The following is a 136,331-nucleotide window of genomic DNA, read 5'->3' as shown; positions in this document are numbered from 1 at the left end:
CGTTGTCGCGGTTGCCGGGAGACCGAGTCACATTCCGCGGCAACATTCCACACCCTCTCGGCCGGCCGGGAAGGCCGGGAGCCGCTGCCAGCACCTCCAGCCATGGCGTAGGGCCCTTCCCTGGGGTTATCCCGGTGCCAGGATGCCTTCCCTGCCGCAGGATTCCCCCGCCGGGGGCTTGGGCACGGGATTCCCGCTGGTGAGGGTGCACGGCGGGGACCGCTCCGACCTGCTGAGCTTCTACGTCACCACCTACGAGGTGTCCTTTGGGAAGAGACCCCCGGGATTGTCCCACAAGTTCGAGGGGCGTGTTTTGGGAGTGAAACCCCCCGACCAGGCGTCCGTGCACCCGCTCCTGGGGGTCCATTCCGGATCCGGATACGTCACCAACAACTACTCGGCCCTGTCGTCCCTGATCACCCCGCGCTCCGAGTGGTAGGTCCCTGCTCCGGGACGAGTTTGGGGGGGAAAATGTTGGGATCGCTCCGTCACGGCCGTTCCCGCCGCAGCCCGGACCCCTTCGTGTCCATCTCCGCCACCTCCGAGGATTTCAGGCCCTTCGGGCGCCCGCAGTTCCAGAGGATCCTGCCCCAGTGCGTGGATGAGCCGGAGTGTTCCTATCCCCCGGAGTTTTCCCTGTCCCGGATCCGTTACGAGGGGCTGAAGCCTCCCAAGTTATCCAGGGGATCCAGCGCCAAGAGCGGCTGCACCAGTCCTGCCCAGCCAGGTATGGATTTGGGGTGGGGGGGATCCAGGGAAAGCTCCCTGGGAGGGTTTGGGGTGTCGGGACCCCAGGGAAAGCTCTATTCCCGGGAAGATTTCGGGATCCCCAGGGAAAGCTCCATTCCCAAGAAGATTTTGAGGTGTTGGGATGCCAGGGAGAGCTCCATTTCCAAGAAGATTTTGAGGTGTTGGGATGCCAGGGAAAGCTCCATCCACAGGAGGGTTTGGGGTCCTGGTGGTTCCAGGCCCAGTTCCATCCCCAGGAGGGTTTGGCATATTGGGATCCCAGGGAAAACTTCATCCCTGGGAAGATTTTGGGATTCCCAGGGGAAGCTTCATCCTTGGGAAGATTTTGGGATTCCCAGGGAAAGCTTCATCCACAGGAAGATTTTGAGATCCCCAGGGAAAGCTCTATCCACAGGAAGATTTTGGGGTGTTGGGATCCCAGGTAAAGCTCTATCCACACCAGAGTTTGGGGTCCTGGTGGTTCCAGGCCCAGCTCCATCCCCAGGAGGGTTTGTCATATTGGGATCCCAGGGGAAGCTTCATCTCTGGGAAGATTTTGGGATCCCAGGGAAAGCTTCATCCCTGGGAAGATTTTGGGATCCCAGGGAAAGCTTCATCCCTGGGAAGATTTTGGGATCCCAGGGAAAGCTTCATCCACAGGAAGATTTTGGGGTGTTGGGGTCCCAGGGAAAGCTCCGTCCACAGGAGGGTTTGGGGTCCTGGTGGTTCCAGGCCCAGCTCCATCCCCAGGAGGGTTTGGCATATTGGGATCCCAGGGAAAGCTTCATCCCTGGGAAGATTTTGAGATCCCCAGGAAGATTTTGGGGTCCTAGGGAAAGCTCCATCCCCAGGAAGATTTTGGGGTCCTAGGGAAAGCTCCATCCCCGGGAAGATTTTGGGATCCCCGGGGAAAGCTCTATCCACACCAGAGTTTGGGGTCCTGGTGGTTCCAGGCCCGGCTCCATCCCCAGGAAGGGTTTGGGATATTGGTGGTTCCAGACCCAGCTCCATCCCCAGGAAGGGTTTGGGATATTGGTGGTTCCAGACCCAGCTCCATCCCCAGGAAGGGTTTGGGATATTGGTGGTTCCAGGCCCAGCCCCATCCCCAGGAAGGTTTCGGGATACTGGTGGTTCCAGGCCCAGCTCCATCCCCAGGAGGTTTCAGGGATGTTGGTGGTCCCAGGGCCAGCTCCAACTCTGGGGATTTTGGCTCTGTCAGTCCTGGAACCAAATCTGAGGCTCTGGGATTGTTGGAGCCCCCCTGCCCTGCGTCCCCCACCCCCAAACACGGGGGCACAGGCGTATCCAGGGTAATTGCAGGGCTGGGAACGGTGCTGGGAGCAGTGGGAACGTGCCTGCTCCGTGTGCTCCCACAGATCTCCCCCAGTGGAAGCCGGATCCGTCGTCGGGCTGCCCCCCGAGGGACGCGTGCCGTCTCCCTCTGGAGCCCGGCGTTCCCGCCCTGGATCCCTGCTGCCCCCAGAACCGCCACGTGAGCGAGGGCAGGGGGTGGCGAGACCCCCGTGGGGAGGGGACGCTGTATCCCGGTGCTCCCGGTCGGGAAGCAGCGGGGTGAGCGGGATCCCATCCCCGTGTCCGTGTCCCCTCCTCATCCCGCCGTTCCCGCGCAGGGTTTGCCCGCCACGGGCCACCGCCCCCTGTTCGCCCCCCTGGAACTCCGAGTGGGACCACAGGGATCCGGCGAGAAGGTGGGTGTGGGAATGCCGCCCGTCCCAAACCTCCTTTCCCGTGGGATCAGGCGCCCGACCCGCCTCCATCCGTCCGTCCGTCCCGCAGGATCCGCAGGGATACTCCACGATCCACAACCAGCACCTGACCAACCTTTCACCCCTGGCTCCCGTCGCTCCAGGTGAGTTTGGGGTGGGATGCAGCCCCCCCCCACCCCGGGAGGGGGGAATTCCACCCTCACCGGCGCTTCCCTCCTGGATTTCCCAGCCTGGTGGTCGCAGGGCCCCACCTGGGCTCCCAGATCCGTGGAGGGTGTCCAGGTCCCGCGTCCCAGCGGATTCAGCACCAACAACCTCCCCACCAACCTGTGGCACAACGACGACCCCTTCATGTGACCCCCAAAATCCCGGGAGTCCCAGCCTCGGCTTTTTTGGGCAGCTCCCAAATCCCCGTGAGAGCAATAAAGACCCTGCGCACGATCCCGGTCGCCCCCCCTCCCCCTCGGTTTTGGGGGGTTTTCTTGCGTCCCAAATCCTTCCGGGAAGGAGAACTGGAGGGGTCAGGGGGTGTCACTTGTCCTGCGGCCACCGGAGGGCGGTACGAGCCCGTTTTTCCGAGCTGGATTTGGGATGACACAGCTGATTTGCGGCAGGGAAATCCAGGCAGGGCTGGGTGGGAAGCGGGAGGATGAGGAGGAGGAAGGACCCCGTAGGGTGGGCACGGGGGGCGCTCGGGGGGGGCTTCGTCCATGTCCTCCCTGGCCACGGGGCAGTGGAAGGGCACTGGGAAGGGGGTCTGTGCTCCCAGGGGCGGCTCCCTGGGATGTGGGGGATCGCAGAGGGACCCTCACCCAGTTTAGGACCTCACATCCCGTTTAGGGCCTCAGTTTAGGGCCCCAGGTCAGGACCTCCCCGCTCAGTTTAGGGATCCTGACCCAGCTCACAGACACACACCCCCCCCCGCTCAGTTTAGGGATCCTGACTCAGCTCACAGACACACCCCCCCCCGCCCCCCCAGTTTAGGTACCCACACTCAGTTTAGGGCCACACACCCAGTTCAGGGACCGACCCCACCCAGTTCAGGGCCCCACGCCCAGTTTAGGGCCCCGGTTGAGGGTGGGGATGCTGATCCCAGGCTGCCGGGCAGGGTCCGGGAATGGGGCGCGAGGAGGTCCCGCCTTGTTTGGGGACAGGGCGCGGCCGGGTGGGGCACGGGGAGATCATGAATGGGGCGCGGGGGGGGGCGTGGGAACGGCGGGGCGGGGCATGAATGAGGACCGGGGGCGTGGCCCCGAGGTGGGCGCGGCCTCCCATTGGCCGGTCGCGTTGCCATGGCCACGGCGTCGCCCCGCCCACGTCCCGCTCCCGGGGCCGCTCCCGGGGCCTCTCCCGGCGCTCCGCGATGGGAAGCGGCGGCTCCTCCGGGAGCGGGGCCCCCGTGGCGGCCGCCGAGGGCCCCGACGGCACCGAGCAGCGCCTGGAGGTGCGGGCCCGGCAGGTGCCGGCCGCGCTGTGGGCCGAGCCGGGGCTGCGGAAGCTCTACCTGAGCGACGCGGGGCTGCGGGAGATCCCGGAGGAGCTCGGGGAGCTGCGGCACCTCCGCACCCTCGCCCTGGACGGCAACGAGCTGATGGAGGTGCCCGAGGCCGTGTGCGACCTGCCCCGCCTGGCTCACCTGTACCTGGGCCGCAACGGGCTCCAGGGGCTGCCTCCCGCCTTCTCCCAGCTCCAGAGCCTGCGCTGCCTCTGGATGGAGGGGAATTTCCTGGCACGCTTCCCCCGCGCCCTCCTGCACCTTCCCGAGCTCCGCAGCCTCCAGCTGGGGGACAACCGGCTGTCCCAGCTCCCCGCGGGGCTGCCCCGCATGGCGGGACTGCGCGGGCTCTGGCTCTACGGGAACCGCTTCCAGGAATTCCCGCCCGTGCTGCTGCGCATGGAGGGCATCCGCGTCCTCGACCTGGATCGCAACCGCCTCTCCCGCTTCCCGGACCTCACCGGCCTGCCCGCCCTGCGCCTCCTCTCCTACGACCACAACCCCGCCCGGCAGCCGCCGCGGGTCGGGGATGAGGTCCGGCTGGTGGGGGACGGGGCGCAGGAATACATGGAAGCGCGGCAGGAGCGGCTGCGGAGCCTCCAGAGCCCGCAGGAGGAGGGGGAGGAGGAAGGAGCCGAGGCCGCTACGGTGCCCGCCGAGGATGGGCCGCAGGACGGGGAGGGGGAATTTGAGGCCCTGACGGGCTCCCGGGAGGAAACATGAAGGATGCGGGGCCTCCACCTGCCTCCCAAGGAATTCCCAACTCGTGCTGGGAAAGCAGGAGGTCACAGCCTCCACGTGGAAAACCGACAGTCTGAGGATCGGGATCTCCCAGCTGGGACAGCGAGGAGCTGCCTCCTGGATCTGCAGGGCTCAAGGATTGCTGGCGGGATCCACGAGCCCACCCGGGAGCATCCCAAGGTGTCTTGGATTTGGGATACAGCCCCCTGCCCTGAGGGGTGACCCCCCAAACCCTCGTGCCCAGTCCCAGTGTCCCCACGAGGACGGGGACATTCCCGCCCGGCCACTTCCAGAAATCCTTTACTCCCGTCTCCGTGGGCAGCACAGGGAAAAGCAGTGCCAGTTGTATCCATTCCACATGGATCCTGGCATCCTGAAGAGCTGCAGGGTTTGGGAATGAAGGCACAGACCCCTTCTCACCCCCAAAATCCCCATCCTGCTGCTGGAATTGGGCTGGGGAAGAGAATTTCCCACCGGGCTCCTCCTCGCCCTCAGGTTTGGGAAGGAGCCGATGGAAATTCCACCTGCCTCTCTCCAACCTGGAAAGGGCTTTCCCTCTATGGCAAGAGGAGACTTTCCAAAACAGGCACCAAATCCAGGGCTCTGCTGCCTTATCCCCCCTCTTCCCGTCTCCAAGTGCCTCTTGGACCAAACTCAAGCAATAAAGAGCACAATTCCAAGGAAACCTGGTGTGAGGGGAAGGTGACGAGGAGCAGCCTCAGGAAAGGTTTATCTGGGATCCGAACACGGCAACACATCCCGGTGCTCCTGTTATTTTTGACGTTGGAGGAGTCCCGTTTCCCTCCACCTGTCTCCAAGCCGTTCCGGTGCGGTGGGAAGCTCATGGATCCGAGGTCTGGAAGTTGCCGGAGGTTTCCGACCGCGCAGCCGCTTTTAATCCCGAGGGGTTTGGGTTTGGGGGCTGGGAAGCAGCCAGAGCTCCTACCACATCCTCCCTGGAGCTGGCAGCGCCGGATTCCCCCCCCTTTCCCACTCCACAGTGGCTATTTTGGACACGTGGAGCATCCTCAGCTGCGGGATGTGCAGGAGCTGTCCGTGCCACCCCTTCCAGCAGCGCAGGCTGAGGATGCTCCTGCCCTTTCCGGCAGTAATTCCAGGGATTTAGGGCTTGGCAGGAGCTCGTCTTGCTCTTCCCTCTTGGATTCAGGTCTTCCCGACAGGTCCAGCTTTCATTCCCTCTTCCCACCCACTGTGGGACTGGGGAGCAGAGTACCCTCCGAATCCCACAGATTCCCAGGAACGCAGTCCTGGAATGTTGGGTGGCTCCCAACCCCTCGTGCCATCAATGTGAGGGTGCTGCTGCTTTTCCTGGGAAGACACTGCTGCTCACTAGCAGGAATTATCCATCAGCCGGGGGGCAGAGACCCTCAGAATTCCAAACCCCGGCTCTAAGTGAGATCCAAAGCCACTGGCTCCATGTAAACCCACACCAGCCCATCCATGCCTGGCAGGAATTGGGATGCAGGTGGCTCTCGATGCCACCCCCCCGTCCTTATGGCCGGGATCAAATCCAGGAGCTCCTACACTTGGGAAAGGGGGGATCCTGCCTCCCTGGGGTCTTTTCCCACCACCCAGTTTTTTCCAGCCCTGTTTCCCACACCCTGGCTGGGGAAGGAGCTGGATCCTGTGACGATCATGGTGACACCAGGACCAGGAGCTGCCGCAGTCAGTGGGAATCTGACAGATTCCTGCTCCGCTCAGGTATTTTGGGAATGTTGGCACCGGCGAGCCCCGGCTCCTGGGAATGCATCATCCATACGTCTGTCCCTATATATATCCCTGCCTCCTCTGCCGGCCCGGCGTGTGCCGGCTTGTGGCCTCTCCGCAGCCGGGATCATGCTGCTATTCCCATCTGCTCCCGCTGGCTGCCAGCACAAAGGAGCGGGATCGGGAATTGCGGCGGCTCCGAGCAACAGGAGCGCCGGGATTGCTGCGCTTTTTGCCGCGTTCAAAGGTTTCGGGTGAAAAAAGAAACCTGGTGCCGGTGTGGGAGCCCAGGCAGAGCCAGGCCACCAGAAGCTTAGGAATGCTGAAATGCTGGAATTCCCGAGTTTGGCTCGGCTGGAGCCAGAGCCGGAGTGGGAGCAGCCACCTCCCCTCCAGCCGGCTGTGGGCGGCCCCCGGACAGTCCTGTCCCTGCATCCCAGGGCCCGAAAGGTGCATCCAGAGGGATTTCATCCAGGATATGGAGGACACGACTGTCCTACCATCCCAGTTTGGAATTTCTTTTATTTATTCAAGAGCGGCGTTTGCTGAATTATTCATTGGTCACCGGAGCCTTTGCGGTGGCTCCCAGACACATTCCCTGTGGCACCACCCGGGATAAGGTTTCCTGCCTCTTCCCACCCTCCAGGGCCACATTCCAGTCCCTACCCAGCACTTCCAGCCCCAAGGAATCCGTCCCAGGCCTGGATGGAATGGGAAGTCTCCCCTCCAGTTGTCACCCGGCTGGGGGTGTCACCGTTGTCCCCAAAGCCCCCAGGGGGATCCCAATCCCAGCAGGAACCTCCCACTCCCAGCCACCCCTCCTTAGAACTTCTTCCCAGGGCTGCTCTTAGTGAACCCTCATTAACTGCCCTGGGAAGCCCCAGGATTTGCCAGAGGCATCCTGGAAACCCCGGGATGCTGTGGGATAGAGGCTGTCCTTGTCCCTTTTGCAGGGACACTTTGGAGAGGGTTCCTTGTTTCCTTTGCCCCCCCAAAATGTGTCCCTTTCACCAGAAGGTCCCCCAGCATGGCCTGTCCCAACCTCGGGAATGTGGAGAGGAATAATCAGTGAGTGGGGGGTGGTAGTCAGTGTTTTCAGGGGGATACTCAGGGAATTGGGTGGATACTCAGGGCTTGGAGGGGGATATCAGTGTTTTGGGGGGATACCCAGTGTTTGAGGGGAATACTCAATGCTAGGAGGGGATACTCTATGTTGAGGGGGATACTCAGGGAGTGGAGGGGATACTCAGGGCTTGGGGAGGATACTCAGGGAATAGGGGGATGCTCAGGAAATAGGGGGATGTGCAGTGCTGGGGGGATGCTCAGGGAATAGGAGGATACTCAGGGAGTGGGGAGATGCTCAGGGAATAGGGGGATGCTCAGGGAATAGGGGGATGCTCAGGGAGTAGGGGGATACTCAGGAATGGGGGGATGCTCAGGGAATAGGGGGATGCTCAGGGAATAGGGGGATGCTCAGGGAGTAGGGGGATGCTCAGTGCTGGGGGGATGCTCAGTGCTGGGGGGATGCTCAGGGAATAGGGGGATGCTCAGGGAGCAGGGGGATGCTCAGGGAATAGGGGGATGCTCAGGGAATAGGGGGATGCTCAGTGTTGAGGGGATGTCCAGTGCTGGGGGTCTCTCGGTGCTGGGGCACTGCTCACCCAGGTTTCCCATCCCCGCCCGGGGTGGGATCCGCCCCCAAGGATCCGCCCTCCCGCTCCCGCGGTCCCGGAGCCGAGTCACGCTGGCAGTTACTGACTGTCCTTTATTACTGAGAGCGGGGGCTGCCTCCAGAAAACGAGGGGCCCCGCTCCCCAAAAATAGGATTCCGCCAAGGAGACGCCCCGACCCGCGCGCCCCTTCCCTGGCATCGCCAGCCGGGCACCCCCCGCTCCCACCGCTCCTCGGCCGGGCCGCGCTGGGATCTTTAGTTGGGTGGGGGTTTTACCTTTTTTTTTTTTCTCTCTTTTTTTTTTTTTCTTTCGTATTTTTTTTCTTTTTCTGCCTGTTTTTTTTTTTTTTTTTTCTGTATTTTACACACCAGTTGGATGTTACCGTCACATGAAGAAGAGAAATACCTGAACAAGATCACGGCTACGAGCTCTAGAGTTAAAAATGAACACACAAAGCCCCCCCGGGGAGCCCGACCGCGGACGAGGAATCCGGCCTGGAAAAGCGGGATGGGGCGAGGGAGGGGCTTGGCACAGCCCCCTCGGCTCCGTCCCCTTCCCCAGGCGTGTAAATCTCTTCTTTTATGGTAAAAAAAGAGAGAATCTGACAAAAATACAAATGTCCCTAAAAGCGTCGTTATTACTGAAGTAGCAGAATTATGACTTTCTCTCCAGATTGTCCAAAATCGTCTAAATCGGGGCTGCGGGAGGGGTTGTCCCGCGGCCACCGTGTCCCCAGCTGGCTCGTCCCCACCGTGGCAGGGATGTCGCCCCTCGGGAAAAGGGACCGAGCGGCCGGGAATCCCGCGGGTTTTGGGGGGTTCTGGTGCAGGTTCCCCTCCCTGCAGCGGAGAATCCCCCGGAGCACCTCGGGGGGTGTCCCCCGCTCCAAGTGCCCGGTGTCACCGTGAGGGGCTGTACACGGAGGGGGGGACACGCTGTGACGATGGTGACGTGGCCTCGGTGGCACCCGGAGGGGTGCGGGTGTCCCCGCCGCGGGCGCGGGAGGGGAGAAGGGCGGGGGGAGCCGCGGGGGGAGCAGGAAGACTGAGGATGATCCGTCGTCCGCCGCGCGGGGTGACCCCACTGTCGCTCCTCCCCGACCCCCGTCGGGTCCGTCCCCGTTTTGGGGGGTCCCTGTCCCGGTGGAGGGGGATGCGCGTCCCGGGGGAACTCAGGGATGCTGCTGGCGCCGATCCTGCCGGGCTGGAATGCCGCCGGCGCAGGGAATGTCGCCTGCCCGGGGTGGGCACGACAGCGCTCGCTCCACCCCTTATCCCCGGTGGCTCACGGGGGTCCGGGATCATCCCGGCTGGAGAGGGAATTCCCTGGGGCACAGCATCCCCCCGAGGGGCCGCAACCCGCCCGGGGAGGGGGTGAGGGCGGGACTGGGGGATCCCCCCGGGGACCCCGAGCCCGGAGACGGAGGTAAAGCATCGAAGGCGGCCGCGGGCAGAGCGCTGCCGGGCCCGCTTTGGATAAGGAACTGTGGCATGGCTTCCGATCCCAGGAAAAGGGGCTGCCCCCTCCCCGCCGCGCCCCCCGCCCGCCCCGGGGGGCTCCGGGAGAGGCGGCGGGGCTCGGAAGGGCGGGGGGGGGGGCGACGCTGACGCTCGGAGAGGTTTTATTGAGTTGGAAGAGGATGGGAAGGGGGGGTCCCTCCTGCTCCCACAGCCTGACCCCCCCCCTGGAATTTGGGGGTGGGGGCGAGGCCGGGGAGGGGTCGAGAGGCTCCGGAAGCACTCGCAGAAGTCCCGCCCGGCGGTGGGAATAGGGGTGGAGGGGGGGAATCGTCGCCTCTGGCACCTCCTCGCCCGGGGGGTCCGCGGCAGCTCCGGGACCCCCCGCGCCGGGGAGGGGCGAGAGCGGGGGGGCCGGGGGGGCTCCCAACCTCTCCTGCCGCAGGGTCCCGCTGTCCCGCCGGTCCCGCGCCGGGAGCGGGGTTGGGAGCTGGGAACGGGGACCCCGAGCCCGCGGTGCCGGGGAGGAGAACTCAGGCCTTCAGCTGGTGCCACTGTGCCACCGCCTGGCGCGGGCGGGCGATCATGTCCTTCCAGTGCTTCACCTCCCCGGGGCCGCTCTTCCAGGACAGGTAAATCTGCGGGAATGGCGTCCTTGGATCCGCGGCTCCGCTCCCGGCCCCTCCGTCCCCATCCCGCTCCCCGCCGCCGCCGCCTTCACCCCCGAACTCCTCCATCCCTGCTTTTCTGGCGCCGGGCTATTTTTACCCGCGGATTTTCCATATGGAAAACCGCGTGTGCCAGCTGCCACCGCATCTGACACCTCGAGGAGCCGGTGCCACGTGGTGAGGTTTTAATGGAATATCATGGACGCTGCCTGTGCGTCCGTGGAACTGTGCTCTGGGAACAGCCGTGCCACCGGCACCGTGCCCTCGGGTGTGCCCACATCGGGAATGCTGCCACCTCCGCCCCTCCCTGGCAGCCCGTGGCGCTGACCCGGGGTTTTATTTGATGGATTTGTGCCAGCTGATGGGTTTCCTTGGAGGGTTTTTGGGATCGAGCGGTAAGGACGGATTTGTCGTGGTTTGTCGGGGTTACACCCGTGGTGAGCTGGGTGGGTTTCACGTGCAGCAAATCCAGAGGGGATAATTCCCAGGGGATTGGGAGCCAGCCAGATCCGGCTCCCGGATCCTGCTGCCCCATTTCCTGCTCTCCTGGGAAAACTTGGGCCCTGCAGCATTGGGGGTCCCCGTCGGGAGGTGACAGACCGGTCGCCCTCGAGCCGCTCGTCCCAAGTCCCACCCGGCCCCGGTGTCCCCCCGGTGCCCCCCCCGATGTCCCCCCCGGTATCCCCCCGGTGTCCCCCCCGTGTCCCCACCTTGCCGATGACGTCGTTGCGGCTCAGCCTGTCCTTGTCCATGACGGTGATGACGATGGTGGTCTCGCGCAGCCGCTCCGTGGGGATGTCGAAGGCGAAGGACTCGTTGAAGACGGGGTTCAGGCACCGCTTCATCACCACCGTCTTCTTCTTCTCCACCCGCTTGTCCTTGTACATCAGCCACACCTTCACGTAGGGATCTGGGCGGGAAAAGAGCCGCTCAGCACCGGCGTGGGAATCGGGGAATCCCAGCCGGAGCCGGGAGGGGGCCGGGAGGGGGCCGGGGCCGTACCTGACGTGCCCCCGATGTCCATGGCTTTGAGGTTCCGCGCCTTGATGATGTTCACCACGATGGAATTGGCCGAGGGGTTGTAGCACAGAGACAGCAGCAGCTCCCCGCGGCTTCCCTGTGGGATTCACGGGCACCCTGAGGGACTGCCACGCCCCACGGAGCTCCACAGTGGGAGCGGGGTGATGGGACAGGACCACCCCCCCCTCTGGGGTTGGGGTTTTGGGGCTGCCCAGAAAATCAGGGCAGGAGGAAACGGGGACACCCCCGGTGGGACGTTCACTGGTCTTGCTGGAGGCGGCAGGAGGAGAAAACTTTCATTTTGGATCTACCTGAAACAGCTTGTTTTGACCCAAAATGGGCCACTCGGAGCCTTAATAGAAAGCTTTGGGAAGAGAAACGTCTCATCAGGGAAAACAGCAGAAAACATCCCTGTTGGGGTAGGAAGTGGGGGGTGGGACACTGACGGGACACTGCGGGGACAGGGGGGGTGGGAGTGGGCCCAGGGCCTTACGCTGCCATCGCTGCACGGCTTCAGGTCCTTCCAGAAGGTCTGCATCTGGGTGAGGTCCACCTTGTTGAGCGGGATGGACACCTCTCCGATGGGATCGTTGCGGCTGAAGCGGTCGTAGTCCAGCACCTGGAGGTACAGCACCCGCTGCACCACCTTCTCATAGGGGAACCCTGCACCAGAGACAGAGGGAGTGAGGAACTGGAGGGAATGAGGAGCTCGAGGGATGAAGAGCTGGAGGGAATGAGGAGCTGGAGGGATGAGGAGTTGGAGGGAATGAGGAGCCAGCACCCCTTCGCTCTTCCCATGATAATGGCAAGACTTTGGAACCACACAGAGCACGAGGAGCAGAGCACGGCCCGAGGGGCTGGTGCCAGGTTAATTCCCATCCAAGGGGGCTTGCTGGGGGGATGGAACCTTCTCATCTTCCCCCCATGTCCCCTTTAAGGGGTACCCCTCCAACCTGGCCCTGGAGGCTTGGCCAGCCCACGGCACCACCGATGGCCACCACGCCAGTGGCTTGAGTCGAGCTGAACCCCCAGGTCCCACCACGGCTCTGTTCCCTCCCTGGGCCAGTCCATCCACTCCCGGTCCATCCCAGTTCTTACCTTCGAAGAGGAAGGTCTCGTTCCAGTGCGGGTTGAGGTTCTTCCTCTTCACCTTGGTCTCCAGCTTGTGCTTCTTGTCGGGGAGCAGGTAGATCTTGACGAAGGGGTCGCTGGTGCCACTGAAGTCCTTGGCTGGCAGCTCCTGCGCCTTCATGATTTTCACGGTCAGGGTGGACTCCTGGAAGTTGTAGCCGACGCTGAACTGGATGCGGCCCAGGTTCTCTCGGCTCACGCCTTCGTGGCCCTCGTCATCCTCGGAGCCCGGGGAGAGCTGGGGGGGGAGGAGGGGGGTGAGAGCGATGCCGGGCATCGCCGGGGACCCCCGTCCCCCCGGCCTTGCATCACCCCGACCCCCAGCCCCCGGCCCCACGAGCTGTCAGAGGCCATCAGCCTCTCCCCGCTGCCCCTGCCGCTTCCCATGACTCCTGGCTCCGTGCCACTCGTCCTGGGGAAGTGGGAGCTCCAATTAACCAAATCCCTCCTGACAGCAGAGCCCTCACGTGTCTGGCCCTGCTTGCTCCCTTGTGCCAGCCCCGGGGACACGCTGAGCCGGCGGGACTCGGTGGAGCGGGGGGATGTGCCGGAGCTCTTCTGGCACGGGCGGGATGCCGACCGTGGGGACCCCATTCCCGGTGCGTCCCGTCCACCCACCATGAGCATCTCGCTGGTCAGGGAGTTGACCAGGTCGGAGACGGAGGAGTGAGGCTCCGTCTTGCGGTCGGACTCGTCGTGGGGCGGCTGCCCCGGCACCGGCGCCGTGTTCACGGCCTTGCCGCCGGCCGGCAACCTGCGGAAAGAGAGGCAATTCCTTGGAGGAGAGGGGCCGGGAGAGCCGAGAACGAGACCGTGAGGGGCTGCCCGGGTGCCCTCTCCCAGCAGATGCTGCGCCAGGGCTGTGCCAGCACCCAATGGACGCTGCCAGGACACCGGTGGCTGCGGCCCCTGGCTTCCCGGCCCTGATCCCGGTGCCAGTGGGTGCCCTGGGACCTTCGGAGCACAGCAGCAGGTCCCACATCGTCCGTGTCCCCAGGCCAGGGACGGCCCTGTCCCCACCGGCGGCTCCGGCTGCACCTCACACACCACAGCCCATTATCCTGGTGGGCGCCCATGGGTGCTCCACGTGCTTTCCTGCGGCCGAGACCCCCCCGGGATCGCTGTCCCGGTGGCTCCCGGATGGTGGGAATGGTGCCGGGAAGGGTGGGCAGCCGGGAGCGGCGGGAGGCAGCCGGACAGAGCAGCGATGGAGACGGGAATGCACCGGGGCCACGCTGCCACAAGGCACAGGGACCACGGGACACAGGCACATGGCAGAGGGGGGACAGGCACCCCGGGATGCTCCCGCTGAGCCAGGACACCGTGACAAACCACCAAGAGGTGCGGGGACACTCGGGAAGGCACAGGACATGCCACGGACACGCCACACCACGCCAAGCACACGCTGACACACGGGGAGCGGACACACGCACACACGGGATGGCACCCGGGAAGGACCGGAGAGGCCGAGGCAGCTGGGGAGGGAAAATAAAGTTAAAACCGGGGAAAATGAAAGGCGGAGGAGCCGCTGGGCGAGGAGGCACCGGTGGAGCCGCAGGAAGTCACGGACAGCGGGAGAGAGAGCGGGAAAGAGCAAGAGAAAGGAGGAGCGGTGTCATCCAGCGCCGGCCTGCCGGGAGGGAATGGGAGAGGGGGGATGGACAGACGGACGGAGAGCGATTGGTCGCCGGGACGGGAGACGCGCCGAGGCGCCGGGCCGGAGCCGCCGGGGACGGGCTGGAAGGAAGAAGCTGAGAAACAGGGATGGAGGAGGTGTTTGGAAGAGGAAGAAGAGCGGTCGGTCGGCAGCGTCGCCGGGCGGGAGAGAGCGGAGGCCGCCCGGGCGCGTCCCCTCCGCCGGCCGGACCCGCCGCGTCCTGCGGAGCTCAGGGAATGGGGAGGAGCGGGGATGGAGGTGGGGAGGCCATGCGTGCGCCGGCATGGGTTTTTGGAGCCTGGATGCGGGAAGCGGGAGCGGGGTCTTGCGGCACAGCCACCCCCCCCCCCCCCCCGCCGTGTCCCGGGTGCCCCCCCCGTCCCGTCGGCACGCGCTGCCGGTGCTCCCGGTATTCCCGGTGCTCCCGGCAGGGACCGGCTGCGCAGCGCGACGCCGGGGAGGGAAGTGCTAAAAGATGGAGCGAAAACCAAGCGGAGCAGGGTAAAAATAGCCGGTGGGCGAGAACGGTGCCAGTTGAGCCGCACGCCGAGCAGCGCCCGCCGGCTTCACACCTCCCCCCTGCTCCGGAGGGGACGAACAGCCGCTCCCGGCGGCACACGGACCCTCCGCCGCTGCCAGCCGGGCTCTCCTGCCGCTGCGGCGTGCCATGCCAAGCCTTTGGCATCCCAGGATCGCGGGGAGCAGCCGGAGGCGAGGGGCCGTGCCGTGCCGGAGGAGAACAGGGATAACGCGTCCTCCCGGCACGTCGAGCTCGCTCTGCCCCTTTTGGGGAGGGGGCAGCGGTGTCCTCGTATCCCAAGGGATGCTGCCTGTCCCGCCGGGACGGAGGCGGCAGCGGCGCCGTGTCCCCGTATCCCAAGGGATGCTGCCCGTCCCGCCGGGACGGAGGCGGCAGCGGCGCTGTGGGGACGGGACGCGGCTCAGCCCGTGCAGAGTCCTTTTGGGACGGTCCCCGCGCGTCCCCCCTGCCCCGCGGCTGCCCGAGCGCGTCCCCCCGCATGCAGCCAGCGCCGGGAAGGGCAGGAGGGGGAGGAAGGAGGGAGGAGGGAGGGGTGGGGAGTCCTCTCGGTGCCGCCGCTCCGGAGGCAGAACTCAGACGGGGAGAGCTCAGACGTCCCGGTGCCCGCTGGGCCACCCTGTGCCGCTCCAACCTTGGCGCTCCACGAGGGCAGCCTCCTCCTCCTCCTCCTCCTCCTCCCTGGATGGGGCCCTCGTGTCCTCCTCCTGCGGGACCGGCCTCGTCCTCGCTCATACCTCTTGTCCCCCTGAGCGTTCGCCTGGTTCGGCTGCGTCCCAGCGGGTTGCAGGTCGGGAATATTGGCAAAGTCATCTTGCTCTGAGAGTCCCAAAACCAGGGATAACACCACCATCCGGCCTTCCCTGCCCGGGCGGGCCCCGCCGGCAGCGGGAGAGAGAGAGAAAGAGAGAGGAGAACACAGCGTCAGGCGGGGAACCGGCAGGAGCCGGCGGGACCGCGGCGAGGGGCCCCTGGATGTGCCCGCCGGCTCCTGCGGGATGGGCTGCGGGGAGAAAGGCACCGGCTCCGGGGAGCTGGATACCCCCGCCTGGATATCCCTCTCCTCCACCGGTCCAGGCAGGGAGGATGCCAAAATCCTGGTGAAAGGGGGAAGAGGCGACCGGAGGGGCTGGGAACGAGGGACGGTATGGCAGGAGTGAGGCACCAGCATCATTCCATGGAGGAGGGGGCGGCGGTGCCCTATCCGAGGCTCTTTGCCCCCTCTGGAACGGCCTCTCCGGGATCCGGAGCCGCATTTACACCGCGGCGCCGGGGAGGGGGAGCAGAGCAAAAGGAAAAATCAATGGATCGGGAAAGAGGCGGTGGGAAGCGGCAGCGGCTCCTCCGCGCTGATTCGGCACGTCTGGGCGCTGCGGCTGTTCCCCCTCCGCCCATTCCAGGCTGGAAGCGGCACCAGGGCTCGGTAAACAGGGAGAACGTGACCCTAGGGATGGCTGAGGAGCCGCAGCTCCGTGTTGGGAACCCGGGAAATGGAGCTGGAAGGGATCTCTCGGTGGGAAAGGGAAGATCGGAGAGGAATGAGGAACGGGGGGGTCACGGTCAGTGCACCCCAGGGGGCCCGGAGGAAGGTTCGTCCCTCTCTCCAGAGCTGCCTGTGCGGGAAGGAGCGGGATGAGCACCCAAACTGGTGCCTCTCGGGGTGTTTCCCACCTAATCCTGATGCAGGAGGTGCTGTGCCAGCTCATGGAAGGGCAGGATCAGTCCCCGTGTCCCACTCCCAGCGCTCCCGACCTGCGGGAGGCGCAGCTGGGACCTCAGCATCCCTTTTTCCAGGGTGCTGGGGGGCAAACGGAGAAAAGGGAGGAGCTGGAGAATCCAGGGGAGGATGGAGCCGGGGGCACCGGCTCTGCGGAGGAGTGACATTGTCATGTGCCGAGCCACGGTGACAACACGGGACTCGGATTAGCCCCCGGGGTTTGATGCTGGGATTCCAGCGCCGATGGAGGAGATGGGGTTAAGGAGCTTAAGGATCACACGGATCCTCCGGCTGGGAGCGATATCGGGACCCAACACACGGTCGCCCTGCACGGGGGCCGCCGCCACCCCCTCCCCGAATCCTTGGGACAATGTCACTCCCCGGGGACAGCACCGGTGGCTATCTCGCGGGCTGGATCATCCCTGCATTCCCTGGGGATGGAAAAGGAGTGCGGTATCCAGCCCAGCCGGTGGTGACATGGCAAAGCAAATTGGGGGACCCTTCCCTGAGCCCCCCGGGCCGGGTGGGTCATCCCTGCCCCCCGTGAGGAGGATGGAAGGGACATGGATCTTCCCGCGGGAATGGGCAGTGTGTGTCCGGGGGGGTGATGGACGAGCGGCCGTGTGGGGGCGAATGAAGGAACAGAGGAGAGGGATGGAGACAGGGATGGAGAGAGGGATAGAGGAAGGGATGAAGCAGAGGGATGGAACAGAGGAAAGGGGGATGGAGAGCAATGGAGAGAGGGATTGAGGGAGGGATGGAACAGAGGAAAGAGGGATGGAGAGCAATGGAGAGAGGGACTGAGGGAGGGATGGAGCAGAGGAGAGAGGGATGAAGCAGAGGGATGGAGCAGAGGAGAGAGGGATGGAGCAGAGGAGATGGGGATGAAGCAGAGGGATGGAGCAGAGGAGAGAGGGGTGAAGCAGAGGGATGGAGCAGAGGAGAGAGGGGTGAAGCAGAGGGATGGAGCAGAGGAGAGAGGGGTGAAGCAGAGGGATGGAGCAGAGGAGAGAGGGATGAAGCAGAGGGATGGAGCAGAGGAGATGGGGATGGAGCAGAGGGATGGAGCAGAGGAGACGGGGATGGAGCAGGCAAAGGAGCAGAGGAGAGTGAGATGGAAAGGACGATGGACCAGAGGCAGAGGATGGTGGAGCAGAGGAGGAGGCGATGGGGATGGCGACGGAGGGAAGAGCTCTGGAGAGCACAGACTTACAGGAAGGACTTCATGTCCAAGCCGCGGCTGCGGATCTGCCCCACCACGTGGTCCCAGCTGCCGGGGTTGGAGCGGCTCCGGCCCCCGGCCATGCGTTGCTTGGAGCCGGCGGCCGTCCCCTGGCGCGTTTGGCCGCCGCGGGCGCCGCGGGAGTTGGCGGCGGTGCCGGAGGGGCCACTGTGGGCCTGCAGGTGGCCCAGGCTCTGGCTGGTGGTGGGCTGGCTGTGGTTGCCGCGCTGGTGTTGGCTGAGGGGCTGCTGCAGACTTTGCTGGCGCATGAGCGTGCGGGGCCTCTGGAATTTGGGATCGCCTGCTGAGGTGGGGATATACTCAAGGGTAGTGGCTGTGGACAGGGTGGAGTCCTCGAAACTTAGGGAGAGGAAGGGCAGAGGAGAGGAGAGAAAGGAGAAGAAGGTGAAGGGGCAAAATTGGAGGAAGGAAAAGAAGAGAGTTAGAGAGAAGATGCCCCAGCGCAGGGAACGCTCCGGCGGGAGCCAGCGGGAGCGGTGCCCGGATCCTCCGCCTCTCGCCCGCGGCTCGGCCTTGCCGGGGGCCCGGGGGGCTCGTGCCGCCACCATGTCGCCCGTTCCCGCGTCCCCCCCCGGGGGGCTCGGCCGGGCTGGATGTGCCCACCCGCTTCCCGCGGCTGCCGCTCCGCTTCCCGGCGCCCGACCTCGTCTGCGGGAGAATGAGGCTGCTGCGAGGAGGCAAATCCCGCGGCGGCCGCTCACGTGCCGCCGGCCCGGCCCCTCGGCCCCGCTCCCTCCCCGCCCAGCCCCGCGCCCGCGCCGCGGGGGCTCCGCGTCCCCATCCCGCCGGGATCGGGGGGGATCCCGCGGGGCCGAATCCCCGCCGCGGGGCCGTTCCAGCGAGCCGGGGGGCCCCAGGGAGGGATGCCCGAGGTGGGAGGCTCCCGGCTGTGGGACGGTGGATGCGGACGCGGCTCCGGTGGGACGCGGAGAGCGGCGAAGCCCGGCCCGGGACGGACAGGCTTCCAGAGCGGGAGGAGCGGGCGGGATGCCGGCGAGGAAGCAGCGCATGCCTGGCGCGGCCCATGCAGCCGGGCGGGAATGCCCGTGGCGGCCTGGAATGCTCGTGGCCGCGGGACCGGGGGGCAAAATGCCCCCTGGGACCGTCGAGGAGTCGCCTCGAGCGGCACCCGCCGACCTCATCCCGATCCCGGCGTTGCCACGGGACAAAGCCGTGCCATCGTGCAATGCCAGCGGCGGGGGTAGAGGGGGATGGCAGGGGAAGGATAAATAGCTCCAAAAACCGAAATAAAGAGGTGAAGAAAGAGCGAAAGGCGGGAGGAAGAGAGAGAGGAGGGAAGGGAGTGTAGAGGAGCGGAGAGCCGGGATGGCCGGAGCCGGAGGCACTGCCTGGGCACTGCCCCCCCTCCCCCCGCGCCGCCGCCGCCCTCCTTTCGTTTTCCTATGGAATCCTAAATTAGTTCAATTTACAACCTCTCAGTCACAGGAAACTAAATCTGGCTCCCGTCGGCCCCGCGCCAGCTGGAGGCGCGAGCTCTGCCAGCGCCGTGCCAGGCGGCACCGCGCCCTGCCCGCTCCCGGATGGATCCCGTGGAACCGGGAGCGGGACACAGCACCCAGACCCCCGGCGTGGACCCCCGGGACGCCCCCGATCCCGACGGCTCTGCGCCAAAGGGGTGCTGGAAAACGGGACACGCCCTCAACCCTGCCCTGGCCGCCTGCGCCGGCCGTCGTCCGTCTGCCCGGATTCCCAGTGGGAATTCGCTTCTCCACCGAGCCTGAATACGGCTCCCCCTCTTCCTTGCCTCTCTCTCCTGCTCCCAGTTCCCAGCTGGAGCACACCAGCGTCATGCCACCGATTCTGGGGGCATTCGGGATTTCTCCCAGGCAGCAGGACGGGCCTGCCCCTTTTCCATAGGTTTTCTCCCCATTGACACGACTGGAAAAGCACACCAGCCTGGGAACCCCCAGGCTCTCCAAGGGTGCCGGGGCTGTTGCCGGGATGTCCTGGATGCCACATCCTGGTGCCGGAGAACCAGGGCAGAGTCCAGGAACACAGGACGGAGCCAGATCTGACACATTCCCGTCAGCAGCCGGCAGAGCTGCGGCCTTCCCAGTGGAGGGTCTCACTGACCCCCACCCTGAGCCTGCCAAAGCCTGGATTTTCCCTAGAACTGATCAGTCCTGCACTTCTCCCAGATTTTCCCAGTATGGGGTGGTAGAGCCGGAAATGTTATGTTGGCACCGGGTCAGGGGAGCGTGGGGAGGGAAGAAGGTGGAGACGGCACCATTCCCAAGGGATGGGAACACGGGACAGCACTTCCCACCTCTGGGCCATCACCAGGGTGGCACTGCCTGCCCTGGGAATGCTGAGCTGCTTCCCGCCGGGATCAGACAAAGCTGGAAATATGCCAGACACGGCACCTAAAGGGCCCCCCCTGAGCCAAAACGACATCAGGAGCACGGGAAACTCCTCATTGCCTTCGGCACAGTGGCCCCGGGAATCTGCTGGTGGCCTTCGGGACATATTGGTGGCCCTGAGGACCTGTTGGTGGCTCTGGAAATCTGCTGGTGGCCCAAGGGATGTGTTGGTGGCCCTGAAGACCTGTTGGTGATCTTGAGGATCTACTGGTGGCCCAAGGGACCCGTTGGTGACGCTGGGAACATGTTGGTGGCCCTGAAGAGCTGCTGGTGTCTCCAGGGACCTGCTGCTGACATCGGGAATATATCGGTGGCCCTGAGGAGCTGTTGGTGGCCCAAGGGACCTGCTGGTGACCTTGGGAATATATAGGTGGCCCTGAGGAGCTGTTGGTGGCCCAAGGGACCTGCTGGTGACCTTGGGAATATATAGGTGGCCCTGAGGAGCTGTTGGTGGCCCAAGGGATCTGCTGGTGACCTCAGGAATATATTGGTGGCCCTGAAGACCTCTTGGTGGTCCTGAGAACCTATTGGTGGCCCCGAGAACCTACTGGTGGCCCCAGGGACCTGCTGGTGACCTTGGGAATATATAGGTGACCCTGAGGAGCTGTTGGTGGCCCAAGGGATCTGCTGGTGACCTCAGGAATATATTGGTGGCCCTGAAGACCTCTTGGTGGTCTGAGAACCTATTGGTGGCCCTGAGAACCTACTGGTGGCCCCAGGGACCTGCTGGTGACCTTGGGAATATATAGGTGGCCCTGAGGAGCTGTTGGTGGCCCAAGGGATCTGCTGGTGACCTCAGGAATATATTGGTGGCCCTGAAGACCTCTTGGTGGTCTGAGAACCTATTGGTGGCCCTGAGAACCTACTGGTGGCCCCAGGGACCTTCTGGTGGCCCCAGGAATCTGCTGGTGACCTTGGGAAAATATTGATGGCCCTGAAGACCTGTTGATGGTCCTGAGGACCTATTGGTGGCCCCAGGGACCCGGCAGTGACCTCGGGAACACGTTGGTAGCCCCGGGGACCTGCCGGTGGCCCCCATCCGAGCGCATCCCTCGGAGGGGAGCGTGTCCGTGCCGGTGCCGTGCTCACTCACTTGGACAGGCTGAGCTTCCCTGCGGCCAAGTGGCTCTGCACCGTGTGCCAGCGGCCTCGTGCCGCCTTTCCCGCTCCGGGCTCGCTGTGGGCGGACACGCTGCTCCTCATCCCGTCCTCGCCGAGCCGCTGCTTGTCCCCGGGCCGGTCCCCGGATAAGCCGGAGGCGGCCGACGCCGTCAGCTTGGCCCCTGATAACAGAGAGCCACTGGGCCGGGCCGGCGGCCGGACACCCCCCAGGACACACACGGAGCCGGACGGACACACGGACGGACGAGGGAGAGGAAGGAGGGGAGAGGGCGACAGAGCCGGACGGACAAGAGACGGACAGACAGACAGAGAGAGAGAGAGAGACATCAGCACTGCCAAAAAAAAAAAGAGGGGCCTGGCCGGGGGGAGCGTGGGGGGCCTCCGAAAACCGTCCAAAAGAAAGTGGGGAGGTGGGAAAGGGGTCGGGAACTGGGGTCCCGCTCGCCGGCAGCCCGACCCCGCGCCGAGGGGGTGCCCCCAACGCGCAACCCCGTCCCGGGGGGACATCCCAGGAAGCCCCGGGAAAGCGGGAAGGAGGGGTTGCTCGTCTCCATGGGGAGGCCCATGGGGTGGCGTGCGGGGAGCCCGGGAGCAGGAGTAGGAGGAGGAAGAGGAAGAGGAGGAGGAGGAGGAGGAAGGCGAGAGGGTGCTGCCCAAATACTCACTACACGGAGCAAACCCGGCAAGGAGAGACTCACTTGAGGGAAAGGCGCGGATCACCGTACGGAGCGTAAGGAGAAATGTTTAGGATAAACTCCTTGGGAGGGTAGGAGCTCCATTTCTGCTGCACTGTGTTGTCATTGTTATTCCAAAAGTCTCTGTCTAGATCGCTACAGCGGCCGGATTCCAGGGGAGAAGAGAAAAGGGAAATACAAGAGAGAGAAGCTGAATTCCTGCGGGAAAGGGGAAGGGAAAGCAGCGCTCCGGCCCCGGAGCGCCGGGATCCTGCGGAGAGAGACGGGGAGCGCGGCCGCCCATCCCTGGGACACCGACACACACACACACACACACGGACAGGGACAGACGGACGGATGGAGCAGGGAAGAGCTGTGGAGAGACAGGAGCAGGCGGCTCCACCGGCTGGGAAGGAGAGAAGGATGGTGGGAATTAAGGAGCGAGCGTGGTGCCGTCACGGCATTCCCGTGTGTGTCCGTGTTGCCTCCTCAACAGGTCCTGGAAGCGCGCCCTGCATGGTCAACCACGTGTTGGAGACCCTTCCGGATCCCTTCCTGCTGCCAGCGTGGAGCCTGGAATTCCTGGCTCCGGGAAGCCACCAGATCTGCGTGCCAGGGATTGGGGGCCCAGAGGGTCCCCGCTGGGAGACTGGAAAAGCTGCCCCTGCCCGGCCCTCCCAGCCCTCGCCAGGGCCCACCTGCAGCTCCGGGATGATCCCGGTTGGACAGAACGCGCCGGAGCTGGGGAGGGAAAGCCACGTGTGCCGGGATTCAGGAGGGGATGTGCTTCCCACTCCACTTCCAGCTCATCCCAGCTGGGCTGGGAGCAGCATCCAGGTGCCTGAGGTACCCCAGACACCTGCACCCCAATAACACCGTGGGAGGAGGTTTTCCATAGCCTTATTCCAGGCAGGAGCTCTTTCCCTGCTGCCAGTCCGGCTCCCTCCTCCCTGGAGCCATGTGGGGGGTTTCCAGAGGCAGCACTGGATCTGGGATATCCAGGAGAGCCGCTCCAACTTCCAACCCCCACACTTTATTCCCTACCCAGAGCCACGAGGCACTTCAGCTCTGCTCTCCCTCCTGCGTGGAATGCCCCCGGGATGCAGAGCCATCTGCACGCCCAGACCTGGAGCATCCCCGGGCTGAGGCTCCCGTGGCTCCATCCTATGGCTCCGTGGGATACGCAAGGATGCGGGAGAGACCCACCAGCTCTCCCAGTGTCCCGGAGCCCCTTTCCCACTGGGAGTGGGGAACCAGGGAATGGCCACCTCTGTCCTTCCTCTCCCCCCCAGTCCTGGCACCTACTTGATGGTTTTCTTTTCGCTGCGGCCTCGGCTGGAATCCGGAGTTCCCACAGTCTCCAGGGAAGTCTTGTAACGCTTTCCCTATGGAAAAGGCAGGAGGGAGGAATGAGGGAGTGGCAGGGGACCCCTGGAGCGTCCCAGCAAAGGATGGGAGCTGCCACCATCTGCTGAGTTCATCCTGGATTTCGCCTTTTTCCCTTATTCCCTCGCAGTCTCCAGGCTCCATCCCACCCATCCAAGTGGCAAAATTCCCAGTTGCTCCCTCCTGTGATCCCTGGGGGCTCGTGCCCCGCGTCACCCCAAGGACAGGACGGTCACCGCCTCCGGTGTCCCATTCCAAGGCCTCGCCGGGAAGCAGCGGATAATTTTAGGCTTAATTGAAGCTGGATTAATTGAGTTCACCTTTCCCAGTGCCCGGGAAGCACTGCCGTGGGATAATGAAGCCGGAGCTGGCTCCTAACTGGGGCTGGTAATCAGGACACTCCAGCGGGTTCCGCACGCTCCAAGCCCGGAGCGCAATTAGCGCCAATTAGGCAACAATTAGGAGCCGAGGAGGCTCCAGGTGGGAAGGGACCAGCTCTTGCAGCAGGATGGGCTGGAGAACCGACCCTTCCTGGGCCTGGAGCTGGGAGCATCCCCCCTGCATCCAGCCTGCCCAGGGAATGGGAATATTTCTCCCTTCTCCTCCTTCCCAGCCTCTGCAGCTCCGCACGGAGCCAAATCCTTGGAATGCTGAGACACCCGTGCTCTTGGCACAGCGTCCTTGGGCAGCCACGGGCTGATCCAGCTGGGAGCTGCCAGGGTGTTGGAACTCCTTGGATGCCCGTGGGCTAATCCTGCTGGGAGCTGCAGGAATGTTGGATGTCCTTGGATGTCCATGGGCTGATCCTGCTGGGAGCTGCAGGGGAACACCTGGATCTCTTTGGCTGTCCACAGGCTGATCCTGCTGGGATGTTGGATGCCCATGGGCTGATCCTGCTGGGCTCTGTAGGAATGTTGGATTGGATGCCCATGGGCTAATCCTGCTGGGAGCTGCAGGGTAACACCTGGATCTTCTTGGATGCCCACGGGCTAACCCTGCCAGGAGCTGCAGGGATGTCGGACCTCCCTGGATGTGCACAGGCCATCCTGGAGGGAGTCGTCCCTGAGCCCTGGGCTCGTCCCTGTCCCGGCTCAGGGCTCCTGAGGACACGGCCCTCCCGGCAGTGGCCGCGTGGGCACATCCCGGAGCCGGGCCCGCCGGGCTTGGCCGTCATTCCCACGCAGCCGTTCCAGCTCCGGGCGCTGCCGAGGGCCGGCTGGGATTCGCCTTCCCGGCCAATTTACACTTGTTTGTTCCCCTGCCAGTTCGTCCTCCTCCTTTCCAGTGCTTATCCCTGCCTCTCCACGTCTCCTGGAGGGCATCTGGAAGCCTCTTCCCACCCAGCAGCCCCACGCTGCCTTACCCCCGGCCGGATCCCCTCTCCCATTCCCGGGGGAATGCTGCCTTCCCACGGCTCAGGGCGGGCATCTCCCACACGGGAAGCGCCGCTGCCGTCGGAGCACTTGACCCAGATTCGATTCCGACGGCGAAGGAAACGTGGCCGAGCACGTCCTGCTCCCGGGAGAGCGGGAGCAGGAGGAGGAGGAAGAGAGGGAGGGAGCGCTGCCCCGATCCACGGTGGGAATGCGGAGGGAAGCGGGCGGCAGGGACGGCTCGTGGTGCCAGGGATGGGCTGGCCACCTTCCCACGGGGATTTTCCAGGTGGGAGCGTGCCCAGCAGGACAGGGGCCAGCTCGTTCCGGCTTGTCACCAACATATATCCAGATATTTGGAAACTTCCCTTCGCGCCACGCGAACGGCGGCGCCCGAACCTTTCATTATCCCGGCCGGAAAAACCAGCCCGGAGGAAAGGCACAGCCAGGGAATCTCCGGCAGCGGGAATTGCCCCCCGGACCGGGAAGGGGGCAGGGAATGGTGGCACTCACCATCTTGCGCTGGCACCACTGGCAGATCCCGCAGAGGACGATGGTGGCACTAAGGCTGACGGTGATGATGGCTGAGACCAGCAGCACGTCCCGGGAGGGGCTCCCTGTGGGACACAACAGGGGGTCACAGGGGATTCCCGGGGTGTTCCTGCTGGGAGTGGGGGCGCAGCACCCACCGGGAGCACCCGGGAGAGCCGGGTGAGGAGAGGCAGGGAAAACACAGCTCCTTCCCCTTCCCGATTTCCAGGCTTCCCCTTGTCCAGCCCTTCTCCTTTCCTCCGTCTTTGCCTTCCTGATGCTTATCCTTTCCTCATCCTTTCACCATCTCCAGCCCCCTCCCCTTTTCCTTCCCCTTCCTTCCTCTTCCTCTTCCCTCCCCTCCAGACAAGCACCCCCAGTTTCGTCCCTGGATCCGTGCCCTGCATCCACCCCCCGGTCAGGATTCCCTCTTTGGCTCAGCCAGTCCCACACGGATTCACCCCAAGCAGCAGCATCTCCCGTGGGGACAACCCTGGGGACCCCACAAACGGATGGAGACCACTCCACTGCATCCAGCACATCATATCCCTGCTCCCAGCCTGTGGAATAGCCCTGGAACTGTGGGAGGATGATCATGGATCTAAGGTGGCTCGGGGGGGGTCCAGTGGGACCCCCAAACTGGCTCAGCCTTAATTCCAGGTAGGACCTCAGCACAGCATCCCTGTGGACACCTCGCACCCCGCTGGGATGGGGGCCGTCCATGGAGTCGGGAAGCGGCGGCGGGAGCTGTGCTGCGGTATAAATATTAAACAATAATTGTTAATAATTAATTCGCCCGCAGACCTTTGTTATTGTAGCAGATTTTGCCGGCGGCTCCGGGGCCTGGGTGAGTCAGAGGGGACCAGGAGAATGGATTGGGATTCTGGAATCCACCCCCCGCCCCTGCACTTGGAAAAGCACCCACAGCCCCCCACCTCGGCATGAAAAGGAGGAAAGGGGATGGTGGCCACAAAGAGGAGTTTTAGAGAAATCCATTCAGGATTAGCTGAGGGTGGTGGGATGAGGGTGGGATAAGGGTGGGATCCCGGGGGGGATTTTGGGAACAGGGCTGGGGGTCCCACCAGCACTCCCTCCATCCAAAGGCAGCTCCTCCATCGCTCCCGGATCACGAGGAGCCTGTGTATAAAACTCTCATAGCAACTGTTGCCTAGGAGGGAATTTGGGACCAGCCCTCAATTTCAAACATTTATAAACCCCGGCTGGATAAGCTGCTGGGGGAATGGAAAGAGCTGGATCTGGCGGGAAGGGCTTGGGACCCCCTCCTCGGGATCCCGACCAGTTCGAGTGGGACATGGGCTTACTGGAATCGGGGGTGACCCCCCCAAATGCTGCCTCAGCCCCCTCGGCACTCTCTGATCCGAGCTGGGAACACGGTGACCCCTCTGGCTTATCCCGGAGCTTCCACAAACCCTTCTCTCCCTGCGGGGTCAAGTTCATCCCCAAATTAATCTGCAGAGAGGGAATCAGAGGAGAAGGAGAGGAAAAGAAGCCACCATGGAGAGGGATATTAGAGAGTTCCAGGGGCCAAATTCCCGGAGCCGAGGTGCCACCACACGCCCAAGCCTGGCATCACCCCGTGATCCTGGTGGATATACCAGCAGGAATCTGCCTGGGAGTGCTCCCCGGGCACGGGGGGTGTTCCAGCCCTTCCCGGTGGGAACACTCATCCCTCGGCCACATCCCCAGGGAGGGGGTAGCGATTCCAGGGGTGTCCCTGTGCACGGGGGGGTTCCAGCCCTTCCCGGTGGAAACATGGATCCCTCAGCTGTGTCCCCAGGCTGGGGGAGAGATTCCAGTGCCGTCCCTGTGTCCAGGGGGGGTCCAGCCCTTCCCGGTGGGAATGCACATCCATCAGCCGTGTCCCCAGGCCGGGGGAACCATTCCAGCCCCCCGACTGCTGCCGCCCTCAGCAGGACTTCAATGGTTCGTTTTCCAGGCAATTAGTGCTTGGTTAATTAAGGAACCGGAGCCGCTCGGAGCTCCCGGAGCGTCCCCAGCCCTGGGGCGCGGTGTGGGGTATCCGCGCCGCTTGGAATGCTTGGAACGGGAATGCCACGGGGCGGGTGGGTGCAGGGGGAGCACGGCGAGCTGCGCGGCACCACAGCGTCAGCCCCGGGAGGGGGTGACAAGGTGACAACGCGGCGCTTGTTTACACCGCCGCTGTCTCTCCTTCCATAAATTTCCCAGGCTGCCAGCGCGGATCCAGCCGGGAGCAGGGAGGCGGCCGGGCGGGACTGGGGGGTTCACACCCCCAAATCCCAAATCCCACCTGCCCTTCGCCGGTCCTGCCTCGTCCCACGGGCACAGCGAGGGGGGTATCCATGAGACGGAGATCCCACGTCCCCCTCCAAGGGCTTGGGTCTCCCTGTCCCGTCCCACGTGCTGGAAGAGCACCGCGGAGGCTGGGAAGGGGGTGGAACATCCCTGCGGCTCTTCCATCAGGATTCAGTGCCACTTGACGGGATATAATTCCACTTTTCCAGCCGGTTATCGATGAGGGGATTACCTGCCTCGCTAATGCCGAGGCTCTCCAGCAGCGGATTTGTGTGGAGCTGCGGGAGCAGGAGCCGGCTGTGCCGGGGGAGAGGCTCCCTATTCCAGGGGGAGATGGTTCTGGATGCAGGGAGAGGGTCCCTGTGCTGAGACGGTCCCTGTGCCACGAAAGAGGGTCACGGTGCCGCGGGAAGAGGGTCCTGGATGCATGGAGAGGGTCTCCACGGTGGATCCCTTCCCACACACACCTCTTGGCCAAGCAGGAGAACCCCCCACGCCCCCGTGCCCACAGCCTGCACCTCGGAGTGGGAGACGGGATATTTGGGAGCCGGGGATGCTGGCTGTGATCCCAGCCTGCTGCCACGTGCCCGTCCTCCTTTATCCGCCGCTCCCGCAGGCTCGGGATTAGCTGCCTCTGGAGCAGGAGCAAGCTCTGGCCTTTGTGGGTGTGAGGAAACACTTCAAACCCGACCCCGGCACAAGGAGAGGTGCCGAGATCCAAGAGGGATTAGCCCTCCGGAGCAGTGTGTAAGCCAGAGATCCGCCCGGAGGAGGCGAGAGCCACCGATGCCGACGGATCGGGAATGTGCCGGGGTGGTGGGAGGGGGGCTGTGGCACAGCTGGGCACCTCTATGCTGACAGCACGGGCTGGGGACACCCAGGGGGGTCCCAGCCACTCCCAGATCCTCCTCCTGGAGCTCCAGCCTCGACTCTGTGGCTTTGAGCATCCCGGTGGCCGTGGGCACCTTGGTGACCTTCGGAATCTTGGTGGCTTTGGGAGTCTTGGCAGTCCTGGGCACCTTGGTGGTTTTGGGAATTTTGGTGGCTCTGAGCACCTCTGTGGCCCTGTGCATCCAATGGCTTCGGGTTTGTGTGGCCCTGGGCAACTTGGTGGCCCTGAGCATCTCGGTGGCTTTGAGCACCCCAGTGTCCCTCTGCATCCCAGCGTCCCTGAGCATCCCAGTGTCCCTGTGCATTCCAGTGTCCCTGTACATCCCAGTGTCCCTGTGCATTCCAGTGTCCCTGTACATCCCAGTGTCCCTCTGCATCCCAGTGTCCCTGTGCATCCCAGTGTCCCTGTACATCCCAGTGTCCCTGTGCATCCCAATCTCCCTGTGCATCCCAGTGTCCCTCTGCATCCCAGTGTCCCTGTGCATCCCAGTGTCCCTGTACATCCCAGTGTCCCTGTGCATCCCAATCTCCCTGTGCATCCCAGTGTCCCTCTGCATCCCAGTGTCCCTGTGCTCTTGGTGGCCCCCTGCACACTCATCTCCAGGATGGTGAGACCCTCACAATCCAAGACATCTGCGGCCCTTTCCCTGCCCTGATTCCCTGATTCCCTGTGTCCCTGTGCCCATCCCAGCATCCAGCCCCATCCAAGGGCTGCCCTGTGACCCCCAACCAAAGCCCATGGCCCCGGAGCAGTGCCGGGAGGGCAAAGCCCCCTCCAGGGGCATCCAGGGAGGGATCCAGCTCCTCTCCCAACTGAAAGCTCCTGCACAGCATGGAGAGGCCGGAAAACACCTTCATGGAGAGACAAAGGCTTTGGATGAGCAGTGGGAAAAAGCTGCAGCACCAGGGCTGGAACCGACCTCTCCACAGGTGTCCCATCGGGATGTCCCTGCCCGGGCCCTCAGGGCCGTGCTTTTGGGTGCAGATCCCAAAATTCCCAGGTTCTATGGATAGAGCATCTCCCTGGTAGCTTCTCGGTATCCCAGCCCCACCCTCCCATGTCCAGTGGTGAAATCCATGGACGCAAAGTCCCCCGGGGAGGGAATCAAAGCCGTGGGAGCCTCCCCAGCCCCGGCTCCCGCTGAGCTCCCTGGAAGCGGCGATCAAAGCCGGCAGCTCCACACGGAAAAACGTCTCCATGTGCCAAGCTGCTGCCACACGGGCATCCAGCCCTGCCAAACCGGCAGCGGAAACACGTTCCCGGGAAAAGGGGAGCGGGAGAAGGTGCCAAGAGAGCGGCTCATCCCCCCCTCCCAACATTTCGCCAGGGTCGGGATGTGCCGCTGAGCCCGGACGGGGGCACTGGGAGCAGGATGGTGGATGGGAAGGGATCCTGCCTGGATCGGCATCCCCTCGTGCCGCTGGGATCGAGGGCCACGAGACTGGGAATGAGGTGGCCACGAGGCCGGGAATGAGGTGGCCACGTTGTCACGCCGGGGCTTCCCAGATGCCACTTTCCTGGCACCAGGCCATTAATTCCTCCTCTTCTCATCCTCCCACTCATTTGTTCGATATTTCCCAAACCTCTTATTTTTAGGATGCAGCTGAAAAGCTGTGAATTTGCAGCTTTCGCTCCTGTGCAGGATCCCGGGAGCGAGGAGGGTGGGAACGGGGCAGGATCCTGGTGGGAACAGCAGGCAGGTGGAATCCAAGCCCTTGGTGCAGGTAGAGGGAGAAGAGATGGACACAGAGTGGCTGAGGGACGTGAAAAATCCAGAGGGAGGCGAGGTTTTGTTGCCACCCCTGGAAACAGCCCGATGGGCATTTTGGGAATATTTTGATCCAGGCTCAGTGAAGGGCTGGGACAGCTGGGTCTGGACGTGGCACCTGCCCAGATGCTCCCAAGGGCTCTGTGGACACGAGGGATCATTGGGAGTCCCACGGCCATCCCGCTGTCTCAGCAGGATCCCGGGATGAGGCTCCGGGGGAGGAGCGGCGTCCCAGGGTGAGAGGGGCGGGCACGCCTGTCTGCTCTCCATCTGTGCGTCTGTCTGTCTATCCGTGCGTCCCCCTCTCCGACACATCCATCAATCTCGGCACCCATCCGTCCCTCGTACACATCTGTTCTCCATCCAGCCATCTGGCCATCCCCCGGAGCTGTCAATCCCTCCAGCTCTGCCTCCCCCACGCCGAGCTGCCAGGCCCGGGGGGCTTCGCTCGGCAGAGCCCACCGGCACCATTCCCGGTCCACGGGGAGCACCAGCCCAGGACACCGGGAACACCGACCCAAAACACTGGGAACACCGGCCTAAAACACCGGGAACACCGGCCCAGAACACCGGGAACACTGGCCCAGAACACCGGGAACACCGGCCTAAAACACCGGGAACACCGGCCCAGAACACTGGGAACACTGGCCCAAAACACCGGGAACACCAGCCCAGAGCACCGGGAACACCGGCCTAAAAAACTGGGAACACTGGCCCAAAACACCGGGAACACTGGCCCAAAACACCGGGAACACCGGCCCAGAACACCGGGAACACCGGCCCAGAACACCGCGCTGCTCCATCTGCATGGCACCACGTTCCCTATCCCAACCTGCTGAGGGACAGGGATTGTTCCCTCCGGCTCTGGTGCCACCTGTCCCCCCTCCATGGCCACCGCAGGCAGGAAGTGGGGATGGAGGGAGAATCTGGCAAGGGAATGTGCTCCTTTCCCGGTGCTGGGCTATTTTTGGCTGAGGATTTCCGGAGAGAGCCGTGTGGTTTCTCTGCCTCTCGGTCCCCACCGTGTCCCTCTTCCCGAGGAGTACCCGGATCCCCAAGCCCCATCTGCTCCCATGGTTTCCATCCACCGCCTTCCCCATTCCAATCCCTGCTCCCAACAGGATGCTGCTCTTCCCTCGGTGAGGCCGGTGCTCCGTGTAGTCCCTGCCCCCAAATGAGCCATGGAGCCCCCAGGAATCTGGGGCTGGATGCGCCTCCAGCTGCGCTTTTCCAGGCACAGAATGGTGTCCTGGCTCCGGCAGCGGGCACGGAGGAGCAGGCTGGGCTCTCATCCCGAGTGGCACTGCCAGCTCCGCGCCGTCACCACTTAGCCTCCCGCCCCTGGGCTCTCCATCATTCCCGAGCCCTTCGGGTGACAGCGGGAGAGAGGGAAGGCAGAGAGCCAGAGGCTCCCGGGGGACAGGAGGGAGCAGCCTCCATGCAGCCCATCCCAATCCCACCGGATCCCTGCCTGCTTCCCAGCTCCAATTCCCTCCAGGGAAGTGCCCCCCAGTTATGTCACGTGGGATCCATCTGGGACCACGGGGACGGAATTCCCGCAGGGAGCTCAGTGATGGGGGGATGCCACAGCCCCCAAATCAGGGAGCTGGCAGTGCTGGGGGAGGAAGAGGAAGGTTGGAAGGGAACACATGGAAAGATGGAGAAGCGCAGCTCAGGGGGAGGAGAGAGGAGGAAGAGGAAGGGAACGAAGGGCCAAGGAAGGCTCCAGAGGGAGGCCTGGGGCCACAGGGGTGGGAAGGTGCCTGGGGGAGGTGGAGCTGGTGGAAAACCTCCAGCAGAGCCTGATCCCAGGGCTGCATCCTCCAGGGATACACAGGGATGGTCATCCATGGGGAGGAAGGATAGTCATCCAGGTGGGGCTAGTGGAAAACCTCCAGCAGAGCCTGATCCCGGGCCTGCATCCTCCAGGAATACACGGGGATGGTCATCCATGGGGAGCAGGGGTGGTCATCCATGGGGAGAAGGGATGATCATCCATGGGAAGCAGGGTTGGTCATCCGTGGGAGAGTGGGGACAGGACACATCACCCCCTGCAGCCACCAGTGTCCCACAGGCCCATCCAGAGGGGTCACACCTCTTTCCATGGATACCCGGAGACCCCAGGGTGCATTCTGACGCCGTGCCCCCCTGGGAAGGCCGGGATCTGGGAAGCTGTTCCATGCCATCCCTCGGCCACCACACTGGCTCCGCATCCGCCGGCACGACCGGCCACTTCCCTTCAAACCTCATTAACTCCCCCCAAGGTGACCCTCTCCCTCCCTCCCTCCCGCAGCCGGGTACACCGGGAAGGGTCGGGGCGCCGGGAGGGCCCCCCGAGCTCCCGGGTGGGCTCGGAGCATCCCTGTGCCATGGCCAGGCTGGCACCCCAGGGATGCGGGACCTTCCCCCTGGCACCTCCCAGCCCGCTGCCCCCCAAGCCCGAGCTGGCCCCACGCACCCCCCCGAGCCCCCCAATGGCAGCGGGGGGTGTCCATCCCCCCTCTCCACGCTGTCGCTCTGCTCGTTGTTCCCGCGCTCCGGCGGCTCTGCGGGAGCCCTTCCCTCCCCGAATCCATGTATAATGGATATCGTAGCCGAGCCCCCGGGGGCCGGGGGGTGGCAGCGATATTATCTGCATCTGTCTTCATTCCCCGCTCCCCCCTCCCTTCCCAGGCAGGCGGAAAAGCCGCGAGATCAGGCGCTGGAAAAGCCGCCTCCAGCTCCTCTCCTGCTCGTTGGAATCGGGGAGGGGGGGATCGCTGAGACCTCCCAGCCCGGCCGTGACCCACCCCCAGTCCTTGTTGTTCCCAAGCCGTGCACGGGGTCCTGGGACACGTCAGTGTGTGGGATCCTACGGGTGCGGGGAGGATGAAAAGCTCGGAATTGGTGGGAAGGAAGAAATTCTGAGCTGCCCTGGGGGGCTCAGAATCTGCACGGACACCCCACTGCCACGGAAAACGGGATGGAGCTGCCGGGGGGAACAAAGGGAGGGGATGAGGCCGCGGGGGATGCTCCGAACTGCTGGAGCAGAGGGGCTGGCAGGGAGGTGAAGCCCAAATCCCAGCAGGATGGGGCTCTGGGGGAGGAACTGGATCTCCAGCGCCGTGCCCGTGCCGGGACGCGTGGCTGCAGCAGGTGCCTGGCTCCCGGCAGGGCCGGCCCTCCGCTCTTTGTCTGCCTTCCCGCCTGTCACGCTTCCTCATCATCCTCCCAGCCTCCCGCCTCGGGGTGTTCCAGTTTGGAAGCCGGCTCTTATCCCAGCCCCGGGCATCGGGGATGTGATCCCAGAGCCGCACGAGCACGTAGAGTTCTCCATCCATCCATCACTCCATCCACCCATCCATCCATCCACCCATCCATCCTTCCCCCGAGACGGCGCGGGGGGAAAACAGGCAGCTGCCTGGTTATTGATTCACCACCTCCAGCCGCCGCGCGGCTCTGCTCGGAATCATTCCAGCCGGGAAGGATGGGGACAGCGGGAGCAGGGCCCCCCGGCACCTGCTTGGAGTACTTGAGGTGCAGCCTCTCCCCCTCCGGGGGGACAACTGGTGCCAGCAGCGGGGACAGGGATGGACGGGGGGTCTGGCCTTGCAGGGGAGGGGAAGGAGCTTCCCGGTGTTCCCAAAGCCGGCGTGGGCGGCGAGGGGCACATCGTCCCTATGGCACAGAGGGCACCTTTGTGGCCGCCCCAGTCTCTCGGGCACGGCGCTCCCGACACGGGGGACTGTCCCCCAGCAGCACGGCCCTCCGTGGCCTCCCAGAAAATCTCCCCAGCTGGCGGGAGCCGCTTTGGGAAGCGCCTCGGTTCGGTCCTAATTCCCAACACCCCTCGCCAGCCCAGCCCAGACTCCCTCGGGCGTCTCCGACCCCAAAACCAGACACCCCCAGCAGCACCTCCAGCTCCACGTCCCCCCCCACGCCCCCTTTCCTCCTGGGCACCAAAGTTTCCCGAATTTCCCCACATGGCGTCTTCTCCCCCCGCCATGAAACGCAGTCAGCGCTGGGGGTCACAGCCACTGTCCCCTCACGGTCACACGGAGCAGGGGACGAGGAGGACGAGGCTGGTGCCGCCTCGGGCAGGGATTTGGGGGGACAACGGGCGTCGCTTCCCGGCGGGATGTGGCAAATCCCAAATCCCGCGGGGGTGTGAGCCACAGGCACCCTCCCAACCTCCACTGGTGGGGAACAAACCCGGGACACCCCCGGGCACTGCGGACACGGGCGATAAAACCCGGGAAAAGCCGGGAAAGGGGGTCGGGTGCTGGCACAGGTGCGTGCACCCCCAGCCCCACCAGAGCCCCCCACGGCTCCGGGCGCCACGGCACAGCCACCGCCGCCGGTGACGTGGGAAAACTCCCACGTGACGGGAGCCCCAGCAGCCAGGGAGCACGGGATTTGGGGAGAGGGGACGTGGGTCTGTCCCCCCAAATCCCGCGGCTCAAAGCTCAGCCTCTGAAGCTTCCAGGCTGCCAAGAAGTGTCAGCGGTGGCACGGGCAGCCGTCGGTGTCCCATTGGCCACCGATGGGGACGCGGGGCAGGGACGAGGGGGACAAACCGGGGGCAGGTGCGAAGTTCGGAGGGGGAATAACCGGGAGCAAACGCCGGGCGCAGGGAGGGAAGAGCGGCGCCGCCGGCGGGGACAGCCCGGCGGCCCCTCTCTGCCACCGACCCGCCGGGTGACCTTGGGCCGAGCCGAGCCGTGCCGCGCTCCGGGCATCCCTGCGGGGTCACGCGGCCGGAGCCGCTCCCGCCGGGAGCGCTGAGCCCGCGGCCGGGCGGGAAGTTGCCCTCGAAGGCAGCCCGGCCGGAGCCGCCAAGCGCCGGTGACGCTGTCACCCGCCGCGGGGGACGGTGCCCGGCGCTATCCCGAGCCGGCGGCTCCCGCAGGCCTGGCACCTGCAGCTCCCGCCCGCCGTCCCCGCTGTCCCCGCGGCCCCGCCACCGCAGGACACGCCGTCCTTCTGCCCGCTCCCCGGGCCCCGGGACACGGCCGGGGACGGCTGCCAGGCCCCGGGGATCCGCAGCGCTCCGGCAGCATCCCTGTGCCTCCACACCCCCCAAAACCTCCCCGCCGGCGTCCCAGATTTCCCGGTGCGGGGCCGCCCGGTGCTTTCGGAGCATGAGCTCAGCAAATCCGCGCCGGAGGAAGCCCCTTCCCCAGCCGCCCACCCCCGCGTGTCCCAGTGTCATTCCAGAGGCGCAGCAGGACGGGGATGGGGGACCCCGAGAAGGACGGAGGGGATGTGCTGATCCCTGGATGCCGGCACCCGGCGGGATTTGGGGCTCACCCGGGGGCTGGGGGGTTTGCTGGGGGTCTGGGGAGCGGGGTGCTGCCCCGGGTGTTGGGGGGTCCCCGGTGAGGGGTATCCGGGGCTCCAGCAGCTCTGCAGGATGAGGAGCAGAGGGATGAGCTGATCCCTGGGTGTTTGTCTGGATGTCGGCACCCGGTGGGATTTGGGGCTCACCCGGGGGGCAGGGGAGGGGGGGTGCAGCCCCCGGGGGGTGGGGGGCGTTCAGAGGTGGTTTCCAGGGCTTCGGCAGCTCTGCAGGACGAGGATCGGAGGGATGAGCCGATGCCTGGATGCTATCTGGGTGCCGGCACCCAGCGGGGCTGAAGGCTCCCTCCGGATTTTTCGGGGGGCCGGCGACTCCCCGGGGGGGGTCACGATGTCGCCGGGAGGGGGGTGCCGGTGGCTCCGGCCCCTCCGCAGCGCGACCACGCCGGCGATAACGACTTTCTCCCCAAACTACCGAACTCACGGCGAGGCGCCCCGGAGGTGGGGGGGGGCACCGGGGGCAGCGGCCACCGCGTGTCCCCCCCCCCCCCCGCCGCGTGTCCCCCGCGTCCTGCGCGTCCCCGTCCCCCCATTCCCGGCTCCCCGCGGGGCTCACCTGCGCCGGCAGCCTCCGGGTGCAGGTACATGGTGGCGGGCGGCGGCGGGGCGCGGCGGGGCGGCGGGGCGGCGGCTGCCCGGTGCGGCGGGGCCGCGGCTCATCAGACGGCGGCGGGGGCGGTGGCGGTGGCGGGAGGGGGCGGCGGGGCGGGGGGCGGCGGCGGGGCGGCGGGGCCCCGCATGCGGCGGCGGCGGGGCGGGGAGCCCCGCGGAGCCCGTGCTGGCCGCCCGCTGCTGCGGGGTGCGCGCGTGTGCGGGTGCGTGTGCGGGGGTGCGGGTGCGGGTGCGGGTGCGTGTGTGTGTGTGTGTGTGTGTGCGTGTGCGGCGCGGTCCTGCATCCACTTGCTGCTCGCTGCTGGCGGGATTGGAAACTGCAGCCGCCGGGAAAAGGGAGGAGGGAGGGGAGGGAGGGGGGATGCGCGCGGGGAGGGGGGACACGCGTGGGGTGGCCGCGGTGGCACCGCGCGGGGTGGGTCGGGGGGTGTGGGGGGTGCGGGAGGGGCGCGGGCGATCCCCCCGCGCGGAGGAGGCGCGCGCGCGCGCGGGGCGCGGAGGGACGGACGGACGGACGGACGGACGCGCTCGCGGGGGGGGGGAAAAAGTGGAATTCCCGGGGAAGGCCGAGCGCGGCGGGGACCCCGCGGACACGCGTGGGGCCGCGCTTGGCCCTCGCCGCTGCCGCGCTCCGTCGGGATCCGGTCCGGGTTTTCCCGGGGCCGGGGCGCGGCGGGAGCTGCCCGGGAACTGCGCGCGCGGCGGGCGCGGCGGGCGGCGGAAAACGCGGAGCGGAGCGCGCGGAGCGGGAGCGCCGGCCCCCGGTGTTCACCCCCCCGCCGCGGAAAGGCCATTCCTGCCGAATTCCTGCTGCTCCCATCGTGGGGTGAGAGGGAGCGGGGGCGAGGAGGAGATTGCGTGACCTGGGCCTGGAGGTGCCCCCGCATGGAGGTGATGGGGCAGCGGAGGAGGATGGAGACTGCGGGATTTGCTCCTGGGACTGGGAGTTGTGTCCGCTCCCGCCTCATGATGGGGTGAAGGGGGCAGAGACACACCCCAGGGTGGGGTGGTGGGATCAGAGACCATCCCAGGATGGAGTGAAGAGATCAGAGACCCATCCTGGGATGAGGCGAAGGGATCAGAGACCCATCCCAGGATGAGGTGAAGGGATCAGAGACCCATCTCAGGATGAGGTGAAGGGATCAGAGACCCATCCCAGGATGAGGTGAAGGGATCAGAGACCCATCTCAGGATGAGGCAAAGGGATCAGAGACCCATCCCAGGATAAGGTGAAGGGATCAGAGACCCATCTCAGGATGAGGTGAAGGGATCAGAGACCCATCCCAGGATGAGGTGAAGGGATCAGAGACCCATCTCAGGATGAGGCAAAGGGATCAGAGACCCATCCCAGGATGAGGTGAAGGGATCAGAGACCCATCTCAGGATAGGGTGAAGGGATCAGAGACCATCCCAGGACAGGGTGAAGGGATCAGAGACCATCCCAGGATGGGGTGAAGGGATCAGAGACCATCCCAGGACGGGGTGATGGGACTGGAACACTCCTGTCTGGTCCAGGACTAGTGGGAACCTCCAGAGGCAGACCCCAGCCTGGCCTTGTGGAATGGAACTGGGACCAGTTGACCTTTAAAGGTCTCTTCCAACCCAAACTGTTGGGATGGAATCTCTCTGGAGTCATACTGGAAAAATCCAAGAAACCACCACTGCCATGGTTTGGAAGATCCTTCAGGGATTAAATGTCAATTTTCCTTGTCCCTAGGCTGGGTTTGGAGCAGGGAACGAGGCAGGAAATATCTGCTTGTAAAACCCCTGGACTGGCAGTGACTGGATTGAGGGATGAGGCTGAACTGGGGGCACCAGTGGCAGTTCCCAGTGCTGTGGAATCCTCAGGCTGGGGGTGCCGGCACCAGGTGATCAGGGATCCATTCTCCTGCCCCTCCTCGTAGCCCATGCCGGCGGCACTCTCCTGGGAATGGGGGCCTCTCCATGTGTGCCAGCCACATCCCAGTTTGGAAAGCCGGCCAGGAATGCCGGTGCCCACGTGTGCCGGCTGCTGCCGCTCTCCCGGAGCCACGTGCCAGGAAAACTCCGGCACGTCCACCCAGGCGAAGCTCTTCCAGTGAGGGGGCCGGTGCCAGGCAGCTCCCAACCTTCCCAAGGCTCCGGACGGGCCGGGAAGGAGCTCACCCTCCCTGCTCCGGGGCCGGCAGAGCCCCCTCCCGCGGCCACGGAGCTTTATTTTGCTTCGGGACTGGTTTTTTTTTTTTTTGTTTTTTTTTTTTTTTTGTGGGAAGCTGCTCATTAAGCCCTTGGCACCGGCCCTGGCTTTCACTCCGCTTCTCTCCGCTCGCTTCCCACACGCTCCGGCTCCAACATTCCCGTCCCCGCACGCACAGACATCCCGGCAGCTCCGTAACCTCCCGCTCCCACACAGCCGCTCCCGCCGGCACTTCCAGCGGGGCCAAGTGGGTGGGAAGCGCTGCTGACTCACGGGCCTGGCGCCTCGGGAAGGGCCACGCGGGAGCCTCCGGCACCGGCCCCGCTCCGGAGACTTTGCCCTGCCCGCCGGGAGGGAGGAACTGGGACCAAAACGGGGCCGAGCAGACCCTTGATCTGCAAATCCCTGGGTAACGTGAGCCCCGCCTTCCCAAATTTCTGGGTACCCCAAATCCCTGGTGACCAAACCCCTGCCATTCCAGCCTCTGCCATCCCAAATTTCTGGGTACCCCAAATCCCTGGTGACCAAACTCCTGCCATTCCAGCCTCTGCCATCCCAAATTTCTGGGTACCCCAAAGCCCTGGTGACCAAACCCCTGCCATTCCAGCCTCTGCCATCCCAAATTTCTGGGTACCCCAAAGCCCTGGTAACCAAACCCCTGCCATTCCAGCCTCTGCCATCCCAAATTTCTGGGTACCCCAAAGCCCTGGTAACCAAACCCCCGCCATTCCAGCCTCTGCCATCCCAAATTTCTGGGTTCCCGAAATCCCTGGGTAATGGGACCACTGCCATCCTAAATCCCTGGATAACCAACCTCCTCCAGGGTTTGGAATCCCCGGGCCTCTGTACCCCAAATCCCTGGGTAACTGAACCCTTGCCATCCCAACCTCTGGGTGCCCCAAATCCCTGGGCAACTGGACTTCTGTATCCCAAATGCCTGAGCAACTAGGGTATCCCAAATCCCCTGATACCCCAAATCCCTGGGAACAAGGACCACTGCCATCCCAAATCCCTGGGTGCCTCCAAGCCTTTGATAACCAAACCCCTGCCATTCCAACCCCTGGGTTTGGAATCCCTGGGCAACTGGAACCCCATGCCATCCGAAATCCCTGGGAACTGGAACCCCTGCCATCCCAAATTCCTGGGACCTCCAAATCCCTGGATAATGAGACCACTGCCATCCAAAATCCCTGGGGGGTCATCCTGGATAACCAAATGCCTGCCATTCCAAACTCCAGGTACCCCAAATCCCCGGGCAGTTGGACCTCTGTATCCCAAATCCCAGAGCAACTGGAACACCTGCCATCCCAAATCCCTGGGTAACAGGACCACTGTCATCCCAAATCCCTGGGTATTTCCAATCCCTGGTGACAGAACCCTTGCCATCCCAACCTTCTGGGTATCCCAAATTCCTGGGCATCCCAACCCCTGCCATCTCAATCCCCCGAGTAACTGGACCCCTGCATTCCCAAATCCCTGGGTCCCCCAAACTCTGGGCTCCCTGAGTCCCTGCCATCCTAAAGGTCTGGATACCTGGACTCCCTACATTCCCAAATCCCTGGGCATCCCAAATGCCATTCCAGCGTGTTCCTTCTGCCCCAGCCACCGGGCAGGAGGATGCTCCCGTGTCTCCGGGGTGTCTCCCAAGACTGGGATGCTCCTCCCTACTCCCCAAAGCTTGACCCTGGAGCTATGGAGAACAGCTCCAGCTTCCCAGCACGGCTTGGGAACCCACAGCTCCTCAGTCCCACATCCCAGAGCTCCGCCAGCTCATCCCAAAATTGTTTTTCCAGGATACGACCACTCAGGACTCCCTGGAAAAGACACATTCTAATGCCAGGTTGGAATTTTCAACTCCTGGTTGCTTTGGCTGCTCTGAAAAGTTTTCCACTCCTTTCTCCTGTTCTTCCCTTTTATTTTGGGGAGAACATGGGTATTCCCTCTTCTCCCTGCCCACCCAACAGGGAGAACCTTTCCTTTCCTGTTTTTTTCCCCTTGCTGGAGCCGTTTATCCAAATTAACCTCCGGGCTGAGGCCGGGCCCGGGGTAATTCCATGGAAAACGAGGACACTCTCGGAGCCTGACGGGAGAACTCGGGCACGGGCAGGCGGTGACCTGGAGCTTGTCGTGGCTAATAAAGGCGTTAATGAGCCGGCAGCTGCTCCCACGGCGCCGTATTCCCGAAAGCTCCGGAAGCGGCGCCGCGGGGCCGTGTTTGCCTTCTCTGGGCAAACACAACGCCGGGAAAACCGGTCCGGTGGCCAAGCGGGATCATCCCGGCTCGCCTGAAATCCCGGGAGAGCGCTGTGGCCCCGGGAGGCTCGGGAAGGGCAGAGGTGCTCCGGGGGGATGCTCATCCTCGGATGAATTATCCCGGTGGATAAATGCCGGACAAGCTCGCTGGCCCCTGTGGGAGCGGAGCAGCTGATCCGTGGTGGATCCGCATGGAAGGCTGGGAATTTGCCAGTGGGAAACGGGGAGTGCAGCAGACCCCCAGCCAGGGCTCTCCCTCGGGAATAATTATCCCGGTGTTGTCCATGTGTTTTAATTCCGGAGGGAGCAGCCGCCATGTGGCACAGCTGCCCGGAGCCACCTTTTCCAGAGGCCTGGAGTGACATTCCCAGCGTGGCCAGTGCTCTTTGCCCTCTCCACATCCCCCTGTTATTTTATCCAGCCCTTTGGAACTGCTGGAAGCAAGTTTTCCATTTCCAGAGTGTCCCTGGGCCAAGGAGCAGGGGCTCCCAGAAAGGCAAATTTGGGAATGTCAGAACTTCCAAGCACAGCCTGAAGCCATCGGGGATCCGGAGGGTGAGCTGGGATGCTCCAGCACGGAGCTGGGATATCCCCCATCCGGCACCGGAGCTGTGCTCTGCATCCAAGGAATTTATTCCTGCTCCTCTCCCAGGGGGAGAAGTATTAAAAGGACAAAGCACTGGGGCGAGAAACATGGATTATGTGGAATGCTGGAGATGGAGTGGCTGGAGAGACACAAGCCAGGGTGGCCACGGGGAATATCCCATATTCCCTCTCTTCCTGCTCCCTCATCCCTATTCCTCGCTGCCAGCTGATCCCAATCTGAGGCGTTTATATCCCACAGCTTCCCAATGCTCCTTGTCTTTTCTGGGAGCGATTTGGGCTAAGGAATCCTCCTGGCAGAGCTCTCTGCTCTCCTGGAGACGGCAGGAGCACCAGGATAGTGCCCAGCTCCTCAGGGACGGCCAGCCTGGCTCTCGGAGCAGGCAGCAAAGCTCCCGGCCCTCCGGGTGCCTGGAAATCTCCATGGAAAAGCCGGGAAAGGCAGCAGGTGGAGGCCGAAGGTCACAGAGTGGACTTTGCCCGCGGGAGCAGCTGTTCAGCAGTGGGGACGGGATCCGAGGCCGCTCCACAGGGCCTGGATCCTTCCTGCTGGCTCCGAGCCCACGGGAGGCAGGGACACCCCAGAGATCCAGATCTGGGATCCTCAGATCCCGCCTCCCCAAAATCCTGTGGAGAGAGGAGGGCCCGTCCTTCCCGGCAGCCCAAAGCCGGGTCCTTCTCCGCAGCCGGTTTGGGATCAGGTTTCGGATCGATGGATCTCTCGCTCCAGCCCTGACTCAGCAGGGCCCCACTCCCGGAGTCCCAGTGCCTTTGGATCCTCACTGGGAAGGCTGGAACCAGCCGGAAAGGGCTTTGGGGGCGATGGGAATGATGTGTGCTCCCACCGCCCGGAATGCCGGCCCCAGAGAATCTGGGGATGGTGGCAGCGGGTGCCTGCGGTGTTCCCACTCTCCGGGGGGACAACCCGGGAGCGCTTTCCCTCCTCCCGCCGCTTTCCCGGCCCTCCGGCGCTCGGATCATCTTTTTTTCATGAGCTCCGGCGGTCGATGCCCGGGAAAGGCAGGGCTGGAAGCGGGAGCTGCCCTTGGCCACTCAGCCGCTGCCCTTCCTGCCCATCCCAAAGTGCTCCTGCGGCGCTGCCGGCGCGGAGCCGGGAGCTCTCAGCGCATCCCAGACCTTCGCTCGCCGCGTCCTGACGTCGGAGAATTTGCGGCCCCCGGCTCCGTGCGGGGCGGTGACCTCGATTAGCCGGGCAATTAGTGCAATTAGGCTCCCCCGGAGCTCCCAAAGAACCTCTCCGGGGGTTTTTTTTGGAGGCACTGGAAGGGCAGGTTCTGCCGGGTAATTGCACAATTAGGGACAAATGGTTCCTGCCACGGAGGGAGGGAGGGGTGGATGGATGGATGGATGGATGGATGGATGGATGCATAGGGGGGGTGGGAGCACATGGGGAGGGCTGGAGTGAGGCCATGTGGGATCAGGAGAAATCGGGAAAAATAGGATAGAGATAGAGATAGAAAAGGAAGGAGCTGCCCCAAAATCAGAGAGAGATTCCCATTGGACTCATCACCCCGAGGAGCAGCTGCATGGATCTCTCCCACATGTGGGAATCCTTGTGGATCCACCACAGGCTCTCTGCACCCCCTGGACACATTTTGGGATGAACTCTCCCTCCAAAGACTCAGGAGAGGCCAAGGAACCCTGGATTTTCCCTCTGGAAGCAGCAGCAGGGTGGGCAGGAGCAGCCTTGAGAAGGAAAAAGCTCTGGAGAAGATCCCAGTAGGAAAAATCCGAGTCCCGGGGTGATGCCAAGATGCAGCCATGCCCAATCTGCAATCCACCCCCATCCAATGGGCACCAAAACCTGGAACCCCAGGGAATACCCCACAGGATCCCATCAGCTCGAGCTGGGTAGGGAGACAGGAATATCCCAAAAAAGCTGTATCCAGCTGCAGAAAGGGCTCAGGGAAAGCCGTGGAGCGTGAAGGGAATTCCTGCCAGGCCAGAGGCGGAAAGGGGATGGCACAGGGCTGATGATCCATGGCCACATCCGCCTGTAATCCAAACATCTCAGGGGCCGGAGCAAAGTCCAGGAGAACCCGTGTCCCTGCAAGGGCTGGAGCAGATCCTGGCAGGAAAACCCTCCGGCACCAGCCTGGGATGGATTCAGAAAGCCGGGATCTGCGGGGCAGGGAAAAGCTGGGAGAAGGGGGGGCCTTCATCCCAGTTAAGGGAAGAGCCAAGGTGAGAATTCACTGGACATTCCCAGCCTGGAGTGGAGGCACTAAAGGCTGGGAGAAAGGAATAATAGCCAGGGCACAATGTGGGATTATTGGGAACAGCCTGTGCCAAATCCCTCTAACAGCTCCCATGGATGGAGATGAGCCCTAAGGCCGCTTCCAACCCCAACCATTCCAGGATTCCAGGATCTCCAGTTGCTTGGGAAAGGCCCAGTTTCTCCATGGGAACTGGGAGATCGTGGAATTCAGGAATGGCTGGGGTTGGAAAGGGCCTCAAACCTCATCCAGTCCCACTCCCTGCCATGGGCAGGGACACCTTCCACTAATCCAGGTTGTTCCAAGCTCCACCCAGCCTGGCCAGGAACACTTCCAGGGATGGGGCAGCCACAGCTTCCCTGGGAAATCCATTCCAGCCCCTCACCACCCTCACAGGGAAGAATTTCTTCCTAATATCCCGCCTAAATTGGCTTAATCCCATATCCTGCACTGCCAGGAGTCTGTGGCACTGGGGCATCCAGGGGCTGCTCATGCTCCAGGAATCCCTGGGAGCCCTCATAGCCTCCCTCATCCCAGGTGTGATCCCAAGGAGCCATTCCAGAGCCCTGGAGAGCTTGTCCCGGGATGGACACCCCCTGTCCAGCCTGCAGCAGATCCCAGATGGGATTGTGCCGCTGTGTCCCGAGTCTCCCGCTTCCTGCCGCTCCCCAGAGCAATGCTCTCCATCCTTGGACATGGAATTGCCATTTCCACAACTTCATAGGGGAGTGGAAGCTCCATCCCGCCCTCTCCACCTGGGAGATACAACAATCCCAATCCCATCTGATTCCATCACCGGAGCCTGCGGTGGAACGGGAGGGATTTGTGTCCTGCAGTGGGAATGGCGACACTGGAAAAGGCCGGTTCTGCTTCCCAGTGCTCATCCCTCATCCCAGGAATGTGGCGTGTTGGACAGGGAGAGCTCTGGCTCTGGCTCCGGCTCCGTGCCAGCTGCTGGCAGATGTTGGGATCATTAACTCCCTGCACGCTCCCGGCAGCCGGCGGCTCCGGCGTCACGCTCCGCTGCCTCTCCCATCCCATTCCCTCGCTTCCCGAGGCTGGGAGCAGATGTCCGGCACCGTGCTCCACAAACTCCCTCATTCCCGGCATGGAGAGCACCAGATGGGCTTCCCGATGCTCCAGTGCAGAGCAGGAAAGCAATTCCCGACCCGGCGGGGGAGCATCGGGATGATGGACCCGCTCCCGGCACCTCCTGCCCCCACCTGTTATTCCCGCATGGATATGGAGCCGTTCCCTGGCACGGGAGGCTGCCTGAATTCCCAAAAAGGATTTCGGAGGCAGCGGGATCGTGCCAGTGCTGCTGAGCACCTGCTACCGTCCCTGGATGTGTGATCCTGGAGGGTATTTTGGGAATGGGCCTGCATGGGGATCTGCAGCTCCAGCAGTGCCTGTCGCTCTTCCCAGTTCCTCTCCGAGAGCTGGGAATGAGCGGGGGGGGGCTCTCAGCATCCTGGAGATTCCAGAGCCATCCCTGTGGGTGGGGGGTGTCCGTCACTCTTGTGACAGGGGCTCCGAGGGGAGCGGAAGAGGGATGGGATATGGGATATGGGATATGGGATATGGGATATGGGATATGGGATATGGGATATGGGATATGGGATATGGGATATGGGATATGGGATATGGGATATGGGATATAGGATATGGGATAGGGGAGGGGGTGGGAATTGGGTGGGATGGGGTAGGAGCAGATGGAAATGGATGAGATGGGATAGGGAGGGATGAGGAAGAATGGGAAGGAATGAGAAAGGATGGGGTGGGGTGTGGATGGGAAGGAATGGGATGGGATAGGATGAAAAAAGAATGGGATGGGATGGGATGGGGATAGGATGAGAAAGAACAGGATGGAATGGGATGGGATATGGGGTGGAATGGGATGGGAGGGGGAAGAACGGAATGAAATGGGATGTGGAAAAATAGATTGGGATGGGATGGGATGGGATGGGATGGGATGGGATGGGATGAGATGGGATGGGATGAGATGGGATGGGATGGGATGGGATGGGATGGGATGGGATGGGATGGGATGGGATGGGATGGGATGGGATGGGATGGGATGGGATGTCCCAGTGCCGCTCCGAGGAGCTCCAGGCAGGTTTCCCCATCCGGTGCCGATGTTTTGGGGTTCCAAGTGTGGATGAGCCCCCGCTCCCTCGTGTCCAGCAGGAACGCATCCCAGAGCAGGTTATTCCCATGGGAAGGGCAGAGGGGAGCACTAAGGCCCTGCTGGGCTCCAGGGGGTCTCCCCATCCCTGGGAGCTGCGGGAAGGGGGCAGGAGAAGGCGCAGGAATCGGAGCCAGGAAAGGCTCTTCCGCCCCTTTTTCCATCCTCGTCCTGAGTCTCCCACCCCTCTGGAGCTGCCGTGGGCCCCATCCCGCTCCAGGGAACTCCTCCCTGTGTGACTCATCCCAGCGGGATCCCCCTCCTCAGCCGAGTGACGCAAATCCTCCCACCCCGATCCCGGAGCCGGATTTAGAATGGATTCATTAGAATGGATTCACCGGCGGAGCCAGGGACGATCCAACGCCTGCGGCTGCCATCGTAATCCCCGTGGGAATGGGGTGGGGATCCATCCCCTGGGGGGCTGGGATGGGTGTCCCGCCCTCCTCCCACCCGGCAGAGGTGGGCAGAGCACAGGGATTGATTCCTGGGATGATGGGCCTGGATGGGAGCGGGAATGGGGCTGCCCATCTTGGAGCTGCTCCCGTGTGTCCCTTGGCCAGCACTTCCAGAGGGAGTGGAATAGGATATGGGATGGGGTGGGATGGGATATGGGATGGGCCACTATCCATGTGGGAGCCCCACGGGAGCAACGCAAGGCAGGAGCTGGAGCAGCTTCCAGAGGCCCCATCCTGAATCCAGCCCTTCCTGGCTGGTTTTCCACAGGATGGCAATGGAGGAGATGTGGGTCCTGAGGTGGGAGAGTGGGGCCGGGAAGAGAATTCCCCGGATCCTGCAGCCTGGACCCCCTCCAGCATCCCTGGAATGGACTGAGAGGAATCAGGAGCATCAGGATGTGACGGGAGCATGAGGAATCCTGGGATGCACTGGGAGTATTGGGATTCCTGGGAGGAGAACTGGGGTGCACTGGGAGAACTGGGAGCACTGGAATGCTCTGAGCACTGGAATGCTCCAGGAGTACCGGGAGCTCTGGGAATAGAGGGAGCACTGGGATGCACCTGGGAGGACCAGGATGCACTGGGAACACTAGGATGCACCAGGAGTATAGGGATCCCTGGGAGCACGGGGATGCTCCAGGAACACTGAGAGCCTTGGGAACAGAGGGAGCACTGGGAGCACAGGGATGCACTGGGAACAGAGGGAACACTTGGATGCGCTGGGAGAATGGGGGTGCAGGGGAAACATGGGGATCCTCGGGAGCACAGGGATGCTCCAGGAGCACCTGGGAACAGAGGGAGCCCCGGGATGCAGCGGGATGCGCCGGGAACCCCGGGATGCGGCCGCGCGGTCTGAAAGCTCCTCCTCGTGGCTCCCGGGGAGAACTACCGGGATCGGCCGCCGGGAGAGCCCCGGGATACACGGGAGAGAGTCCTGGGATACACAGGAGAGTCCTGGGACACACAGGAGAGCGCCGGGGCACGGGACATGGAGCATCCCAGCATCCCGGGAAACACGGGGTGACGGGAACCCCGAGCCCCGGGCCCAGGCTCTCCCTGTCCCCGCAGCCTCCTGGGGTGGGACGGAGCCGCATCCCGGCTCACTTCCCAGGGGAATGCCAGCAGCGGGAACCGCGCCGCACACAGAGCCACCAACCACCCCGAAAGAGCCTGGAGCCGCACCGGGATAGGGGAATTCTGGGAAAGCTTGATGTTAATGCGTGAAATGGGATTTGAGGCCACGGTCCTGGATCCGGGTGTGGGAGTGAGGAGGGAGCGGAAAATCACAGCAATTCCTTCATTTTTCCTTTTGCTGACACAGGTATTGAAAGGAAGAGGGAGAGAGAAGGAATGGGAACATCCAGGACCCTCAGGGCAGCTGCAGTCGCATTTCCAGAGCGCTGTGTCCCTTCCCATGGATTGCTCCAACGGATTGTTCCACATCCACTGTGTCCCCAGCCCAGCAGGTTGCTGCTTCTCCATGGGAAATGTCCCAAAAGTGGTGGGAATACCCAGGAATCCTTCACTTCCAGACATCCCTGTGGCATGGGGGGCAAGCAAAGAGGGATTCCTGGATATTCCCATTACTTCAGAGACATTTCCCATGGAGAAGCAGCAACCTGCTGGGCTGGGGACACAATGGATTTGGAGCAATCCCTTGGAGCTTCCCTGGGAAGGGACACGGCACTCTGGAAGCTCCAAGGGATTGTTCCAAATCCATCGTGTCCCCAGACCAGCAGGTTGCTGTTTCTCTGTAGGAAATGTCCCTAAAATAACAGGAATATCCAGGAATCCCTCCCTTCCAGCCATCCCTGTGGCACTGGCAGACCCTGCTCCCAAGGGGGGACTGGCAGAGAGGGATTCCCAGGTATTCCCATTACTCCAGGGACATCCAAATCCCGCTTCTCCACAGGAAATGGCCCTTTGAAGCGGTGGGAATATCCAGGAATCCCTCTCTGCCGGTCCCCACAGAGGGCCTGGCAGTGCCACAGGGATTTAGGAAAGCAGGGAACAGGAGCGGGATTGGGGTTATTTTGGGAGCCTGTGGTGGGGTTACACTTCCCTCTTCCCCCTTCCCACCTGATCCAGGTGGGATGTGCTGCCGATGGGACCATTCCCGGCCCTCCAGCCCCCCTCCCCACCTGGCCGCGCCCTCCAGCCGGAGCTCCACAAGGAAAAATCGATCCCTGGCTTCCAAAAAAAGCAGCTGCCGGTGGCTTTTTATAGCAGCCCGTCCCATTTGCATCCTCCTCCCCTCCCGGCCCAGGGACCCGACCTCTGGCTAAATTAGCTGCGTCTTCCCGAGGGATACGGGCTGGAAAAAGCAGGAAGAGAGGCCGGCTGTGCTGGAATATTCCATGGCAGCCACCCCATCCATGGCTCCCCACTCCCTGTGAGCCCCACAGCGACGGATTTGTCCCAGTCCTGGAGCACGGCCGGGATCCGGCAATCCCAGCCCCTCTTTCCCCTGGGATCACTTCCAGAGGGAAAAGGGGGTGTGGGAAGAAGCAGGAGCAGGGCCCCCTTATCCTGCTCCTCGGGAAGCAGGAATAAAACCCTGGGATGGGGAGGAGCTGAGCCTCTTTCCCTGCAGAACTCCCGCTCGTAATCCCAGGGATTACGGAGGTGCCGAGGCACGGGAGCAGAGCACATGGAATATTTAGGTCACAGTAAATGAGCTCCCTCATTAGTGACTCTGGATCTGCTCCTACGCGGGGCCGGGGCTGGAAAATCGGCCTCTGCCTTCCCGGGAAGAGGATTTGGAAAGCCCTGGGTGGAGGGAAGGGCTGATTATTCCCAGGAGATCCAGGAGGTGGAAACACTGGCGTTTCCAGGGATGGACGGACACAGAGGGGAGGGCGGGAAGCAGAACTCCCACATCCTGAAATCACCTTTAATTCCAGAGATTTTTAGGCTTTGCCCTTTGTAAAAGGTTTTCCTGGGATTCTCCCTCTCCCCCCTTATCCCAGGTGCTGCCCGTCAGCCCCACACCTGGAGCAGGGAGGGGTGGGATAAAAGGGGAGGAGGGAAGGGTGGGGTCCCTTGGGAACCTTCTGGAGCACCTCCCTGTGCTGGTGGGGATGGATCCAGCCTGGGGTTCTGGGGCTGCTGGAAGTGCTTTGGAAGGTGAGTTTCCTCCTGGAGCATGTTTGGAATGCTGTGGATGGAGCAGGATTTTTCCTCCACCTTCTTCCCATGTGATTTTTTTTCCCCTGGCCCGGGCAGCAGGGGGAGGGAGGGGATTTCCCCCCTCTGTTCCACCTGGAATTCTGTATCCTCAGGATAGGAAGGGTGTGGAGCTGCTGGAGCAAGTCCAGAGGAGGACATGGAGATTCCCAGGGGGCTGGGGGTGTCCAGCCCGGGGAAGGGAAGGCTCCAGGGAAGCCTTAGAGCCCCTTCCAGTGCCTAAAGCAGCTCCAGGAGAGCTGGAGAGGGACTGGAGAAGCACCTGAAGTGCCAGGACAATGGGAATGGCTTCCCACTGCCAGAGGGTGGCTTAAATGGGATTTTGGGATAGAATTCCTCCCTGTGAGGGTGGGGAGGCCCTGGAATGGATTTCCCAGAGAAGCTGTGGCCGCCCCATCCCTGGAGGTGTCCAAGGCCAGGTTGGAGCACCCTGGGAGAGTGGGAGGTGTTGGAGTTGGAACTGGATGGGCTTTGAGTTCCCTTCCCACCCAAACCATTCCAGGATTCCCTGACTCTGGGAGGATTTTGGGTGCTCATGGCCATGAGGACACACCCCTGGGATCCCAGTGGGCCTCTGGCAAGGGAAACCAGCGGGATGGCAGAGCCAGGGATGCTCCCCCACAGCGGGGAGGAGCACCGGGAATTTCTGGCTGCTCCGGAGCACGACCGGCAGCGGGAGAACTCCTGAGGATGAGTCAGTGTCCCTGAAATCCAGGCAGGAAACATTTCAAGGAGAGACTCGGCGGCTGTGTCCGTGCTGTGAATCCCAGAGCTGGTGGAGTCTCTGCCGCAGGAATCCTGGAATGGGTTGGGTTGGAAGGGATCTTAAATATCATCTCCTTCCACCCCGGAAAAGAATTCCTTGGCTTCCAGCAGCTGCAGGGGAAAGCACAGGAGGCAGCTGACTGATCCCAACAACTGGCTGTACTGGCAGAAAATCGGGAATGATTCTTCCCGAGGTAATAGGGAGCAGGGAATAGGAAATGGCCACATGTGGGAGTCTCTGAATTCCAGTGTTGTGGAATGCAGGGAATACAGAAGAGCAGCAGGAGATGATCCGAACATAAATCAAGCCTGAGTGTAGGGAGGAGAATCCTGAAGTTGAGGTGAAAGGGATCAGGATCACAAAAGAGGGATTGGGAGAGCTGGAGGCCTCCTCCCTGCCCAAGGGGAGCGGGAAAAATCCAGGGACAACCGTTTGGAAAAGAGGATGGAGCATAACGTGCTTCTCCTAAAAGTATCCCTGTACTCCAGACTGGTTTGGGTTGGAGGGGCATTAATGCTCACCCCATTCCAATCCCAAACCCCTCTGCTATCCCAGGTTGCTCCAAGCCCTTTTCCAACCCGGCCTGGGACACCTCCAGGGATGGGGCAGCTGCAGCTTCCCTGGGAAACCCGTTCCAGGGAAGGAGTTCTTCCCAACATCCCGTCTCGATCCGCCCTCTTTCAGTTCCAAATCATTCCCAGCTGCCCCTCAGCCGCTCCGTGCCTCGGGAATGCCCGGAGCAGGGCCGTGCTCGGGAAGCAGCGGCTCCGTGTAATTGGTGTCGCCGGGAGCAGCCGAGGCTTTTGGGATGAGTAATTCCAGCAGTTTCATTTGGCAAACCAGCCTCTCCAGGCCTTGCCAGGCTCATTTGCAGGACGAGGCCGTCGCAGCCGGAGTCGCTGTGCCGGAATCCGGGCAGCTGGAATGTCAGCGTGTCCCTGGCTCTGTGCCCGCCAGGGGTGGACACGGCACAAATCCTAGGCCCTCTTCCCAAAAGAAAGGGGGGATTTCCTGTCTGGAGGTGCCTGTTAGCACCTGGCATAAGGGAGGGAGCGTGTGGAATTTGTCGTGGATGCAGAGGAAAGCAAAAAGTTTGGGACAAGATCCTTATTTTTCGTGGGATGTGTGTTTATTTTGGGGGGTGTCCTTGGGATCCTGGCGGCTGTGGGGTGAGAGGAGGGGCCTCATCCCAAAGATTGGAGTCTGTCTGTGCTTGGACAAGTTCTGCCTGCTCCTGGACATCCATGATGGGATCATCCAGGCTCTCCTGAAATAATTCCCTTGATTTTAAGGCAGTTTTCCGGTCGGGAGGGGGCTGTGTCAGTGGCCTGGGATGGAGGCGGCTTTGGCTGGACTTGGAGCGGATGGAAAAGAGGAGAGAGGGGGGAGCCCTGGGAAAACTGCCTGTTGCTCTGAGGGATGGGGGGAAGATGTGCTTGGATGGCTAGGAAGGGGCAAGCTGGAGCGGGAACAGCCCCTGGAATGGGAGCCGCTGATATATTCCCATCTTCTCCAAGGGATCCTGTGGCTCCTTGGCTCCTCCGAGCGTCTCTTGGTTTGTGTGGGTTTCTCTCAACAGCAGCCCTGGGAGTTTGGCACAGAATGTGGGAGCTGCTGATCCGTGGGGCTCCTTGGAATGTGGCTCCAAGAGGGAGCTGCCCACACAGCCCATGGAAGGGGCTGGCACTCCCACTTCTCCTTCTCTTCTCCCCTCTCTGGGAATCCAAAGGAAATCCAGAGGGTGATGGTGGCACGTCCTGTGTCCTTCTGTCCTTTTGGTTCCCAGAGAAGCTGCCCCATCCCTGGAAGTGTTCAAATCCAGGTTGGACAAGGCTTGGAGCAACCTGGCCTAGTGGAAGGTGTCCCTGCCCATGGCAGGAGCTGGAATTCCAGGATCTTTAAGGTCCCTTTCAACCCAGCCCGTTGTGGGAGTCCAGGATATGAAATCCAGGGATGTTTTCCATCCTGCTGGCTGCTCCTGGCACAGGGATGTGGAGGTGCTCCGTGGCTGGAGCAAATTCCTCCTCCTCCCCACGGCAGCAGGAGCAGAGCAATCCTGGGAAGTGATCCTGGTCCTGCTGCTCAGGAATTCCTCCGGTTGTGTGGGTGTGGGATTGCTGGGAACAGCCTGCTGAGGGTCCCCTGTGGGGTCTTGGGCACTGAAATTCCGGGATCTGCAGCTCCACGAGGGGTGATTCCAAGTCCAGGAGGTTCCTGGTGTCGGTAGGGATGGTGGAGTTACAATGGCTGCTTCCAGAACTCTCCCTTCAGAGAATCCTGGGATGGTTTGGGTTGGAAAAGACTTTACATCCCACCCAGTTCCACCCCCCCATGGGCAGGGACACCTCCCACTGTCCCAGCTTGCTCCAGCCTGGCCTTGAACACTTCCAGGGATGGGGCAGCCACAGCTTCCCTGGGAAATCCATTCCGGGGCCTCACCACCCCCAGGGGAAGAATTCCTCCCCGATATCCCATCTAGCTCCCCTCTGGCAGTGGGAAGCCATTCCCTTTGTCCTGTTGCTCCAGGCCCTTGTCCAAAGTCCCTCTCCAGCTCTCTTGGAGCCCTTTTAGGTCCCTCCTTCCCAAATTCCTCTGGATTTTGCCCTGTGGTGGTGCCTGGGGCCAGTCGGAGGTGGGCAGATATTCCCTAAAACCACAGCTCTTCCCACTGCACCTCTCATCCCTCAAATCCCACCCACAGTGCTGCCTGTCTCCGCTTCCAAGGGTTTTTATTTCCCTCTTTTCTCTCCTGCTCTCAGAGCCTTGTTTGTGGCCGTCAGGGTTTGACAGGCTCTTGGCACCTGTCCCGCCCTCAGGGAATGACAGGGAGCAGCAATTCCCACCCCCCCCTGCCTTTCCCCGGCCTGCCGCCACCCCGGTGTTGCAGGGAGCCTTTTTTTGGGAGGCAGCAAAGCCCTGGCAGAGGGATGGCAGCGGGAGCCGAGAGGCTCAGATGGTTCGAAATGTCAGGGAGAGGTGGAAACGTATCCCGGAGACGGCGCGGCCGCAGCGCCGGGAATTCGCAGCCAGGCGCCGCTCCAAAGCTTTTCCCTCTCTCCCGGCTGTGACTTTGTCCCGGCGACTCACCCAGGGATGATGTCCGTGGCCTCTGGAGAAGGGGAGCGGGAGGAAAGGCCGGGAGGGGGGGAATTCTTGATGGGCAGAAGCGCAAATGCGTCTTGGCTCCCGCTGCCTCCGTGACCTTTCCCGCTCCGACGTGATCCATCCCGACACTCGGGAAGGGGGGAATCGGTCACCTCCCGGCTTTTGCCAGCCCACCACCTCCCAGAAAAACAGTTTGGAGTCGCCGGGAGCCCCAAGTGCCCGTTCCAGCCATCTGTCCTGATTCCCTCGGCAGCCGCTCGTGCTGTGCTCCCTAGGGAAGCGGCTGAGGCGGATCCCGCCTCTCAGACCCTCTCCCGCTTCCCTTTTTCCCTGCCTCTGGCTCTCCGGATCCTCCCTGTCCCCTGTCACCGTGGCACAGAGTCCTGACTGTGGAGCACGCTGCCCTCCCACGCCGGGAATTCTCGGATGGGGGGTGGTGTTTGCTCTCATTCCTGCTGCCTTTGTCTTTCCAGCCTCATCTTTTCCAATTCCTTCTCCTTCAGAGAATCCTTCAGGCTGGAGAAGCGCTCCCAGGTCATTGATTCCAACCCTTAACCCAGCTCTGCCACCACTGATCCATCTCCAAGTGCCACATCCATCTTTGAAACCCCTCAGGGGTGGGCACTCCACCACTGCAGCCTGTTCCAGCCCTTTCCATGAAGGAATTTCCGCCGATATCCAACCTGGCTCAGCTTAAGGTCATTTCTTCTTTTCTGGGAAAATCCAGCCCCCCACCTGGCTCCAACCTCTTTCCAGGGAATTGTGGAGACTGGGAAGGTCCCCCCCCCAATCCTCCTTTTTTCCAGGTTAGGGTAAAATTCCCTGCTACATTTTATGGGCTTGTCCAAAAGGGAGCTGCTCTCTGCAAGGGAAAACTGGGAAATTCCTCACAGGATAATTACTCCAGGTTACTGCTCTTCAAGGCAGCCTCTGCTTTGCTCTGAGGTCCCTCTCCCCTCTTCCTGCTGGGATGTGGTCCCGACCCCTGTGCCAGGGCTTTGTGGAGGAGCTGGGCTTAAGTAGTGCCGGGATTTAGGATCTCAACGGGAAGCAGAGTCTCCAGGCAGGAGCGGAGCCTCCCCCTCTGGCACTTCAGAGCTGGGATGGAGCCAAGTGGGTCAGGAAAGGCTTTGAGGTCCGAGGGAAGAGGGGAATGGCCCTGGAGCCTGGTGGGAGGAGTGGGAATGGAGCCAGGAGCAGGAATCCTTCATTGAAACCCTCTGTTCGTGCAGCTGTCTCCAGAGGCAGGAGCAGGATCCCGAGGAAGCAGGGAAAGGGAAGGATTTGACCTAATGGAATTATCCAAGTGGCTCCAGCTGCTGCTCCCTGATTGCATCCGGAGCTGTGCTCCATGGGGAACGGCATCCTCCGCCCCTCGGTGGTGGCTGCATCCAGCAGCAGCATTCCAGGTTTCCTCGGGAGCCGGGAGGGGCAGAGGGCTCGGAACTCTGACCCTGCTTCCCTGGAACACCGGCAGGCACAGCACTGTAAAATTCCCAATCCTGCTACGTTCCCATCACGGGAAGCTGCTGAAAATCGGGAAGCGGCTCATCCTCGGGCCGAATTCCCGCGGTTTGCTGGCTGGGCCGGGGAAGTTGTGCCAGCCACCCGAGCAAATCCCACGGAGCCCTGGAAAAGGCCAGTTCTGCCTGTGGGGGTGAGCTCATCCCACATCCCCTCGAATCCTGATTCATCCCCGGGCTGGAGCTCTCCTTCCAGAGGAGGCTGGAGCCCAGGGCATTGGAGAGGCGGGCGGGGAGGAGGGATAAACACCGAGGAATCCTGGCGGGGTGCAGCAGATCGGAAAACGCCCCGTTGTCCCCGGGATTAGGGAGGGCTGGGCTGGAGCCGGGATCAAACAGCCCCCCGTGACTCAGGGGAGTCCGTGGGATGGCAATTCCTCCCCCGGAGCCTCTGGGATTCATTTCCAGGCTGTTTGTTTTCTTTTTTCCCCCTCAGGCAAATTTCAGCTGAGGAAAGAGGAGTTTGTCCCACTGCTTTATCCGCTCTTCTTTCCCGGCCACCTGGAGCTGCCGGGCAGGAAGATTCCCTGGATTTTGCTGGGCCCGGTGAGAAATCCCAGTGAATTGTTATTTAACGTTCCTGTGCCATGGCCATGGCTCTTTCCCAGGGAGAAATTTCTGGGCTGAGGAGTCACAGCTTGGATAAGGCTGGATAATGTCCTTGGGAAGGGGGGAAGTGCTGGCAGGATTGATTGGAGCCTTGGCTCCCAGAGTTAAATCTGGCACAAATTGAGCAAAGCAGCTGGAAAGAGGATTTGTGCTTGGAATCCTGAGGAGCGAGGGCTGTGCTGAATTCCTGGGCACAGCCTGGGGGAGAAACCCTTTCCAGGCTTTTCTGTGGAGTCCAAGAAATCCGTGTGTGTTTACTACATGCCAAAAGCGTGGGAACCTTGGAAAAGGGAGGGATCCCGCAAGGAAGAGGCTTTGTGGCTGGAAAAGGGCTCTCAGCCGGTTCCTGAGTGGAGGCTGTGGTTGCTCCATCCCTGGAAGTGCTCCAGGACAGGTTGGATGGGGTTTGGAGCAACCTGGGATAGTGGAAGGTGTCCCCGTGGGATTTGAGCCCTTTCCAACCCAGCCCATCCCAGGATTTTATGCCTGATGTCCTCATGTCCCTGGCAGAGGTTCCCCAATCCCATGAGGAAAAGGGCCCTGCCTTTGGGAGCATCCCAGCCCCCAGTGTGCCAATCCAAGCTGGAGTCTGGGCTTTTGGCTTGTCCCGGATCATCTCTCTCCAGGTTTGGCTTAGATTGGAAAGTCTCATCCCCAAATTAACCTGTTTTTAGGGATTCAGGCTCAGAGCTGGGACAGGAGCGAATCCTGGATTGCTGGGAAGGCAGGAAGGGGGAGCAAGGATTGAGTGGGAGCAGCACTGGGATCAGACACCTCTCTGGGAGCGCCCTGTGACTGGGAACATGTGGAATATGGGAAGCAGCAGCATCCCTTGTCCCACTCCCAGCTTTCCATGGGCTCTGCTGCCGATATGTGATTATCTGTTGGAATTATAAATAGAGATTATGTAATGGGATTATGTAACATTAATAGGACGATATTAACTCCCCAATATTGGAATATATGGCAATATAACACCACAATGCAGGAATATATCCCATTTTATACATTATGGAATATAGGAATATAAATTATGGTCTCTGTTCTACCCATGAGAGGTGATATAATTAAAATGCCCCTAATTAGGGCTGTGTTGCTGCTCCATCCCTGATCTCCCCTCATAAATCGAATTAGGACTCTCTCCCAGTGCTTGGGAAACGCTCCGGAGTGTCCGTTCAGGCCGAGGGGAGGCGGATGTGGAGCTGGAACAAGGTGGGAAGGTGGGATTGGGGAGCACCTGCAGTTTGGGAACCCCCTCCAAACCCCCTCCTGGCGCTGGAGGATCCACGGAAAACCTGGAGGCAGCTCCAGGGGAGATTTTTGGGAGCGCAGGAGAAGCCTCTGGGTTGGGAGAAGGGGTTTAAGGAAGGTTGGAGCCGCAGCTGCTCCTGCTGTGGGGCCCTTGGAAGCGGCTCTTCCCTGCCTTGGGAGCTTTATCCCGGTGCGGGTGGGAAAACCAGGGATAACACGGAGGGAGGTGGGAATCCAGGTAGAGCGGATTTTTGGAGAGATCTGCTGGATAATGAAGGATTTGAGGAGCAGTTTAGAGATGCTTTGGATGGAGGGGGATGGCTCCGGTGGATTGTGGGTTGGGAATCATGCTGGGAAGGGGTAGAGGGCTGGGAAGCAGGTTGGGAAGGCACAGCCACGGTGGGAATGGGAGCAAACCCAGGCAATTCCCACTTGGTGAGATGGGAATGGGCACCAGGGAAACACTTGGATTTGGATTTGAAAAGCAGTTCCCAAATTCCGTCTGGATCCAGCACTGGCATCATCTGTGTGGTGTTTCTCTGGTTTGGGGGGAGTTTTCCATGGAAATATGGTTGACTGGACAAGGGAAACAGCCTCAGGTTGTGCCAGGGGAGGTTTAGGTTGGATATCAGGGAAAATTCTCCTTGGAAAGGGTTGGGACAGGCTCCAGTGGTAGAGTCCCCATCCCTGCAGGGATTTCAAATCCCTGGGAACGTGGCACTTGGGAATGTGGATTAGTGGCAGCCTTGGCAGTGCCGGAAAAATGGTTGGATCTCAGAGGGATTCCCGCTCTAAATTCCCGCTCTAATTCCCGCTCTAATTCCCGCTCTAAATTCCCGCTCTAAATTCCCGCTCTAAATTCCCGCTCTAAATTCCCGCTCTAAATTCTTCAATAACCGGTATTCCCAAGGGAGTGAGAGATCTTGGGAGGTGCTGGGATTTTTCCCTCTGAAGGGAACATTGGGATAATCCTGTTGTCCTTCCTCTAGGATGAGCACGCCAAAAACCTTTCCAAGACACTGGTTGCCTCCACCCTTGGAATTCAGCCCTGGGACACAACCCGTGGCTGCTCCAGGGGTGACAGGGCTCAGCCTGGTTTTGCCGGATGGAGCAGGAGAGAGGAGGAATTTTTGGATAACCTGGATGTTTGAATCCCTGCTCCGAGGAGAACTGTTGATACAATTTTCCTGTGATTTTATTGCTCCTAATGGAGCAGTCCAGGGAATCTGGCAGGGCTGGGATGGAGGAGGAGAAGGGCTCGTTATCCCGGGAGGAACAAACTGCCTGGTTCCACTGGGATGGAAAGGGGCGGGATTTGGGAGCAGGGATGGGAAGTGCTGTGGCTGGGGGTGCTGGGAACGAACCGAACGGAATAAGAATAATAAAAAGCTTCCCATGTTTCCAGCTGTGGCTCCTGGGTTTGTACATCTGGGAGCCTTTTTCCTTGTCCAAGTTTTCCCTGGAGAGTTTTGCTCTCAGTTCAGGAAGATCCTTAACCCTCAGATCCCTGTGCATTTTTTCAGGATCAGCAGAGCTGGTGAGGTTTTTTGTGGATTGCATCCTTCCTGGAATTTCACATGGAACTCCAGAGCTCTGCTAAGGCTCCCCACACCCTCTGGACTTTCCCTGGGAGCTGATTCCAAGGGTTTCCAAGCCATGTGCCTGAGGAATGCCACGCTCCAGCTTGGAAAACAACAGTATCCTGCCTGGCCTCATATTCCCAGTCATTCCTGCACAAACAGCCCAGATCCATCCAGGGGTAGTAAGGAATAACAATTCCTTAATCCAGTCTTGCTGCTGGGGTTTTCTGGGGAAATGGGTGGTGATGTCCTGCTGCATCCGAGTTGTCCACAGGGATAACCCGCTGATGGATGTCTGGGATGCTCCATTCTCCTCCACATCCCTCTGGAGATGTCGGATTGTCCTGGATTCGTGTCCATCTCTGTGCCCTGGGCACTTCAAAGGAAACATTTCTTTTCCACAGGCTGGGAAACTCTTAAATCCCTGTTTTTGCTCCAGAGGTTGTAGGATTCCGGTGGGATAAAGGGTGATCCCATCTTTTGTGGTGGGATCAGATCAATTAATGTCAAACGAATGTCTTAATTAAGCAGCTTTTTATGGCAAATAATTATTATCCCAAGTGCTCTGCTCCCCGTTTTCCATCTCTGGATGAAGGGCAGAGAGAGAATTTCCAGGGAAACTTAACATCCTCCCCTTCACACTTCTGGGAATGTCAACGAAACCAGTTGATCCCAAACAATCCCAAGGTGTTTGTAAACTGTGTCACTTCCATGTGGGAGCCTGGAAACAGAGCCCTGAGGACAACTGGGATGAGCTCTGGGGCTGGAGCTGGGCTGGAAATGTGGGATGGCCCTTGGATTTCGGCAGTGCTCCGGTGCAGCCGACACCAGGAGCTGCTGGAATGCAGGAAGCCGGAGCTGGATCCATTGAATTGCCTCTGAGGATGTGGGTACGTTAATTAGCGGGATCTGGGTTGGGATGGGCTGAGTCCTGTCTCTGGAAAAGTCCTGGATGGGCTGGGATGGGCTGCATCCCACCATTTAAAAAACCTTGCATGGGCTGCATCCCACCATTTCAAAAACCTTGGATGGGCTGGGATGGGCTGTATCCCACATTTCAAAAACCTTGGATGGGCTGGGATGGGCTGCATCCCACCATTTAAAAAACCTTGGATGGGCTGTATCCCACCATTTAAAAAACCTTGGATAGTCTGGGCTGGGCTGCATCCCACCATTTAAAAAACCTTGGATGGGCTGTATCCCACCATTTAAAAACCTTGGATGGGCTGTATCCCACCATTTAAAAAACCTTGGATGGGCTGTATCCCACCATTTAAAAAACCTTGGATGGGCTGTATCCCACCATTTAAAAAACCTTGGATGGCTGTATCCCACCATTTAAAAAACCTTGGATGGGCTGGGATGGCTATATCCCACCATTTCAAAAACCTTGGATGGGCTGGGATGTGTTCTATCTCAGCTTTGGAAAAGCCTGGGATGGGCAGGATAGGCTGTATCCCAGCTCTGGAAAAGGCTAGGATGTGCTGTATTCCACCATTTAAAAAGCCTGGAATGGCTTCTGATGGTGTTTCCATGAATAAAACAGTAATTTACAGTTTTCCCCGGGATTTTTGCTTCTCCCCGCTCTATTATCCCTGACAAAACGACCATTTCCAGTTTTCCCGAGGTCCTTCCTTCTCTCTGCTCCAGTTTCGGGGCTCCCAGGGGCCCCTTCCCTCGGCTGTGCCGCCGGATCAGACGCTGCCTCCAAACACTAAATTTGGCACCAGCTTTTCATCCGACCCGGAGCCGCTTCCCCCCCGCCTGGGAGGATGAAGGGCCGGAGGACGAGCCGGGAGCGGGATTTTTCCGCCTGAACGGGACACAAAGGCCGAGGTACAAACGGGGCCGGAGCTTCAAAGCCTTCCCCGCCTGTTCCCCCTCTGTCAGAGCCGCTTTGTGTCCGGGGTGTGCCGAGATCACCGTTGGGAGGCGGCTCTGCCGCAATTCCCGGCTGGAGGAGCTTTTCTGGGACGTGCATTTGGAGGCTTTTTAGCTGTTTTTTTTTTTTTTTTCTTTTCTCATTTTTTTTTTTTTTCCAGCAGCAGCGAAATTGTGTCCTCGGTGGTGCTTGGGAGGTTGGAGGGTGTTCTGTGGCCGAGGGAGACCCTCGCCCTCCTTCCCAGGGGATGTGTCCGTGTGTCCATCCCCAGGAGGGTTTTGTCGGGAAGAGGGAGATGGGTTGTGGCATTAAAGCTCATCCCCCGAAACCTTCCCCTGTCCCAGGTTGCTCCAGCCTGGCCTTGAACACTTGCAGGGATGGGGCAGCCACGGCTTCCCTGGGAATCCATTCCAGCCTCTCCCCACCCTCCCAGGCAGGAATTTCCTCCCAATATCCCATCGAACCCACCTCTGGCAGTGGGAAGCCACTCCTCCTTGTCCTGCCACTCCAGGCCCTGTTCCAGCCCTCCTGGAGCCCCTTTAGGCTCTGGAAGGGGCTCCAAGGTCCCCCTGGAGCCTTCCCTTCTCCAGCTCCCTGGGTAGTTTTCCAGAGGGAAGGGATGTCGGGAGACCCCCGGGTGTGGCAGAGGGGAGACTTCATCCCTCTCCACAAGTCCCTGACGGGAGGTTGGAACCAGGTGGATCAGGCTCCTCTCCCGGGGACAGGGCAAGAGGGAACGGCCTCAAGCTGTGCCAGGGAGTTCCGGTGGGACATCAGCAGGAATTTCCCTCATGGAAAGGGTTGCCAGGCTCTGGAACTGCCCGAGAGGGGTGGAGTCCCTGTCCCTGGAGGTGTCCAAGGAATGACTGGACATGGCACTTTGTGCCAAGGGCTGGGTGACAGAGGGGTGTTGGGTCACCAGTTGGACTCCAAGATCCTGAAGGTCTTTTCCAACCTAATTGATCCTGTGTTCCCCCCTTGTCCCCCACTTTCCCCCTTCCCCCTCCTTTCTCCCCCCTTGTCGCCCCCATTCCCCCTCTTATTCCCCCCTTGCCCCCTGTTCCCCTCTCAATTCCCCCCCATTCACCCCCAAATTTCCCCTCACTCTTCCCCATCCATTTCTCCTTTTCACCCCCTCTTTCCCCCCCCCTTTTATCTGCCCACTTTTGTTCCCCCCTCTATCCCCCTGGTTCCCCCCTATTTCCCCCCCATCCCTCCCCACTCCCTCTGTTGTTCCCCCCCCCGTCGTTCCCCCTGCATTCCTCCCTCTATCCCCCCATCTTCCCCTATCTCCCCAGTCCCCCCTTGTCCCCCTTTCCTCCTTTTCTCCCCATTCCCTCCTTTTCCCCCTTTGTCCCTCGATTCCTCTCTATTCCCCCTCCCTATTCCCTCCTAATTCCTCCCCCCCGCTCCCCCCTTGTACCCCCTATTCCCCCCCATCTTTCCCCCCTTTTTTCTCCCTCTGTTCCCCCTTTGTACCCCCCGTTCCTCCTTCTATTCCTCCTTCCATTTCCCCCAGTTTCTCCCCCCCTACCCTTCCATCCCCCTCCTTTCTCCCCCTTTCCCCCCCCTTTTTTCCCCTCTTTTTCTCCCTTTCCCCCCCCCCGTTCCCACCTTGTACCTCCCATTCCTCCCTCTATTCCCCCTCCCTTCCCCCCTCCTTTCTCCCCCTTTTCCCCCTCCTTTCTCCCTCTATTCCCCCCCACTTTCTCCCCCCCCACTTTCTTCCCCATTTCCCCCCCCATTTCTCCCCCCCCCATTTCCCCCCCCATTTCCCCCCCCATTTCCCCCCCCCTTTCCCCCCCCATTTCCCCCCCATTTCCCCCCCCCCTTTCCCCCCCCCCCCCTTTCCCCCCCCCATTTCCCCCCCATTTCCCCCCCCCCATTTCCCCCCCCATTTCCCCCCCCCATTTCCCCCCCCATTCCCCCCCCCTATTTTCCTCCCTTTCCCCCTTCTTCTTTCTCCTCTTTCCCCCCTCTTTTTTTTTTCCCCTCTTTCCCCCCCCCCTTTCCCCCCGTACCCTCTCATTCCCCCCTTCTCTCTCCCCCCCCATCTCTCCCGGCTGGAGCGGGGCCGCACTTCCCCTCCGCGGCCGCGCGGCGGCGCCCGCGCTCCCGGTTCCCGGTTGGTTGTTCCCGGTTCCCGGTTGGTTGTTCCCGGTTCCCGGTTGTTGTTCCCGGTTGGCCGTTCCCGGCTCCCGGCGGGCGCGCGCGCTCGGCGCGGGGGGGACCCTGCGGGGGAGCCCCCCGGCCATGGAGGCGGCGGCGGGAGCGAGCGGCGGGAGGAGCCCGGGAATGGCGGCGCGGCAGGTGCGGGGGGCGGCGGAGAGCGGACGGGGAGGACGGAGCGGGGGGCGGACGGGGAAGGGGAAGGAGAAGGAGTAGCGGCGGACAGGGGAAGGGGAAGAGGAAGGAGCAGGGGGCGGACAGAAAAAAGGCAGGAGAAGGAGCGGGGGAGGGTGTCCGCGCCGCCGCCGCCGCCTCCCGCCCCCCGGTGCCGGCCTTTCCCAGCGGGAAGCGCTCCCCGCGTGGCCTGCGCTCCCGGCGCCATCCCGCTGCCATCCCCAGCCAGCGGGGCGGGATGGCAGCGCCCGGGATGAGGTGCCCGTCCTTTGGGAAGGGCGGCGGGCGCTTGGCCGGGGGCGCGGGGAGGGAGAAGCCGCCGCTGGATGTGGGTGACACATCCAGGATTCTCGCCCGCTCCCGGCTTTTAGTGCTGCCCCCGCAGGGAATGGGAATGGGACCTGGCCGGAGGATGCCGAGCCCGGGAATTCCCGAGCCGGCGGGGCGGGGAGCCGATGTAGCGGGGAGGGATATATCCCTATAAAAGCGAGGGGTATATCCCTATTAAAGCCAGGGTATATCCCTATTAAAGCCAGGGATATATCCCTATAAAAGCGAGGGGTATATCCCTATTAAAGCCAGGGATATATCCCTATAAAAGCGAGGGGTATATCCCTATAAAAGCGAGGGTATATCCCTATAAAAGCGAGGGGTATATCCCTATAAAAGCGAGGGGTATATCCCTATAAAAGCCAGGGTATATCCCTATAAAAGCCAGGGGTATATCCCTATAAAAGCCAGGGTATATCCCTATAAAAGCCAGGGGTATATCCCTATAAAAGCCAGGGTATATCCCTATAAAGCCAGGGATATCCCTGTTAAAGCGAGGGGTATATCCCTATTAAAGCCAGGGATATCCCTATAAAAGCGAGGGTATATCCCTATTAAAGCCAGGGTATATCCCTATAAAAGCGAGGGGTGTATCCCTATAAAAGCCAGGGGATTATCCCTATAAAAGCCAGGGAGGTGCCGCTCCGAGGTCCCTGGAGCCGGGAGCCGCCAGGCCTCCTCCAGGAATTCCCGCTGTGCCCAGTTCTGGGGATTAGCCCCTGCTGGGGTGGTCGGGACGGGTTGGTTGGCGCTTGGAATATGGGAATTGCGGAGCTTGTGGGTCGTGGAGAAGTGGGATGGTCCTCGTGGTCGTTCCCGGGTGGGAAATCACCCCGTGATTCCCAAAAGTGGGATATGTAATAACCTTGGGACAGCGTTCAGGGCTCGGAAGCAGCAAAACTCCTGGATGGTTTAAAGGAACTGGATCTAAGGGAGAGGGAAAGCAATCCCAAGGTGGGAATTTACTCTCCCACCTGGATAAAACTTCACGGGGATGAATTGGAAAAGCATCCAAGTTTGTGTAGTCAGGAGGAGAGTTTTTAAGCTGTGGTTGGGAATAATAAATTGTGGGAAGTGGCTTTGGGAAGGTGTCGATCCCTGGGTGTTCCTGACATTGGCACCACTGGAAAAGGCTTTCCAAGTGGGAAACGTGATCCAGGTGAAGGTATTTGGTGTCCCAGGTGTCGGTTTTCGGGGTCATGAAAGTGCCTTGGGGGTCTTTAAAGCTTCTGATGGAATTCCAGCTGGGCCCTGGGACTGCGTGGGCTTGGATCGGGAATGGCTGAGGGGGGGTCTGGAATGGCAGACAGGGGCAAAGAGCTCGGAACAGCATCTGGTACCTTGTAAATAATGCAAACAACCTGGAATTTCTCCAGCCAAAACCACAAAGGAGCAGGGGAATTTTTCCCCTTGAAGTCAGGATTTAAATAAGAAATTTGGGATCCGGTTTCCGAAGCTTTGCTTCCTGACGTGCTGGAGAGCGAGAATTCCAGGCTGAAGGATAATGGATACGTGTTGCAGGTGCTGGTTTGTTAGTGCTGACCCAAAACCCTGGGTTTGATCCCAATTCCAGTTTAAGGGGCACCGGGACCTGCAAAATCCAACCCAGAACCCCAGGAAAAGGGATAAAATTCCCAGAGTTCTGTTGTTTGTGGGAAAGGGGCAGTGAGGGAGAGAAACTTCCCTGTTCCTCTTCCAGAGAGTTGGGGAATAAGGGGCTAAAATTGAGGAACCGGGGGAGGGAAGTGGGGAAATCCTCCTTCCAAGGCCAAAAAATATCCTGAAAAATAAGGGAAATTGGAGAAAGCAAAGTGGGATTAATTGGGACTTAATTCCTCCAAACGAGGGCACTTGGAATTCTGAGCTGCAGTATCAGGGATGGCTTTGCAAAAATAGGATTAAATCCCTTTTCCAAGCTTTTGTGCCGTAGAAAACTCTCCTTAATCCTGATTTTTGGAGGGTGGGGGGGTTTTTTCCAGCAACTGGAAAAATGTAGGAGGGGAAAGTGTTAAAGTTTGAGGGTGGAAAACGACTTGGAAAAGATTCCAGTCTTTCCCAGGGCTGGGAATTATTTATTAAACGTCCTTGGATTAAACCAGCAGCGATTCTGATCTCTCCCAAACATCCCTGTCTTGCCTGAAGGGCTTTTCTGGGAATTAAGACTTTTTTGGGAATTAAACTGGAACGAGCAGCTTTATTTTGGGAACGTGCACCTGCTTTTCCTTCCCCCTCCCGTTCCTTCCTTCCCAAATAAATAATATTCACTCCCAACTCTGCTCCCAACAGGGATCCAGCTGACCCAGAGGAACGTCCCGAGCCGGATCCAGCCCTGGAATGTGAGGAAATTCCCCAGAAAGATGCAGCAGTGGAGATGGGGTGAGTGAGAGCATTGAAATCCCCTCCTGGAGCTGCAGGGCTGGAATTTTTTGGGAGAGAGGAGCGGATGAAAGTGCCCTTTGTGCCGTGGGACAAACGGGCTTTTGTGGGATCTGTGGAGAGCTTGGAATGTTTCTTCCTGCTGGGATAGTCTGGAGTCAGTCAAGCTCTTCCCTCCGAGCCAGCTTTGAGCTGATATTTCCCTGGTAAATCCGTGGGACTGTGGGTTTGGGGATGTCCTTGTGGGGATCTCGGAAGGGAAATCAGAGGGGAAAAAGCTGGAGAATTTTCCAGGTGCAGCAACTTGGGACTTTTAAGGTGGAAGAAACTGGGATGGTTTTCCAGGTTTTGATAAGAAATGTGAAAGTTTGCTGGATTGAAATCAGATTTCTGGGTGTTTGGAGAGCACAGGGAGTCGATGCCGAGGTTTTTATCCTGCTCTTTTTTGGTGCTGGAAACTGGAAAAGGTGGGGTTTTTTTATGGAGTTAAATGCCTGTAAAATGTGCCTCTAAGGGATTGAAAATTCCCATAAAACAGTGGATTATTAATTAATTTAATTGATCAAAACATCATTCAAATTTTAGGAAGGATAATGTGGAAATTAGGATATAATGGATATTCTGGGAGCAGCAGGAAGTGGGAAAATCCTGCTCCAGACCCTGCAAAATGTGGGGTAAAAAGTGCTGCTGGAGCTCCTGGGGGATTTGGGATAAAGGATGGAATTCCTTTAGGAAAAACATCCCTCTCTCCTCAGAGATTTCTGCTTCTCCTTCCTCCTTTTTATCCCTTTCTTTCCTCCTTCCACTGGATCCCTTACCTGGGATTTCTTTGAAGAGATGTCCAGCTAAAAGATGGAATAAAAACTTTGGAATGTTTACCTCTTCCTTGCAGCAGGAGTAGAAAATCTTGTCAGGAGTTCTGTCCTGGGCTACTAATCCCTGAAATTCCAGGCTCTTTTTTAACTCAGATCCTTCCTTAGCTGGACTTGTGCTCCTGCAGATCCCTGGAAATCCTCCTCCCACCCCATCCACTGGCATTTCTCTCCCTCTTTTTCTCATCCTTCAGCTTGACTTCAAATATCTGTGGAATTGCATGAAAATTCCCGGCTTTTCATTCTCTCCAAGCTGAGATTTTGGTTCCTGGGCATGGCATATTTTAATTCCCCTAGTGTGGAATTAAAAGCAAGTGGGTTCCTTGGGATGGTTGGGAAAAATCCTTATTAGGATTTTTCCCTGAAAACAGGACACAAGGTGCAGTTTGGAGTCTTAAATTCCAAGTTTCCCGGTGTTTTGCACTTTCCATTTCACCCAGCAAAGGTCCCAGAGCAACTCCTGGATGATCCATAAATATGGGAATGCCACCTTAAATAGGTGCTCTGAGCGTTTTCCGTGGTTTTTTTTCCTCTGGAACATGTTTCCTTGGGATTTCTTGGCTTAGAGGAAGGATTAACCCACGGACCTGAGTGATCCTGAGCTTAGATCCAGGCAGGATTCGGGACAGAATCCTGATTTCCTGAAGAACAAGGAATAAAATGGTGAATCCATCAGGCCACCTTAAAAAAGCTGCCCTGGATAATGGGAAGAGGCAGGAGAATCCAGGACATTCCCGTTGTAGTTCGGGGCAGTCGCTACAATGGGAAGGGGAGACTGGGGGGTAATTCAGCCTTTCATTCCCTGAAAAGGGGCTTTTCTTCCCTGAAAAACTCCACTGGAAGCAGTTCTGCTGCTCCGGGGCTGCTGGAAGTTGGAATTTCCCCAGTGGGATGGAATTTAGTATTCCATGGAGTCCCAGCTTGTCTTTTCATCCCAAATCCCTGTCACTTGTGCCTGGTGCTGGCACGACCCGCATGTATTTTGGAATATGGGTTTCAGCTCCGAACGTGGAGCCTCTGGAGGCCTGGCTTTTCCCTCTGGATCCTCTCAATGACCCTGCAGATTGGCAGCTTGCTCCCGTGGGAGAGGAACTCTCTCACCTCCCAGGGAAATCAGGACAAGTTGGATGCTGCCTGTGGCTTTGCAGCAGCCTGGGAACGTCCCAAAAAAAAGTGGATCCAGCCCTTTTTTTGCTGGGTCCTTCCCTTTTTTACCTGGATCCCACCCTGCTTGTGCCAGATCCCACCCTCCTTGTCCTGGATCCAGCCCTTCTCATGGCAGATCCCACCCTCCTTGTCCTGGATCCAGCCCTTCTCGTGCCAGATCCTGCCTTCCCACATCCCATATTTACAGTCCTGGAATGGTCAGGCTTGGAGGGGCCCTTGAAGCCATCCCATTCCCAGCCCAACACCTCCCACTAATCCTGGTCGCTCCAAGCCCCGTCCAACCTGGCCTGGAGCACTTCCAGGGATCCACAGCTTCCCTGGACAGCCTGTTCCCTGGGCATTCCTTGTGTGTTTTTCATCCCAACTCCAGGTTCTCTCCAGAATTCCATCCCCAAACCCTCCGGCAGCGGTGGAGTTTTCCCGATCCGGTGCTCTGCCCTCCATTCCGGGCTATCCCAGCCTTTCCACCTCCCCAGTCCTGCTTTACCTCTCGGCCACATTTAACCTTTGGAGCCACATTCCCCTTTTCCCTGCTCCCATTCCGTCTGATTCAGCAGTTTGTCACCATCTCCATGGCGCCGGAGCATCCGCCGGTGACATCCAATAGATCAGGAGCGCTCGGGGATGAACCGGATTTTCCTCGGAGAAGGGAAGCACGAGCCCTGCCAGAGGAAGCAGGAAAACTTCCCGCTCGCTCCGCTGAAAGTCGGAGAAGTTCCATCCTTACAAAAAAAAGTGAAGCAGGAATTTGTGGTTTCTCTCTGTGGATCTTTGTTTTCTTCCCTGGATAAAACAAGGGAATGAGGATGGATTTCTTGGAGAGATTCCCATCCCCTCACCTCTCATTTTCCCCTACTTACTTTCATTCCAAGTCTTCCCCCTGAGCTTAATTTGGGGCAAAAATTTCCAGCATGTGGAAGAAGGAGCACTGGGAAGTGAGAGGTGCTTTTCCTGAAACATTCCATCCGTATTCCAAAGCTGGAAAGGTGGGAGCTTTCCTAAAATCCGGTGGTGTGAGAGGAACGTGGGGCAAAATGTCTTTGTGGAGCTGTGGTGGTAAAACTTGTTCCTGTGGGAATCCACGGCTGGAAAACCTTTTTCCCCTCTAATTTTTCTGGCTCTTCCTGGATCAATGTGTTGCCTGTGGAAAAGGCTCTTTATCCCCATGGATTTTGTTAAAAAGAGGGATGGTGAGCTCTCCCATTTGAACCCCTGGGAACAGCTGTGGGGCCGTCGTGGAATTTAACTCCGTAGGGAATGGGGACATTCCGCAGATCCCAGCCGTGATCCTTGGTTGTTCCAAGTGTGGGGTAGAGAGCTTTGGAACCCTTAGTTTGCTTTGGTGGTGGCAAAGAGAATTTATGGATTCTGGGAGGCCTCGCTCCGACTGTTCCTCCTGGATGAGGGCGGAGGAGCGAGCGGAGGCGGCTCCGGAGGTGGGAATCACGTGGGAAGCTGCAGAAAAGGCTCATTCCTCGGGGAAGGGGCGGCTGAGTAAGTGTGGAGCCTCCTGGGAATTCTGACAGAGCTCCTGAACATCCCCTGCGGGGCAGGGAGCAGGAATTTGGGGGGGGGGAAATGGGAATGTGCCGACCCTGGAAGGGTCTCTGTTATTAACGTGCATTTATCTCCATTTATCCTGGAGAAGAGGGGGATCGGGGGAGCTTCTCATTCCCTACAAATCCCTGCCTGGATGTTGGATCAGGCCCTTCTTCCAGGGAATGAGTGACAGGAGAAGAGGGAACGGCCTCAAGTTGCAGCAGGGGAGGTTTCAGTTGGATATCAGGGAAAATTCCTTCATGGAAAAGGTGGTTGGGCATTGAAACAGGCCCCATCCCTGGAGCGATTTAAAATCCCTGTGGATGTGGCACTGGGATGTGGATTAGAGGTGGCCTTGGACGGTTGGATTTGATGATCCTGAAGGTCTTTCCCAGCCTTAACCATTCCATGATTCCCTGTGTGCAGAAGGTGCTCCTGAGGGATTTGGTTTCAACTCTTCCCGTGTCCTTCATGGCATAAAGAACCCGTGGTTTGTGTCCAGGGATTTCCAGGCTCCTTGGATGTTTGTTCCCTGGAATGGCTTGAGACTCTGATTTGCAGCCATTCCTGGTTGGAACTCCAGGGATTATCCCATCCCACCTTTATTCCTTGGGACACACAAGGCTTATTTTGCTCCTGGAGGGGATGATCCCACCATGGAACGGTCGTTTTCCTTCTCCTGGGAAAGGTGGAGAGCAGAGGAATTCCCCCTCTCCTCCATATCCAGGAACTGTTAATCCTTGTTCTCCGGAGCGTTCGGGCTGTTCCAGAGGGGCTGGATGAGTTGGGATGGATACCCCGAGACAGTAGGAGCTCCCAGGGGAGTAATGGATGGAGAGAGTGTCCGGACTCAGGGATAGGGAGGGGGATTTTGGCCCGAGGAGGACTCTGAGTTGTGGATTCTGGGAATGGCGGGGGTTCAGGCAGCGGAACTGATCCGGGGCGGATCCGAGCGGCTCCGGCCGCTCCCAAACCCTCCTGGCTCAGGGGAGCGGAAGGGAATCCGGAATCCGGCTGTTTGTTCACTGGGTGCTCATCCAGAGGCTCCCATTGATTCGATCCGACGTGGCAGCCGGGAGTGGGAGGGGCTCCGGAGCCTCCTCGGAGGTGAGTCCCTGGAGGGGCCCAGGGAAAGGCGGAGTTGCCCACGGGAAGGTGGAAATGTATCCAGCAGGAGCATCCCGGGCTGTGCTCCCATCCACCTGAGCTCCTTGTCCTCCTCAACCGTGTGCCGAGGGCCAGGTCAGTCCTGGGACATCCTGCTTGGACGGGACCCACGAGGATCCTGGAAATCTGACTCCGGCTGCCCTTTTTGTCCCCGGCTGCCCTTGTATTTATCCGATGGAAAACTGGTTTTCCAGCTGCTTCCTTTCCTCGTTAACTCTTCATTGATCCCTGAAAAGCAGATCTGGGTGGGGGTGGACTGGGGAGTGGGGCCCCTTCCCACTGCACTGGATGGAATGAAGCGTCTCATTCCAGGGAGGCTTCGGGAGGTTCCCTTTTTTTTCCCCTTTCTTGTCCCTGGAGCTGGGAAGCGCCACCCTTTGGAGCAGGAAAGGCATGGAAGGGTGTGATTGGAGCACCCGGGAACCTTTTGGCTTGGAGTGAGCCGATGTGTGGCACGAAAATCCCGGGGTTAACAGGGATTTGTTCCGCAAACCGGTGGCCCGTGAGTTCCCTGGGATGGGCCAAAACACTCCCTCCTGGCCATGGGAAAACACGGCCCCGGAGCCTCCGGAACACGAGGGCTCACCATTCCCAAAAAACAGTGAGTTGGGCTTCTAGGTTTCCTTTAATGTTAATATTTCGGGAAGTTTTATTTGGGAAGTTAATCCCCTTTTTTTTTCTTCCCTGGAGAACTTTCCCCCTCCAGCGTGGCGAGGCTTGGAGATTTTACAGGGATGGGAGGAGCTGCAGATGGATCTTCTCCCTCTGCATCCGGCCGTGCAAGCCTCTCACCTTGGACAAGGTGTCATTCCAGAGGGTGGGATACTGTAACTCCTGGTTGTCCGAGCCTGGAGAAGCAGGAGATCCTGCTCCCAGACCGTTGTTTCCCTGGATTTTAGGCCGCTATCCTGGTGTTCGCTCAGCTCCTGCTGCCCCTCTGCAGGAGTCTCCCGGGAATTTGCGTTTCCATCGGAGCTTCTGTTTCAACTTGGGATTTTTTTCGAGGGAGAAAGTGACAGATGCCAATCAGGAGAGAGGAAAAGGGAGGAATTCGGGATTATCCGACACTTGGTGGCCCTCAGCACTGAGGCTGCTGCCCCTTTCTGTGGGAACAATGAGGAAAGGGTTATTTTTCCCTTTCCCCCTAATTTTTATGGTGTTCCTGCTGCTTCATTAGACATTCCTGCTCTTGTAAAAGGAGATGAGCTTGGAATTTCTTATGTTCCTATGGGAACAGATCCTTGCAAGGGGTTTGAGGCCTCATTTACAAGGAGATTTGTCAGGAAAGGTGGGAAATAGATTTAATTCCTGCCTGGAGTGGGAAACTCCTATTCCTTCTCTCCCTGTTGGCTCCTGACTGGGAGTTTTCCCAATTTTTTCCAATCCTCAAGGATGCTCCATGGCCACAGAGTTAATTCCAAGTTTGGATCACAAGCTGTCTGAATCACCCTGTGGTCCTTTTGCTGACTTGGCAAAAAAATCCCCTTTTTTTTTTTGGGATAAGGGCAGGAAAAAGACCACTCTGGATTCCAGGTGCTCCCAGAGGCTTTGGAATCCCTTTGAATGAGTTCTCCAGGCTTAATTATCTCTGAATCCGCTTTTCCCACGTGTGTTCAGAAAGGTGAGTGGGGAGGAATTCAGGAAAACAGCTGCATTCTGGGAATTGCAGGGAATTTCAGTCCCAAAGTTAAGTTGGAAAATGGAAGCGGCCAGAAGAAAAGGCTCCATCCATGAGGTTTTTGACAGGAAGCGTCTCGTCCCAGGGAAATTCCATGGAGAACAGTCACCTGCTGTGGGATGGGGCCTGGATGGGGGTGTGGGATCCTGCCTCAGGCATTTGTGGAATTTTTTCCCTTTGGGAGCTTCCCAAGGAAGCCACTTGTGCCACTGTGCCGTGTCCGGGTTGTGGTTGGTGCATCCAGGACTCTTCCTGTGGGTTATAATCCCTTATTTCCTTGGAACTTTGGGATCTGAGATTCCTGCCTGAAGGTTGTCACATCCCAGATTTTGTTACGAGGGGATTCGGTGCCTTTTTTATCCCCCCAAAATCGGGTTTCCCATTAATTCGTGGCTGTTGTCAATTGTGGCACTTGGGATTGAAGTCCTTCGATTTTCCATGTTCCCAGTGTTTAGAATGGAATTGGAATGAGCTGCTTCCAGTTGGAATTAACTAACTGGGAGTGCAGGAAGGTTTCCGCTGCTCCGGTGAAGAGGCAGCTCTGCCTTCCTTGGAGCCTTTTCCTTGGAACTATTTCGGGAACATGAGTTCATCTTCCTCAGGAGAGGGGGAAAAGCCCACCCTGGAATTCTGAGGGTTCCTGAGCTCCTGTGAAAAATCGTGGGACTGTGGCTCAGAATTCCCTAAGAATGGGTGTGTTGGGAAGTTGCAGGAAGGAAAACTGAGTGGGTTGTGTGTGCTGGATCCGTGTTCTCCGACACGAGTGCAGAGGTCATTCCATGTCCTTGCTGGCAGCCTGGAGCGGGAATGCGATGCCAGGAACAACTAGGGAGGAGTGTTAAAGAGGCAGGATCCTTTTCCAGTGGCTCCAACATCTTCCCTCCTTGTTTTCCCTTGGATATTTTACCTCTGGATTCTTTGACTCCCGTCCTGAGAATGTGAAATCCTGTGGCAGGCTTGGGAATTGCTGGATTTGGTTCCTCCGTGCCCTTGTGTAGGTGAGCTTTTATCCCAAGAACTCCAGAGCCTGGATTGTCTCCCTGCTGTTTTCCTGGTGGGAACAGAGGATTTTCCCGTTTCCAGCTTTCCTTCAGGCTGGAACACCTTGGAAAAATTCCAGCAGCGCCGGGAAATCCTTGAACTGAGGGTGAAGGGTTTGTAGAGTCATTCCATGTCCTTATTCCCGTGTTCCAGAGGGATCCTTTGGGCCTGTTGGGGTCACTGGAGCTCTGCTGGACACTGATCCCAGCTGGGATTGAATACTTTGGAGGGAGGAGAAACCTGTGGATGTTCATTTTTTCCAGCTTATGGAGTGCTTGGATTCCTCTGGTGCTGGACAATTCCAAGCTGGATGCTGTAGCTGACTTTTCCAGGTCTGTCTGCTTGGCTGTTTTCCCTCATGGAATGACAATATCCCAAGGGCTGGGACACTTTTCGTTATCCCAGGTGGCTCCAAGCTCCATCCAACCTGGCCTTGGACACTTCCAGGGATGGGGCAGCCACAGCTTCCCTGGGAAACCTGTGCCAGGGCCTCACCATCCTCCCAGGGAAGGATTCCTTCCCAGTATCCCACCCTTGTCAGTGGGAAGGCTTGGGATGCCAGAAATATCCATCAAGTGAGTTTGCAGGAATAATTCCAGGATATCCTGATTTTTCCAGAAAGGCTTGAAAAACTCCGGAGTTTTGGGGCAGGGAATAGATTTTGCTGGATGAGATTCCAGGTTGGTGCTCTTGGGAGGAAGAAGGTGTTGGAAAGTGGAATTTGGGAAGGTTTGGGGAGCAACAGGAAAAGGCTGTGAAACACAGACGTGGCATTTCCAGGGAATTCACGGCATTTGGGAATATTCCCTCTTTGACTGCCGCAGGATGAGCTCCTCAGATAGCCTGGTGGTGTCTTCTGCCGGGAATTTTTTTCGGCATTTGGGAAAAGAAATGGATTGTTTGGGACTGGTAAGAGGCAGGAACTTGTAGGAGTGACCTGCTGAAAATCCTTGGGAATGGTTTGACTGGATCCGTGGGGCTGTTTGTGGGAATAGAGATGCCATGGAGAACCTTGGGCAAAGGGGGATGTTTGGGAATTGTCAGCAGCGATCCCTTAGTGAGGAATGATGTGGAGAACAGGGAGAGCTCCATTGAGTCATCCGCAATAGCCTGGGGAGAGCTCCTAAATCCACGGCTCATCCCGAGGGATTTTGGGATATGACAGATTATCCATGGCCTTTGGGGACACACATGAACCTGATCTTCCCCAGGCTGATTTCTGGGAATGTGGGATACAGGCACGGCCTTGGCCAAAGGAAACAATGATTGACGGAAATTCCTGGAATAACCAGGCAGACCGGGAAAACGGGAATAGATGGTGCCCAGGTCAGGTTTGGGCTGTTTGAAGCCAATTCCCAACATTGTTGAGCCTGGAATTGTCACAGGTTTGGGATCTGCGTTCAGTGAGGACAAGCGTATCAGGACAGATCCCAAAAAACCCGGATGGCCCCGATTCCCAGCATTTTTGACTTGCAGCTGGAATACAGCTCAGTCTCTCATCTCCCTTTTTCATTCTCATTTGTCGTTCTCATGGACTGTGGGAAGAGGAAGCGGGATAAGTTATGGGTTGGTCCATGGGATAAGTCGAGGGTCACGAAGCGGGAATAGCACAGTTTGGGAATGCTGGTGAACAGGGAGCGGAGCTGAGGAGCGCTGGAAGGCCCTGGAATTCCGTCCTCCTTCAGGAGGGAGGAACGGGTGCTGCTCGTAATTCCCGGGATGTGAGCAGAGCGTTCCGTCGGAGGGAACCTCTCCGGAGCGATTCCCGTCCCCGCGGAGCCGCCTCTCCGGCGCTCTCCGGCTGCTCCGCTCTTCCGGCTCATCCTTGGGAGGGGAGCCGGGAAGGAGTGCCAAGGAACGCTGCTGACCGACCATTTTCCCGCAGTTTGGCAGGGATTTCCCTGCTCTCCCACTTCCTTCGCTCTCCCCGGTTGGCAGGTGGGTCCCGGGGGCTTTCCCGGCATGTGACTCATCCCCAGGGAATTCCTGAAGCAATGAGTCAAGTTATTGGGAAAACTGTTTGCCGCTGCTGCAAACCAGGGAGCCAAGGAGCCGCTGCAGTAGGGTAGAGAGGCGATTCCTAGTGGGAATTCTTTTGGAATGGCGTGGCTCGTCCTCTCTCTTCCCAAAGGCATTGCTTCCGGACGAGCCGGAGCGGGGAGACGCCCCCAAATAAGCAGTGCACCTGGAAATATCCTCCGGGGTTTTTTTTTCCTGCCTTTTTTTTTTTTTGAGCTGGTAAGAATTCCAGGGTGGAAAGCTGTCGGGATTGCAGGGAAAAGTAGCTTTCCTAAAGGAATGAGGCTCCGTCTGAAACGGTCTGTGCGCGAGCACCGCTTCCCGCTTGGATCTGCCCTCACCGGCTTCACCCACCCCTTGGAATTTTTCCTATGGATAAACACACTGGCTGTGTGGTGAAAAACCGGAAATTAAGGAAACCAAGGAGTTTTCATTCCCGGTAATTCCGTCCCAGGAAGCAGGTTTGGGATGCTCAGCTGCCCATCACTTAGAACAGTGAGGTGCTTCCGGTATCCATCACCTCATCCCGGCATCCCATCCCCGTTCCCTGCCCGCTCCGGCCGAGCTTTCCTTGCCGGCTGTTAGCCGGGAGTGGATTTGATCCCCCCCCTCTGGAACATCAGGTTCTCTTTCAAACCCCAGATGAGTTTGGATTTCGTCCCTCTTTTTTTTTTCCCCCCTGGCAACTTGGCCGTTATTTTTGCCGAGCCCGGGAGCCGTCGGGAAGCTGCTCCGTGGGCTCTGCCGGCAGGGAGTGTGGGTGGCTGCGGCACCGGCACAGGGGATGGGGGATGGGTTTAACTCCCTGAGTTCTCAGCAGCCTTGGATTGTGCTCCTTCTCCGCTCCCGATTCCCGAGAATGGGCTGGCGGTGTTCCTTGACTTGTCATTCCCGGAGGCTTTGGGTTTTCCGTAGGGTGACGAGCGTGGAGCTCTGGAGGTAAATTGTGCTCTGGCTGAGGTGGGAGAAAAATGTTGGGAGTCTTGGAGCTGTGGGGAGGATTTTCATCCCTCTCCAAGCATTTAATTTGGACAGTTGGAATGTCTCCCTGTCTTAAGGAGTTATCCCTAAAAACCTCTTCTTTGGATGGTTGGGAAGGTCTGGAATTAATAAACCTTGTTGGATCTTTGGTACAAGAAAGACATGGAGGTGTCCAGGGAAGGTTTGGAGCACCGGGAGCAGCTGAGGGAGCTGGGAGGGCTCAGCCTGGAAAAAAGGAGGATCGGGGGGAGCTTTTTGCTCTCCACAAATCCCTGCCTGGATGTTGGATCCTGGTGGGATCGGGCTCTGTTCCCAGGGAACAAGGGACAGGATGAGAGGGAACGGCCTCAACATGCTCTAGGGGAGGTTTAAATTGGATATTAGGGAAAATCCTTCCTGGAAAGGGTTGTAAAGCATTGGAACACTCCAGTGGTGGAGTCCCCATTCCTGGAGGGATTTAAAATCCGTGTGGAAGTGGCACCTGGGGACATGGATTAGTGGTGGGCTTGGAAGTGCTGGGGAATGGTTGGACTCGGTCCTGGAAGGGCTTTTCCAGCCTTTATGGTTCTGGGATCTGGAAAAATCCTGACCTGTGGGGTGTCCTGGACATCCAGTGGGAAGAACCCTTGGGATCACTGGTTTGTGGGATGCAATTCCTGGGAACAGGCTCTGGGATCCTGGTTTTTTTAGAGGAGATGTATTCCAAAGGAGAGGATTTCTTTGTTTCTCCTTAATTTGGGGAATCCCTTATCCTGCTTTTTACCTGGGAACAAGTGCTGTGAGTGGCACTTCTGGGACTTTTCCATCCATTAGGATTTCCAAGATATTCCTGGTTCTCCTGGAAACTTGACCGCTGTGAGCGAGTGCCTGCCAAGGAGAAAGAGGGATTTTTCTGGTGAAATCATTTTTCCTTGTTAAACCATTCCCAGGGTAACAGGTGGGAAATGTCCGTGTTTGAAGGACATGTGGGATTTGGGAGACCTGCTTCCACCCGAGGCAGGAATTGGGGGAATGGCGGGAAAAGGGGATGGATGGAAGCAAGGAGAACGTGCTCCTGGGTGTGGTTATGCTCCAGAGGGGCTTTGGGAAGGAATATTAGGGATTAGCTGGGATGGAAGGAATGTTGGGGATGCTAATCCCTAACATCCCAGTGCTCCATCCTGGTTACACCAACCTTGTGTCCTTCCCCGCTGCAATTCCAAGGGCAGATTTACCCCAGGATTTGGGGGTTAAACCCGTGGGATGAGCAGGTGAGTCCTCATTCCCTGGGCTTTGAAGGGCAGCTCCTGCTCCGAGGTGTATTTTGGGAATGTGTGTCAGTGGGCAGGTCCAGCTCCAGCCTGATCCCATGACGTGTGTCCCGGTGACATTGGGGAGGGGACGGAGCCGCCTCATCCCGAGGGAGCCGCAGCCGAACTGTGCCAAGCCCTGGGAGGCTCCTGGAAGCCCCAAGGCCCGGCTCTGCCACGGACTCGTTTTCATTCCCTTCTCCTTGGAAAATGGGAGATCATCGAGGTGGAATATCTTGAAGATATTCCCAAAATTAAAATCCCCATTGGTTTTTGTTCCGTGATGGGATTTGCTTACAAACAGGGCTCTTAAATGTTGCATTAGTCCGTGGAATATTCCTTGACGTTGGGATCTGATCCCTACATCTCAGTGAGGGCACAACTCTCCTTGCAGCCTTCTGGCAGCTGCTTCCCCTTGGGAAGGAGCTTTCCCTGCAATTCCTGTGGGCTGTGCTTCCAGCAGGTATGTCCGGAAAGGAAAGGGCTCGTCTTCCTTTGGTGCCATGCAGTTTGTCCCCCAACCTGATTTTCATGGAATCCTGGAATGGTTTGGGTGGGAAGGGACCTTAAAGTCATCCAGTTCCAGCCCCAACACCTTCCACTATCCCAGGTTACTCCAGCCTGGATTTGAACACTTCCAGGGATGGGGCAGCCACGATTTCCCTGGAAATCCATTCCAGTGCCTCCCCACTCTCACAGGGAAGGATTTCTTCCCAATATCCCATTTAACCGGCCCTCTGGCAGTGGGAAGCCGTTTCTCCATGTTGTCACTCCAGGCCCTTTTCCAAGGTCCCTTTCCAAGCTCTCTTAGAGCCCCTTTAGGCCCCCTTTTCCCTGGAGCCATCTCTAGGCTGAACCATCCCAGCAAATTCCTCAGGCTGGCTTCGGGACACTCTGTTATGGATGTCACCACACCTTCTCCCTGCGAGGCGAGAACAATTCCCAGATTGTGTGGAATCAACTCGGAATAGAAAGGGCTTCATTTAAAGCCCTTCAGAACAGCTGGAAGGGGCCCGATGGAGTCGGATCCAGGGCGGAATTGATGATTTCCGGCAAGTCCAGTCGGTGTCCTGTGGGAACAGGAGGGTTCTGTGAGCTGCAGGGGGCTGATCCAGCCCGTATTCCATGTGGGAAGGAAGGACGTGGCATTTCAGCCAGGGAAAGGGATCCGGGAGCCTCCTGGGGAACAGCCAAGGGCTTTGTCCCGCAGTGGCACCTGCAACCGGCCCCCGAGGCCTGGAAATCCCGGATTTTGGGGAATTCTGTAGCCCCGAGCAGTGGAGATGAACGTGTGGCTTGTTTTGAGGGAATGTCTTTGAGCTCTGGAATTTGGGGAGAGGGAGCTGGCAGGGGTGAGGTGGGATTGCTCTGTTGTACCTGGATCGTGGGAAGGTGCCGGAGGGGAAAGGCAGGGAATGAATATTGGGATAGCAGGGCTTGCTCCATGCAGATGTTCCCAGGGATCCGTCAGAAGGGGGAATAACTCCTGGCAGATCCCATTTCATTGTGGTTTGGGCCTCCCAGGTTTTGCTCTGGACTGCAGGGGGTTGGGAATCCATCAGGGTGGGAATGCTGAGAATATGGATGCAGGGATGGGGATTTGCAGGGAGCTGTGGATGCAGGGATGGGGATTTGCAGGGAGCTGTGACCCTGTGGATCCAGGGATGGGGATTTGCGGGGAGCTGTGGATCTGTGGATGCAGGGATGGGGATTTGCAGGGAGCTGTGGATCTGTGGATCCACGGATGGGGATTTGCAGGGAGCTGTGGATCCAGGGATGGGGATTTACAGGGAGTTGTGGATCTGTGGATCCAGGGATGGGGATTTACAGGGATTTGTGGATCTGTGGATCCAGGGATGGGGATTTACAGGGATTTGTGGATCTGTGGATCCAGGGATGGGGATTTACAGGGAGTTGTGACCCTGTGGATCCAGGGATGGGGATTTGCAGGGAGTTGTGGATCTGTGGACCCAAGGATGGGGATTTGCAGGGAGTTGTGACCCTGTGGATCCAGGGATGGGGATTTGCCAGGGGTTGTGGCTTTGTGGGTGCAGGGATGGGGATTTGCAGGGATGAGGATTTGCAGGGAGCTCTGACCCCTCTGGATGCAGAGATGGGGATTTGGAGAGGGTTGTGACCCTGTGGATGCAGGGCTGGGGATTTGCAGGGAGTTGGGGATGCAGGGCTGGGGATTTGCAGGGAGTTGGGGATGCAGGGCTGGGGATTTGCAGGGAGTTGGGGATGCAGGGATGAGGATTTGCAGGGAGTTGGGGATGCAGGGCTGGGGATTTGCAGGGAGTTGGGGATGCAGGGCTGGGGATTTGCAGGGAGTTGGGGATGCAGGGCGGGGGATTTGCAGGGAGTTGGGGATGCAGGGCTGGGGATTGCAGGGAGTTGTGGATGCAGGGATGGGGATTTGCAGGGAGTTGGGGATGCAGGGCTGGGGATTTGCAGGGAGTTGGGGATGCAGGGCTGGGGATTTGCAGGGAGTTGGGGATGCAGGGCTGGGGATTTGCAGGGAGTTGGGGATGCAGGGCTGGGGATTTGCAGGGAGTTGGGGATGCAGGGCTGGGGATTTGCAGGGAGTTGGGGATGCAGGGATGAGGATTTGCAGGGAGTTGGGGATGCAGGGATGAGGATTTGCAGGGAGTTGGGGATGCAGGGCTGGGGATTTGCAGGGAGTTGGGGATGCAGGGCTGGGATCTGCAGGAGTGGGAGCACTGGGCTGTGTGGGTGCTGCTGTGCCTCGGGAATGTGGGTGATCTGGGAGCTTCCAGCAAATGCTGCTCCTGGATTTGGGTGGTGGGAGTGGGTGACTCCGGGGGTGCTGCCGTGCCGTGGGTGGGCTCCTGCCGTGCAGGATCCAGGCACGGCCCTTTTCCATCGGCTCTTCCCTGTGCACCTTCTCCCGGAGCTCCTTTCAGGTGGGACGGGGGATTAGGCAGATCTGGAATGTTGTCTCTCGCTGGAGCCTTTTTCTCCCCTGCTCTTTTCCCCGAGCCTTTCCCTCCAGGCAGGCAGTTGTCCCCTTCCCCCACATCCTGTCGGAGCCCAGAGCGTGTCACAAGGAATTAACGGCTGGAAAGGCCGGGAAGGCTCCTCTGGAACAGTCTCCTTTCTGTGCCCGGGTGGCCCCTCTGTGTGTCCCTTTGTGTCCCATCCAAGTCCCCTCCCCCTGGCCTTTCACTGGAGCCTCCATGGCCTTTCCCGGCGAGGCCCGATGCCATCCCAGAGCTGCCGGCAGCATTCCCGGTTTCTCAGCGGGAAGAGGGAGGAGGTTCGTGCCGCTGGAGCTCGGGAGGGTTTTCCTGCTCTCCCGTCTCCACATCCCTGACAGCATCGCTCCCGATCCTCCTTCCCACAATCCACACACAATCTCCTCAGAATAGGGATGATGTCACTTCCTTCCAGAGGGTGCCGGGGGTGTGGAACTGGGGGGGAGTCACGACCCCTGGCTCTCGGCATTCCCGGGAATAAATGAGGGAGTTGCTCCGAGGATGATGCCCGGCTCTGTCGGCAGGCGATTCCCACCCCGTCCTTCCCTTTGCCGAGTGGGATTTTCCATGGCTGCACGAAGAGTTGGTTGTTCCTTCCTGAGCTCGTGATGCCCGTCTCCGTGGAATTGCACTTTTCCTGGGAAGCCGTGCCGGGAGAGGAGGATGCTCAGCGGCTGGACCACATGCCATGTAAGATTTCTGCTTCCATAGATCGTTCCCTGCTCCGGGGGTTCCTGGGGCATGTGCTTCCCTGATTCAGTGCTGGGAGCTGGGGGGCTGCTTGTGCTGGGATTCGAGATCCTGGGAATTGCTCTTTCCAGCAGTTTTAGGAGCAAGGTGGGGTTTTTGCTCGGGGCTGTTTGCACTCTGACCTTCCGCTCCCATCCCGATTCCTCTGCTCCATCACAGCTCCAGCATCCCATCATGTCATTCCCGGGATCAGCAAGGCTGGGCTGAAGCCGGAGATTCCTCCCACCCAGAGCTTTTATGGGAGGGTTTTGGTCTCAGGCCTTCCCTCATCTCCCTCCTTTCCAAGGCCCCAAACCTCGGGGTTTAAATCTGGGAGCCTTTGGGAATCAATTGGGAACGTTCCTGCGGTGCCCTGGGAGCTTTGTGGTGTCACTCCAAAGTGCGGTGACATTCCCACAGGGAGCGTTCCGGTGAGTGACAGGCTGCTCCGGCCCCAGCCGTTGCTGTGGATAAGGAATTCCCATTGGATATCGTTGCCGTCGTCGGTATCCTGGTTCTCCAGCTGGGAGAGGGTGGTGGAAGCTGGGAGAGCGCAACTGGAGAGCTATGGAAGGCAGGATGCAGCCGAGGGATGGTGGGAATGGGGTCTGAGCTGGACTGGGAGGTGCTGTCCAGGGGCAGGGAGGGAGATGCTGGAAGTGTATCCAGGTTTGCAATATCCAAGATATCCCAGCAGATATCCAGGAAGGAGTCTCCAGAGGGGCAGTTTGAAGGTAGAACTGGAATGTGCTGATTGTTCTGTGCTAAGGAATTGTGAATCCAAGTGCTGTTGGAATTTCACCTTTGCTTTGTTTGGGGAGTGGAGCGTTTCCTTCATCCAGGGGCTGGAAGTGTGGAGCTGTGGGATCTCCTGGGATCTGGGGAGGTTCCCAGGTTGGAAGGTCCGGTCCAGGGGCTGTGTGTGTCGGCAAAGGGTGGGACACCCTGGATTTGGGAGGTTCTGGAAAGCGGGGGGGTGGCCACACCCGCTCTGGCCAGGTTGGATTTGTGGGACAAGGTGGGAATTGGTGCCATGGTCTGTCCCAGTCCCAACATTGTGGTACTGGATGTTCAAATGTCATCCTGAGCAACCTGGGCTGGTGGAATGTGTCCCTATCCATGGCAGAGGGGTGGAACTGGATCATCCATGAGCTCCATCCCATCCCTTCTGCAATTCCAGGAGCAGTTATCCATTTGAAGTACAGCTTTGGAGCAGCCTGGGCACTGCAGGCATGGATGCAGCACTCTGGAGCAGGGTATGGAATTGCCTGGGAAAAAATGGGATCGGAAAGAGGAGCAGAGCTGGATTTGGAATGGGGATGGATCAGCTGGAGAGTTTGGAGCACAGCCAAAGTGTGATGATCCCTGGAAGCACAGGAAGGGGACAAGTGGAAGGTGGAATGGGGATTAGGGAATGGAGGGAGGGACATGGATTAGGGAATGGAGGGAGGCAGAGGGATTAGGGAATGGAGGGAGGCAGAGGGAATTAGGGAATGGAGGGAGGCACAGGGATTAGGAATGGAGGGAGGCAGAGGGATTAGGGAATGGAGGAGGCAGAGGGATTAGGGAGTGGAGGGAGGCACAGGGATTAGGAGTGGAGGGAGGCACAGGGATTAGGGAATGGAGGGAGGCACAGGGATAGGGAATGGAGGGAGGCAGAGGGATTAGGGAGTGGAGGGAGACAGAGGGATTAGGGAGTGGAGGGAGGCACAGGATTAGGGAGTGGAGGGAGGCACAGGGATTAGGGAGTGGAGGGAGGCACAGGGATTAGGGAATGGAGGGAGGCACAGGGATTAGGGAATGGAGGGAGGGACAGGGATTAGGGAGTGGAGGGAGGCACAGGGATTAGGGAGTGGAGGGAGGCACAGGGATTAGGGAATGGAGGGAGGCAGAGGGATTAGGGAGTGGAGGGAGACAGAGGGATTAGGGAGTGGAGGGAGACAGAGGGATTAGGGAGTGGAGGGAGGCACAGGGATTAGGGAGTGGAGGGAGGCACAGGGATTAGGGAATGGAGGGAGGGACAGGGATTAGGGAATGGAGGGAGGGACAGGGATTAGGGAGTGGAGGGAGGCACAGGGATTAGGGAGTGGAGGGAGGCACAGGGATTAGGGAGTGGAGGGAGGCACAGGGATTAGGGAGTGGAGGGAGGCACAGGGATTAGGGAATGGAGGGAGGCACAGGGATTAGGGAATGGAGGAGGCACATGGAATGGAGGGAGGGACAGGACAGATCCCAGAGCCAGGGAAGCCCCCGGTGCCTTTGGACAGGTTGCAGGGACACGATCCCGGGTTTGGCAGAGCCAGGGAAGGTTCCCGGCTGCGGGCTGTGTGCCGGGCCAGGGGAGCAGGAGGGGGCTAAGCTGTGCTGCAGGAGCCCCTGTGGAGCGGGGCTGGAGCGCTTCCAGCCGGGATGCTGTGGGCTGGCTGTGCCGGAGGAGGTGGCTGGAGCGCCCGGTGCCGTCTCGGACTTTCCAGAGCTCCTGTTTCTATTTTTCCAAAGGGTTTGTGAGGCTCTAAAAATAGGAGCACAAACAAACACGGGCAGAGAAACGGCAGCTCCTGGATCTTCTTCCCCCACCTTGGATTTGGAGCGCAAAGATGCGGAGCTGGCAGGATGCTCCGAATGGTCCAGGGAAAGAGATCCTAGGAACTGATATTCCTGGCTGGAAGTGCTGTTGATATTCCTCAGAGGCTTCCACTGACTCCTAATGGATATTTTGGCTTCCTGAGCTAAGGGAGAGGGTGAATTGTTGGCCAACGAGAGCCTGGCAGCAGGCGTGTCCATGGAAAAACATGGCAGGAGGGTTTCTGAGGCTGGAATAACCTGCCCAAAATCCCACTAGCCCAGGTTGCTCCAAGCCCTGTCCCACCTGGCCTGGAGCACTTCCAGGGATGGGTCTGTTGGACTTTGGGGCTGTGCTTCTGTCCAGGGGCTCAGGAAAAGCAATCCTGGAGTCCTGGAGTTGTTTGGGTTGGCCCTAACGGGACTCCAGGTAATCCCAGGAACTGGAGCTGGATGAGTTACCGGCTTCGCCTCATCATTCCCACTCTGCAAATTCCTTCCTCTCCTGGCTCTCCGTGAGCGAGGGAGGTGCTGGAATAAAACCCGGGATAACTCCTGGATGCATCCCCGCGGGTTGTGGGGCTTTCCAGAGGGGGCTGAAGGGGCTCAGCATCCTCGGCTCCGTTCTTTTCCAGGAGGTGAGTGTCGTGCCTGCTGAACTTCCCGGGACCCGCCAGCCATGCCAGGGATTGTCGTGTTCCGCCGCCGCTGGTCCGTGGGCAGCGATGACCTGGTTCTGCCAGCCGTCTTCCTCTTCCTCCTGCACACCACCTGGTAAGTGGGAAGGGCACAGGGAGGCTTGGAATCCTCCCAGGGATTCTTTTGGCTGCCCCCGGCTGGAAGTTCTTCCCATGCACCTGGAAGATCCTCTTGGGGCGTTTCTGAGGGACACCGAGATATTCCGGCTCCTGGTTTTTCAGCTGAGCTCTGTCCCAGGTTCTGTCCCAGTTCCAAGTTCTATCTTAGTCCCAGAGAGCCTGACCAGAGCTCCCTGTATCCTCCCGTGCCATCCAAAGTTGGAATTTGGGGCTGTGTTTCCATACAGGGGCTCGGGAATAGCATTCATGGAATCTTGGAATGGGTTGGGTTGGAAGGGGCCTTAAACCTCATCCATTTCCAGCTCCAACACCTTCCGCTAGCCCAGGTTGCTCCAAGGCCCATCCCACCTGGCCTCGGACACTTCCAGGGATGGGTCTGTTGGAATTTGGGGTTCTGTTTCTGTCCAGGGCTTCAGGAAAAACAATCGTGGAATCCTGGAGTGCTTTGGCTTGGAAGGGACCAGTTCCAATTATCCCACGGGCAGGGGACACCTTCCACTATCCCAGGTTGCTCCAGCCCATCCAACCTGACCTTGGACACTTCCAGGGATGGGGCAGCCACAGCTCCTGTGGGCGAGGGTGGGAGTGGCAAATCCTGTGTCCAGGCATGGATCTACTGGAATTTGGGGCTGCATTTTTGTACAGGGGGAAAACAATCATGGAGTCCTGGAATGGTTTAGGTTGGAAGGGACCTTAAGGATCATCCAGTTCACCCCCCCTGCCATGGACAGGGACACCTTCCACTATCCCAGGTTGCTCCAGCCCATCCAGCCTGGCCTGGGGCACTTCCAGGGATGGGTCTGCTGAAATCTGGGGCTGTGTTTCTGTCCAGGGGCTCAGGAAAAACAATCCTGGAGTGCTTTAGGTTGGAAGGGACCAGTTCCAATTATCCCACGGGCAGGGACACCTCCCACTATCCCAGGTTGCTCCAGCCCGTCCAACCTGGCCTTGGACACTTCCAGGGATCCAGGGGCAGCCACAGCTCCTATGGGCTGGGAGGTGGGAGTGGCAAATCCCACGGGATAATGTGACCTGAGGCAGATCCATTTGCCATGCCGGGGGAGCAGAATTCCCAGCTGGCCATGGGAACGGGTGGAGCAAACGGAGCCCAGAGCCCTCGCGGGGCCCCCGGGCGGCTTCACTGCCCTCCCGGCTCTTCTCCCGGCAGGTTCGTGATCCTGTCCGTGGTGCTCTTCGGGCTGGTCTACAACCCCGACGAGACCTGCTCCCTGAACCTGGTGGACCACGGCCGGGGCTACCTGGGCATCCTGCTGAGCTGCATGATCGCCGAGCTGGCCATCATCTGGCTCAGCATGCGCGGCAGCATCCTGTACACCGAGCCCCGCGACTCCATGCAGTACGTCCTCTACGTCCGCCTCGGTGAGCCCCCCGCGCTGCCCGCGCGGCCCCCGGCGGCCCTGGGACCCCAAAACCCCTCCAGTACCCACAGGATCCCTCCCTGGAAATCCGGCTCCTCCCGAAAGGCATCAAACCCCCCCAAAAAGGGCCAAATTAAGCGCTTTTTCGCCCCCGAATCGGCGCCTTTGTGACCCCAGAACCCCTCCGAACACCCTCAGAAATCCTCCCCCCCCAATACCCCAAAGCCCCCCCAAAAATCCATCTCCTCCCCAAAGGCATAAAATCCTCCAAAAAAGGCCAAATTAAGCGCTTTTTCGCCCCCAAATTGGTGCCTTTGTGACCCCAAAACCCCTCCAAATACCCGCAAAATCTCCTCTCAAAAAGACATAAAATCCCCCACAAAGCCCCAAGTAAAGCACTTTTTCAGCCCAAAATTGGCAACTTTACCACCCCAAACACCCTCAAAATCCCTCCCCAAAAAACCATCTTCTCCCAGAAGACATAAAATCCTCCCCAAAAGCCCAAAGAAAGCACTTTTTCAGCCCCAAAATTGGCATCTTTGTGACCCCGAAACCTCCAACCCCCCAAAAATCCATCTCCTCCCAGAAGTCATGAAATCCCCCCCAAAAAAGGGCCAAATTAAGCCCTTTTTCACCCCCAAATTGGTGCCTTTGTGACCCCAAAACTCCTCCAAACACCCTCAGAATTCCTCCCCAAAAAGCATTTCCTCCCAAAAGACATAAAATCCCCCACAAAGCCCCAAGTAAAGCACTTTTTCAGCCCAAAATTGATGACTTTGTCACCCCAAACACCCTCAAAATTCCTGCCCAAAAAACCCAAACCCCCCAAAATCCCTCCCCAAAAAACCATCTTCTCCCAGAAGACATAAAATCCTCCCCAAAAGCCCAAAGAAAGCACTTTTTCAGCCCCAAAATTGGCATCTTTGTGACCCCAAAACCTCCAACCCCCCAAAAATCCGTCTCCTCCCAGAAGTCATAAAATCCCCCCCCAAAAAGGCCAAATTAAGCACTTTTTCACCCCCAAATTGGTGCCTTTGTGACCCCAAAACCCCTCCAAACACCCTCAGAATTCCTCCCCAAAAAGCATTTCCTCCCAAAAGACATAAAATCCCCCACAAAGCCCCAAGTAAAGCACTTTTTCAGCCCAAAATTGGCGACTTTGTCACCCCAAACACCCTCAAAATTCCTCCTCAAAAAACCCCCAAACCCCCAAAATCCCTCCCCAAACATCCATCTCTTCCCAAAAGACATAAAATCCCCCTGAAAACCCAAATAAAGTGATTTTTCAGCCCCAAATGGGTGTCTCTGTGGCCCTCAAATTCCCCTGAGTGTTGGGAGACCCCCCAAAACCCTCCCAAAGTGCCCCAAATTCCCCAAAACGCCACAAAACCTCCAAAATGTCCCAAACTCCCCCAAATCCCTAAAAGGCTCCAAAAGCCCCCAGATGCCCCAAAAATCCCAAGCCCCCCAAAGTGCTCCAAATTCCACAACACCCCAGAATCCCTGACCCCCCCCCCCCAAAACCCTCCAAATTTCCCCAAATCCCAGTCCCACATTTCTCTCCCTAAAAATTGTCCTCCCTAAAGACGAACACTTCTCTCCCCAGAAACACCCATTTCTCTCCCTGAGAACATTCCCTGTCTCCCCCATCCTTGAAGAGCTAGAGCAGGGAGAGATTATTCCTTGAGTTCTCAGCCAGGGCTCCTTTTCCCTGTGTTTTTCCCTGTGTTCTGTGGTCTCCCAGCTGCAGGAATTTAATCAGATTCTGCTGTGCCCTGGGAATGTTTTATGGGGGGAAAAAACCTTCTGGAAACGCAGATCCAAAGTGTCTCGTGGCTTTGCATCCCTGCTTTTTGCCGGGTTGTGTTTTCCTGCGGGATCCAGTAAAAAGCAGGGATGACCTGGCTCGGCAGCTCCAGTCTCCCTCCCCAGCTTCTCGGCCTTCCCTAGGGAAGCTGGCAGTTTGTGTTAAACCCAGACTAAACCCGGGGCGAGGGAGGTGGGGAAAATCCAAGGAGACGTTTTCCTGCCCCAAGGAACATCCCCTTTTCTTCCCGAAGCTCCGGGCCGGGATTTGCGCCGGATCGTGGGCCGGTTGTGTCCCTGTTTCCCGGAGTTTGTTGCTCTCCCGGTGGTTCATCAGCGCTGCTGGGGGAAGTGGGAATGTGACCGGTGCGTGGGCAAGGTCCATGTGACTGTCCCAGTTTAGGGCTGTGCTGGTTAATGCGGAGGAATTTTAGGGAAGGAACTCCCGTAGGAACCCGGGAATGTCTCGTCCCTGCTCCTGTCCCGCAGCAGGTGCCGGCAGAGGGGAGAAGAGCCGAGCTTAGCAAAGCCTGACTCGGGTTTAAGGGGTAGATGGGGATGAGCAGGAGCCGGTTCCAACCCTGGGTCCTTGCCCGGGAAAACTCTTGGAACTGGTTTTTCCAGGTCTGTGGCAAAACCACTCGTGGAAAGATCCTTCTGGATGAGGAGAGTGGGTGGGATTAGGCCGGGCTGGGTTCAGTCTCGGCTCCATCCCGAGGAGTTCCCAAGCGGGTTATTTACCTTCTCCATGCCTGAGTGCCCGCTTGTTCTTTGGGATTCTGGGAAGTGGGAGGATGGGCACCTGGGAGCCATTTCCCAGCTTTTTTATTCCAGGAAAACCACTGTGAATGCCCAGTCTCGTGTCCCTTATCAGAGTAAAACTGAGGAGCCAGGAAGTGATTCCTTAAGGAATGTGTCCTGGGAGCTGTTCCTGGAAGGCTGCAGGGGCGCTGGGAATGCTTCCTAAGTGTTGAAATCCTGCGTGTCCAGGATTTCTTTGGGATCTGGGAGCCAGGCCGGCTGTCTGAGGTGGTTAAGACCAGGATCCCGCAATTCCCGGTGCCTCAGGGAGTCTTTCCAGCAGCGTGGGTGGAATGTGGGTCTGTGAGTCACACCCTGACACAGCCAAGGGCACTGACCTCTCCATGATCCCGGTTTTTTTTCTTTTTTTTTGGAAGCAGTCACATTTTTGCTCCATTTCCTTGAATGTCCCATTCCAAAGCGTTTTCCTTCCATGCTGAGTAACTCGTCCCTGCGTTTCCTTGCTGGAAAACAGGGAGAGGCATCAATCCCCAGGGAAACGCTGCTGTTACCCACGGTATTCCCTCTCTTCCCAGCTATCCTGGTGATCGAGTTCGTCTATGCCATCGTGGGAATCGTGTGGCTGACCCAGTACTACACCTCCTGCAACGACCTCACGGCCAAGAGCGTCACTCTGGGTATGGATCGGGAATGTCGGGGCGCGTTCCGGCGGATCCACGGCCGGCATTCCCTCCCGCCGGCTGGGGATGGACGCCTGGAAGTGGATTGGAGCTGTCAATGCGCTCCTTGTCTCCCTCTTTATTGCTGGAACAGTCGTTCCATTCGGTGCTGAGGCAGGGATTCGTGTTCCCAGGGAAAGGGCGGGAAGGGGGGAGTCTGGAAATCCTGCTTTTCCACTTCAAAATGGCTTCGCTCTTTCCCTGGAACTCTTTTCCCGCCTCCTGGTGGGAATGTGCTCATGCTGTAGTCCTGGATATTCTGGGGGTGTTCAACAACCCCAGAAAACAGCCGGGAAAACTCATCCGGCTGTGGTTCGGAAGCTTTTCCAGAGGGTTTCCTTCGGCCGCGGGACGGCCGGGTGGGTTCGAGGCGGGAAGCGAGGGCCGGAGCGCGCCATTCCCGCGGTTTTTGTTTTTCAGGGATGGTGGTGTGTAACTGGGTGGTGATCCTGAGCGTCTGCATCACCGTGCTCTGCGTCTTCGACCCCACCGGCAGGACCTTCGTCAAGCTCCGCGCGACCAAGCGCCGCCAGCGCAACCTCCGCACCTACAACCTCAGGTGAGGGGCACTCCAGGGGATCCGGGCAGTCCAGGGGATCCGGGCAGTCCAGGGGATCCCGGCAGTCCAGGGGATCCGGGCAGTCCAGGGGATCCGGGCAGTCCAGGGGATCCCGGCAGTCCAGGGGATCCCGGCAGTCCAGGGGATCCGGGCAGTCCAGGGGATCCGGGCAGTCCAGGGGATCCCGGCAGTCCAGGGGATCCGGGCAGTCCAGGGGATCCGGGCAGTCCAGGGGATCCCGGCAGTCCAGGGGATCCGGGCAGTCCAGGGGATCCGGGCAGTCCAGGGGATCCGGGCAGTCCAGGGGATCCCGGCAGTCCAGGGGATCCCGGCACTCCAGGGGATCCCGGCACTCCAGGGGATCCCGGCACTCGGGGCGCTGGGGTTGGATGGGATCGTGCCCATCAGCCCCGGGCTGGTTCCAGTCCCCCGCTGGGACAGAGCGAATCCCAGCGGGTCTCCCTCGGAAACTGCGGGATCACGGGGTTTTCCAGGGGACCAAAAGCAAGGATATAGTGGTGAGGGAATAGGCTTGCAGTTGATGAGGGTTTGATGGATGTAGGAGTGATTCTTAATGTGGTTTACAGTCCCCTTTTTATTCCTGGGATGGTTTTAAGGTGATTCCTTCGACAAATCGTCTGAATTTGGGAATTCAAGTGTGAGAGGAAACGGCGCAAAATTGGTGCAAGGAGAGGTCATGGAATCATCATGGAATGCTGGAATGGTTTGGGTTGGAAGGGACCTTATGGAACATCTCATTCCACCCCCTGCCATGGGCTGGGACATCTTCCACTGGTCCAGGGCGCTCCAAACCCCATCCGGGAACACTGCCAGGGATGGGGCAGCCACAGCTTCCCTGGGAAATCCATTCCAGGGCCTCTCCACCCTCACAGAGAAGCATTCCTTCCCAGTATCCCATCTATCCCAGCTCTCTGGCAGTGGGAAGCCATTCCCCCTTGTCCAGTCGCTCCAGGTCCTTTTCCAGACTCCTTTTCCAGCTCTCTTGGAGTCCCTTTAGGCCCTGGAAGAGGCTCCAAGGTCTCCCTTGAGCCTTCCCTTCTCCAGGCTGAGCAAATCCTTGTTTGCCCATCCTGGAGCAGCGTTTTCCTTGGATTCATTAGGGCAGTGCTGAAATTTTCCTTAAATTGTGGAAGCATCTCCTTCTAAATCCCCTTTTCTTCCTTTATTTTCTCCAAAATCCAACCCTCTGCCCTGAGGTTTCTTGGCCAGGAAACAATTCCTGTTGTGTTGGCACTGGGATCTTTTAATTAAGGATTGATTCCATCCTGGAGCTTCCCAGATGGGAAGAGAAAAGGGGTTTTTTTTCCCCCAGCCAAGCGTTTTCCGAAGGATTTTTTTCCGGTAGGAGACGACACAAACAGGCTTTGTTTCCTCTGACATCTGTGCCTGTCCTTGAGGAATGTGCCTTTGGAGTCCCTGGGATCCAAAGGGGTGAAAAATGAGGCTTTTCAAAAATCCACTGCAAATTCCACGTTTTTCCTTGGCTTTGTGCGTTTTGAACCCTGGGCTTTTCCAGTGGCTTGAAATGGGATCCTTTGGGAAGGAAAACTGGGCTTTTCTAAGGATCAGGCCTCAAGTTTTGTTGGAAGGAGAGGCTGGATTTTGTTGTGGAATGCTGGACATTCCTCCTGACCTTTCCAGTGTGTGGAATATTTGGAATGAATGCCCTGTCAGCCCGGTGTGGTGATTCCTGCTTGGGATCAGGGCATTCCCAGGATGAGCAGTTGTCATGATTTTGTGGAAAATAGGGAAAAAGCCTTCCCTGGGAGGGTGTGAGGCTCTGGAATGGGTTTCCCAGGGGTGGATTAGGGAATTCTCTGCCTGGCTGGATTGTGTGCCAGGGTGGTTTTCCATTCCCTTCGGGATGTGGGGGTTGAGGAGGGAAAACAACCCAACCAAAGGCTCAACTCCTCGTGCCGAGGCTTTTCCAAGGAGCTTTGGAGCTCCTGCTGAACACGTGGAAGGAAAGCGTTAGGAAAAAATAATTCGGGAATTTTGGAGGGCAAGTAGCTGAGAGCACACTTGGGGGTGTTCCACCCCTGCAGTGAGGTTGTGGAATTCCTTTGGGATCTTGGAGAGCAGAGCCCTGCTGGCTCTTAGCCCGCTCCTATTCCCATTGCTCCTTTGGAATCTTCCCAAAGGTTCTGGATGTTCAGGCGGGAGGTGCTGGATTGCCTGTGGGATCTGCTCCTTCTCTTCCAGGCAAACATTCCTTTCCCAGCACCTTTTCCTTCCAGGCACCACCCACTTCCTGGGCTTGGGTTTATCCCAGTGGGATCCCCTGATGGAGAATGGAGCAGGGTTTTATTTTGGATCGCTCTGACCCGGATTAAATCCGTGTTTCCATAAAAAAGGCCCTGCTTTAGAGGAGCCTGGGATTTCAGGGAGCATGGAGTCAGTGGCCTTAAGCTGCAGGAGGGTGGGTTTCCATGGGATATTGGGAAGAAACTCTCCCCTGGGAGGGTGGGGAGGCCCTGGAATGGCTTTCCCAGAGGAGCTGTGGCTGCCCCATCCCTGGAGAAGTGTCTGAGGCTGGGTTGGATGGGGCTTGGAGCAACCTGGGATAGTCGAAGGTGGAACATGATGATCCTTAAAATCCCTTCCAAGGCAGACCAGCTGGATTGCCCTTCTCTGGAGCGTGTGCAGGGAAGGGAGTGGAGCTGGGGAAGGGGCTGGAGCACGGGGAGCAGCTCAGGGGGGACCTTCCCATTCCATACAACTCCTTGACAGGAGAGGGGAGCCGGGGGGGATTGGGAACAAGGGACAGGAGGAGAGGAAACGGCCTCAAGCTGCACCAGGGGATGTTTAGGTTGGATATTAGGGAAAATTCCTTCCTGGAAAGGGTTGGAACAGGCTGCCCAGGTCAGAGGTGGAGTCCCCATCCCTGGAGGGATTTAAAATCCATGCGGATGTGGCACCTGGGGATGCGGATTAGAGAGAGAGAGAACAGCTGGACTCCGTGATCCTAAAGGTCTTTTCCAACCTTGATTCCATGATCCCATGGTTCCTGACCTCCCTATCCTATGAAAGGAGCCGAGTTAATCTGTCTGTGGTGTCCGGAAGGACAGGGATCAGCCCCTGTTTTTCCAGTGTTGGAAAACCCTCCCGTGGCCACGCCGTCCCCGTGCTCACATTCCCGCTGTTCCCGTTATTCCCAGACACCGGCTGGAGGAGGGCCAGGCCAGCAGCTGGACCAGGAGGCTCAAAGTGTTCCTTTGCTGCACGAGGACAAAGGACTCGCAGTCGGTGGGTACCAGAAATTCCCTGTGGGAGCCAGAAATCTGGGATATCGCTGGGAGAAATCCGTGGGTTTGCAAGCTTTAGGATCAAATCTGGCAGCAATTCCCGGTCAGCTCCCTTTTCCCTTCCCAGCCAGTTTGCTGAGGCAGTTTCTCCTGGTTTTTTGGATCAGTCCCGTATCCTTAATGAGGAGGATTTGGGAATGGGAAAATATAAACCTGGAAAAATATCCAGCAAAATATTCTGGATTTGTTAACAGTCAAAAACTACTTAATCCATAGATCCACTGGGAGGTTAGTGGGACTTTTCCTGTTCTGCAGTTGGGATTTTCCCTTGCAGGGAAGGGGAAAGGGCTTGTATTCCTTCCCCCAAAGTTATCGTTCCATTCTTTTTGGAAGCAGTGGGAGCAGCTGTAGGGATTCGGCAGCATTCCTTGGGACCTTGGTGCTGGGAAAAACATGGAAAACTTGCCTGATAGCTTGTTCTGTTGAATTTAGTCGGAATTCCGAGTGTTTGAGGGCTCCTGAAGGACCTGGCAGAAGCAGGGAATTGCTCCCAAAGGCAGGAGAAAGCCACAAAAGCCAAGGGGATCTGGGACTCCCGAAGGAACAGTGGAAATCCCCGAGCCCTGAATGATTTACAGCCTCACAGGGAGAAAGCTGGGAGTTCTCAAGGACATTCCAGGAAAACCAGCAGCGGCCCCAGATGTTTGACTCCGGTTGGAAGGGCAGGGAAAATGACAGGGAAAACACCCAGGGAGCGACCACAGCGGCGTGGCCTGGCTAAATATAGCCTGGAGCTCTGCTTCCAGAGGGATGCAGCAGGAACAGGAGCATGTTGGGAAGGGAGATGAATTTAGAGAGGGAGAGAAATGCGTCTGGAATTGAAATCCCGAAGGGAAAGGTGGGAAAATCAAGGAGGGTCAGGTGAAGGCCACCATTATTCCTCATAGGGGGCAGCTGGGATGAATTGGATTAACAGGGTTTGTCAGGAATTATCCACGGGGTGCAGCTTCCAGAAGCTGCAGGAATTGGCACAGGCCTTGTGCAGGAATCCAGCCCCCTGCCAGGATCCCTTTCCCTGGCTGGAATGCCGCTGTGTTCCCAGGGAACGTCCCAGCCCCGTCCTGCTGGGAAGTCCTGCCGGCTCCCAGCTCCTCTGCTCGGGAAATCCAGCAGGAAAAGCAAAACCTGGGAGAGCCCTGACAGCCACCCAAAGGTCCTGATTCCTGAACAACTCCCACTTTACTCAGGATTGCAAAGTATTCCAAGCATTCCAAGCTCTTAACAAACCCTTCATTCTGCAGGGACCGAGACTCCTCTGCTTTTGGTCCCTGCAGGGAATGTTTCTCCCTGGGTTGTTTTTTTTTTTTTTTTTTTTTTTTTACTTCAGGATGAAAGCAGATTCCAGACTCTTCACATTCCTCATGCTGTTGAATTCCCACTTTATATCCAGCTGGAGCCATTTCCAGCCTCTTTTCCCTGCAGGAACGAGCTCTGACTTTGTGTGCCCTGGAATGGGAGCATGTGGAATGAATGGATCAGAAATGAATCCATTGCTGTATCTCCCAGTTTTCATGGGGAAAAAACCCTTGTTGTAGCAGAGGATCCTTGTCCTTCGGGCTGGAAAAGAGTTCTGTGGGGTGGACTTGGAATTGGGGAAAGGATGAATGGGAAGCCCCAGAGCCTTCAGGGTTTGTAGCAGAACGTTCCAGGTGTTCCCCTGCAACAATTTGGGAAAAAGGATCCCAGGTCTGGGTTAAATTTGGGAAAAGGATCCCAGGGCTGGGTTAAATTTGGGAAAAGGATCCCAGGTCTGGGTTAAATTTGGGAACAGGATCCCAGGGCTGGGTTAAATTTGGGAACAGGATCCCAGGGCTGGGTTAAATTTGGGAACAGGATCCCAGGGCTGGGTTAAATTTGGGAAAAGGATCCCAGGTCTGGGTTAAATTTGGGAACAGGATCCCAGGGCTGGGTTAAATTTGAGGAAAGGATCCCAGGTCTGGGTTAAATTTGAGGAAAGGATCCCAGGTCTGGGTTAAATTTGAGGAAAGGATCCCAGGTCTGGGTTAAATTTGGGGAAAGGATCCCAGGTCTGGGTTAAATTTGGGGAAAGGATCCCAGGTCTGGGTTAAATTTGGGAACAGGATCCCAGGTCTGGGTTAAATTTGGGGAAAGGATCCCAGGTCTGGGTTAAATTTGGGGAAAGGATCTCAGGTCTGGGTTAAATTTGGGGAAAGGATCTCAGGTCTGGGTTAAATTTGGGGAAAGGATCCCAGGTCTGGGTTAAATTTGGGGAAAGGATCCCAGGTCTGGGTTAAATTTGGGGAAAGGATCCCAGGTCTGGGTTAAATTTGGGGAAAGGATCCCAGGTCTGGGTTAAATTTGGGGAAAGGATCCAGGTCTGGGTTAAATTTGGGGAAAGGATCCCAGGTCTGGGTTAAATTTGGGGAAAGGATCCCAGGTCTGGGTTAAATTTGGGGAAAGGATCCCAGGTCTGGGTTAAATTTGGGGAAAGGATCCCAGGTCTGGGTTAAAGGTGGACAAAAGGATCCCAGGTGTCCAAACAGGAATAGTATCAGGTGTTCCAGCAAAAAGCTTTTCCTTTGGAGCAGAAAATCCACGTTAAAGTTCCAGGACAGCCCTTTTTGGTCGGAGCATCCGGGGCTGTTGCTGCCACTTTGGATTTTAATGGATGTTTTCCCTAATTTGTTTGGAGGCTGTTGGTGTTTCTGGTGAGCTTAGAGGAGCTGGGCTGGGATCTGGGAGGTCAGGATTTCAAGGATCCTGCAGTTGGAATGTTGGAGAGGTTAATGCCGGGCTTTCCAAAGGCACCTCTGGCACAGCTGGCACCTGGATCCCCCTCCCTTAATGGGCACTTCACTCACCTGTGTAGGGAAGTGAGGAGTGACTGGAAGTCATCCTGCACTCCAGGAGTTTGGCAGGGATAAAGGGATGTAGGTCTTCCCTGCAGGAGCAAGGCTGTCATTCCTGCTGGGAAAAGAAGGGATTTACTGCCTTGATGGTCAGAGAAAAGAGAGGAGGAATCCCGGCCTGGAAAGTGTCAGGATTTCCACAGCTCTGCAGGTCTGAGGAGCTGCATAAAGGATACCACAAAAACCTGGGATAAAAGTTCAGGACAAGGTTCTGATGATCCTTGGAAGGAAAGGTTTGGGATGGCAGGAGCCAAAATACCGTTGGATTGCTACAACCCCACGTTCCAACCTCTGGATCACCCTTTTCCTTCGGCTGCAGTAATGACACATCAGCTCTGACTCACATTCCAGCCCATCTCCCGCTTCCCAAAATGTTCTCCATCAGGCTTTTGTGGTTTTTTTTTTCCCTGTAGTAGAGACAAAAAGGTGGAAAAAGAACATTTCTCCTCAGCATTTTTGTCCCTCTGCTCCGAAGCCTTTGCGTGACCCTCTCCGGTCACTTCCATTTCTGTCCCTCATTTTTTGGGATTGATCACCTTCCCCCCTGGGAATTCTGCATTTAGTGACTCAGATCATTTTCCAGGTTTTCCTTTTCAGGCCTTTTTGCTTGGGTGCCATCCAAAATAAAGCTGGAAAAGCCTGGCAATAGGGGCCAGAGGATCCCAGATCCAGGTTAAATTTGGTCAGAGGATCCCAGGGCTGGGTTAAATGTGGGGAAAAAGGGATCCCAGATCTGTGTTCAGTCTGGGAAAAGGATCCCAGATCTGGCTTAAACATGGGCAGAAGGAATTCTGGGTCTGGATTAAATGTGGACAAGTTAAATTGGGGCCAAAGGATCCCAGGTCTGGGTTAAATTTGGGAACAGGATCCCAGGTCTGGGTTAAATTTGGGAACAGGTTCCCAGGTCTGGGCTAAATTTGGGAACAGGTTCCCAGGTCTGGGCTAAATTTGGGAACAGGTTCCCAGGTCTGGTTTAAATTTGGGAACAGGTTCCCAGGTCTGGGCTAAATTTGGGAACAGGATCCCAGGTCTGGGTTAAATTTGGGAACAGGTTCCCAGGTCTGGGTTAAATTTGGGAACAGGATCCCAGGTCTGGGTTAAATTTGGGAACAGGTTCCCAGGTCTGGGTTAAATTTGGGAACAGCATCCCAGGTCTGGGTTAAATTTGGGAACAGCATCCCAGGTCTGGGTTAAATTTGGGAACAGCATCCCAGGTCTGGGTTAAATTTGGGAACAGCATCCCAGGACAAATTTAGAATTTAAGAGACTGTAAATAGGACAAAATGAGTCCTTTTCCCCCCCTGGAATAGCCTTTATTGTGTTTCTGAGGATAAGGATGACTCCAAGGTGACTCTGGATTGGGATTTGCTTGGTTTTCATCCTTTTCCCCCTGTTTTATTTAATATACAGATCCCAAAACATTCCCTCTCCCTCCCTTTGTGCCTGCCTGGGATGTTTGGGTGTTCTCCCTCCCCCACCTGAGCACGGAGCACAGGCCAAACCCCACCTCCCAGTGGGAATAGGGGAAGCAAACAGGAGGCAATAATTCCCTGATTGGTGCAGGTCTGGCATTCCCCGAAGGAATGTCGTGCCGTGTCCTGGTTGGAGGCCATTCCCAAAGTGCCGTGACCCTCCTGTCTCCCTGGGTTTTTCAGGATGCCTATTCCGAGATCGCCTACCTTTTCGCGGAGTTCTTCCGGGATCTGGACATCGTCCCCTCCGACATCATCGCGGGGCTGGTGCTCCTGAGGCAGCGGCAGCGGGCCAAGCGCAACGCCGTCCTGGACGAGGTGGGCACGGCAGCACCGGCAACGTGGCCTTCCCCGGGAGCACCGCGTGCTCCTTCCCCGGGAGCACCGCGTGCTCCTTCCCCGGGAGCACCACGGGCTCCTTCCCCGGGAGCACCACGGGCTCCTTCCCCGGGAGCACCACGGGCTCCTTCCCCGGGAGCACCGCGTGCTCCTTCCCCGGGAGCACCGCGTGCTCCTTCCCCGGGAGCACCGCGTGCTCCTTCCCCGGGAGCACCGCGTGCTCCTTCCCCGGGAGCACCGCGTGCTCCTTCCCCGGGAGCACCGCGTGCTCCTTCCCCGGGAGCACCACGGGCTCCTTCCCGCCTCCCTCCCGGGCTGTGTCCACGTGCTGAGCTGGGAATTGAAAATCATAACGGACTTAAGCGGCTTCTCCCAAGTTTTCCCCGGTGGTTTTTCCCAGCTGGCACTGAGGCGAGGTTGGAGTTTGTCATCCGCAAGTGTAGGTTGAGCTCTTGATCCCAAAAAAGCCTTGAAGGGGGTTGTAGGGAAGATTATTCCCACTATGTTATCAATTGGGAAGATTATTCCCACTATGTTATCAACTGGGGAGGATTATTCCCACTATGTTATCGATTGGGGAGGATTATTCCCACTATGTTATGGATTGGGAGGATTATTCCCACTATGTTATGGATTGGGGAGGATTATTCCCACTATGTTATGGATTGGGGAGGATTATTCCCACTATGTTATCGATTGGGAGGATTATTCCCACTATGTTATCGATTGGGAAGATTATTCCCACTATGTTATCAATTGGGAAGATTATTCCCACTATGTTATCAACTGGGGAGGATTATTCCCACTATGTTATGGATTGGGAGGATTATTCCCACTATGTTATGGATTGGGGAGGATTATTTCCACTATGTTATGGATTGGGAGGATTATTCCCACTATGTTATGGATTGGGGAGGATTATTTCCACTATGTTATGGATTGGGGAAGATTATTCCCACTATGTTATGGATTGGGGAGGATTATTCCCACTATGTTATGGATTGGGAAGATTATTCCCACTATGTTATGGATTGGGAAGATTATTCCCACTATGTTATGGATTGGGAAGATTATTCCCACTATGTTATCGATTGGGAAGATTATTCCCACTATGTTATCGATTGGGAAGATTATTCCCACTATGTTATCAATTGGGAAGATTATTCCCACTATGTTATCAATTGGGAAGATTATTCCCACTATGTTATGAATTGGGAAGATTATTCCCACTATGTTATCGATTGGGGAGGATTATTCCCACTATGTTATGGATTGGGGAGGATTATTCCCACTATGTTATGGATTGGGAGGATTATTCCCACTGTGTTATGGATTGGGAGGATTATTCCCACTATGTTATGGATTGGGAGGATTATTCCCACTATGTTATGGATTGGGAGGATTATTCCCACTATGTTATGGATTGGGGAGGATTATTCCCACTATGTTATGGATTGGGGAAGATTATTCCCACTATGTTATGGATTGGGGAAGATTATTCCCACTATGTTATGGATTGGGGAAGATTATTCCCACTATGTTATGGATTGGGGAGGATTATTCCCACTATGTTATGGATTGGGGAGGATTATTCCCACTATGTTATCGATTGGGAAGATTATTCCCACTATGTTATCAATTGGGAAGATTATTCCCACTATGTTATCAACTGGGGAGGATTATTCCCACTATGTTATGGATTGGGAGGATTATTCCCACTATGTTATGGATTGGGAGGATTATTCCCACTATGTTATGGATTGGGAGGATTATTCCCACTATGTTATGGATTGGGGAGGATTATTCCCACTATGTTATGGATTGGGGAAGATTATTCCCACTATGTTATGGATTGGGGAAGATTATTCCCACTATGTTATGGATTGGGGAAGATTATTCCCACTATGTTATGGATTGGGGAAGATTATTCCCACTATGTTATGGATTGGGGAGGATTATTCCCACTATGTTATCGATTGGGAAGATTATTCCCACTATGTTATCGATTGGGAAGATTATTCCCACTATGTTATCAATTGGGAAGATTATTCCCACTATGTTATCAACTGGGGAGGATTATTCCCACTATGTTATGGATTGGGAGGATTATTCCCACTATGTTATGGATTGGGAGGATTATTCCCACTATGTTATGGATTGGGAGGATTATTCCCACTATGTTATGGATTGGGAGGATTATTCCCACTATGTTATGGATTGGGGAGGATTATTCCCACTATGTTATGGATTGGGGAAGATTATTCCCACTATGTTATGGATTGGGGAAGATTATTCCCACTATGTTATGGATTGGGGAAGATTATTCCCACTATGTTATGGATTGGGAGGATTATTCCCACTATGTTATCGATTGGGAAGATTATTCCCACTATGTTATCAATTGGGAAGATTATTCCCACTATGTTATCAATTGGGAAGATTATTCCCAGTATGTTATCAACTGGGGAGGATTATTCCCACTATGTTATGGATTGGGGAGGATTATTCCCACTATGTTATGGATTGGGGAGGATTATTCCCACTATGTTATGGATTGGGAGGATTATTCCCACTGTGTTATGGATTGGGAGGATTATTCCCACTGTGTTATGGATTGGGAGGATTATTCCCACTATGTTATGGACTGGGAAGATTATTCCCACTATGTTATGGACTGGGAAGATTATTCCCACTATGTTATGGACTGGGAAGATTATTCCCACTATGTTATGGACTGGGAAGATTATTCCCACTATGTTATGGACTGGGAAGATTATTCCCACTATGTTATGGACTGGGAAGATTATTCCCACTATGTTATCAACTGGGAAGATTATTCCCTGTGATGTGGAGGAGACTCCAGCAAGCTTCAGGAAGAAAAATTCCTAAATTTCCAAGCCATTGTTCACATTTTCAAATTGTCGACCCAGGAGAAAATTGACTTATTTGCTTGGTTTGGTTTTTTTTTTTTTCCCCCCCTTGGCTTGAAATTCGGGAGTAAAACCATTGGGGAGCATTTGAGGAGCCTGGTTGGGATAACTGGGAGTAGATTTTGGTAAGACTTTTCCCGTGTGTTTGGCATTTCCAGGCAAACAATGACATTCTGGCTTTCCTGTCCGGAATGCCGGTGACCAGGAACACCAAGTACCTGGATCTGAAGAACGCGGTGAGTCCCTGGAACGTGGGGTCCTGGAAGCTCTCCTGTGTCACCTGCTTCCTCTTCCTCAGTGCCTTCTCTTATTCCTTTCTGCCCCTCTCAGAAACTATCTGAGAAATTCCAGGTCTTGGATTTCTCTCTTAATTTTTCCCGCCTCACCTTTCCTGCTGATTTTTCTCATTTTCCCCCCTGTTTTTTTTTCCCACCCTGATTCCCTCCCTCCCTGATTCCCCCCCTTCCCCTGATTTTTTTCCCCCTGATTTTTTTCCCCCTGATTTTTTTCCCCCTGATTTTTTTCCCCCTGGTTTGTTTTCCCCCTGGTTTGTTTTCCCCCTGGTTTGTTTTCCCCCTGGTTTGTTTTCCCCCTGGTTTGTTTTCCCCCTGGTTTGTTTTCCCCCTGGTTTGTTTCCCCCTGGTTTGTTTTCCCCCTGGTTTGTTTTCCCCCTGGTTTGTTTTCCCCCTGGTTTGTTTTCCCCCTGGTTTGTTTTCCCCCTGGTTTGTTTTCCCCCCCAATTTTACCCCCCCCTGATTTTTTTGCCCCCTGATTCCCCCTCTCACACCTGCACCGTTTAATTCCCGCTCCAGCTGTCCAGGATAACTGACCTTTTCCAGGACACAGCTGAGACACGTGGCCCTAAACCATCTTTCTGTCCCTCTCTGGGCATCCTACAACCTGTTGGCAGCAGGATATTTCGGGAGCTCGTTCCCAAACCTGCAGGGAGCTGCTTCCTTGGCAGCAGGGTGGGGTACAGAGGAAAACCCCTCAGGAGAACGGCCGGAGCCTGTCGGGATGGGGCGGATCTCGCCCCACGTCCCCACCTCGCTGCCCCGGGAGGAGGGTGGTGTCAGTGAGGGGGTCCAGCTGCGGGAACAGGGAATGAGGAGGAGCATTCCCGGAGCTTCCCGCGTGTCCGTGTGTTGCAGCAAGAGATGCAGCGGTACCGGGAGGTGTGTTACTACATGCTCTTCGCGCTGGCCGCCTACGGCTGGCCCATTTACCTCATGAGGAAGCCCACGTGTGGACTCTGTCGCCTGGCCAGATCCTGCTCGTGAGTGCCCCCTCTGCCCTCAGCCCCATCTCCCTCCTCCTCATCCCCCCCGTTAGAAATCCCCGGGATTTCCCCCCTGTGCTTAGAAATCCCTATTCCCCGTATTTGTGTCATCGCTTGCTCCCTGTCCCCACTCTGCTCCTTCCCCTGCTCCTTCCCCTGCTCCTTCCCCTGCTCCTTCCCCTGCTCCTTCCCCTGCTCCTTCCCCTCTCATGCTTTCTCCTCCCATCTCTCCATGCCTCCTATTCCAAAGGCTTCCCAGATCCCTTCCATCTTGTAAATAAACCCCCTTGTCCCCTGCTCCGTCCTCTCCGGTGCCAGCTGGAACAGCCAGTGGGGAGAACCCACCTGGCGCAAAACCCAGTCCCAAAGAACTTCCTGGAGCTCAAAAAACCTGATTTCTCCCCCATCGGGGAGTTGAAATTTGGATCCTGATTAAAACACTTCCAAGATTTGGGCTGTGCTCTCTCCCACTAGTTGGATTTTCCAGCTTGGGATTCAAGTGTTCGCCACAATTCCATCCCCAGATTCAATTTGGGGATGAGCTTTTGGCAACTTCTGGGCTCTTGGGAGGAATTTAATTCCTTGGAAATACTTTTATTTGCGAGAAGGAAAGAGGGAGGATCGATCTGTGCTTTTCATTCTGTTCTGGGCTGATTCCAGACCTGCTCTTCTGCCGTAAATAAACCTGGAGCTCAGGAAATGCTCCCTGTGTCTGCGTAGTATCCCTTGAGGAGCTATCCCTCAGATTCCTCGGGAACTGCTTGTGCTGGAGCTCTCTCTGGTGCTCGGCAGGAAAACTACACCTGATCCCGATGTCCTTTAGTTGGCTGGAAGGGGAATTTTGTCCCGCTTTGTGGTTTCACCCTTCCCTGGGTGCTCACTCTGAGTCTGGAGGAGGCCAGCATGGCTCGGAGGGGAACTGCCCCCCGAATCCAACCCTTTTTCCCTCAGAGCTGTGCTGTCCCAGCAGGTGCTGCTGCTCCAAATCCAGCCTTTCCCCTCAGAGCTGTGTTTTCCCAGCAGGTGCTGCTGCTCCAAATCCAGCCTTTCCCCCTCAGAGCTGTGCTCTCCCAGCAGGTGCTGCTGCTCCAAATCCAGTCTTTCCCCCTCAGAACTGTGCTCTCCCAGCAGGTGCTGCTGCCTGTGTCCCTCCCGGCCCCGCTACGCCCCGGGTGTCACCATCGAGGAGGACAATTGCTGCGGCTGCAACGCCATCGCCATCCGGCGCCACTTCCTGGACGAGAACATGACCTCCGTGGACATCGTCTACACCTCCTGCCACGACGCTGTGAGGGCCAGCTGAGACCCCTTCCCATTCCAGCCGGGCCCCCTTCCCGTGGGATTTACCCACGTTCCACCAGGGCGGCACCAAGGAGGGAAATCCGGCCTCGTTCCGCACCTGCAGTGGGGCTCCATCAGAAAATCCCTTCCCTTGGGGGCAGAATTGACCTCCTTGGGGGCAGAATCGACCTCCTTGGGGGCAGAATCGACCTCCTTGGGGGCAGAATCGACCTCCTTGGGGGCAGAAACGACCCCCCTTGGGGGCAGAAACGACCCCCCTTGGGGGCAGAAACGACCTCCTTGGGGGCAGAAACGACCTCCTTGGGGGCAGAAACGACCTCCTTGGGGGCAGAAACGACCTCCTTGGGGGCAGAAACGACCTCCTTGGGGGCAGAAACGACCTCCTTGGGGGCAGAAACGACCTCCTTGGGGGCAGAAACGACCTCCTTTTCCCTGTGGATAACCCAGTCTCTCCCGGTCTTTCCCAGGTCTATGAGACCCCTTTCTACGTGGCCGTGGACCACGACAAGAAGAAGGTGGTGATCAGCATCCGAGGGACGCTGTCCCCAAAAGTAAGCGGGGCTGGCTGGGGGCTGCCCCGGGAGGGACGTCCCGGAGAGTTCCGGAGGCATTCCCGACCCGGAGTTGACTCACCTGAAGCAAGGGTGCCTTCCTTCCAGGATGCCCTGACGGATCTGACCGGGGATGCCGAGCGCCTGCCGGTCGAGGGGCACCACGGGACGTGGCTGGGACACAAGGTGAGGGCAGGGGAAGGAGGGAAACCAAAACCAACCCAAACCTCATTTTCCTTTTGATTTTTCTCTCCTTTCCCCCTTGATTTTTCTCTCCTTTCCCCCTTGATTTTTCTCTCCTTTTCCCCTTGATTTTTCTCTCCTTTTCCCCTTGATTTTTCTCTCCTTTTCCCCTTGATTTTCCTCTCCTTTTCCCCTTGATTTTCCTCTCCTTTTCCCCTTGATTTTCCTCTCCTTTTCCCCTTGATTTTCCTCTCCTTTTCCCCTTGATTTTCCTCTCCTTTTCCCCTTGATTTTCCTCTCCTTTTCCCCTTGATTTTTCCTCTCCTTTTCCTCCCCTCCCTTTTCCCCCTTCTCCCTTTTCCCTCCCTTCACTTTTCTTCTGGGTCTTCTCTCGTCTTCCTCACAGTTTTTCTCTGAGAACCAAAACCAAACAAAAGCCCCTCAATTTTTCTCATTATTTGTTTTTTTAATGACCAGCCCCCCAAATGGGCGTAATTACTTTAAAAAGGACATTCCAGAACTGCAGCAAAAGGGCTTTGAGGTGTTGAATAATCCCTGGGAACAGTTAAAATCCCTGGGAACAGTTAAAATCACTGGGTGTGTAATTAAAAAACTCCGTCCAATTAGTGCCATCCAAACTGGAAAAGACATCCTGGAGACCCGGAATGAAATTCCTGGAGTCATCCAAATGACTTGGCCTTCCAACGACCTTCTCAGAATTTGCAGTGAAACTCTGGGAATGTGTTTGGAGGCAGGAATGCCCTCCAAGGATCCTGGCAGGACTGGCATCCGTGTAATTTGATGGATGCTCCCTGTCTGTGAGCAGCTCTGGGATAACTGAATCCATTTATTCCAGAGCTGCCCTTTGCCCCCGTCTGGCAAAGTAGTGCCAAGTCTTTAAGCTGCTCAGGAATTTGGGAGCTTGCCAGGATGCAGTGCCAGGTTGGGAAAGGGGAATTGAGGGCTGGAAGGAACGGAGCAGTTGCTGGGAGTGCGGCTGGAGGAGAGGAGTTGTTACCCAAGGTGGGATATTGAGCCTGGAATTCCTTGGGAGCTCCTGCTTCTTCCAGGGTTTTTCCTGAATGCCAAACCTGGCCTTTGATGCTCTCCTTTAGGAACTGGAATCCTGGAATGGTTTGGGTGGGAAGGGACCTTAAAGATCCCATTCCAGCCCCTAGACCGGGTTTTTCCCTATAAAATAGACCCCTCTGAGGCTTTTCCCCCAAATCTCATCTATCCCAGAGCAGTTCCTTGCCTTTGGATGCAAAGCAGTGCAGGACATTCCCATCCCCTTTCCCTAAATCTCGGATCCATTTGGTTATTTACGTGCGAGGTTCCAGAATTAAGCCCAAATTGTTTAATTCCCTTGAAATTGAATCTGTTGCCTGGAGAGGATCTATGGATGCACATCCCTGGAATTGCCCGAGGACAGGTTGGACAAGGCTTGGAGCGTCCCAGTCTAGTGCAAGGTGTCGCTGCCCATGGAACTGGATGAGTGTAATGTCCATTCCAACCCAAACCATCCTGGGATTCCATGAAATTTAGGGAACAGGCTCCATTTTGATGGAACTTTACAGTCTCATTCCATAATATTAAAATCACTGCCTCCATTAAAATCTAATTCCCAAAAATATGTCCTAAGGCTGACTAACACTGGGCACCACCAGGGATTTGGGTCATGCTTCCTAAAAATAGAATCCCAAATTCACCTTGGGAATTTAGATCAGTAGCCCGTTCCTTTCTCCTGAGGATTGGGAATGGAGACTCTTCTGGAAGATTTGGAGCTGCTGGGCATTGGGATACAGGCACCAACCACCTTTTTGGTGGTCCCAGTGTCCCACATTCCCATTTCCGTGCTCATGGAGTCACCTCAGTGCTGCTCCTCCTCTCCAGCACCCAGGTGGGATTTGATGGGATTCGTGGTACTGAGGACTTGGAAAATTCCATGTTTTTTGAGCAGACAAATCCTGTGATATCCCTGAGATGGAGAGTGAATCCTCAATACCGTTCCCGTTGTATTTACACCGTTATTTAATGGAAAAGAGCCCAGGAGCTGATTTTCCCTGTTTGTTTGTTGTTTTTTTTTCCCAGTCCAGACTGTGTGAATTATTTGAGATCTGTAATTCCCAAATTAGGATTGATCATTTCTGTTCAGCCTGGTTGGGTTTGTGTTTTTGTTTGGTTTTTTTTTTTTTTTTTTTTTTTGAATTCAGGCTTGCTTCCCACTGAATTAAACTGTAGGAAAAGCGTCACCTGGAATTCCAAACCAAATTCCAATTGCTTGTTTGATACCTGTGTTTGGAATTTAATACATGGAGGGACAAAACTCCTCGGCAGAGAGGAGGAATGGGGAGCCCCAGCCTGTGGTTTTTCCCATCTTCCAGCACTTTTGAACTTCTAGGGAATAAAATCCTTTAATGATTTATGATTAATGTCCTTTAGCAGCCAAATTCCATTAATGGTGGTGACTGGAAAAGGCAGGAATGAACTCTGCCTGTACAGGGAGTGCTCCCACTTTTCCTCTTGGTGTTTGTATTGTTTTCTCTGTAAACTCAGGATAATTCACACTTTTATTCCCAGATTTAAATGGAAAAATCATTCACAGATTTACCGGGGAGAGGAAAATTTGGCAATTAAAACGTGAATATTCAGAACATCCAAGTTTATATTTCCACGTTCTTCCACAAATCCCGGGATCTGAAGTACCAAACACACAACCCTGTTTAAGTTGTTTTTCGGGATGTTTTTCCCTCTAAATACACCCTGATCCCAGGAATAAGCCCTTAGAATTTAAGAACTCATTACTCCTGAACACCACGATCCAGAATTTCTCTTCTGGAATGTGGAGAGGGGACTCAGTTTTTCCTCCATCCCGAGCGTGCCGAGGGACACTCCGGAGCTTCCACAGCTTTTGGCTGCTGGGTGTTGGGATCGGGGCTGCCACACATCCATTTGGATCCCACTGTCTTCCCGCTTCCCGCAGGGAATGGTGCTCTCTGCCGAGTACATCAAGAAGAAGCTGGAGCAGGAAATGGTGCTTTCCCAAGCCTTCGGACGTGACCTGGTGAGTTCCAGCTTTCCTTCCAGACAGAGGATGAGAGTTCCCTATAAACCTGGTTTTTAAGGGAATTGCCGTGTCCTGAATGCCTCGTGTTGATTTCTCAACTCTCCCTTTAATTCCCGTCCCTCTGGATTGCCGGCTCCCTCGTGGAATCCTGGAATTTGGCGTTGTAAGGGACCCTAAAAATCCTCGAGTTCCACCCCCCTGCCATGGGAAGAGAACATTCCATAAGATCAGGTTGCTCCTCGAGGCTTTTTCATTTTGGAACCCCCAGCACTGCAGAGCTCCTGATTATCCTCTCTTTCCTGAGGCAGGCATTCCCACGTGGGAATGCGGGACAGGGAACATTAAAACCGAGCCAGCAGGAACTAAAATCCCATCTCTGTGGAGGTTCTTTCCGGAATGCTGTCTCTGGGAGAACATTCCTGGTGGCAGGGAGCTAGCAGAGATCCCAAGGGAGGCGTTGGGAAGCAGCTTGCCTTGGTTTATGGGTTGGGAAGAGCTGTGGAAGTGCTGCCTCGGGATGTTTGGGGGATGGAGGGAGAGACACTCCGGCATCCGGCTTCATCCCTCTCTGCCTGGAAAGGGAATATTGGGTTTGTTCCTGGTAATCAGGAGGAATTCTTCCTGGCTTTAGGTACGTAAATGCCATCCCAGCTCCCACCAAAGGTTCCTGTATCTCAGGATATTGTTTCTGACAGTTGCCAGCAACAGATATTCCAGGGAAAAGTACCCAGGGAGGTGGAGAAACACTTTCTCCATGGATTTGGATATTATCAGGAGGCTGTGAGGTTTGAGGAAGGGCCAAAGGCTCCTGTCAAATCCCAGAGAATTCAAACAGCTGGTGTGCATTTCCTGTTTCTTCCCATCTTTTTTCTTCCAGGGAAGAGCCAGTAGGTCACACACTGATGGAGATGTAGAATTCCAGAAGCGAGTGAATTCCAGGGCCTGGAGTGCCAGGACAAGGGGGAATGGCTTCCCACTGATAGAGGGCAGGGTCAAATGGGATACTGGGAAGAAATCCTTCCCTATGGGGATGGTGAGGCCCTGGAATGGATTTCCCAGGGAAGCTGTGGCTGCCCCATCCCTGGAAGTGTCCATGGCCAGGTGGGACAGGTCTTGGAGTAGCCTGGGATAGTGGAAGGTGCTGGGGTTGGAACTAGATGGGCTTTAAGGTCCCTTCCCACTCAAACCATTCCAGGATTCCATGATGATTCCATGAGATTCAGAGCAAGGAGCTGTTCAGCTGGAATCTGGAGCTTTCGTGTGTAAAAAGCACTCGAAAACCTGAGGAAAGGGAGAGATTTGGGGGATGAATCCCCGTTAATTTTCAGCGTGACGTCCATTTCTTGTTGGTTTTGGTTTCCAGGGAAGAGGGACAAAACACTACGGCCTGATTGTGGTTGGGCACTCCCTGGGAGCTGGAACTGCTGCCATCCTGTCCTTCCTGCTGCGCCCCCAGTACCCCTCCCTGAAGTGCTTTGCCTATTCCCCCCCAGGTGGGCTGCTCAGGTAGGTCTTGGGATGCAGGTGGGACTGGAGCTGGAGCACGGCCCGGTTGGGATCCTCTAAGGAGCAGTAGAAGGGACAGGCAGCCTGGATTTGCCGAGTGTTCCCTCTGTGGTAGTGTTTGGAATTCCGGGCAGGAGGGCAGGTGGCCGCTCTCCCAAATATCCCCAAGTTGTCTGTGGCTCTCATTTTAATGGAAAATGCAAGTTGGATGCAATTTCCATACTCTTTGCCCAGTCCTGTTCCAGTTGCTTGGATTCCTTTTCCAAAGAAACTTTACTTCACTTTGGGATGTGATTTCTCCCATTCCAAAGCGGTGCCTGAAAAAGGGGCAGAGGGATTGTGCTTTTTGGGTGCTGGTTTCCCTCCCGAGGGAGAGAGAATAATGGGGAATTCCTCCCATTGTAAATGGGAACAGACCTTCTGGTCACATTATTCCCAAACAGAACCATCCCTTGGGATTGCTGGCAAGTGAGGGAAGGTCTTTCTGGTTGTCGTGGGGATCCTTGAAATGGGCTCTGGGTTCTCCAAAGCCCCTTGTGGCAGTTCCTGCATCATATTCCAGGAGCAACCAAGGGTTTTAAAGCGTCCTGCTGATGGATCTGGATGTTGGCATTCCTTGTTGCTGTCATTCCTGGCTTTCTGCAGCCACAGAGCTGCAGAGGAGGATGTTCCATGGGAGTTTTGTGGCTCTTTGTTCAGAAATCCCACTTCCGGATCCCTTGGGAGCTCCTGACTCGTGTTGTGCCCGGGATCATCTCCAAGAAGCTCCACAGAGTGGGAATCTTAATTCCCTTCCCTCTCAGTCCTCAGGTTGCTCCAGAAATTTGCCATCTGAGTTCTCCACAATGTTTCAGTATTTCATTCCACAGTGTCTTTGTCAGGTAGCCTCAGGAGCACGGAATATCTTCTTCCTTGGCTGCCCCACCGTTCCCAAACTCTTGGAAAATGGCTGTGGGGCATTGAGTTAAAGCACTTCCTTTCCCAGGTATATCCAGAGCCACGTGCAGGGGAATGTTTGAGCCGTGGGATGTGGATATGAGGCTTTTCCTTCCCAAGGTGCAAATCCCAAAAGCCTGGAAGTAGCTTGGATTGGGGTTTTGTGCCCCTGGTTCTCTGCCACCGGCCTGGGAATGAAACACTGTTTGCTTCTTCCTGCTCCTGTTTCTCTTCCAGTGAGGATGCCATGGAGTATTCCAAGGAGTTTGTGACTGCAGTGGTGCTTGGGAAAGATCTGGTGCCCAGGCAAGTGGAGGAGTGTCCCAAATCCTTCCTGAGTGTTTGCTGTCCTGTCTCCAAATCATCCATTCCCTGTCAGAAACACGTGGATCATCTGTCTCCGGATTCGTCATCTGCCTGTCCTTGTCTCGTTCCTCATTTATCTGCCTGGTTCCTTGTGTTGTTCCTTATTTATCCTCCTGCTTCCCTGTGTTTTCCCTGGGCACCTCTGCTGGTGCTTCACACACCTCTTTATAGGCAAATCCTTCCCGTGTGCCAGAAAAGTGGGAATATCCTGCCTCTGGAATCACTCACTGTGGTCCCTGGAGCATCAGTGTCGTCTTCCCGGTTTCTTGTGTCATCTTGGATGTGCTGTCACCTCATGTTTGTCCCAAAATTCCTGTTCCATTTCGTATCTCCGACCCAGCTCATTCCTTGGCATCTCTCACCTTCCTCATCCCCTGGGATATGTTCTGCTGAGCAGGGATTTGGGCCGGGACAGACAGCCTGGCATTTCCCTGGACGACATGACCTGCTCCATCCTGGAATTTCCTCAGTGGTGTCACTCAGCTCCCAGACACCTTCCCGAGTCACCTGTTCCGTGTCATCCTTCCCTGGCATCTGGGATTCCACTGTCAGCTCCCTGCTCCCTGAGCTCTCTCCCCTCCGTGTTCCCTGCTCTGCTCCCATTTCCTGTCCCGATGGTTCCCAGGGCCTCTCTCCCCCCGTTCCTGCTCCGGGCTGATGCCACAGCCCACCTCAGAAACCTGCACTGCTTTTCCCCCACTCCCAATCCCAGCCTAGTCCACTCTGGGTTTCTCCATTCCAGATTCCAGCCCCAATCTGGTCTGCATTTTCCCCCATTCCAGATCCCAGGCGTAGTCCACTCTGGGTTTCTCCATTCCAGATTCCTACCCCAGTCTGAGAGTTCCCCCCGTTCTGGAGCCAAATCCAGTCCGGGTTTTCCCCCATTCCAGATCCTGGTCTGAATCCAGTCTGGGTTTTCCCCGTTCTGGATTCCAAGCATTATCCAGTCCAGGTTTTCCCCCATTCCAAATTTCACCCCGATTCAGTCTGGGTTTTCCCCCATTCCCAATTCCAGCACTAATCCAGTCTGGGTTTTCCCCCATTCCCAATTCCAGCACTAATCCAGTCCGTGTTTTCTCCCATTCCCAATTCCAGCACTAATCCAGTCCGTGTTTTCCCCCATTCCAGATCCCAGCCCTGATCCAGCCTGAGTTTTCCCTCATCCCTGATTCCAGCCCTGATCCCTTATCCTTGTGGTATCCCCTCCTGTGCCCACGTGTCCTTCCCATCCCATTCCCTGCCCGGGTGTTCCAAACACGTCTCCCTCTTTTCCATAACCCCATCTGCCTGTTTTCCTCACTCCCACTTTCCTCTCTTCCAGGATCGGGCTCTCCCAGCTGGAGGGGTTCCGCCGGCAGCTCCTGGATGTTCTCCAAAGAAGCACCAAACCGAAGGTGAGAGGAAAGAGGGACAAACCCCTGGAAGTGTCTCCGGGCAAGGATAGGGAATTGCAGTGGCGGGAAGGGCGGGTTTCCTCCAGGTGTCCTTGGGATCACTCTTTAGGGAACTGCAGGAATGACGGGAAGAGAAGCCAGGAGAGCTCCGTGGGCTGGTTCCCACTCAGGTGTTCCGAGTTCACCGTCACAGATCCCAAATAACTGAGCAGGGAATTTTCTGTCCAAGCCCGTGTTGGTGTCTCTGTTCCCAGTGTGGATTTTTTTCAGCTGGGGAAAAAGCTGGGAACAGCCTGGAATTGTCTGTTTATGGGCATGGCTGGGTGATGCTGGGATAAGGAGTCTGGTCATGTTTTGGAAATGTGGGAATTGTCCCTTCCCAGTCTCCACCATTACGCTGAGATAGGAAAAAACCATAACACATGAAGATTTTTAGGGATAAAACATCACAGGAATTACCTGGAAAGGGAGAAAACTGAGCTTGTATTTATTTCTCTTGTTAAATTCTAATTTTCGTGGTCTGGCCTCAGGTTCTTTGAGAATTCTTCATGATTTTTGAGGGGGTTTTGTGGGTTTTAGGGATTTTTTGGTGGTTTTTTTCCTGGTTTTTTAGGGTTGTTTTCTGGTGGGTTTTTGATTTTATTTTTTTGGGGGGTTTTCTTAAGGGTTTTTTTGGGGTGGGTTCTTGAGATTTTAGTAGGTTTTTCTGGTGCTTTTTAGGACTTTGTTTTGGTGGTTTTTTTAAGGTCTTTGGTGGTTTTTTTGGTGGGTTTTTAAGGGTTTTTTGGTGGTTTCCTAGGAGTTTTTTTGTGCTTTCTGTTGCATTTTTTAGGGGGGTTGGTGGGGTTTTGTGGTTTTTTAGGGCTTTTTTTGGGTGGTTTGGGGGGAGTTGTGTTTTCTAAGTTTTTGGGGGGGGTTAGTGGTTTTTTTTGGTGAGTTTCTAAGTTTTTTAGTGGGTTTTTGGTAGTTTTTTTTAGGGAGGTTTTGTGGGGTTCTAGGGGGGTTTGGTGCTCTTTTAGGGGTTTTTGTGTTTTTTTTTTGGGGGGGGGTTTGGTGGGGTTTTAGGGGGTTTTTTTGGTAGTTTTTAAGGGGTTTTTGGTGGATTTAGGGGGTTTTTAGTGCCTAAAGTCCTAAACAACTTTTTTACCTGCATTGTTTAATCTCATCCTTGTTTTTGAACATTAAAAATTGCTTCCTTTATCCTGGAGAATACCAGTTTATCAGTTGAGGGACATGAATCCTATAGATCCTTGACTATCTAAGGAAAAACAAGGAGAGACGGGATGTTGGCTTAAAATTGGGGAAGGAAAACCAACTTTGCAGAAACACCGGGATCATTTCTGTCCCCAGCTTCCTCATTTCCCTGGCCTTGTGTTATTCCTCATTTATCCTCCTGCTTCCCGTGTTATTCCTCATTTATCCTCCTTTCTCCTTGTGTTATTCCTCATTTATCCTCCTGTTTCCCCGTGTTATTCCATATTTATCCTCCTGCTTCCCTGTGTTATTCCTCATTTATCCTCCTGCTTCCCTGTGTTATTCCTCATTTATCCTCCTGCTTCCCTGTGTTATTCCTCATTTATCCTCCTCCTTACCCGTGTTATTCCTCATTTATCCTTTTCTTTCCCCTTGTTATTCCTCATTTATCCTCCTGTTTCTCCGTGTTATTCCTCATTTATCCTCCTGCTTCCCCTTGTCATTCCTCATTTATCCTCCTGCTTCCCTGTGTTATTCCTCATTTATCCTCCTGCTTCCCTGTGTTATTCCTCATTTATCCTCCTGCTTCCCTGTGTTATTCCTCATTTATCCTCCTGCTTCCCCTTGTTATTCCTCATTTATCCTCCTGCTTACCCGTGTTATTCCTCATTTATCCTCCTGTTTCTCCGTGTTATTCCTCATTTATCCTCCTGCTTCCCTGCGTTATTCCTCATTTATCCTCCTGCTTCCCTGTGTTATTCCTCATTTATCCTCCTGCTTCCCTGTGTTATTCCTCATTTATCCTTTTGCTTCCCGTGTTATTCCTCATTTATCCTCCTGTTTCTCCGTGTTATTCCTCATTTATCCTCCTGTTTCCCCGTGTTATTCCTCATTTATCCTCCTGCTTCCCCTTGTCATTCCTCATTTATCCTCCTGTTTCTCCGTGTTATTCCTCATTTATCCTCCTGTTTCCCCGTGTTATTCCTCATTTATCCTCCTGCTTCCCTGTGTTATTCCTCATTTATCCTCCTGCTTCCCATGTTATTCCTCATTTATCCTCCTGTTTCTCCGTGTTATTCCTCATTTATCCTCCTGCTTCCCTGCGTTATTCCTCATTTATCCTCCTGCTTCCCCGTGTTATTCCATATTTATCCTCCCTGTGTTTTCCCTGGGCGTCTCTAGTGGTGTTTCCCACACCTTTTTATAGGCGATTTCCTCCTACGTGGCAGAAAATGGGGAATATCTCACCTCTGGAATTGTGCTCCCTGGCACAGGGCTATCCCTATTTCGGGATCAGTGCCCCAGACCCGGGATTTGGGCCCTTTTTCCCGCTCGAGCGTCCCGCGGGGTGACCGTGCTTTTCCCGTGCTCTCTTCCCTCCTCGCCGCTCCCGCCGCTCCCTCAGTGGCGGATCATCGTGGGGGCCACCAAGTGCATTCCCAAGTCGGAGCTTCCCGAGGAGCCGGAGGAGAGCTCTGTGCCGAGCCAGCGGCTGTGGGCTCACCCCAGCGACCTGACCATCGCGCTGTCGGCCAGCACGCCCCTCTACCCGCCCGGCCGCATCATCCACGTCGTGCACAACCACCCTGCCGAGCAGTGCTGGTGAGTCCCACCTTCCCTGGCCGTTCCCTGGCCGTTCCCTGGCCGTTCCCTGGCCGTTCCCTGGCCGTTCCCTGGCCGTTCCCTGGCAATTCCCACACGCCCCTCTACCCGCCCGGCCGCATCACCCACGTCGTGCACAACCACCCCGCCGAGCAGTGCTGGTGAGTCCTGCCACTCCCGGCAGGAAAACGCCCGGAGATGAGAATTAAGGGTTGGGTTTTCTTTTCCCTGCTGTCTAGAACGGCGTAGGTTGGAATGGGGGAGCGTAAAGGTCCGTGGGCGGGGATGTCTCCCGCTGCTCCAGGGTGCTCCGAGCCGGCCTGGAGCACCCCCAGGGATGGGGCAGCCGCAGCTTCCCCGGGAAATCCATTCCAGGGCCTCAGCGCCCTCACGGGGAAGAGTTTCTTCCCAGCATCCCGTGTAAACCAGCACATGGAATGGTTTGGGATGGAAGGGACTTAAGGATCATCCAGTCCACGGCAGGGATACCTTCCGCTGCTCCAGGTTGCTCCAAGCTGGCCTGGAGCACCTCCAGGGATGGGGCAGCTGCAGCTTCCCTGGGAAATCCATTCCAGGGCCTCACCGCCCTCACAGGGAAGGATTTCTTCCCAGTGTCCCACCTAAAGCCACCTTCTGGCAGTGGGAAACCATTCCCCCTTGTCCTGTCCCTCCGGACCCTTCTCCAAATTCCCTCTCCAGCTCTCTGGGAGCCCCTTCAGGCACTGGGATGTCATTCCCTGTTGGATAATGCAGATTCTGGAGCAGCACGTGCTTCAACATCTCCTCCCTCCATTTTTCCTACCGTTGCTTTTTCTCCCTCTCCAACCAAAACATTTCCCTGCTCTTTCATCCCGTTTTCCCCTTTGTTTGGATCCCTTTTCCAGCTGCTGCGAGCAGGAGGATCCCACTTATTTTGCCATCTGGGGGGACAACAAGGCCTTCAACGAGGTGATCATCTCCCCGGCCATGCTCCACGAACACCTTCCCTACGTGGTCATGGAAGGGCTCAACAAGGTAAGGGGATTGGGATCCCGAGCATCCACGTGGGATAGTCACTCCTTGCCCTGGAATGCTGGAGGTTTAAATGCACGAGGCCCTTTGTTTTGGGGAAGAGGAGGAAAAGTGCTGATGCTCCAGGTCAGTCGGGCACGGGATGTTGGAGCTGGATGTGGCGAGGTCTGGGAATGGAATTCCCAGGGTTCCCACTCCTGTTTCCAGACTTCACGTCGGAATAACGGGAGGTTGGGGAGTGGTTGGTTCATTCCAGGAGGTGCCCATTGGATGAGTCCGGGTGACATCCGGGGATATGTCAGGATTGATCCATCTAATCCTTCATCTCCAGACCTTTCCTCGTGCTTCCAGGCGGCTTTGGGAAGAAAGAGGCAAATCCAGCTCCCAGTAAATCCCTGCTGTTCCTCTCCTTGCCTTGGACAGGTCTTGGAAAACTACAACAAGGGGAAAACCGCTTTGCTTTCCGCAGCCAAGGTGATGGTGAGTCCGACGGAGGTGGATCTCACTCCGGAGCTGATATTCCAGAGCCAGCCCTTGCCCAGCGGCCCTTCCATCCAGGTGGGAACCGGAGCCATCCCAGCGGACAGGAGGAACAGCAGCACCAAGTAAGGATGGATTTGGGCAGGAATGTTGGCTCTAGGTGTGGATCCTCTCCCTCTTGGAGCGCTGTGATCCGTGTTTGTGGATAGATCCAAGGGATGCCTTTGTGGGACTTGTGTCAGGGGGGAAAAGACCCTTTGTGTCCCTCAGGAATCTGAGTGGAGCAAGGTCAGGAGAACATACAAGGTGTGGAAGAAACCTCCTTTGCTCCTTATCCAGGCAAATCTGGTTTTCCCAAGGTGAAACTTCCAGCCAAATGTGGTGATTTTCCAAAGCTTAGCACAACATATACATTTAAAGCTGCTTCATGCTGGGATTTATGGAATATCACAAACAGGATCACGTTGGGAACATGGATGTAGGTGAGGGGAAAGCAGTTGGTGTCCTGTTTGGGAAGGATAAGAGCAGGAAATCCGGCGGAAAACAGGGAAGAGGCGTATTCCAAGTGCTCAAGGTGTTCCCGTATCTGGACTGGCAGGGAAAACAGGGAAAATGAAGGAAGGGAGATGGTTTGCATCCAGAGGTGACTGTGAGTGGAACCAGGAGATGAAACTGTGTGGGTGGGAAGGGATAATTCCTTGGCCAGGGAAGCACTTCCATGGGGTTTTCAGGGAGAGCTGTGGGGTGAGGGATTTCTGGATAAGTGTGAGGTCATAGGAGGGAGATTTAAATTCAGAGGGAAGATGAGGCAGCAGATAACGTGGAAAAATGGGAATATTCTTGTCACAGGGAGTGAATGGTCAGAGGCAATGAAGGAGAGCTTGGAAGCAGAACACAGCTGGGATGGAACAGGGATTGTCCCAGGTTTTTGAGGGCTACAGTAAGACTGGGAAGGTGGTGTTTAATTCCAGGTTAGAACCATCTTAGTGTGTCAGATTTCCTCTTTTGGGATTCTTGGAATCTATTCCTAAACCACTGTTACTCCACTGAAGCTGCAGAGGGATCAGATATTACCTTACCTCAGGAAGCATTCCCTGTATATCCCCCAGGAAGCATTCCCTGTATATCCCCCAGGAAGCATTCCCTGTATATCCCCCAGGAGGCATTCCCTGTATATCCCCCAGGAGGCATTCCCTGTATATCCCCCAGGAGGCATTCCCTGTATATCCCCCAGGAGGCATTCCCTGTATATCCCCCAGGAGGCATTCCCTGTATATCCCCCAGGAGGCATTCCCTGTATATCCCCCAGGAAGCATTCCCTGTATATCCCCCAGGAAGCATTCCCTGTATATCCCCCAGGAAGCATTCCCTGTATATCCCCCAGGAAGCATTCCCTGTATATCCCCCAGGAAGCATTCCCTGTATATCCCCCAGGAAGCATTCCCTGTATATCCCCCAGGAAGCATTCCCTGTATATCCCCCAGGAAGCATTCCCTGTATATCCCCCAGGAGGCATTCCCTGTATATCCCCCAGGAAGCATTCCCTGTATATCCCCCAGGAAGCATTCCCTGTATATCCCAGCCCTTTGGCAGGGGCAGGAGTCCTCTCCCAAACTCAGGCTCTCTTCCCAAATGCTTGCATAATTACATGTCCTTAAGGCTGTTGATCCCAAGCCTGGCGCGGGAGCTCCTTCCCTGTGTTTTTCTGGAAGAGCCTGCCTGATCCCTAAAATCTTTGTGTAGTTGGAGTTTTCATACCTGTCTTAAAGGCTGGTCCTGGAAAATGCTCTGACAGCCTCGTGGAATTTGTGGTGGGATCACCAGCACGGAGAAGGAGGGGAAAGCCTGAGCCTGGAGTGGTTCCAGAGTGGGAAAAGAAGGAGAAAGTGGGTTAAGTGTAGGTTGGTCCTTCAGTCTCTCTCCCCCAAATCCTCTTTAATGCAGAGGTTTTGGATGCTTTGGAAGTGCTGCAGGTTTCTCTGGGAGCAGAGCCATGATCCCAAGTGACAGTGATGCTGGAGAAGGAAGACATTGGGAGAATCGTGGAATGGTTTGGGATGGAAGAGACCTTAAACACCATCTCGTTCCAATCCCTTACCGTGGGCAGAGACTCCTTCCACCAGCCCAGATCGCTCCAGCCTGGAACACCACCAGGGATGGGGATTCCACAGCCTCTCTGGGCAGGAGAGAGGGATTTATTTAGCCAGGAAAGCAGGGAGAAGGGCAAGAACTGGAGTTTGCTGAGGGAAGAGCCAGTGTGATATTTTCCATTGGGAGAACGGAGCAGTGAGGGATTTGCAGGAGTCCTGGACGGGTTTGGTTGGAGGAATCGTGCGGGAAACTCTGTGCCCGACGCTCGGATCCTCTGGCCGCCTCCTCACGTTGTCTTTTCCCGCTGCAGGAGCAAATCCCACTCGGAGATCAGCCTGGAGGGGTTCTACGAGACGAAGCCGCTTTCCCCGGTGCAGAAGGACCCGGTGGAGCTGCTGCTCCTGGACACCAAGGAGCGCCTTTCCGTGGAGCTGCAGGACCGCCGGGCCCCTCTGGCCACCATGGAGAGCCTCTCGGACAACGAGTCCATCTACAGCTTCGACTCGCGGCGCTCCTCCGGCTTCCGCAGCATCCGGGGCTCGCCCAGCCTGCACGCGGTCATGGAGAAGGACGAGACGCACTGCTTCTACATCGACCCCGTCATCCCCGAGGAGAACCCTTCCCTCAGCTCCCGCACCGAGCTGCTGGCCGCCGACAGCCTCTCCAAGCATTCCCAGGAGACGCAGCCCCCGGAGAACATCCTCAACAGCGGGGACACCACCCCCCGGCGCCGCTGCAGCGCAGAGGGCGCCGGGAGCGAGGGCGAGCGCGGCCCCTCGTCCCCCCGCGAGGAGCCGGCGCTGCACAACGGCCGCCTGGCCGACGTGCCCAGCCCCCAGGTGCTGGAGTTCGCCGAGTTCATCGACAGCCTCTTCAACCTGGACAGCAAGAGCAGCTCCTTCCAGGACATCTACTGCATGATGGTGTCGGACAGCTCCAGCGACTTCGCCGAGCTCCCCAAGTCCGTGAGCGAGCAGGAGATCCTGCTGCGGGCGCAGTACGAGCCCAACCTGGTCCCGAAGCCGCCCCGGCTGTTCGCGGGATCGACGGATCCCTCCTCGGGCATCTCCGTGTCGCCCTCCTTCCCCCTCAGCTCGTCCGGGGAGCTCATGGACATCACTCCCACGGGCGTGAGCAGCCAGGAATGCCTGGCCACGGACAAAATCCGGACTTCCACCCCCTCCGGACACGTAACCAGCCCCGCCAAGCAGGACGACCTCATGATTTCGGCCCTTTAGTGCTTGGGGACAGGGGTGGAATGATCCCGGTGGGATAATCCGTGGAGGAGAGGAGCGGTCGGGATCGGAGGAGACGGCCGGGAACATCCCTTCCGGGGTGGCACAGCGGTGGCTGGAGGACGGATTGTGCTGGAATACCGTACATGGAGCTCGGGAGAAGCTTCGCCCCGCGGGGCCTGAGAGGGTCTGAGGCACTAAAGTTCCCTACCTCAGCCTGGCTCTCATTCCAGAGGCAGATTCCTTGCCCCGGGGCTCCTGCCGAGTTTGGGAGCAAGACACCCTGCTCTGGGAATCCTCTCGGGTGGATTCCCTGAAACTCGAGGCTGGAGAGGTGGAAGCAGGAGGGGGGCTGGGATGGATCCCCCCTCCGGAGTGGAGCCGCTGGTTTGGGAGATGAGCGGGTTGAGACTCTGGGCCCTGTTGCACTACCACGGATCCAGCCCGAGCCCCAATCCGGCCCCTTCCATGGGGATTGCTTTTGTAGGACACTCTTGTTTTAAAGCCATCGGGGCCGTCTCCCCCCAAATCCAGCCTCCCATTCCCGGCCGGGCGCAGCGGGAACGGGGCTGGCACCGCGTTTCCTCTCCCCCAAGTATTCCTGAGGGAAGGACGCTGTTCCCAAGAGCCAGATCCCTCTGCCATGTCCGAGCTCTCCTGGATCTCACCACCGTCGCTCCCGGATTCTCTGGACCCCTCTGAGCTGGCAACATTCCCGCGGGATTGCCGGGATTCTCGTCTCGGAGCTGCCTGGAGGGATCGACTGGAAAATTGAGCCGGCGTTGTTTTCCGAGTCCCTGTGGAATCCGGGAGCCTTTCCTGGGTTGGATCCCTCTGGGTCCTCACACCACCCATGGATCGGTGGCAGCCTGTCGTTGGGAATTCAGGGAAAAGATGGATTTTTTTTTTTTTTTTCCGAGTGTTGAAGCCTTGTGTGTGTTTACAGAGCTGCTGTTGGGAAGGTATTTATGAAGGAAACAGGGAGGTTTTCCCAAAGGAAAAGCCTGGCCATCCTCTCCTCCCCGTGCCTTTTCTGCTGGGGGCTGAGGGAAGAGAGGGTGGGCAGGCAGAATTCCAAGTTCCCTGCTTTCCAGGTGGCTGGGATCTGGGGGGAGCTGCCTGCATCCCTCTCCACTCCCCTGCACCAGCCCCCGGAGTGAAGCTGGAGGAAGTTGGGATTAAATCTGCCTGAGCCTCCCCGGGGTCCAGAGGAGCCTGCTCAGCCCTCCAGGCAGGTTTTCCAATGATGGGAGCAGCAGGAAAACTACCTATTTAGGGAATGAAACCCTTCTGTGACCTGGAAAAGGCCCTTCGTTGGCAAAGCAAAGCTCAGCACTTCCCGAGGGAATCTCCCTGGAGTTCTCTCCTCCTTCCCTGGAAAAGAAAGTCCCACTTTAACTTCCTCAGAATCCTGTCCCCCTCCTTGGCTGGGATCTTTCCATTGTGGGAGGATGCTGTGCTTCCCGGGAGCTGGCAAATCCCTGGGCTCCCCTTGGGATGGGCCTTCCTTTGGGAATAACTGGTATCCAGCAGGAGCACTTTATAACCCATGTGCGCTGATGGAAGCGACTCCAGGTGCACGGAATTTCACTGGAATCTCTGTCCGAGTGCTGGTATCCCCCTCACCTGATCCCGGGATACACATTCCCTGCTCCTTCCCCATTCCAGAGCCTTCTGAAGTGCTTTTGGTGGGAAGTTAAAACATCCCTGTGGTTTAAGGTTCCAAAGGTGACCTTTCCCTGCGTGGAGCTGGAGCAGAGGAAGCCCCTCTGGATTCAGGGGAATGCGAGGAAGGAAAAATCCTTTGGTTCCAAGGAATGGGAAGTTCCTTTTGTTTTTGTAGCTCCTGTAAAAAGGAGCAGGGTCGGGAGCTCAGCACAGCCCAGTCCCTGCCCTCAGGAAGCACCACCGAGGTGATTTTTCAGGAATACGCACAAAAACCCGGGAAGTTTGGAGGGGAAGAGGGGAGCTGAGGGGCAGGGGGGGGCAGGGCTAGCAGGCTAGCTCACTTCCCAGCCCGGGAATGGGAATGAGGAGCTCATTCCTGCCCTTAATCCCGGCAGGAATCAACCCTTAGCACTGAGGCAGAGCTTTGGATCTGCAAAGCACTTTAAAACCTTGAGGAAAGAATCATCTCTGTCCCTGGGAGCCGCAGGGACACCTGGGATTGGGCGGGATCCCCGGGGAGGAGGTGCCTTTAGGTGAGGAAAGTGGGAATATCTCCCTCCTGAACCATTCCAGTCGGGATCTGCTGGCGTTGAACGGCTCAAATGTTGCACTAGAAAGTCACTTCCCACCTGTGTCCTGGAAAACTCCATCCTTGGCTGACTGGTCCCTTCTCTGGGCCATTGGAACTGTATCCCATGGGAAGGGGGTTCCCTGACCCTGACTGGAAGCAGCCTGGAATGCTGCACTAAAAGCCTGGCAATCCCTCATTCCTGGGAGCTGGGCTTGCCGTGGATCAAGGAGTAAAGGTGGAAAGGAACCCCCTGAAGGTTCAGATTGTGCCCAACCGTGGACAGTTCCTGGGCTTTGGTGTTCCCTCTTGGCACACAGATCTGATCCCAGGGCTCCCAAAGGAAATCCATGTTCTTGGGATTATTTCGGCTTTAAATCTCTTTTTGTCCCGATCCCCATCCCTGTGTCTTGATCCCCATCATTCCAAGTCTCAATTCCCACCACTCCTTTGCTCTAAGGGCGGTTGGAAAGGCTGATCTCCTGTTCCTTCCTGGAAAGGCACCTCTGGAATGCTGGAATAAATGCTAAACCCGCAGCTGCCTCCTGCATCCACGCTGGCCACACTTCCTGCTTTCTCTGCCCACTTTTTCTTTGGAAATGTGGAGCATCTCCAGATTTTTTCTTGGCTTCTGCTTCCTCCCCTTAAGCTTTGTGCCTTCCAGTCTTCCTGGATTCCCGTGATATTCCGACAGGATGGTCCACCCCGCGTCGAGGCAGCCCTGGAAGTGCCTGACATCCCAAATCCCAGGCACCCAGTTCCGTGTCACATCCTCCAAATCCAGCACTGGATGGCCTTTAAAGGCCCTTTCCAGTGCAAAGGATTCCAGGAGTTTCTTAGGAGAGGAGTGGAGCATCTGCATCCGTAATAATTGATTTAATTGTGGCTTTACCTGCAGCAGCACCAGGAATTTTGGGAAGGATGTGCTGAGGGATTTACAAGCCCTCCTCCAATATTTATCATTGTTCCCTCTCCTTCTCCATTTGGAATATTGAATTCCTCCTAAAACTTCCACTTCCCTCTTTTCTTTGCTCCCTGTTCCTCTCACCTCATCCCTCCTCTTATCCCACATCCTTGATAGCTCCACTTGAACAGGGAAAACTGTTCCCTGCAATCTCAGGATGATCCAAAGCAGTTAAATGGAATTCCTGGAATTTTGAAGAGCTTTTTTTTCCCTGGGGAAAACTGGATTTTTAGGAGATGTTCTGCTCTCTCCAGAGGACTGGGATGGCAAAGCTGGTGGTGAGTGTGGATGTATAAATCCAATGGTTCCCATTTCCATTCTTGGGGATATTGTTGCTTCAATTCTCGGAATAGTTGATGGTCCCCAGAGGGATTTAGGTGGGAAATCTTTGTCCAGGGGCACAGAAGGAGGGAAGACTCCAGGAGCAGGATCTAATATATTCCTCAGGCACTTGGATGTTTTCCCAGCTTTTTTTTTTTCCCTGTGTTCCTGCAGGCAGGTGATAATGTTTCCATGGAATCCCTCAGACTGGATTTCCAAACTGGGACATAGGAATAATCAGGATTATCCCTGGAAATGGGAATTAAGCGGGAATAGTCACTTCTGTGTTTAGATTTGTATCCATAGGGTTGGATTTCCATGTTTGCCTTGGGAATTGCTGGGCTGGAGCTCTGCTGGCTGCTGGCTTTATCCCTGTCCAATCTGGGATATCATTCCCTTGGCAGTAGAACATTCCAGCTTTGCAGGATGGTAGCGGGAACATGTCATTCCCATGTTTTTTTTAGGGATAGGGGTTGTAACTGCATCCTTTGGGGATCATGCAAACGTTCCCAGGGAGGTTGGGGACTCCCCATCCCTGGCATTGTTCCAGGCCAGCTGGGACAGGACTTGAAGCAACCTGGAATAGCGGGAGATGTCCCTGCCCCTGGAGCTGGGTGGGCTTGAAATCCCTTCCCACCCCAGTCATTCCAGGGCTCTGGAATTCCAGCATTCCTGCTGTCCCTTTAGGCAGGAAAGGGAGGGTTGGAATTCCAGCAGCTGCTCTGATGACAGATTCCTCTGGAGGAAGGCACTGGGAAGCTCTGGCTGGATCGGGCTCCTCGCACATCCCCGGAGCCCGTGCGGGGCTGATTTTAGGGAAGAGCCGCTGGATTTCGGGACGAGCAACGTTCCTTGTGCCAAAGCTCCCCCTCACGGTGCTCCTGCGATGCTCCAAGTATCCTGCGGGAGGCAAACACTGCCCGTCCTCGGGAAGGAGGAGAGGCAGGAATGTTGCAGCTGGAAGCTGGGATTCCACGTGGGAGTTCTTGCTCTCCAGCGGGACCCATAGTGGGGTTATGGATGGGAAGTGGGATGGATCAGGAGCCACTGATGCCCTCCCCACCTCTTCCAGCTCCCGAGGAGCTGCTTAAGGGCTGGAAATTCCAAATATCCAAGGATTAGAGCAATTCCTTGCTTTGTCACAGGGACCTGCAATCCTGAAAATCAGCAGCTGTCCCCATTCCCCTTGTTTCCTTCCTTGTTCACTGAGTCCATACTTCTTGTGCCTTTGTTTTCCATGGCTTCAGGTCCCAGCCTCCTGCCTGGGACCGGATTTTTGGGATCAGACATCTGATCCTGCTTCCTTTCCCACTTCTCTGGGTCCATGGAATTGTGGCCACAGAGCTGCCTTTGCTTCCGAGCCCTCCCGTTCTCCCTCAGCCGGGAATTCCCACTTCTTCCTGCTTTTCCCTGCTGCCTCAGGTCGTATCCAAGTGCCAAAAGCAAATCCTGACCTGGGGCAGGAGGTTCCCTCATCCCTGGCTCTGGCACAGCCACCTTCCAAAGGGAAGCTGCCTGGGAATTTTCCCTGCTTTCCTTGCTGCGTCCTCACCGTGTCCTGACATTCCCACCTTCCCAGACACCCGTGGGATGAGGGGAATCTCTGTCTGGCTCCACCTTGATCCCTGCAAACCCTTAAACACGGAGCAGTCCAGGAACAAGCCCCGATGCTGGTTTTTGTTGGGATTCTTCCACTTCCCTGCTCAAATCCTGGGATTTGTGCAGTCCCCATGGCTCAGACTCGGAGGTCCTGGAGCAGTGGGAGGAGGTGGCACAGCCCTGCCCTGATGTCCTGCTTTTGGGAAGTTCAGGGATCGTGTCAGGGTGTTTTTCCTGGGACACAGCCAGACTTTTGGCTCTGAACTCCTTTCCCGGGATGTTCCCGGTGCTCAGTGGGATGAGTGCCCTCCCCTGCAGCTCCAGCTTCCCACTTTTCCCTCCCCCAGTCAGCTGAGTGATGTCCAGGGAATACTCCCGAGCTCCTGTCTGGGTGATGAACAGAATTCCTAATGGCACAGGGTTTTTTGGGATGGGCTGTGCCTCCCTTCCCGTGTCCGCGGGGCAGCAGGAATGTTGTGCCCTGCTCCACCTCTGGAAAAGCCCTTTTTCCTGCTGTGCCCTGTGTCCCATCCCGAGCTGGGGCAGCTCAGAGCAGGAAAACCATGGATCCATTAACTCCTCGCCCCAAATTGCCTGGGGAGAGCTGAAGCCTCTGGAATTTTTGGGAGAACTCTGGGCTGCTCTGAGCGTTCCCCACGGGGCTCGGAGCGCTTGGATACGGGGAGGGGGGACCAGCCCGGCTTCCTGCATCCCTCTGCTCATCCCGGGAATGCTGCCTTCCACATCCCTGCTCCGAGCTGCCCCAGCATGAAGATTCCAAGGAAACTCAAGCACTTCCTCACGTGCCATTCCTTCTCCACGGGACTGTTTTTGTAGCGCTGGATGGAAGCTCCGAACTAATCCCGCTGTAAAGAGCAGGCTCCGGAATTATAACCTTATTCCATAGAGATGGATGTATATAAATTTTCTGTATATTCTCTGGCACTGTGTATAAAATGGATGTTGGAAGCACGGCTGGAGTCTGTGGCTCTTCCCAAAGGATGTCCTGGATAACAGATGGTTGGGATTTGCTGAAGGTTTCCTGCCCTGAGAGGGTTGGGGGTGGGAAGGCCATGAGGATTTTTGGGTGTGTGTCTTGGGAATGCTTCAGGGAAGCACTGAGGGTTGGTTGGTGCTTTTCCAGCTTCAACTGGATCTCGGCCTTTGGGAATCATCCACGTGGAGAGGTGGTGGAAGCCACATCCCTGGAAGTGTTCAAATCTAGGGGGGAGCAGCCTGGCCTAGTGGGAGGTGTCGGGGTTGGAACTGGATCTTTGAAGTCCCTTCCCCCCCAGATCATTCCAGGATTTTCTGATCCATGTCCTGTGAGATCAGTTCTAGGAATATCCCTTCAGTGGAGAAGGAAATTAAGGAAATCGAGGGAAGGGAATTAAGGGAAGAGCTGTGAGTGATTCCAGGTTAAATCCAACTTTCCACGCAAAAAGAAGGATGTTAGTGGAAACCAGGTCGCTGACAAGGAATCCTCTGGGATTGGATGGGAATGGCAGGGGAAGGAGGATGAGTCTCTCAGATAAGATTAGATCCCAGATATTCCATATATTCAATATTCCAGTCAGAATAATGTGGGAATCTGCCCTTTGGATAAACATGGAGGTGCCAGGGTCCTTCTTCAAGGAAGGGGAGTCCAAACTGGGATTTTCCCAGCGAGGGGCATGGATTTGGGGTTGGAAAGCAGGATCTCCCTGCCTGGGGCTGTTCCCAGTTCTTCAATGCCATGGAATTCGTATTCTGGAAGTGGGAAAAGCTTTTTTTTATGGATTGCAGGGTCAGAGAATAAGGAGAGGAGATGAGCCAGGAGAAATCCAGGGAAAAGGAATGCCTGGAAGCACCTAATCCCGTGAGTGGGGCCTGGAAGGGTTTTTCTGGCTGCTCCCGAGGGGACTGGCAGGGAGTCCCTGATAGTCAAAGGCGGCTCAACTCCTGAATTCCCATAAAAATGCCTCTCAAAAGTGCTGGAATGTTGGTGCCTGATGTTTTAGGGGTGGATTTGTGGGATTTTCCTCCCTGCCCGGAGCTGTGTCGGTCTCCTAAAAGGATCTTGACCCTCCTGGAGAAGGGAAAACATCCAACTCTGGCTGCTGTCCTTGGATAAACGTGGAATAATCCATGTTCAGGAGGGGCTGCTTTAATTCAGGAGAACAGATGGATGTGGACACGGCAGGAATGGTGGAAGCTGCTGTAAAACCTCTGAAAAACCATAATTAGGGATGGAGTTGGATTTTCCAAGGAGATTTTCCGGCTGCTGGATGTGCTGGTGCCTTTAGGAAAAAAATGCCAGCTTGTGGAGAAAAGTGGTTTTCAACCCATTGGAAAAAAAAACATTGGGAATGACACAAAAACCCCCAAATTTTCCAAGAATTTTTAAGCCAGGCTGATGAATTCCCAGGGGAAGAAGGAGGGAAAATAATGGGAATATGTCATTGATGAAAGCTGTGATCTGATTGCTAATTATTTAAATGGAAACCAGCATTGCAGAAATTAAAATTCCCTCAGGATTTTTCCAAGGATTCAGTTGGAAAAGAGGAAAAGGAAACGGAAAGATCCTTTAAAAAATCAGCCTGGAGTGTGATGAATTCCTGTTTTTCAGCAGGGATAATGTTCTGGTGGGTTGAGTTACACTTCTTTGCCAAGTGATTTTTCTTGGAAATAGTTTTAAGGGATCTAAACCCAAGGAATATCCTGCAGGGTTCCTGGCTGGGAGGTTCTTGGATGCAGGAGAACTTCATGTGCTTTATTTCCCATTGACCAGAGAAAATCGGGATGGTAATTCCAGTTATGGGGGGGGACATTCCCTGGCCTGAGGGTGGATTAGCACAGGGAGATCAGGAGCCAAGGAAAACCTTGGAAAACTGGTGGGAGAGAGGAAAAAGTGGGAGAGAGGTTGAGTGTGGTGGGAGCTGCTGAAGGGCCACTGTGGCAGAGCTGGATCCCAATCTGTGTGCGCTGCTCTGGAATCACGGATCTGGGAATGGAATCCATCATTTAGCTTGGAAAAGCCCCTGCGAATGAAATCCAGATATAATTCCCGGGCTCTTCCAGCAGCATTTGAGTTTTCCTACTTTTTCAGCACGTGGCTTTCCCTGCCTTTCCAGCAATCCCTGCTCGTCCTTCCCATCACAGAGCCTCCTTGGAGAGCAGATCCAGCTTTTGTGGGCGTGTTTGTCCTGCCAGAGGTATCCGAGGAGTTGGGATATCCTTGTTGGGATCTGCAGGAGCAGGTGGGTGACTCTGCCCAGCATTCCAGGGCTGGTTGGAGCCCTCACACTTCCAGCTGCGCTGATCTTCCAGGATGGGAGCATCTCCCAGGATGTTCCCTCCTCCCCGAGGCTGCTCCTTGATCCCTTTATGAATCCGTGGAAGTGCAGTGTCCTCCTTGGGAATGAACCCTCTGGAGCCAGTGCAGAGCCAGGGAGGGATTTCCTGGTGCCAGGAGAGAACTCCAGAGTGGGAGCTCCCCTGGGAGTGTGCAGGGAATCCTGGGCTGCATTCCCTGTCCCAGTGCTCCCAGGGAATCTCCGTGGCCAATCCAGGCTTTGTGCTGCTGGTTTGGATCACAGCTGGGAGCCGGGCTGGGAGAGCTGGGAATGTCCAGCCTGGAGAAGGGAAGATTCCAAGGAGACCTGAGAGCCCATTCCAGGGCCTGAAGGGGCTCCAGGAGAGCTGGAGAGGGACTGGACAAGGGATGGAGGGACAGGATGATGGGAATGGCTTCCCACTGCCCCAGGGGGGGTGGAGCTGGGATATCGGGAATACATTTTTCCCTGTGAGGGCAGTGAGGCCCTGGAATGGGTTTCCCAGGGAAGCTGTGGCTGCCCCATCCCTGGAAGTGCCCAAGGCCAGGTTGGATGGGTTGGAGCAACCTGGGACAGTGGAAGGTGTTGGGATTGGGACTGGATGAGCTTTGTGGTCCCTTCCCACCCGAACCATTCCAGGATTCGGGGATAACCCTGGGAACACGAGTGCTGAAGTAACTTAGAGCCTTTTGGGAATCAGTGATTTTGGTGGTGTTTGGGGCTGTTTGGGGGCAATTTGGGGCTGGATTTGGGACAGTTTGGGGCTGGAATTTGGTGCTCTGGGACTGGACTGGGACAGTTTGGGGCTGGATTTTGATTTGGGGCCAATTTTGCTGATTTGGGGCTGGATTTGGGAGGTTGTGTCTGGATTTGGGGGGATTTGGGACAGGATTTTGGGGATCCTTGTTTTGGAGCCCCATGTGCTGTGTGATCCTTATTTCCCCCATGTCAAATGGGCCTAAATTCCCATTTCTTCTGCTCCCAAGTTCCCGCTTTCCCTCCATGGGTCTGTTTTAAGGAGCAAACCAACCAAAGACACGAATTCCAGACTTTTTTATGGCTTTAATAAATCCAACAGATGGATACACAAACTCTGAGTAAACCAGGAGTACGAGATCCCAGGTATTCCAGCGTCCTGGAATCCCAGGGGTGATGGAAAGGGACGAGGGGAGGGAAGGGAAGATCCCTGAATTGCTCTTTTGTTGGAAACTGGACTTTGAAATTTAGCGCCGGAGGGAGAAGCGGCCGCACCTTCCATGAGTAATATTCCAAGGAATATCCCTCCACCCCCTTCCTGGCTCGTGTTCCCAACCAGCCACGTGGGATAGGGAGAGCAGGGTTTGCTGGGAGCGTGATCCAGAGGGGAGAGATGTGGGAAACAGGGAACGTGGGAGAACAGCAAACCAAGGACTGGGTTCGGACCCCCTGGATCAAAGTGATCCCTTGAATTTTTCAGGATTCAAGCTCTCCAGGATCCCTTGGGATCACACAAGTGCATCCCTGAAGTGCTGGATTCCTTGCAGGAAGGGAGCTGGACCATCCCTTTTTTTGGGATGCTGCATTCCTCGGTGCCATCAGTTTTCCCAGTGGGTCTTTTCCCATTAATCAGGTCCGGGAAGGGAGAGAGCAGCATTCCTTGGGAATGGGAACTGGGCAGGATGAGAGGCAGGAGGAAAACTCGGGTGAGAAGAACTTGGATCATCCACACCAGGATTGGGACACCTGAGAAGGAGGAAAGATGGGAAGGAGCAAAGATCCCGAGGGAGGGAGTTAGATCCAAGTGCTTTGGGATCAGGATCCGCAGGCTGCCTGATTGGATCGGGATAAACAGCCCCTGTGCCTTCCCAGGGAAAAGTGGGAATGAGATTTAATCCCTGATGGATCCTACTCCTGTGGTAATGCCGCTGGCATCATGTGGAGCCTGGCTGCTGGAATACTGTGGGATACAAACACCTGGATTTCCCAAAGCTGATTCCCAAGTTATTTCAGAACTCATTCCTTGTCCTTGTGAGAACTCCGTGACCTGGATAATAGGGATGAGGGACATGGATTTGGGGTTGGAAAGCAGGATCTCCCTGCCTGGGGCTTGTTCCCAGCTGGACAATGCCAAGGATGAGCTTTAAGGTCCCTCCCGAGGCAAACCATTCCGGGATTGTGTCATCCCGAATCCTGGAATGTGATCCTGCCAATTGTGTGGTGATTCTGGGAATCATGGAGTGGATCCAGCCATGTTCCATCATGGAATGTGATGGTGTGGAGGGATCAGGGATGCTGTGATTCTAAACCATTGAACGAGGTTCTCTGGATTCCAGGGTTCCAAATCATAGAATCATGGAATATGGTTCGATGGATTCCGGGATTCTAAATCGTGGAATGTGGTTCTCTGGATCCCAGGATTCTAAACAATAGAGTCAGGGAATATGTTTCTGTGGATTCCAGGATGCTAAACCATAGAATCCTGGAATTCTGGTTCTACGTATTCTGGGATTCTAAACCACAGAATCGTGGGATACGATTCCATGGATTCCAGGATTCTTAACTGCAGGATCCTGGGATGTGGTCCTGTGGATTCCAGGACTCTTAACTGCAGGATCCTGAGATGTGGTCCTGTGGATTCCAGGATTCTTAACTGCAGGATCCTGGGATGTGGTCCTGTGGATTCCAGGATTCTTAACTGCAGGATCCTGGGATGTGGTCCTGTGGATTCCAGGTTTCTAAAGGATAGAATCATGGGATGTGATTCTGGGATTCTAAACTGTAGAATCCTGGAATACGATTTTATGGATTCTAGGATTCTAAATGGTGGAATCTGATTCCATGGATTCTTGGGTTCTAAACCATAGACTCCTGGAATTCCCTGATCTGGACAAGACGCCCAAGCACTGCCATCAATCCTGACTTTAGTCCCAGTTTAGTCTTTATTTCCTTAATCCAGGGTGGATAATCGGGGCGCTGCCGGGCTTTGGGCTGGGCCAGCGCTCGAATTCCCGGGAAAAACGCGCGTTTCCTCAATTTCCCCTCCTTCCCACGTGGTTTGTGGCCGAAGCAGGGGCTGGGAATGGGAACGAGAGCCCTGAGAACAACAACTGTCTGACAGGGGGGAGAAAAAAGGGCCCTTGAGCTCGTCCCGTCCACCCCGAAAGAATGGCCCCATTAGTGCGGCCAATCCCGGATCCCCCTCCTTTCCTGGGAGAAGAATCGGCGGGAGCGCAGCTGCGGGAGCCCCGGCAATGGATTTCTATCCCGAGGATCTGCCCTCCTCCGGAGGGACCCGGGGCCACACAAAACCCCTTTGTGCCCCCCAGAGAAAGGGCCCACAGTGTGGGCACGCGGAGCGGCACTGGGGATGGGGTGGGATGGGGTGGGATGGGATTGGATGGGGTGGGGTGGGATTGGATGGGGTGGGATGGGATTCCCAGTGGGCACTGGGCTGGGCTCTGCAGGGGTTCGGGGTGGGGAAGGGGGTTTGGAGTGGGGGGCATGGCCAGGGGAACACAGGGGGTTGAGGCTGGTTTGGGGGATCTGGGCTTGGCTTTGGGGCCTGGATTTGGGGGATTTTAGGGCTGGTTTGGGGCAATTTGGGGCTGGTTTGGGGGTTTGGAATTGGATGATTTGGGACTGGCTTGGGGGATTTAGGGTGGGATTTGGGGCCTGGATTTGGGGGATTTTAGGGCTGATTTGGAGCAATTTGGGGCTGGTTTGGGGGTTTGGAGTTGGATGAGTCCAGGCTGATTTGGGGGATTTTAGGGCTGGATTTGGGGCTGGTTTGGGGGATTTTAGGGCTGGATTTGGGGCTGGTTTGGGGGATTTTAGGGCTGGATTTGGGGCTGGTTTGGGGGGTTGGATTTGGATGATTCGGAGCTGGTTTGGGAGGTTTGGGCTTGGCTTTGCGGCCTGGACTTGGGGGGTTTTAGGGCTGGTTTGGGACAATTTGGGGCTGGTTTGGGGGATTTTAGGGCTGGATTTGGGGCTGGTTTGGGGGATTTTAGGGCTGGATTTGGGGCTGTTTTGGGGGGTTGGATTTGGATGATTCGGAGCTGGTTTGGGGGATTTAGGGTGGGGTTTGGTGCACCTGGATTTGGGGGATTTTAGGGCTGGTTTGGGGGTTTGGAGTTGGATGATTCGGGGCTGGTTTGGGGGATTTTAGGATGGGGGTTGGGGCCTGGATTTGGGGGATTTTAGGGCTGGTTTCGGGCAATTTGGGGTTGGTTTGGGGTGTTGGAGTTGGATGATTTAAGGCTGGTTTGGGGGATGTTAGGGCTGGATTTGGGGGTGGTTTGGGGGATTTTAGGGCTGGATTTGGGGCTGGTTTGGGGTGTTGGAGTTGGACGATTTGGGGTTGGGTTTGGGGCCTGGATTTGGGTGGGTTTAGGGTTGGATTTGGGGCTGGTTTGGGGTGTTGGAGTTGGATGATTCGGGGCTGGTTTGGGGGATTTGGGGTTGGATTTGGATGATTTGGGGCTGGTTTGGGGTGATTTGTGACTAGATTTGGGTGACTTGGGGTTGATTTTTGGGGCAATTTGGGGCTGGATTTGGGTGATTTGTGACTGGATTTTTGTGATTTGGGGCTGGACTGGGTGATTTAGGGCTGGATTGGGATGACTTGGGGCTGGATTTGGGGTGATTTTTGCCTGGTTTGGGGCGATTTGTTGCAGGATTCCATGATTTGGGACTGTTTTGGGGCTGGATTTTGGTGATTTGGGGCTGGATTTGGACAATTTGGGGCTGGTTTGGGGCAATTTGTTCCAGGATTTTGGTGATTTGAGGCTGCATTTTGGTGATTTGGGACTGGTTTGGGGCCATTTGTGACTGGACTTGGGCAATTTGGGGCTGCACTTGGACAATTTGGGGCTGGATTTGGATGATTTGGGGCTGGTTTGGGGTGATTTGTGACTGGATTTGGGTGCCTGTGGCTGATTTTTGGGGGTGATTTGGGGTTGGTTTTGGAGGTACTTTGGGGCTGATTATTGAGGACAATTTGGGACAATTTGGGACAATTTGGGGCTGGAATATGTGTTTTGGGGCTGGATTTGGGGCCATCTGAGGCTGCATTGGGGTGTTTTGTGGCTGGTGTGGGGCAATGTGTGCGTGATTTGGGGCTGGATTATAATTTGGGGCTGGTTTGGGGTCATTTTTTGTGGGATTTGGGTGACCTTTGGCTGATGTTTGGGGTGATTTGGGGCTGGATTTGGGGCTGATTTAGGCAATTTGGGGATGGATTTGGGTGGTTTGGGGCTGATTTAGGGGGATTTGTGGTGGATTTTGGAGATTTGGGTGATTTGGGGGTGATTTTGGGGGTGCTTTGGGGCAATCTGTGCCTGATTTGGGGCTGGATTTTGTTGATTTGGGGCTGGTTTAGGGTGATTTGTGAGTGGATTTGGGTGGTTTGGGGTGATCTGGGGCTGGTTTGGGGTGATTCCTGGCTGAATTTTGGTCGTTTGAGGTGATTTGGAATTGGATTTGGGCAATTTATGGCTGGTTTGGGGCACTTTGGGGCTGGATTTTGTGACTTGGGGCTGGTTTGGGGCACTTTGGGGCTGGATTTTGTGACTTGAGGCTGGTTTGGGGCACTTTGGGGCTGGATTTTGTGACTTGGGGCTGGTTTGGGGCAGTTTGGGGCTGGATTTTGTGACTTGGGGCTGGTTTGGGGCACTTTGGGGCTGGATTTTGGCACCTGTGGCTCGTTAGGGGCGGGATTTTGTGTTTTGGGGCTGGCTTTGGGTGGTTTGCAGGTGGCCTTGGTGATCAGAGGCTGATTTGTGGCAGGTGTGGGGCTGGTTTAGGGCCGGGTTCTGGGGGTTTGGGGGTGGATTTAAGGGATTCCCGGCTGGTTTTGTGCCCCTTGGCTGGAATGTGAGGCTGGATTTCATCGTTCACACCCGGACATCGGGGCTGTCCCGCTTTGGTCACCTCTGGCAGGTGAGCTGGGGGAGTTTGGGGGCACTTTTGGAGACTTTGGGGCTGCTTTTGGGTGCTTTGGAGCTGCTTTGGTGAGTGTGGGCTGGATTTTCCAAGTTTGGGGCTGGTTTGTGAGGCTTTGGGGCTGTTTTTTGAGGCTTTGGGGCTGTTTTTTGAGGCTTTGGGGCTGGTTTCTGAGGCTTTGGGGCTGCCTTTTCAGTGCCTCGTGCCTGGTTTTGGGGCTCAGTGACTGCTTTGGGTCCTCGGAGATTTTAGTGGCTTGGGGCTGGATTTTGGGGCATTTTTGTCTGGTTTTTTGATTGACATTTTTCTTTCTTGCTGGTTTTGGGGCTTTGTGGACGGATTTTGGGGCTTTGTGGATGGATTTTAGTGCTTTGGGGACAGGTTTTGGTGCTTTGGGGAAAGGTTTTGGTGCTTTGGGGACAGGTTTTGGTGCTTTGGGGACAGGTTTTGGTGCTTTGGGGACAGGTTTTGGTGCTTTGGGGACAGGTTTTGGTGCTTTGGGGACAGGTTTTGGTGCTTTGGGGACAGGTTTTGGTGCTTTGGGGACAGGTTTTGGTGCTTTGGGGACAGGTTTTGGTGCTTTGGGGACAGGTTTTGGTGCTTTGGGGACAGGTTTTGGTGCTTTGGGGACAGGTTTTGGTGCTTTGGGGACAGGTTTTGGTGCTTTGGGGACAGGTTTTGGTGCTTTGGGGACAGGTTTTGGTGCTTTGGGGACAGGTTTTGGTGCTTTGGGGACAGGTTTTGGTGCTTTGGGGACAGGTTTTGGTGCTTTGGGGACAGGTTTTGGTGCTTTGTGGACAGGTTTTGGTGCTTTGTGGCTGGTTTTGGTGCTTTGTGGCTGGTTTTGGTGCTTTGTGGCTGGTTTTGGTGCTTTGTGGCTGGTTTTGGTGCTTTGTGGCTGGTTTTGGTGCTTTGTGGCTGGTTTTGGTGCTTTGTGGCTGGTTTTGGTGCTTTGTGGCTGGTTTTGGTGCTTTGTGGCTGGTTTTGGTGCTTTGTGGCTGGTTTTGGTGCTTTGTGGCTGGTTTTGGTGCTTTGTGGCTGGTTTTGGTGCTTTGTGGCTGGTTTTGGTGCTTTGTGGCTGGTTTTGGTGCTTTGTGGCTGGTTTTGGTGCTTTGTGGCTGGTTTTGGTGCTTTGTGGCTGGTTTTGGTGCTTTGTGGCTGGTTTTGGTGCTTTGTGGCTGGTTTTGGTGCTTTGTGGCTGGTTTTGGTGCTTTGTGGCTGGTTTTGGTGCTTTGTGGCTGGTTTTGGTGCTTTGTGGCTGGTTTTGGTGCTTTGTGGCTGGTTTTGGTGCTTTGTGGCTGGTTTTGGTGCTTTGTGGCTGGTTTTGGTGCTTTGTGGCTGGTTTTGGTGCTTTGTGGCTGGTTTTGGTGCTTTGTGGCTGTTTTTGGTGCTTTGTGGACAGATTTTGGTGCTTTGTGGACAGATTTTGCTGGGTTTGGGCAGTTTTTTGGTCCTTTGTCACTTTTTGGTGCCCAGTGACTGGATTTTGGTGCCCAGTGACTGGATTTTGGTGCCCAGTGACTGGATTTTGGTGCCCAGTGACTGGATTTTGGTGCCCAGTGACTGGATTTTGGTGCCCAGTGACTGGATTTTGGTGCCCAGTGACTGGATTTTGGTGCCCAGTGACTGGATTTTGGTGCCCAGTGACTGGATTTTGGTGCCCAGTGACTGGATTTTGGTGCCCAGTGACAGTTTTTGGTGCCCTGTGACAGTTTTTGGTGCCTTGTGACAGTTTTTGGTGCTCCCTGGCTGGGTTTCATTTTGCATTTTGTGACTGGGTTTGGTGCTTTGTGGACAGGTTCTGGTGCTCTGGGGCTGTTTTGACTGGGTTTGACCAGGATTTTGGGGGGTTTGTGGCTGATTTTGTGGCTTCTTGAAAGTATTTTGTTCCTTTGTGGCTGTTTTTTGGCACTTTATGACTTTTGGTGCCTTGGGGCTGGTTTTTGGTGCTTTTTTTGGCTGTTTTGTTTTTTTTTTTTTTTTTTCTGGCTGATTTTGGTGCTCTGTGACTTTGGCACTTTGGGGCTGGTTTCTGGTACTTTATGTCAGGGTTTTTTGTGATTTGAGGACTGATTTTGGTGCTTTGGGGCTGGTTTGGGGGCATTTGACTGGGGGGTTTTGGCTCCTTTTGGCTGTTTTTTGGTGCCTTGTGAACTGATTTTGGTGCCTTGTGACTTTTTTGGTTCTTTGTGACTGTTTTTTTGTCACTTTGTCGCTGTTTATTTCAGTCCTTTGTGGCTGGGTTTTGGGGTTGGGTTTTTTTGGTTTTTTTTTTTGTCTGTTTCGTGGATTCATTTTGTTACTTTATGTCTTGGTTTGGCACTTTTTGACTTTTGAGGGCACTTTTTTGCTGGCTTTTGGCTGGTTTTTTCTTTCCTTTCTGGCTGGATTTCGGTGTTTTGTGCCTGGTTTTGGCACTTTATGACTTTTGGTGCCCTGGGGCTGGTTTTTGGTGCTGTTTTGGGCTGTTCTGTTGCCTTCTGGCAGTTTTTAGTACTTTTTGTCTTTTCGGTGCTCTGTGGGTGGGTTTGGCACGTTGTGACTGGGTTTTGGGGCTTTGTAGCTGTTTCTTGTGTGGTTTCTGGGTGGATTTTGGTGCTTTGTGGCTGTTTTTTCGTGGTTTTCCCTGGGTGTTTTTTGGGGTTCTTTTGGTGGCTCGTGGCTGCTTTTGGGGAGATTTCACTGGGGGTTTTTTGACTCTCTGTAGCTGATTTTTTGGGGGTTTTGGCTGAGTTATTTTTGCTTTCTGGCCGGTTTTGGTGCTCTGTGACTGGTTTTTGGTGCTTTGTAGTTGTTTCCTTTGTTATTTCTGTGTGGATTTTTGGTGCTTTCTGGGTGGTTTTGGGAGGATTTGACTGGGATTTTTTTTTAGGGTTTTTTTTTGTGCCTTGTGGCTGCTTTTGGGGGGTTTGACTGGGGGGGGTTTGGCACTTTGTGGCTTGGGTTTGATGCTTTTTTTGGGGTGTTTTTCTGGTTTTTTTTTTGCTTTCTGGCTCTGTTTTGGTTCTTTGTGACTGGTTTTGGCACACTCTGACTTTTGGTGGCTTATTGGTTTTTTTTGGTGCTTTTTTTGGCTGGTTGTTTCTTTTCTTTCTGGCTGGTTTTGGTGCTTTGTGACCTTTTGGTGCTCTGTGACTGTTTTTAGCCCTTTGCAATTGCTCTTTGGTGCTTTGTAGCTGTTTGTGCTTTCTGGAGGGGGTTTGGTGCTTTGTGGCTGTGTTTTGGTGGCTTTGGTTATTTTGGGGGGGGGTGGTGCCTTGTGGCTGCTTTGGGGGGGATTTCAGTGGGGATTTTTTTACTTTCCGTGGCTGGTTTTTGGTGCTTTGTGACTGGTTCTGGTTCTTTGTGGGTGATTTTTGGCACTTTATGACTTTTGGTGCCTTGTGGCTGGTTTTTGGTGCTTTTTTGTCTGATTTTTTTTTTTCTTTTGCTTTCTGCTTAGTTTTGGTCCTTTGTGACCTTTTGCTGCCTTGTGACTCTTTTTGGTGCTTTGTGCCTATTTTTTGCCACTTTGTCACGTTCTTTTGGTGCTTTGTGGCCACATTTTGTCAGTTCGTGGCTATTTTTTGTCGCTTTGTGACTGATTTTGGTGCTTGTGACTTTTTTTTTTTTTGCTGTTCCCTGGCTGCTTTCTGACACTTTGTTTTTTGGTGCTTTGTAGCTGTTTCTTTTGTGGTTTCTGGACGGATTTTGCTGCTTTGTGGCTGTTTTTTGGTACCTTTGACTGGGGTCTTTTTGGTGGCTTGTGGCTGCTTTGGGGGGATTTAACTGTGGGTGTTTTGGTCACTTTGTGGCTGGTTTGTGTTGCCTTTTTTTTTTTTGGCTGGGGGTTGGGGGTTTTTTGTTTGGGTTTTGGTTTTTGTTGTTGTTGTTGTTGGGGTTTTTTTCCCCTTTCTGGCTGCTTTTTGACCCTGTGACTGTTTTGCTGTGGTTCACGGCTGGTTTTGGTGCTTTTGTGACTTTTGATGGCTCTTTTTTGGCCGGGGTTTATCGTGTGCTTTCA

At 56.8% G+C, this 136,331-nt stretch overlaps 4 protein-coding genes and 1 long non-coding RNA gene across 13 annotated transcripts in view; 3 read left to right on the top strand and 2 right to left on the bottom strand.

Annotated features, from left to right (window-relative positions):
* Positions 1-2,901, top strand: part of LOC116788719 — a 2,979-nt gene extending 78 nt beyond the window's left edge. Inside the window, exons 1-6 of the mRNA XM_032691765.1 lie at positions 1-435; positions 510-727; positions 2,106-2,221; positions 2,361-2,438; positions 2,527-2,599; positions 2,686-2,901. The exon at positions 1-435 is cut by the window's left edge and continues 78 nt beyond it. Of these exons, the coding sequence (XP_032547656.1) occupies positions 143-435; positions 510-727; positions 2,106-2,221; positions 2,361-2,438; positions 2,527-2,599; positions 2,686-2,813 (906 nt within the window). The 5' untranslated portion in view covers positions 1-142 and the 3' untranslated portion in view covers positions 2,814-2,901. The remainder of the gene's footprint in view (positions 436-509; positions 728-2,105; positions 2,222-2,360; positions 2,439-2,526; positions 2,600-2,685) is intronic.
* Positions 2,902-3,806: 905 nt separating this feature from the next.
* Positions 3,807-5,302, top strand: LRRC10B (leucine rich repeat containing 10B). The gene has a single exon (XM_032691180.1). The coding sequence runs from the start codon at positions 3,820-3,822 to the stop codon at positions 4,672-4,674; it is 855 nt and encodes a 284-aa protein (XP_032547071.1). The 5' UTR covers positions 3,807-3,819; the 3' UTR covers positions 4,675-5,302.
* Positions 5,303-8,413: 3,111 nt separating this feature from the next.
* SYT7 (synaptotagmin 7) lies at positions 8,414-35,916 on the bottom strand. 5 transcript variants are annotated; one of them, XM_032691737.1, is made up of 13 exons: positions 35,840-35,916; positions 24,974-25,077; positions 23,007-23,086; positions 21,726-21,857; positions 20,999-21,205; positions 17,495-17,863; positions 15,302-15,427; positions 12,988-13,123; positions 12,337-12,607; positions 11,732-11,901; positions 11,221-11,335; positions 10,929-11,128; positions 8,414-10,188 (listed from the first exon to the last, which is right to left on the bottom strand). In XM_032691737.1, the coding sequence occupies exons 1-13, from the start codon at positions 35,868-35,870 to the stop codon at positions 10,084-10,086; spliced, it is 2,046 nt and encodes a 681-aa protein (XP_032547628.1). In that variant the 5' UTR covers positions 35,871-35,916; the 3' UTR covers positions 8,414-10,083. The 5 variants fall into 5 exon arrangements, with proteins under 5 accessions (XP_032547628.1, XP_032547629.1, XP_032547630.1 ...); XM_032691738.1 differs by lacking the exon at positions 20,999-21,205; XM_032691739.1 differs by lacking the exons at positions 15,302-15,427; positions 17,495-17,863.
* LOC116788710 lies at positions 20,510-20,992 on the bottom strand. Its single transcript, XR_004357744.1, has 3 exons — positions 20,848-20,992; positions 20,609-20,728; positions 20,510-20,569 (listed from the first exon to the last, which is right to left on the bottom strand). It is a non-coding gene; the product is annotated as an uncharacterized LOC116788710 (long non-coding RNA).
* Positions 35,917-61,875: 25,959 nt separating the features above from the next.
* DAGLA (diacylglycerol lipase alpha) lies at positions 61,876-124,066 on the top strand. Of its 5 annotated transcripts, none has more exons than XM_032691155.1 (22): positions 61,876-62,016; positions 64,666-64,755; positions 80,029-80,194; positions 83,431-83,569; positions 84,782-84,993; positions 88,136-88,237; positions 88,700-88,838; positions 92,018-92,105; positions 96,690-96,824; positions 99,934-100,011; positions 100,927-101,051; positions 102,186-102,342; positions 102,824-102,907; positions 103,016-103,093; positions 106,074-106,154; positions 107,521-107,663; positions 108,837-108,905; positions 110,287-110,359; positions 112,959-113,155; positions 114,040-114,169; positions 114,590-114,771; positions 117,048-124,066. In XM_032691155.1, the coding sequence occupies exons 4-22, from the start codon at positions 83,475-83,477 to the stop codon at positions 117,973-117,975; spliced, it is 3,096 nt and encodes a 1,031-aa protein (XP_032547046.1). In that variant the 5' UTR covers positions 61,876-62,016; positions 64,666-64,755; positions 80,029-80,194; positions 83,431-83,474; the 3' UTR covers positions 117,976-124,066. The 5 variants fall into 5 exon arrangements, with proteins under 5 accessions (XP_032547046.1, XP_032547041.1, XP_032547045.1 ...); XM_032691150.1 differs by having other exon boundaries at positions 102,183-102,342; XM_032691151.1 differs by lacking the exon at positions 61,876-62,016 and adding an exon at positions 63,207-63,227 and having other exon boundaries at positions 102,183-102,342.
* Positions 124,067-136,331: the final 12,265 nt, after the last annotated feature.

The sequence above is a fragment of the Chiroxiphia lanceolata genome, chromosome 6 (assembly GCF_009829145.1).
Source record: "Chiroxiphia lanceolata isolate bChiLan1 chromosome 6, bChiLan1.pri, whole genome shotgun sequence".
Taxonomy (NCBI): domain Eukaryota; kingdom Metazoa; phylum Chordata; class Aves; order Passeriformes; family Pipridae; genus Chiroxiphia; species Chiroxiphia lanceolata.
Note: the sequence above shows the minus strand (reverse complement) of the source record. Positions and strands in the feature narration are given on the sequence as shown.

Excerpts from the sequence above, each read along its gene's own strand:
- LRRC10B (XM_032691180.1), top strand. The coding sequence starts at position 3,820 with ATGGGAAGCGGCGGCTCCTCCGGGAGCGGGGCCCCCGTGGCGGCCGCC.
- SYT7 (XM_032691736.1), bottom strand. The coding sequence starts at position 18,666 with ATGAGGTCGGCGGGTGCCGCTCGAGGCGACTCCTCGACGGTCCCAGGG. Across the intron at positions 12,608-12,987 it reads TGACCAGCGAGATGCTCATG|CTCTCCCCGGGCTCCGAGGA; the intron begins GTGGGTGGACGG and ends CTCCCCCCCCAG. Across the intron at positions 11,129-11,220 it reads GGACATCGGGGGCACGTCAG|ATCCCTACGTGAAGGTGTGG; the intron begins GTACGGCCCCGG and ends TTTCCCGCCCAG.
- DAGLA (XM_032691154.1), top strand. The coding sequence starts at position 83,475 with ATGCCAGGGATTGTCGTGTTCCGCCGCCGCTGGTCCGTGGGCAGCGAT. Across the intron at positions 102,908-103,015 it reads GAGGGACGCTGTCCCCAAAA|GATGCCCTGACGGATCTGAC; the intron begins GTAAGCGGGGCT and ends CCTTCCTTCCAG. Across the intron at positions 110,360-112,958 it reads AAAGAAGCACCAAACCGAAG|TGGCGGATCATCGTGGGGGC; the intron begins GTGAGAGGAAAG and ends CCGCTCCCTCAG.